General features: G+C 38.1%; 6 protein-coding genes across 12 annotated transcripts; 4 read left to right on the forward strand and 2 right to left on the reverse strand.

The window, feature by feature from the left end:
- The first annotated feature begins 16762 nt into the window (after positions 1-16762).
- Positions 16763-33542, forward strand: trpc2a (transient receptor potential cation channel subfamily C member 2a). Its single transcript, XM_036597316.1, has 15 exons — positions 16763-16768; positions 23394-23498; positions 24456-25169; positions 26289-26489; positions 27664-27828; positions 28310-28484; positions 28602-28802; positions 29053-29215; positions 29780-29872; positions 29964-30156; positions 30293-30420; positions 31086-31143; positions 31216-31348; positions 31949-32240; positions 33458-33542. The coding sequence occupies exons 1-15, from the start codon at positions 16763-16765 to the stop codon at positions 33540-33542; spliced, it is 2712 nt and encodes a 903-aa protein (XP_036453209.1).
- Positions 33543-34019: 477 nt separating this feature from the next.
- Positions 34020-49271, reverse strand: LOC118803931 (protein sel-1 homolog 3). 3 transcript variants are annotated; one of them, XM_036564487.1, is made up of 23 exons: positions 49030-49271; positions 45940-46432; positions 45565-45691; positions 45336-45457; positions 43235-43350; positions 43058-43122; positions 42840-42972; positions 41984-42116; positions 41736-41879; positions 41434-41630; positions 40619-40798; positions 39923-40042; positions 39667-39807; positions 39456-39518; positions 38640-38813; positions 38138-38265; positions 37676-37759; positions 37488-37578; positions 37183-37270; positions 36056-36165; positions 35686-35813; positions 35478-35580; positions 34020-34318 (listed from the first exon to the last, which is right to left on the reverse strand). In XM_036564487.1, exons 1-23 carry the CDS (start codon positions 49081-49083, stop codon positions 34166-34168), a joined length of 3147 nt encoding a protein of 1048 aa, XP_036420380.1. In that variant the 5' UTR covers positions 49084-49271; the 3' UTR covers positions 34020-34165. The 3 variants fall into 3 exon arrangements, with proteins under 3 accessions (XP_036420380.1, XP_036420386.1, XP_036420389.1); XM_036564493.1 differs by having other exon boundaries at positions 49179-49249; XM_036564496.1 differs by lacking the exon at positions 49030-49271 and having other exon boundaries at positions 45940-46250; positions 46340-46399.
- Positions 49272-51073: 1802 nt separating this feature from the next.
- On the reverse strand, positions 51074-96347 carry stim1a (stromal interaction molecule 1a). 3 transcript variants are annotated; one of them, XM_036564523.1, is made up of 14 exons: positions 95617-96347; positions 93916-94045; positions 87142-87272; positions 80985-81099; positions 78695-78806; positions 78269-78384; positions 73936-74113; positions 64328-64505; positions 60332-60499; positions 60074-60174; positions 58167-58399; positions 57138-57218; positions 55224-55611; positions 51074-54536 (listed from the first exon to the last, which is right to left on the reverse strand). In XM_036564523.1, the coding sequence occupies exons 2-14, from the start codon at positions 94025-94027 to the stop codon at positions 54032-54034; spliced, it is 2418 nt and encodes an 805-aa protein (XP_036420416.1). In that variant the 5' UTR covers positions 94028-94045; positions 95617-96347; the 3' UTR covers positions 51074-54031. The 3 variants fall into 3 exon arrangements, with proteins under 3 accessions (XP_036420416.1, XP_036420399.1, XP_036420405.1); XM_036564506.1 differs by lacking the exon at positions 57138-57218; XM_036564512.1 differs by lacking the exon at positions 57138-57218 and having other exon boundaries at positions 54032-54536; positions 55548-55611; positions 95617-96346.
- A 5602-nt stretch (positions 96348-101949) lies between these two features.
- LOC118803964 (rho-related GTP-binding protein RhoG-like) lies at positions 101950-105646 on the forward strand. 2 transcript variants are annotated; one of them, XM_036564541.1, is made up of 2 exons: positions 101950-102029; positions 104196-105646. In XM_036564541.1, exon 2 carries the CDS (start codon positions 104226-104228, stop codon positions 104751-104753), a length of 528 nt encoding a protein of 175 aa, XP_036420434.1. In that variant the 5' UTR covers positions 101950-102029; positions 104196-104225; the 3' UTR covers positions 104754-105646. The 2 variants fall into 2 exon arrangements, with proteins under 2 accessions (XP_036420434.1, XP_036420426.1); XM_036564533.1 differs by having other exon boundaries at positions 101970-102029; positions 104187-105645.
- A 7396-nt stretch (positions 105647-113042) lies between these two features.
- LOC118803988 (neuronal acetylcholine receptor subunit alpha-10-like) lies at positions 113043-118782 on the forward strand. Its single transcript, XM_036564572.1, has 4 exons — positions 113043-113152; positions 115160-115305; positions 116398-116552; positions 118051-118782. Exons 1-4 carry the CDS (start codon positions 113137-113139, stop codon positions 118598-118600), a joined length of 867 nt encoding a protein of 288 aa, XP_036420465.1. The 5' UTR covers positions 113043-113136; the 3' UTR covers positions 118601-118782.
- Positions 118783-122286: 3504 nt separating this feature from the next.
- On the forward strand, positions 122287-126656 carry LOC118803974 (rho-related GTP-binding protein RhoG-like). 2 transcript variants are annotated; one of them, XM_036564551.1, is made up of 2 exons: positions 122287-122376; positions 124542-126656. In XM_036564551.1, exon 2 carries the CDS (start codon positions 124581-124583, stop codon positions 125070-125072), a length of 492 nt encoding a protein of 163 aa, XP_036420444.1. In that variant the 5' UTR covers positions 122287-122376; positions 124542-124580; the 3' UTR covers positions 125073-126656. The 2 variants fall into 2 exon arrangements, with proteins under 2 accessions (XP_036420444.1, XP_036420452.1); XM_036564559.1 differs by having other exon boundaries at positions 122288-122376; positions 124551-126656.
- The last annotated feature ends 5254 nt before the right edge of the window (positions 126657-131910 follow it).

Consider the following 131910-nt stretch of genomic DNA (forward strand, 5'->3'; position numbering starts at 1 on the left):
GTGAGCATTAAATCGGTCATCTATTAATATTTTTTCCTTTCTAAACTCAGATTATGGTTAAATATTGTGCCTCAAATCGTTACATAAAGGTTATTCAACTTTTTGATAAGCATCTCTTCTCTCTTCAGCATCAGCGCATATCTGAGGTGTTTGTGCTTGTTATTGTGCTTGACTTGCTCACACCATCGTCTTGGCCCCGTCCCCTTCACTCTCTGGTAAATCTCAGTTTGGCATGTACAACAGTTGAGTCCCATTAATCAGGCCTGCTAGTATGAGGGCTGAATGTCAAAGCTTTGCTCCATTCCCCTGCATGCACCCAGCTACAACAAGCAGAGCATTAACCTTCGGCACGCCTTCATTTCCAATTCCCAAAGACTTGGCAATGAAGGAGAAAACTTCTCAGATTGTTTTCTTCTCGAGTCGACTGAGTGAATGGCTTGGTGTGCATGTTCCTGGCTCTGCTATAAATAAGCTTGGCCGCAGGGGGAGGAGGGATTGAGCACAGGGGCTGACAGCAGAGGGCAATGTGGCCTTGTCTCCCTGGGAGATGCCAATTAAAACTGGACCGAAACCCAGAGCCTACCACTACAGTGCAGCAGTGTGAAAAATATTACAGTCAGACAACAAAAAAAATGTTTTCCTTCTACCCTGAAGTTCTGCATTTCAGGGAAGAACTGTAATCTAGTCTTTTCTTTACTGTATGCACTGCTTTAAGACTGAGTCTGTCTTTGTGTGTCTAAAAGCTTCAGCTTTGTCTCATATAAACTATGCTGTTCATAAATTCAAAGTCATAGTATTCAGGTCTCTGATCACAAGTGATGCGATTACAATTGTTCATGGCATTTAGGACTCAACCCTAAAAAAAGCCTTACAAACCTGTCACAGCCTGCTTTGACTGGACTGTTTTGTTCTGTTCTGCTTCTCTAAGACCAAAGCAAAGTAACTACAGTCACTGCGGTGAGAAAATGATTACACTGAGTAAAATTGTGTTTATTTTGGGGAAGAACATAACCTCCTTCTGGAGGCCCACTAGCTAATGTAAAGTAAAATAAATATAAAATGTAAAATTATTCTTTGACCTCTAATGATTAGAGGTCAAAGAATATAAAAACATAAAAGAAAGAAGAAAAAAAAATTACAACTGAAGAACAACACCATCAGCAGATACAGCCATGGTTTGGCCGACCAGTGAACCAGATTACCTGCGCATAGAACCACAGATCTAGACCGACATCATCTGCTTTGTTATCTGGGAAAAGTGCAAGTTAAACACAAAAGCACCAACTGTTGGGCCAATTACAGCATATAGCAGCCAGTGTTCAGAAACGGAGACACACAATGACTGACCAGATAAACCACACAGAGCTGTGTGGTATAAAGAAAAGCCCAAGCACTTACCTTGCCCTTGGGTATCCACTAACTCGAAGTGAAGGATCCATAGGAGAGGGATGGTGATAAGGAAAGGGGACCCAGCACGAACAGCAGCACACCCCACTCTGTCTGAGACCATAGCCATGGCACCATTGGATGCTGAAAGACAAAATAGGACACAACCAAAATTGGATAAATTGTATTAGATCCATTAAATCACTCTGAAAATATGACACGTATAAATGTATAAATTACTTGTCAATCTCATCAATAAGACTGGCAAGCTCTGGGACTGGATGTTTTCTCTGGGTGCAAATTCTTTTTGTTCCCCCTCTTTTACAGTTTCTTTAATTATTAAGTTATCATAACATGTTGCATGATAGCAGCCAGCTAAACAAAAAGAGTAAAACCATTTTAGATTGTGTCCACCATATGGTGCTCTAATTACTATTAGTAATTATTATATGCAGAACAAATTGAGGGAGATCTGATGACGGTATCAAAAGAAGTAGATTTACTGGAACATGGAGACAACTGACCTTTTTGAAAAGCCCAGACCCCTCTGGTTACTGTTGCCATGTCTGAAAAGCCTTCAAGCTGGACATGTTAACTATGCAGCTATTGAGGCTATTGTTTCAAACTACTACTAAACTATTTTTATATCTAGGATTTTTATTTTGTCTAAATTACTATGCTTACTTCTGGAATGCACCTTGTTTATCACTGTTGATCCAATTCACAATTATTTCACATTTATTCTCATTCATATGTATTAATAGGTGGTATTCCTCATGTTCATGTCACTCATTTACAAGATTTTCTTAACTTTAGTGTGTTTACTAAGTCCAGTCCTCAGCGCATTGTCCATTCCTACAAGCCCACCATGGAAGATGTGGGAAAAACATAAGAAAAACATTCTTGTATCATGCCCAATACATGTCTATCTGACAAGCCTCCAGGCTCAGCTTGTTAACTCAATCATGTCCAGCAATTAAATGTAGTATGATATGAGAACCTTTGAGGTCAACTAAAGATATATATATTTATAAAACATCGCCACTTTTTAGTAATAAATAATGTGACATACTGTACAGGATAAGTGACATTATTTAAGACATGGGAAGCAAAAACTCAAACCAAATTGCATATTATACACTTTTCCTTCACAACACTTTTACACCGACTGTGGTTAGACCTTTGGACTTCTGAAAAGCTGCTTTTAAAAATAATCAAAACAACAGGACGCAATCTCTGGTTCACTAATGGGGTGTCATAAAATGCATGTAATTCTATTCCATGTAAAGCCAAGCCAGTCTGAGAGGACACATCCACTTTATAAAACAGCCAAGCTGGTTTTAATTCACTGAGTGTGCTGGTATTAAATATTAGTCTCTATCCTGAGCAGTCCACTCATTAAACACAAAGCTTTTATGAACCAACAATTCATCAAAATTTAACGACAAGTTTGTAGCTGTGCATTCAAGCACGAAATTTATGTAGTTATCATTACGCTTAATGAAGCATTATTTCTCCATGATACGAGCTAATAAAAGCTGCCCAGCAGATACAGACTGCAGTTTAAAAGGGGACCTGGCAGATTATGCAGCCCAGATATAATGCTGGGTACAATGCAAGATTGAGATTTCTGTACATAACACATTAAGCTTGCAGGCATGCTCAGCACCATGTGAACTGACTGCATGCACTTCTTACCAACTTACCACTACAATACCTTTATCTACATACAGACTTACAGCAATGGAAGCTGTTATAGACGGTTTCATGGACATGGATTTAGCCTTGGACTAACCCACAATGCTGATGTTGTTTCTTAATTTAAAGAAGTCTAATATTTGGCTTTATAGGTCTGGGAAACATTTACACAATGTTTACACAGGAATATCAAACACAACAGATTTCACTCCTTTCAATTCATGCCTATGCAAAGTGACCTTCCCTACTTTCCAGTCTGTAGCCACATATTCCCTCCTTCTCTCTACACAGACATCCAGCGCATACTCCAGTCAGACCAGTGAAAAAATGCACATCACCTGACCTGGTCCACTAAGTGCCATCACTCACCCTGGCGCCTCACAACAGGAAAGCCTCCAAGCAGAGGCAAAAATCAATAGCCTTCCATTTTACATCACACCCATTCATTTCTCCATCAATACAGCCTCAGCTGGAATTAAATGCACAGGCATTTACATAGGCGCCTAAATCATGCCATGTTGCAGCAGTTCTAAGAACAGACAAAGACAGGTACACAGCTGTAAACCAGCGGCAGTTGTTAAAATGATGTGATGCTTTTACAAAATTGGCAGATGCTGTTTTATAATCATGTATAGTGGTTAGAAATTGGAATGGTCCAAGTTATTGTTAGCAAAGATAGCCAAAGCAATGTCACACAAACATTTACGCTTGTTACTAAATTAATGTAAAACTCCTATTGACCTTACAAACATTTAAAACGTGAGAGACCTCTGAGGTACAAGGCAATATTGAAAAACACCATTCATTTTTCCCCCTCAGAGAAAAATGGCTTAGATCCAGAGTCCTTGTTTGGGCATTTCACAGCCACAACATTACACAGAACCTTAATCTATTGTTATCAAAAACCTTGAGGCTCAGCTCTAACTAATGTTTAATTTACATAATTTACCCCACACCCCAAACTCAGTCAATCAGCCAATATGTGTCTGTTGTCAATGTTTTCTTCTAGTACAGCATAAACCAGGTAGCTGTTTCACAAAGCAGGATCCCAGTTTAGCCAGATAATTTAAGCCCAAAGTCAAGTCTGTCCAATAGGAAAAGAGCTGAAGGACACTCTTATTTGACAGTCCTAATTTTTGGGCTTACGTTATCTGGCTAACTGAGAAATCCTGTTTGTAAAATACCCCCCAGCATATCTGGTCACCAGCAACACCAGCATGTGTTGTGTTTAGAATGCTGGTCAATAGTTATGGAAGCTGTTATGCTGATCACCAGCAAAATGAGCATGTGTTGTAATTTGGATGTGTTTATCCATGAGGGCTGACCAGCTATACCAGCACAAGACCAGCAAAAAACAAGCTGGTCTAAGCTGTTTTCATCAATCTGGTTTTACTTTGCTGCACCACTTAATTTTAAACAGGGATTAAATCAGTGATTAAAACCTTAATCTGCCATTATTTTGAATTATTATATATTATTTGAATTTCCACCATGATGAATTTGCCAGTTTAAATAACGAGCAACAGAATTTCTCTTGATATTAAACATCATCTATACTTTCTCCTTTCCTTTTTAAAGTGAAAACTAGCGATGAACGACTTTTCTGGAGTCAACTCAGACTCTCGATTTCTGCCACTGGAATCGATGGAGTCGACTCTTCGACTCCACCTAATCTTAACCAGGACAGCGCCAGAACCAGTGATAAAGGGACACAACAAATAAACCAACTTAACATTACCCAGTTTTGAGTAGCTACAGATTATAGTGATATGATGCACATCCAGTTTATTTTACACATTGAGGGTGGAGTGATGTACTGAGCAATTCATTCAATTCTGACTAATTGTGCTACCGCACCACATATTTTTAGTAGCGCTCTACATAACACTGTAGGTGGGATATTTTGATGGCCTAAATCACCCGATAAGAAAATGCTACCAGCACTGAAATCTATAGGTAGGATAATCTGAAGCCTAAATCTCCTCATGAGAAAACGTTAACCAGCATAAAATGAATAATTAGGATATTTGATCGCCTAAATCACCTTATCAGGGAGTAAGTAATAATATTAAGCCGAGTCTGTACTGAATTACCATTCAAAATACAATAAACCGTTTAAAACGTTAAGATACTACGCTATAGTAATGATATAGTAATGACAGTAGGACCACTCGATGGGTAGGACAAATTGTTAGAACACCGGTCCACCTTAAATGGTGCAGCAGTTACCTTAATAGCCAGAATGCAACTGCTGCGCCATTTAAGGTGGAGCAGAGAATTGAATAAGAAGCTGCCAAAAAATAAACTCAAGCTTCATCCTTTTTTCCGCAACGTTCTGTGAAAAACATTATTTTAGGTTTTCGTTTTCTTTCCTTGTTCCGTTTCTAATCATTTTTACTGCGACCATGAAGAAAATGAGTTGGGGCGCAGGATGGACCGAAAACGTCTCTGTGAGCAGAGTTTGAGCTCACTGGCCGGGGAGCAGCGCTGGCCCCGGTTTAAAACTACTAATTAAACAAACTATTACTCAAACTCAGACTCGCTCCTGCTTTACACGCGCCTCCGTCAACACGGCCCTCGAGCCAATTACGATAAACACGACGCCGAAGAATCGACTCCAAGCGTTCGACTCTTAAAGTCATTGGGCCAGAGTCGACCCCGACTCACACACCTGTGGGAAATGAATCGATTTCTTCAGAATCGACTCCCTCACTAGAGAAAACTAGCATTTGAACCCATCAGAAACAGCCCTCATAAACGGAATGTAAACATTAAATATTTGCTATTTTAACATTTAAACAGCTGAAACAGGAAGTGTTTTGCAGTAACGGTTAGTTTACGTTCACTTTCCAGCGGCTGTAACTAAGTAACTAAGTTAAATACCGATGATAGTTCTACCTTAAACGCGGCCGTTTGAAGCGTTTAAGGTATTCAGATCATTTGTACGTTGCAGTTTGTAACGTTACTCAAACCTAAAGCCTAAGTGAACATTATCAGAGTGAACTTTTTAGCCTGTCAATGCTTGTTAACTGAGCTAGCTAAGCTGGCTAGCAGTCTTCTGAGCTAGTTAACGTTACGCTACCCCGGACCTCGTTACCCAAACAAACAAACGGCGCTCTTACCTGGAGGATGTTTACCGTCTTTTTTAACCGTTTCCTTCATAAACACACAACTTTAACTGCAGACATGCGTGTGTCAGTGAGATGCCGTGCTGTGGTGTTTGTGTCTTTGAGCAGAGAGGATTCATGAAGCCCTGATGAAGGAAAGTTTGTTTACTCGAGGCTTCTGTGCAGCGTCGCCGGGCATTTAACGTTATTTCCAGTCATGTAAGACCGGCAGGTTCTTATGTGTTTGAATGGGGAGAAACTGAAAGCCAAATTACCGTTTAAAACAGATTTGAATTCACCGGTAAAATATGACAAATATGATAAATAGTTACTTTGTTGCGTTTGGCTCAGTAACGCGCAAAAAAACGCAATTTCGGCTTGTTGTGGCAGCTGCACCTGCACGAATTACAAGGCATTTTCTCCATTTGCGGCGTAACCAGCGAGTATATATGTATATTTACTTATGTATACACACACACACACACACACACACATATATATATATATATATATATCTATATATATATATATATATATATATACACACATATATGTGTCAATTTACATCTATGTGCATTTGATATATTAAATATAGTTAGTGTTGAATCGCCTGTAAGTTTTTAAAACTGTGCTGGTTTGGTTGCACCATCTCTGATGTGGTGTGTATATATATATACATATATATAATATATATATATATATATACATATATATATATATGCCCAGAAAAGCATATTGTTTATCTCAGTGACAAAATTGATTTAAAAAACCATCATATGCCCCAACCCTATATACTCATGACTTTTTGCATGCAAAGGTTTTAACACCGCTGGTCGATTTAGATTTTGATTTTCTAAGTGAAAATAGGTCAACATATGCTCTACAGTGAACAAATATTTCTGCAAATTGTACTGCACAATTACTGTTTATATTAAAATTTTGGGGGGAAAAAAAACATAAAATATAGACTGTGCCATAACTTTTAGACAGGCCACATTTTATGTTTTACTTTTATTCTCAATATGTTAAATTCAGAAAAGTAATTGTGCATTATAATGTGCAGCAGTGTGTTCTCTGTAGAGGATGTGTAAACTTATTTTCACTTAGAAAGTCAACAAAACATGTAACATGACTGGGGTGCCCAAACTTTCGCATACAACCGTTTATACATAATGTGTGCTGGACTGAGCAGAATCATAGTATAGCTCACTTTTTTACTATACCACTGCTTTTATTATATGGGCTAGTAACTTCACTGCAAAGTAAAGAAGCAAACTTCATACAGCAGACATGTCTTGGCCACCTGAGTATGCTTAGGTTTGATTTTCCAGTGAACTAGTCCTTTAGCACAGTGAATAAGAACACTTGAGCCACCCTCTCCTGATCAACGTTTCCATCAGTACTCAGGTACAGTTCAGAGGAGAAGTCAGAGGGCAGTGACTCCGTAAAGAGGCCAGCCCAGTGCTGGCCACAGGCCCAGTGATAACAGATTGGAGTGGCACAGTCTGCCATAACCAGGCGCAGGCATTGCTCATAGCTTCACCCCCTCCTTCTGCCTTCTTCCCTCTAGATCAACACGCACTGTGCCACTCAAACACGGCAACCTGTTTGAGATTAGCCACCCTATTTTGTTCTGTCGTAGCAGCCCTGAGCCGCTCAAAAACATTTCACTTTTATCTTGTCATTTGTGCCATGCTGAAATGGATGCCGATAGACGGGAACTGTCCAGGGTCCTGAATCTTCCATGGCTTTCACACTGTAGAGGTGGAGGAGAGCACACAAACGCTGTCAGTCAAGCTGCCAGAATCTAATTATGCAGCTTTGTCATGCCAAGGAAGGAAAAAAAAGAACCAATATAGGTCTTGGAGGTGCAAGTGTTCTGCTGTCGCTTTCGGCAAACAATTCAACACGCTGTCTCAGGCGTGGTAGCTCCTGCCGAAGCCAAGAACGTTCAGTTCCCTTCTCTGAGGAGAGAGAGCCCTTGGAAGGTAACGGGTCACAAAGCAATTATGCCTTCCATTATTAAACTGCATAAGGTGAACACTTGTTACTCAGTAGATGGTTAGATCTGAATTTTAAAATTAGTTCAGCTTCCTTTTGAATCTTTAGCCCAATGTTACAGTCTATTGTTATTGTCCTTTTACAGGTGAAGTCCTGAGTTTGATTCCACATGTGAGAGTCCATGAGGGCCACTCATTCACTGGGTAAGGTGGCTCAGGTTCCCTTTCACTGTTGATAGAGACTGATACTAGACAATCGAGGCTGACTGTGACATATTGTCACAGTTGAAACAAAACCTTGTATCTATCTCCAAAATGATAACTGTTCAGGTGAAGGAAAAACATACTTAAGTTGGAAGCTAATGTAACAAAGCTCAACACTGGAGACCAATTTGGTAAAACGTAACCAACCAAATGAAGTTTGATTAATATCTGAGGTTTTTGAACTAAAAACTGGAAATTGCACTTTTTTGTTCTGTTTTCTAGTGCTAGAAGACCCTTAATTGGTCCATCCATGTTCCACCCACAAAAGTATTCTCGCGTAGGCATCACAGTTATTATAGTTTTTCATTTTCATTAGTTTTTATTTTTTGTTTAGTTTTATATATTGATTTCAGTTTAGTTTCAATTATTCTTGAAGGTGCATTTATCGTTTTTTATTAATCATTTTCTAAAAGGTATTGGTTTTACTTTTATTTTTTTCAGTTTAGTTTCAGTTTTTAGCATTATGATGAACACCGTAATAGTAGGTCTTTGATAAGGGCAAAATGAAATTAGCGCAGTGGTGAACTGAGCTCAGCCCGTCTCCAGCTTTGCTTAACAGGAAAACAGCCAAACTCTCATTCACAGACTAAAAAACCAAACAGTTTTGACTCGGTGATTATATTTCTAGTTTGTTTTCCAGTGAACGTTGTAGTTTATGTTTAGTTTTCATGTTTTTGAAAACTGTATTTATATTTATTACAGTTAACAAGCACATTTTTTCATGGTTAGTTTTTTGTTTTAGTAACAGTTTTAGTTAACTATGATAACCCTAGTAGGGTTATAGTTAGGGGTTGTTTACAAGGTTGAACAAAGTCATACAGAATGTGGGCAAATCCTGTTCAGCCTCCTAAAAGAACTGTAGCAAATTGCCATTCAGTTTGTATCATGATATGTTTAGAAATATCTAAATTGTGCTATTTCAAAAAATATATTTCTTTCATATGCATATAAAGGGTCAAACTGTTTGGATATGTTTTCAGTTGTGAAGTTAGCATGGTTGCAAAATTGGTCATTGTCATTTATAACCTGCCTGGTTTTGATTAGCTACAACAACAAAGTCCAGCCGGAGAATTTCTAGTGAGGAAAACTGATGCTCAATAATGTCTTCTGAGTTTGTCAGATGCTAGAGGACACTCCAGAGTGATTCCAAAATGAGTAGGTATGTACGCTAATGACGTCAGTGAGCACGAAGCGCTTTACTCAGCCAGTGAGCAGATCAGTAATGCCAAGCAATCAGCACTCAGTAGCAGTGATGCCAACCAAACAACACTCAGTAGCAGTAATGCCAACCAATCAGCACTCAGTAGCAGTAATGCCAACCAATCAGCACTCAGTAGGAGTAACGCCAAGCAATCAGCACTCAGTTGCAGTGATGCCAAGCAATCAGCACTCAGTTGCAGTGATGCCAAGCAATCAGCACTCAGTTGCAGTGATGCCAAGCAATCAGCACTCAGTTGCAGTGATGCCAAGCAATCAACCCTCAGTTTCAGTGATGCAGCATCCTACTGCCAAAAAACCTGTTTGCTATAGAAAAATGGAAATGATACTGGTAAGTTTTCTTTGATTTGTTAATGGAATACACCCTTCTAATTTCCCCACATTAATGGCTAAAAACGTTCATTTTTAGCCGTTTTTTTGTTTCCATTTTTAGCCGTTTTTTTGTTTCCATTTTTATGCACCCTCTAGCGTTTTGCAGTTAAGTTATTTGATATGATGGAAGAAATAGGAATTGGTCAGGCTCTCCATAAACTGGCCCATTTCAGGCTCAGTGGCGTAGCATTTTAGAATAGAAAAATTAATGTTATGTTGAAACTGTGAATTCCATCCTTGATTATTGTCAGTGTTCTGTAAAATTTGTTCAATTTAGCAACAGTTGCAATATATATAAGAACACATTTGTTGGTGGAGCATGAGTGATCAGTTAAAATGCAACTATAAACACTGGAGGAAAGGTTTTCAATCCACAGTTTACCCCAGGGCACATTTTTTGTTGTATTCCACAGCCCTGATCACCTGAGGTGTATTTAGAGCCCCTGTGCTAAAGAGCAAAATACAGTAGTACAACACTGTGTTTGAGTGTATACTATGTTGTGAAATTTAGTGCACAAAAAACATTGATACCCAGAGGTGAGTAGAGTAGCATAACGTCCCTGTCCAAAGAAAACCTGCGTATCTCAAATTTTGCCAATTTTTATTTTTTCTACATCATTTCAACACACCAGCTGTCCTTCACACCATGTGAAAATTTATGGACCAATAGAAATGCTCTAAAATCACTTGGAATAAAATCTTTTTACATTACCTTTTCCTGTAAAGTTACTATTTTGGAGATACTTTTTCTTTAGACAGTGACGACAAACTCATACTCAAGTAAAAGTACTGTTACTTTGGTGAAATAAAGAAATAAAGTAAAAGTACCTTTCCAACTTCAGTAGAAAGATAAAAGTAACAGCTCAAAAAACACTTAAGTACTGAGTAACGTATAGAACTGCAGTGAAATATAATGGTAGTACATCCAGCTTCGACTAGCCTGGGAACTGAAGGTTGTTAGATGCTTTTCTTTCCTTACTGATAGATCGTTTGTCTAAAATAAAATAATAAACCTCAGAAGTCAGAGGTGTGACCAATCACAAAACAGTATAGATGAACATACACTTAAGGTAATGACTAAAATAAAATTGAGTGAAAAGAAGATTCATTTTCTTACAAATATACTTAAATAGTAAAAGTATTATCATTAGAAAATAAAGGACAAATCCCTCAAATTTTATATTTAGGTACATATAACTGAGTAAACATAACTAGTTATTACCCACCACTTACAAAATGCATTCATGCCATCTGTTTAATTGGCTATATATATATATATATATATATATATATATAATGTAAATGTTAGCATGCATGTGCTAGTGTTTTTCTCCTCAGTGTTGTCTGTTGATGGGGAGAAACTAAAATATACTTGAAGTTACAAGTAATAAGGTTGAGTTGTCCAGGTCTTGTTAGAAAGTATAGCATTTGTTTTGTGAAGATGTTTGCTTTCCTGTAAATCAGGGGTGGTGAACTCCAGTCCTGGAGAGCTTACTCAAACACCTAATTCAACTCAGCAGCTACTTTTTAGGTTTAATAGGTGGGTTTAAGCCCCAATCCAGAAAAAGTGCATATCCTGGTCTTCTTGGCAAAAATAATAGAGCTGGACCTTAATTTATAAAAGTAATTGCAATTCAAATCACAGTCACAGTATTGGTCAGGGAAATCACAAATCTCTACAGGGAACAAATTTAATTATGGCAATTTTATGTAATTTGTGTTGCACAATATCTATTTATTCGCTGGGTTTAAAATATTGGACAAACTAAAACATACAATTTAAATATGCCGTAACTATTGCACACACTACATGTTATGTTTTTATATTTTTCTCTCCAGTATAGTACATGTAAATTAATTTAAACAAACAGTAATTGGGCATTAAAATATGCAGCAATGTGTTCTTTGTAGAGGATGTGTACATATTAAGAGTTTCGTTTTACAAAGCTGTTTAAACCTTTGGTTCAAAGGTGTAATAACATGTTTGAAAGCTCTTGCACATTATAATGCTGCTAATAGTATTTCAAAAGCACTACAAAAAGCTGTTTCAAAGCTTTTCACACAGTCATTCAAACAAGCCACTCATCTGACATTGAATGACTCAGTTGGCAGCAGTTTGTTGTTTTCAGGCCTTTTGACACATCATGACACTTCACAGATCATACAAGTGGTTGACACATGCAGCCACTGAGAGTGGTCTAGGATGAACCCCACAGAGTTGGAAGTGTATTTTGCTTATCTATACAGTTGTGTAATATTTATACATTTCTCACATTAAAATTTTAGATTTCAAGCTTTTCTCTCTTTTCTAACATACATGCATGGCATTTATTAGTATGGGATTCTATGCATGGTGTCATGATGGCTAATGTAAGAAGGTTGATTTTAAATTATATTGGATGTATTTCGAACTATTTCTATAAGAGGTGAAAATGATCAAATGAAAGTATGGTTACAATGTATATGAATCATCTAATTCTTATCACTTGTAATATAATGTATAATGTATAATTGTATTACAATATTCATATCACATGAATCACATGAACATTCTTATGAAGATTATTATTATTGTATTTTTTTGTATTTATTGTGTCCAGCCTTAGCCTTTATTACAGCTTCCATTATTTTCTCGCTTTTAGTGTTTTCAAAGAAATCTGCAGGGATATTTTTTCACACCTCCAAAGTTCAGTCTTTGTTGGATGAAATTTCTGCTTCTCATGATCCGAGTAATCCCAAATTTACTCAGTAATTCCGAGGTCTGGACTCTGGGGTGGTCAGTCCATTGTTCTAAGAACACCAGCAGCTTCTTTCTTTTATATCGTCTTAAGTCCATTTCCTTTGTCAGTGAGAGCTTCTTGACAGCTACACATCCTTACAGACTTGTACGGTTGAGTTGTCTTTTCACAGTGAAAGGATGGACAGAAACACCTGTGGATTTGTTCAGGTCTGAAGCAAGAGTGGAGCTTGATTTTCTTCTGACTGTTTTGGTGGTCTACCAGGTCTTACATGGTTGTTAGGAGGCCCCTTTCTCTCTCTATTTTTTTTTCTTTTGATCATTTTTTTGTAACTTGTTTTTGGAAACTCTTGTTTATTTTCTCTTTCTTTCCTTTGCATATCTTTTGGAAAATAAATAATGTGTACTTAATGGCTGTTTTGACTGGAAATTAAATAAATGAAGGATTTCTGGTTTTGCATAGTGCTGTACATATACAGTCTGAGGAGATTTTCATACAGCAACAGTATATCCTGAGGCTAAACATACATATTTACATATTTATCTCATTTTATACCTTGGTTCCTATACATAGATATCCCTTTTGTTAAATGGCCCATATTATGAAAAAAAAATAATATAGTATGTAAACCTTATTTAGGTTTCAGAAAATGTCTATTACTGCCCAGTCCAAGTGGTCCATGGAATGGAAATGGAAATTAAGCTGCAGAAACATCCCATTTAGAATTTATTGCTTTTGTTACATCACAAGAACCTTGGTGTTTACATATCTTTGCCTGTTCAGCCTATTGGAGTTTAACCCCACCCATTCATGTTGAAGTTATGAGGGGTGCTTCAGTCTGAATTGCTTTTTGAATGAGGCACAACACAGGGCAGCCAATCTGAACAGCGGTCATTTACATATTTCAGTCTTAGAGGCACAGTGACAAAAACAGTTTAAGGTATAAGGAATAAAGACAGGCTGAAAAATAACCATGTAAAAATGAAATATGTATATTTCTAGTACACAAAATCATTAGTTAATGTGTCCTCAGTTAATATATCACATTTGTTATGTTCTTGTGTACTCTATTCTACTTCCTATATTATGTCTGTGCACACTCACTGCGATTCCTCTTATGTGTAACAAACTTGGTGAAGTTAAACTTATTCTGATCTCTTTAATGCACATTATTTTATTTCACCTACTGTGTCTGTATAAACCATGCAGTTAAGAATATGTGCTATGACCCATACACAGGTGCAAAAACTTCACTCTATGGCCGGAACTCCTACCTACTTAACATGTGCCAGTCTTGTAACCACACACAGACCTATGCACAATAATATTCAACTTACCTTTATCGGTGGGCAGATGCACCACAGGCTGATAAACACTGCTGTATTTCCACCTCGCTGGGAAGAGATGCGGTCCAAACTGTCTAAAGATGCTTAGAATTCCTGCCCATTCACACAACCGGCAGAACAGTCTGCCTCCTAACCGAGCTCAGCTCTTCTGCACCACGAGGGAGTGAGAGAGAGAGGGAGTGTGACAGAGAGAGAGAGCAGGAGAGAGCGAGAGCAAGAGAGAGAAAGAGAGAGAGGAGGAGAAAAATTGCCTCGATAATGCAGATTGTCATAGGGGTGCTGTATTCCTGGTAATTCAATACAAGTGAAGTAAAAGCCTCTGTCATTTCAACAGACTTAATGAGAGTGATTTGATTATGCATTCCTCGCTATTGCGCAGCTTCTGCCACATTCATTGGTGCTCATTTTCACTCGTCCGACCCCCTCTCAAATTAACTTACATCTAATATATTTAATCCACAAACATTGCACTTTAAGCCACTGCACTGCTCTAAAATGCAAATGGCTTAAAAATAGAGTGGCCAGCATACGCAGAAGACGCTGCCACACACAGAGACAGGCTCCAGTGCATATTAAAACTAAAGTTTTCACAATAAAGTATAAAGTGCAGTGTGGTGGACAATAATGGACCATAATCAGAATGCTGCAGTCTGAGTGTCTGGTTTGTGGAAGCACTTAGACAAACAAACCTGTTAGAGCTAAGGATTGGTTTAGTCATGAGGACTGTTCCCCTCATTAATCTTGCAATCTGAGTTAGCTCAAACTGCAAATTCAAAAACAAACAGAAGGGTAACATTAGTCTTATCACAGTCGTACATCAGAAATGCTTTTTGTCCACGGTCTCATCACTATCTCTATGGCCCCAACACTCAGTACCTTCTAAATCAGGATATATGGATCATTCCACTGAATTAGTTCAAACTGTGGTACCACAGTAATAAATAAATAAAATAAATAAAAAAGTATTCAGATCTTAGATATTTACAAAATTTATGTTATGATCTATTTAAACCCAAGGCATTGTGATAAGCTAAAAATAACAAATCATTATCATTTACAGGGTCCTTTCTGGCTGCCCCAAACCCTAACCCCTAAATTTCAACTTGTGAAAATTAATATTTACATCTTTTTGTATTTTTTTAATGTTATCTCGTAAAAGATCTTTTTGATTTCTATTAAAGTGAAGTTGAAAGATTCAGATGTATCATGAGTGTAATTTTTAAATTAAAAAACCTTATTCAAAAAAATACTGTCCCACTTTATCATGTCACTACCGAAACACAAAGAGTTTTAGACCATAGATGGAGCCTTGATTTAGCCACACCTCTGCATTTTAGACCAGGAAGTGAGACTGTATCCCTCTCCCTCATGGCCACATAGTGAGCAGTTAGATTCCACTGTTTTGAAGTAAATGTGTCCCAAAGTACGAAAATCAGTGTTTAGAATTGTCACTACCAAAACATGTTTTCAATTAAGTCAACATTTTTTTGTTTAGTGAAAAATGTTATGATTTTATGTGTTCAAAGCTGTGTTTGCTAGTCATGTACTGGCCAGCGTTTTTTAATTATATTCAAAATGAGCTAAAAATCGTTGTGACCAAAACAGTCACTACTGAAACATTTGGTAAGGTTTCAGTAGTGTTTAAGAGTTTTGTGTTAGTGACAAAATGTTCAATCATTTATTTTAATAACATAATCATAATTAAGGTACAGAGCAGGCATGTCAAACTGGGGACTCTCCAGGCCAAAGCACTGTGGACATTAGCATTTACCCTCATCTAATGCTCATCTAATTCAGTTTTCAGCTCTGACTTTGAACCAATGTGGTAGAATGGTACCAAGTTATCATGTTCTACACTGTATGTCCAAAGGTTGTAGACACCTGCTTATCCAACAATTCTTCTGACATCAAGGGTATTAACAGGGAGTTTGTCCCCCTTTGTTGCAGTAACAGCCTCTACTCTTGTGTGAAGACTTCACACTTGATGTTGGAACACTGCTGTGAGGATCTGACTGCATTCGGCCTAAACAGCATTAGTGAAGTCAGGTACTGATGTTTGATGATTAGTTCTGGATCACTCCAACTCATTCCAAAGGTATTGGATGGAGTTCAATCACTCCAGTTCCACTGCTTAACAGTCCAGTGCTGAGGGACTTTATACCCCTCTAGCTGACACTTGGCATTGGGCATGGTGTGGCTCATGTGGCTGCTCCACCAAATTTTCTGTGGTGTAATGTAGATAGACGCAGTGGTAAATTTTCAGCTGGAAGAAGGAAAAACAGAGAAACTGGGTGACAAAATCCCAAGTTATTGTGTGAGGAGAGTATAATATTTGATAAATATCAAAAGCAGATTACTTTCAAAACATACATTTACTGGCCACTTTATTAGACACGGCTGTCTAGTTGGTACACTTTGTAGGTGTACAGTTAGTGTACAGTAGCTGTTTTCAGTTTCTGACACCTAGGGTTTGAATGATTTCAGATCTTATTTAACGTTGTGTGAAGAAATGATTTCTTCTATCAGCTGAATATTTTTGACTGGCAGATTATTCTCAACCCAGGAGTGACACTGAGGTGTATAGAAACCCAGCTACACCGCTGTGCCTGAGACAATCATAACAGCACCACACCATGCCGGTACCATTGTAGTGTCACTGCTCTGCTAAAAATGCAGGTTGTTTTCTCCACAGAGGAACTCTTACACCCCGTGTGCACGTTCACATGGTTTATGTGAGAGATGACCCGAACACTGAGGTTGTGAAATGAGGTTCTACCAGAAAGACTCGAGACGAGTGTGAAGGAAGAAAAACTTCAATCTCAATAGGATTTAACAATTTGATAGATAATAGTTATTGTAAGTTAAATTCTTTGGCACAGACCCCATCGTTGGCCCAGGTTTGAAATGTTTGGACGCTTGCAGATCCTGCCATATAGGAGCCTACCCACAAAGATTATAAGAGACATTAGTCACCGACCGGAGAATGCTTTACCTGGATCAAACAGTCTGAAAACAAACATAAGAGACAGTACAGATACTTCATATATTTCAGCATAGATCGAATTAGAGATACAGTTTGAGGATGAGTCGTGAGCATTAGTAACAAGTGAAAGAATTATTACTGATTACGAGCCTTTTAATTATTGTGTATGTTACAACTGAGTGAAATGTGAGTGATGTTGAGAACGTAGTGCCCATTGTGGTCAGTGCAAATAGTAATGGGAATTACGTGCTCTAGAGCCTTAGCCCACTGAAGCACATATGCTGGTGTTAAGCTCGATAATTACTCTCAGGTTAATAGAGTACATCCAAAGATTTACAGGCTGAGGCCTAGACACCGCTCAGAGTTGGTTCAGAGAAACAAATCCATTCTTAGCTCATCAGTAAGGAGTTGCAGCACAATTATATTTAAACATATTACGTTTTGCCTGTCGTGGATGCTGCACTAATGCAGGTGACACTGTGACATTTTATGATAAGTTCCACACTCTCAAAAAAGATGGTTCTTCAGTGGTTCTTTAGTGAAGGTTCTTTAGGTTCTATATACAACCATGAACACTCAAAGAACCCTTTGCCTTATTAAAGGGTTCTTTGCATCGTGAAAGGGTTCTACAGATTGATGGGAATGAGATGTAGATGGTTCTATATAGAACCTTTTTGAAAGGGGTTCTATATAGCACCAAAAAGGGTTCCACTATTGTTACAAGCCAAAGAACCCTTTTTGTCCATGAGTACTAGAAAATGAGTTTTAAAAAACGATTCTATCACAGTTCTAACTATGGCGACGCACAAGTCCAGAATGCTGCCACCATTTAAGGTGGAACAGGAAATTTGGAACAAGAAGCTGGCAAACAGCTCAACCTCGTCCTCTTATGAACCTAAATATAAGATATATAAACCCATGTTTTGATGCTTACTACTAGTAAGTACTGCCAAATAACAGACTTAACATCTTATATTTAAGAAGTATTCATTGTTTATTGAGCAAATGCATGTTACACAGTGAAATGTTGGTGTCTCTGCCAAAATGCTCAGCAGACTTCTTGCGAAACTAAGCTCCTCAAAGTCCTCCGTCTTTGTTTCATGGCACACCTCTATTAAATAGGCTTTTCTCTTAATGTCTTCGCCCGCCGAGTTTGCCCAGCTGCATATCTGCATCATATTGTTCGCTGAAGTCAGACGAACGTTGTCTCCGCAAGAGGTATGCCGAGGCCTTAAATTGCAAAAGAATTTGACCACATCCAGTTCAGAACAACAAGGAGACGGGAGGTCCATGAGCAAAAACAGACGATCAACAGGATCCAAAACAATGCCTCAGAAAGACAGTCAAAACATGAGGGCTACTCCTGCAACTGAAAGTAAACCTAACGACTAAATAGAACTTAGACTCCCACTCAAGGCCAAAGAGAGGCCAGTCTGACGGATAAATGTGCAAATTTTAAAAGCGTCTGTTATACCAGCTTTAGCCAGCTATCTTAGTAGACTGAATAGTGTCATCAACAGAAGCTTAATACAGAGGAAAAGGCTTGAGAGGAATACATTTGTTAATACTAGCAACAAAATCGTAATGGGGACAAGACCATAGGCGTGTCCAGCCCCTTCTAAATTGAGTCCCAGCACACCTGGGATGCGGACAAACACACACACATACACACTAGCAGCTAGTTACAGTGTGACTGTGTGGTGTGTTGGCTCCAGTAAGTAGCGCAGACAAGGATTTCTTATCACTCAGCACCAACACATTACAAATTGGGGGGCGTGTCTCATTGGGTGCTCAGCACCCCTAAAGCTCTGATCTTAGAATCGCCCCAGGACAAGACATATCAAAAATCATTTTCTTACCAGTCGTTTCTTACCAGAATAGTTGCGAGTAGCAACGCCAATAGAATTAACCTGAAAAGGAGCAAAAGGAGGGGATTTAATGGGACCAACTAAATAACCCTCATCCACCTCCCTGTGACAGCAGGAACTACAGTAGTTTCAGCCAGCTCGGACCAGAGGTTCTTTGAAACATAAGAAGAGGACAGGGGAAAGAACCCCAACACAAAACCCTTGCAAGAGCCCAGTGAGCAAATAATTCACAAACAGTGGTCAGGGCGAGAATAAAGATAGGAGGACAGGACAGGCATGTTAATGTACGACACCGTTTTATGGCCGCTATTAAAAAAACAAAAATAGTAGACTTCAAGAATAAAGTCGTAATATTTCGAAATACAAAGTCGTACAGTATGATATTTTGAGAATAAAGTCATAATATTTCGATAATAGTCATATAATTATGACATTGAAGTGGTATATTACCAGGAAAAGCCCAGACAGACTCGGAGGAAATCGTCTGTTTTGTTGAAGGAGAATTCGCAGGCAGTGTTTGTCTACAAGGCTATCGGCGGTTACATCTTCATGCCATTCGAAGAGGGCATGTAGTTTCACAGGAGACAGTAAGTGTGTTTACATGCACTTCATTATTCGATAACTGCAGAAAATCAGATTTTGTGAGTAATCTGATCAACACGTTTACATGCTCTTGAGTAATCAGATAACGGAAAACTCCGGGTCTACATGATTTAGGTAGTAATCAGATTTCTATTTTTCAACAAGCCAATAAACTCACAGAAGAAGTGACGTAAATGTAACGTAAAACTCAAACTTCATGCCGTGTTTTTTTTTAAACATTGCACCACTTTACCTGAAAATATGAACATACATCATCTAGAAGATGAACAATATTCAAATCCTTTATTTCCTGTTTGGTTTCAGCACCTCTCCAAAAGTGTTTTGCTGCGTCTCGCAACATCCACCATCTGTTCCCGCCACACGCAGACTGAGAAATCAGATAAAATTGGAGTACAGGTATACATGCACTGAGAAATCTGATTACTGAGCTAAAATTCAGCTCTCTTTGTCGGATTTCTAGATCAAAGTATGGTGTTTACATGACCATTTGAATAATCGGATAGAAATCTGATTATGATCGGATTATTGAGTGCATGTATACACACTCAGTGAGAATGATAATCAAAATGATCGATCCTGAAGGAGTGGCACTCTGGTGCCGCTCGGCGCCTTCATCCTTGCCAGTACAGCAACCGAGACCCCAACACATTATGGCAGCCCCCCCACAATTAGCCCACGTTATCCTTCAAATATTGCGAGTCTATTCTTGTAATTTTACGACTTTGTTATCGAAATATTACACAACCCACAGTTGTGTAATACTGCCAATACTTTAGTCAATTGGCTCCAGCCTTGTAGGGACCTAAAAGGGATTCTTCTATGACATCACATGAGAGAACCTTTCGTTTTTAGGACGAGAAACAACGTTGTAATTGTTATAAAACTTAATTGTTCTTTATGAATCAGTACAGTTCTCTGTGGGTTGTGTTTCGTCTCCAGATAGTAACTTTAATACATTTGAATATGTCAATATTTGTCTATAATGGACTACCATTGTGTTCTCATGTACCGGTGGGACATAATGCTCTACAGTCTACTCTCATACATTTAAAACTAACTTCATTTCACCCCTCTCTCTGTTACCCTGTCATTTCATTTATGGGTAATGGAGAGCCTATCCAATTACCCTTCCCCGAGGTGCCGTGTAAATCAAAACATAAAGTAATTACACATAGTTAAGATGATGGCAACAAGACCACTGAATCAATTCTTCAATAAGCTTTATTTATTACTAAAAATCATAAGTCATAGGCCAAACACAGGACCCACAAGTAGCATTAATTTAGATACCTCATCATTTATAATGATTTCCCTTTGGCTCAGGAAAGAGCAGAGCTAGTGTATGTAAACTAATCAGTGAGCTGCATTAATGAATGCAAATCATCTAGTGGACAAACTATTTGTCAGTGCTCCACAGCACAACTGTAAAGGATCCATAGATGCGTGCAAATCAATAAATCCACCTGTTGGTACGTCTGGGCACTGTACTACCTATTTATTTTAATAACTTTATACAGACATGATGGACAGTTATATCATAATCAGCAGAAGAATGTAACAGCGAACACATGTTTTTGATATTATCAGCAGATTTATACAGTGAGTGAAATGTCCAGCCATCAGGGCCTGATGAATGGCCACTCATTAGAATTGCAAAGGCAGAGCAGTGCGGCAGTGGCAGAGCCGCCTTCCAGAGGGAGTCTGACAGGGCTGTGAGACTCCATCTGCGTAATTAATTTGCCACATTCTAGAGGACATGAAGTGTACTTCTCAAAATGAGACTGGTAAAATGTGCCAAAAGGTCATGATCAATTGATTAATATGACAACTGAGGTGGGAGAGAAGCAGTGGCTTGGTGGCTTTTAAGGAGAACTCTTTCTTTTTTCGTATTTCTGGAACAATGAGCCCTGAATTTAAAAGACAAAATAAGAAAAAAATAGCAACGCATCCATAGATCCACAGTTAAAGTGGAATTAAAGTAAATAAGCCCATCAGTTCCAAAGCAATTATGTGGAGTGTGCAGAAAATGTTATGTCTAACGAGAGAGTTGATTAAAACATCCTCAGCTGTGGATTTTCTAATCTCAGCATCCAGAAGAGTTTAGGCTTCAAAAGGATTTGTTGGGCTTCGCCACTGAGGTAATTTACTATAACTGAATAGCTTAACGTTTAACAATTAACGTTACAAAATGATGGTTTTAGTGGCCAATATGAAAAAAAAAGGATTATGTAAGTGTCTTATCTCTAACTGCACCTTAGTCATTATAGCATATACAGTCAATGCACACTAACTCTTTCAATAAATTACAGGAATACTCCAGAATTTTTACACCTCATCTCTATTTACCACTTCAAGGTATGTTTAAAGTCAACAGGTTTTCTGCTCTATACAGTAAAGGGAGACTTTCAGAATTATTGTTCATGGTAATCGGCCACATAATATGGATGTCAGATAGAGATTAAGTTGAAAAAAATTCTGGATTTCTTTTAAAGGAGAATTACATGTATGTTTCAAAATTCCTGCATAATTAATTCTTCATAAACAAAGTCATTCAGAGTGATTTGATATAACAGTGTGCTGTAGAGAATCTTAGTGACTCAGATTTCTTTATAAAGGTGGGTGTTATAAAGGAACCAGTGGTCACAGTGCCTACAATGAAAACATAAAAATTTCATTCGCCACCCAAAATGACAAGCAAATCTATTTATAACTTCTGAGATTTCATATAATGTTAATAATGGTAGATAATGGTGAATCTGAAAGAAATATGTTTTCTTTGGGTACTATTTTGCCTTACAGCACCTTACAACTTTCCACCACAGATGGATAATGATACAAAAAAAAACAAACAAACAAAAAAAAACAGGCCAACACTTTATTGCAGAAATCGTAAGGGCATTAGACAACATATTTATGGACGTCTTCCTATCACCACCGCTGTGAATAATTCTGATTCGGTAAGTTATTGTAGAATGGCACATTTCACAACAAACAATGTAGTATGTCTTATGATGTGTTGTGTTGGGTTACACATATGAGGTCGTCCAGTTTATAGATTAATGGTGACTGCATGGGCAAGTGCCTAAACGGCACACAGAATATGACTTGTTATGTGGCACAACGAAGGTTCTTCACAGGCACCACCTTTTTCTGAATGTAGTTTTATGACATAAAAATGTATTATTACACTGGTAACACTTTATTTTGAGTGGTTCGTTTTAGATGAAACGCTCAGTGGACTCTCAGTAACGTCAAAAACATACAACAGTTAGGATTAGGTTTTGGGTTGAGGTTAAGTTAGGGTTAGGATTAGGTTTTGGGTAAGGTTGGGTAAGGTTAAGTTTTGCGTGATAGAAGTAACATAACAATACATCGACTTAATGTAAGTAATGTATCAGCAGAACATCTTCAAGATATTTACTTCAGTTTCAGATGCTGCACTACCTCTACTTCACTGATGTTGTTAATGTGTTACTGATAATCTGTTATAAGTTTATTAATCATCTACAAAGGACCACTCCAATAAAGTGTTACCATTACGCTTACTGAGAACACAGCAGATTGTCCTATAAAACATGGAAATATCATGCAGAGAAGGAAGGTAATGACTCTTATGAGGTTTAGATGCACCCACTGCTAATGAGGCTTCTCCTCCGGGAACAATTCTGTAGTATTAAGTGGGAAGTGGATCTGCCCAGGGGAAATGCCCAAAATGGGACGACTTCCCCACAGACACAAAAACAAAACTGGCTGGACTCAACTCACTGCGCCAGCTGCAGGTGTGCCAGCCACACCTGGCTTTCTTCGAAGGTAAACCAGGGTTGTTCCTCGGCTGTTGCCAACGTAGAGCTCTACAGGATCTCAGCAGACTTTCTAAGAGGAGACTACAAACCTGAGAAGATGGACAAACTCACAGTAAGTGAGCCTCTTACAAAAATACTAGAAAACAGTTTACTATGACCATTTTTAATGTAAGTTGCAGCCCAAACCATAGTAGATCTTTCAATTACAGACAGACATTTTAAATTACCTTTAAAGTTAAAGGGGAATTCCATCAATTTTTCAAATTTTCAAAATTCCAAATTGTTGAGATGTAAAAAAAAAGTCATTCAGAGTGGTTTGATGTGAAATAGTTGCATTATAGTGAAACTTACTGACAAGGATTTCTTCATAGTGTTGATAGGAAACAGGTTGCAATGTCTACAAGGCAAGTGCAACCATTTATTTATTATCCAAAATGGCCAGTAAACCTTCATGTGAAACCTTCATTTGAACCTTCATGTAAAATAAATAGTATTTTATCAATAGCAGTTTGCCTTACAGTGCACTTCATGTGTCACTCCCACAAATGTATTTTAAAAATGACATTTTAGGCCAAAACATTCTCAAAACTACTACAAATCACTGTAACAGGCATCACACTTATATTTGTAGTCATTTAATCTAATGGCCTTAAGTGTGAGGCAGCTTTTGAAGGGAATAAATGCTTCAGATGTCTCATTCCTATCCACATGTTGTGAACAACTCTGACTTGGCAATAACTTCACTCACACACTGACACACACACACATACAAACTTTCTAAGCTGCTTATCCTCCTGGGTCGCGGGGTAAGCTGGAGCCTATCCCAGCAGTCATTGGGCAGAAGGCTTAAATAGCTTCATTTACATCTTAATGACTTAATTATGTAAAAAAATGTTAAAAAGAATGCAGAATTCCCCTTTATTGAAGCATTTGTACCATTTCAAAAGTTTAGAATGCATTTTGACTGAAAGCAATTTGTGTTTTGTGAACTACAGAGTAAATCATAACTGGACCAGATAGAGCCATTTAGAATTTAAGGGGTTATTTTTGTGGTCTCATGTTGTCTCAGGTTGTTTGTTCATCCTTACAGTCTGAGCAGTGGCGAGAGATTGTTAACAAGAAGATCCACTTTCCACATGAGCTGATCTCAGCTATCCAGGAAAGCAACATGGCCTTGGTGGAAAGCTTGCTTTATGGAGGGGAAGGCGTTATACGGCAGCTGGACGACTCTGAGGATCGGCTGTGGAGGGAAGCTCTAAACCTCTCCATCAGACTGGGCAGCGAGGAGACCATGGCTGCCCTTCTGCAGGGCGTCAAGTTCGATTTCCGGCAGATCCATGAAGCTCTGCTGGTGGCAGTGGATACTAATCAACCACGGGTGGTCAAACTGCTTTTGGACCGCCTGGATCAGGAAAAAGGCAACAAGATGGACGTGCGCTCCTTCTCCACGGCTATCTTTGACCACTCCATCGATGCCTCTCAGTTCGCTCCTGGAGTGACCCCTCTCACACTGGCCTGTCAAGAAGACTTGTACGAGATTGTAATTTTGCTTACTCAGAGAGGCCACGTCATCTCCCCACCTCACCCCATCTCCTGTAGTTGTCTGGAGTGCAGGAACGCCCGCCAGTATGACCTGCTCAAGTTCTCTCTCTCTCGCATCAACACGTACCGAGGCATTGCCAGCCGTGCCTACCTGTCAATCACCTCTGAGGATGCCATACTGCGCGCCTTCCACCTGAGCTCTGAACTGCGCAAGCTGTCCAAGAAGGAACCAGAGTTTAAAGTAAGTTTAAAATACACCTTGTTATTCTGAGTTATTCAGCTGACTGAAAGACAACATGTCGGATGAACTGACACGAGGACATATGATCCATTCTGGAATAAGCAAACGTCAAAGAAGTGTGTTAAAGGCCCTTGTCTGGCTAAACAGGTTCATTAAGATAAAATCACATAATCAATTCAACTTCCCACAACTAACCATACATATTATACTAGTGTTCAGACGTTTGAATCACTTGTCATAACCGGTTTTGTTATTTCATAAACAATAGTGACTTATACATTATAGATTTAAATCTAGATGTATTATTCAACATTTAAACAAGAAGAAGTCATTAAATGGTAATAATAATAATAATAATAATGTAAATGATGCTGTAATGATCTGCTTTTCTGTCAAGTTGTCTACTTTGAAATTTGATTACCACTTTTGAAATATGAGACATTCAGATTAATTATTTTCTTGATAGTATACACGTTTCCTAATCATTTTAGACTCATCTACAACCCAGTACATCATGATATCCATTTTTTTTCTTTCTTTGTGGACTTTTTTTTCTTTGTGGACTTCTTTCTCTTTTTGTTGGTCTTTTTCTTTTTTGATCTTCTTTCTTCTTAGTTTTGGTGTTCTGTCTTTTATTGGTCTTCTTCTTTTTCTGTCTCATTCTTTCTTCTTGGACTTCCTTCCCTTTCTCTTGGTTGTCATCTTCCTTTTTTGATCTTTCTTTTTGGTGTTGGTTGGAGTTTTCTTTTTGCTCTTCTTCCTATTTGGACTTTTTGGTCTTGTTCTTTGTTCTTGGTGTTCCTCTTTCTTCTTAGACTTCTTTTTCTTTTTCTTGGTCGTCTTCTTCCTTTTTGATCTTCTTTCTTCTTGCTGGTGGTGTTCTTTTTGGTCTTCTCTTTTTCATGGTCTTGTTCTCTTGGTTTACATATTGACTTCTTGCTTCCTACTATTTCATACTTCTATTTTATTTAAAACATGTAAAGTCACACAAAACTAGAATATTAAATCATTTTATAGTTACCACCAGCAGATTTGGTTAATGTTATTGAAAACATTGATGCCAAACATTTGAATAGTAGCTTAGGTATTAAAAGTAGGGATTATGTCTGTGCTCCTCAGCCACAGTACCTGGCTCTGGAGCAGCTGTGTCAGGAATATGCAGTGGAGCTGCTGGGAATGTGCCGGAACCAAAGTGAGGTCTCCACTGTCCTGAACTACAGTGAAGAGACCAGCTACGAAGAACTAGATGAGCAGACATTTGAGGAGGGGATCCCCAACCTTGCACTCATCCGCTTGGCCATCACCTACAACCAAAAACAGGTAACCACTGTTCCTGATTGGTAATATACAGCAGACTAACCTGGCTGTGAAGTGAATGGTATTCAGATATAAAAGCAAAGTGTAGAGGTCGCTGCTGTCATAACAGACATTGACTGTGAGATATCTTTGTTGTGAAAAAGGATTTTGCATTGAAAGGGAATTAGGAACTGAATATCAATGAGTAACATATAACTGAGTAAAAGTATTATTGTTTGAAGATACTCCAAAAATCTTTACTACAAGCAAAAGTAACTGTGCAGATGTAACCAATTAGGCTAAATACCCACATCTGCTTAAAGGAAAATTCCCCCATTTTTTAAAACGTTCGGCATTATACCTTTGAGATTTAAACAGTCATTCAGAGTGGTTTGATGTTAAATGGCCCGGGTTAGGATTTGGACCAGGGTTAGGGCCAGGACCAGGGTGAGGGTTGGGTTTAGGTTTTGGGTTGAGTTTAAGATTACGGTTAGGATTCGAGCCAGGCTTAGAGTTAAAGAAAATGATGGTCAATTTAGTAGATATTTAGTTGAATGTATCTTGAAAGTAAATTAAGTATCTACAAAGCATCTAAACTGGACTATCCAGATGAAGTGTTAGCTACAATAGTGGTTACAGGAACCAGGGGTTGTAATGTCTACAATGTAAATATAGCACTGTTACTATCCAAAAAAGTAGTTGAGAAGAACCTTTTCACCATAATTAGATTTGACAAATGTTAATGTTTAAGGTCAAAACTTTATCAAAACAATCATGAAACAATGTCTCAGGCAAAGTATATATGACTATTTCATGTAATAGCTTTCTGGCTTTCTGTGAGGTAGTTTCAGAGGCATTAAACTCTTCAAAATGTTAACTATTTAATTATGCAGCCAAAAGGGATTCCCATTTTAATTCTAGAAAGTAAGGCCATCTACTTCAACAGATCCAATATTATGCCGAAGCGTCGCTAACACAACAGAGAAACAACAACTGTCACTTTACATGGGATCATCTTTCACAGTACACTTTTTTTTCACAACTTGCCCCAGTTTCAGCAGCACCTTCAGCACTGCAGACAAAACTGAGGATTACAGTATCTGATCCCTAGTGCAGATTTAACGCTAACATTGCCAGCACACAAATAGCCTGACTGACAGCCGGCATCAGTGTTTAACTGTTTCTTTCACGCCTCTAGTTTGTGACTCATCCCATCTGCCAGCAAGTGCTGTCTTCCATTTGGTGTGGTAGTCTCTCAGGCTGGAGGGGCAGCAAGACAACCTGGAAACTGCTGGTGTCTTTTGGGATCTTTGTAACCATGCCATTGCTGTGTCTCATCTACTGGATTGCGCCAAAGTCCAGGGTGAGCTTAGAGGACAGTCCCATGATTCCTAGTGGCCAATTATTATTTGTCTTTAGGTGCCTACATAAGAGTACATTATAAATGCTACTGATAGGAGTGGAATTTATGATATCTTGTTTCTGTGTCCTGTACAAAAATAATATTAACATAGCTTAGCATCTATATCTCTCATGTTCTTCACACACATACATATCTCATTTGTTGAAATGGATCTTTAATGCAGTGGTTGTCAAACTATTTCTTAGGGCTCCCAAATGGTCCACATTTGTGCTCTATTCCAACTCTATCAGGGATAGAGGACATTTTGGGGAACCACTGTTTTAATGAGCCATTCATTGAAAGGTTCTTCATGAAACCAAGAGAGGTTTTTCTATGGTGTCACTTTAAAGAACTCTATTTGGCACATTTATTTTAAAGACTGTATTGCAGTTCCTGTATTCCTGTTAAGGCTTGCTCTGCATTGCTACCATTTCTCTCCCAGATTGGTAGAACTCTGAAGATTCCTGTGATAAAGTTCCTGCTGCACTCAGCTTCCTACATGTGGTTTTTGATAATCCTCTTAGCGGAGTCCATCTTCATGGAGATCTATCGAAACGACATTGCTTCCCGCACGCAACACCTTGTCCACAACTCTCTTCACATGATCTGGGTTGTTGGTGAGATGTCCTGTATTTGTTATAAGGCATAGATGGCAAATACATTACATGAAAGAAGGTTTCAAAACCTCCTCCAGTGTCGCAGATTTCCTTAGCAGGTTCATTTCACCTCCGTAGGTTTCTTCTGGTTCGAGTGTAAGGAGGTGTGGATTGAGGGACTGAGGACCTACCTGCTGGACTGGTGGAACATTTTAGATATGCTGGTACTCAGCATGTACCTGGCCTCCTTCACACTGCGCATTTTAATTGTGCTAAAAGGCCATTTCGTCTGCCAGGATCCCAGCGCAAAGGACCTGTGTGATTATTTCACCAACACAGGTGATACAGCAGATAAGGCCATAGACCATATGGTTCTACAGTGAGCATTTTTCAGACAGTATTCAAGAACAAGCTCTTGTATTTTTGGCATATCAATGAATAGCTAAGTACTAAAATTGTTGTATGTGCAGATTAAAGCCAATCACATTAGAACTATCTGTACCTTGTTAGTATTATGATTGTGGACCATTACTAAATCTCCTACATGTATGTGTGTATGTATGTGTGTGTTTTTTCAAATTACGAGCAGCACGAGAAAACTGGAGACAGGAAGACCCCCAGCTGATTGCTGAAGTTCTCTTTGCTGTGACGAGTATGCTAAGCTTCACACGTTTAGCCTACATCTTACCAGCCCATGAATCCCTGGGAACCCTACAGATATCCATTGGGAAAATGATTGATGATATGATGAGGTGAGATCTTTAGAAATGGATCTAAAAACATACACTGTATGTCCAAAAGTCCCACTCAACCATTATAATTAGTGAATTCACTACTTTATAGTACAACGATTGCTGACATAGGTGTTCAGTTGCACACACAGCTTGTATGATCTCCATAGAAAAGCACTACCATTAGAATGGGATGCTCTGAAGCAGCAGTACATGAGCCTAAGTTCAACATGCCCAATGAGCAGCGTCAGCTAGGGCGGTATAAAGCCCTCCAGCCTTGGGCTGTGGAGCAGTAGACCTGGGATGTGCTAGAGTGGCACTTTTGTTCCAGAACTCATCATCCAACATCAGTATCTGACCTCATTAATGCTCTTGTGGCTGAATGCAGTCAAATCCTCTCAGCAATGTTCCACCGTTCCCAGAACACTACAGGCTGTTACTGCAGCAAGCCTTTAAAACCTTTAATTTTAGAAGAAAATGTGAATGAGCAAGAGTCTTCAAACTTCTGGACATGGAATGTAACTGTTGATTAATTTATTACTGACGGTAGATGCAAATTCAATTTTTTAAATTTTATTCTTACAGGTTCCTGTTTATCCTGATGATCATTGGAACTGCTTTTCTGTGCGGGATTAACAACATATATGTTCCGTATGTAATGTCTTCACACCTTGGCAGGTATGAGAGGTTTTATAGTTCCTCGAGACAACATTTAAACTGGTTATGCAGCAAAAACTAATCATCTTCCGTATGTCTCTCTCGACACCAGGCTCAATGAGACTTTTAACTTTCTCTTCTGGACTATGTTCGGGGTGTCCAAACAGGACTATGTGGACATGCCAGACTATGTTCTAGCTGGGTTTGTGGGTACAGCACTGTATGGGATTTTCACCCTGATCATCGTCATTGTCCTGCTGAACATGCTCGTTGCTATGATAACTAATTCATTTCAGAAGATTGAGGTGAGATGCTTGAATTCTCACCTTATAATTACATGAAATGTCAACACCACCATGAAGGCAGGCCTGCTGTAGTGTTTCTGTAGAAAATGACAATTTCTCACTGCTCTTACATGAAGAATGTTCCTGCTTTTTCCAGAATGATGCCGATGTTGAATGGAAGTTTGCTCGTTCAAAGCTCTACCTCAGTTATTTCAGAGAGGGCCTCACGATGCCCGTTCCTTTCAATATCATTCCTTCACACAAGACATTATTACATGCAATGAGGTAGGCAAATTCAATGAACAACATTAATGGGGCAGGTATGTTTTCCTACATGTAAGAAAGAATGTCTTAGTTTTAGATTCTTGCAATGACAGTGACAATGTGTCCCTCTCTCTCCCTCTCTCTCCCTCTCTCCCCCCCTCTCTCTCTCTCTCTCCCTCTCCCTATCTCTCTCTCTCTCTGTCCCTCTCTCTCCCCCCTCTCCCCCCCTCTCTCTACCCATCTCTCTATCCCTCTTTCTCTCTCTCCCCTCCTCTCTCTCTCTCCCTCTCTCCCCCCACTCTCTCCATCTCTCTCTCCCCATCTCTCTCTCTCTCTCTGTCCCTCTCTCTCTCCCTCCTCCCCCTCTCTCTCCATCTCTCTCTCCCTCTCTCTCTCTCTCCCCATCTCTCTCTCTCTCTCTCTCTCTCCCCATCTCTCTCTCCCTCTCTCTCTCTCTCTCTGTCCCTCTCTCTCCCTCTCCCCCCCTCTCTCTCTCTCCATCCCCCCCCCCTCTCTCTCTCTCTCTCTTTCTCATCCTTTTTAACTTTTCTTCTGTTGTTCAGACACGTTTGATTTCATGTTTTTTTGTCATCTCATGTATGTATCTCAATTTTATTCTCTCAGTATGTATCTCTATTATATGCAATGAGATACACTAGTGATAATCTTTCTGTGTGTTTATGTAGGAGTGTTTTCCGAAGACACACTTTGGGTAGCCCCGACCACCCTCCAGTCACATCTGTGGTAAGAGTTAAGTCCTACGATCCATTTTAAAAATTTCACTATTCAAGGTTAATGAGTTTTTGCTGTGATCAGTCTGGCAGCACTCTGAACCAGAGCGAAGGGCAGGGGGAAGGCAGAGTGCCATATCGTCTGCAGGTGATCAAGGCTTTAGTGCAGCGTTATATTGGAGCAGCACGCCGCGAGTTTGAAGAGACTAAAAACAATGGTAGGTCATAGGTTTTATAGTCAAATTGCTTTTCATACGCTACTGCGCAAAAGTCAGAGACCACCCTTCATTTATTTTTAGTCAAAATGGCCATCACATAATTACACAGAAGCTTCAAGAAGTTTACCTTTACATTTAAATTTACATGCTTTCCATTCATTACAGGTTCACACCACCAATATAAGTCTTAGAAGTTGGTTGTATTTTCTGCTTCTCACAATCCAACTTAAAGTTATCTTCAGACATGAAGCAAGTGTTAAGCTTTTTTCCTATTCCTCAATGATGAGAGCTTTAAGTACTGTTTATCTGATGGGGACAGTTTTGGTTGTCTACCAGGTCTTCCAGTGATGTTAAGAATCTCATTTTCTTTAAACCCCTAATGCCAGCTTTGAAAACTTTTAGCTTTTAACTTTTTCCTTTAATTCTTCCCTTCCTTATGCAAGTGGATCATTTCATACCTAATCTCTCCACAAATATATCCTGAAAAATTAATAATTTGTACTTAATGGCCATTTCCACTGGTTTCTGACTTTTGCACAGTACTGTATATGACTGTACTCTACTGGTTATAAGCTTTCATACTGACTGTGTAATACTCAGATGTAGGGTACAGGATCACAGAACTGAATAACGTGGTGGGAAGACTGGATTCAGAGATGAAGAAGGTCTATGAGAAGCTGCAGCACAGATGCAGCACAACCAGCCCAGAGCTAGAGAGCAGCGCCATTCTCAGCAACTACATCATGGGGGCGATGAACAACTTCCACAATTTTGATAAGAGGGAGGCTTCCAGAGGCCGAGGAGCTGGGCTGCAGGTTATAATGCACCACAAAGAAGGAAAAGAAGTAAGGAAAGAGGGCAAAGTGCAGAAACAAGGAGGGGCAGTTTTAGAGTAGGCACTGTCCCCAGTGTGTCACACCAATAATAAGACAATAAGCGATAAGTAAAGTGACATAGCAGTTTCTTTAAGTCCTGACATTATTATATTAATGTGGGCATGGTAAAGCTTTGTATTTTTAGGTGTGCAGCATCCAATATTCCTGATTTACCTTATCAATAATCATGTTTAGGGGTGTCCCTGTTGAGATTTTTTACCCTGATGCTATCAGAGTCTAATATTGAGTATCGGGCTGATCCAGTTTTGATATGTATGTGAATAATGTAGCCATACATTGCACATTTGGTCTTTTGGTGACTTTTGTATTATATTAGGTCATTCTTCCGTCTCCACCAGGTTTCAGGTTTGATTTTACTTACTTTTAAATAACTGCTTTTTCCTAACGTTACAGTACATGAGTGTTAGTAAACCTATTGAAGTTATTCATGATATCCTTTTTTTGGCTTTTTTATGACTGTTTTGTCCCTAAAAATGTTGAGTAAAACTTGGGGATGCACTGATATGGGAATTTTTCATGCACATATCTGCCGATTCCATTAAATAAACATTTATGAAATGTAGAAAAATGCCATTTATCTGCCGATACTGTTGACACACCTAGTAAAATCAGTTCATTTGATATATGCATTAGGGTATACTGAACTTCCATTGTTTGGATTAAATATAAATTGTGAAATAACATTTTTTTAGCGTTCATAGAGGATAGAAATGGGATTGAGCTCAATATAGCCGATAATGGTTCCATTAAACTATGATGACATCAGATCAGGACAACCCTAATCATGCCATACTAATGCCAGATGAAGTAACTGATTAAAAGTAGAGAGACATGATGGTCAGGCTGGGAAAAACATGGAGATGTACTCTGTTCTTTTGGTTGGGGAATGCTTTGGGATTAAAAGCTTTTCTGTCTGCAGTTTCAGGTTTTAGTGAGAGCAGTATATCCACACCTTTTAACTTCTTCCTCATAAAACCTGCCTGAAACGCTCCATTGTTAGCACAAAAAGGTACCATTACAACTGATTCCAAGTTTCACAGCAAGTGCCTAATCACTTTAATCACAAGCAGTTCTTCACTAGCCAAAGTCCCCCAGACAATTCACCCACCCACATAAAGGCAGGATGAAATACTCTCTCCCTATTAATCAGCAGTTCAGCTGGGTTTTAATTAGCTGCGCTGTGTGTTCTCCATGTCCTGGTGTGACTCGGCAGAACACGCCTGCTGCTGGTGTCCGTCAGTGCAGTCGTCCCCCGAGAGCATGCCGCCACTCCTTACAGCCACACAGAAACACAGTAGCTCTACAGGGCCACTATACTTCCACCACACTTCCCACAGAGCCACCATACGTTCACAAGCAGGGACAAGAAGCTATGGGCCTGGATCCCAGTTAAAAAAAAAAAAAGATAGTTCATGTATGAAAGTAAGTGGCATGTTCTTTCTTTGTTTTGCTTCTGGGTCCATAAGCAGTTATAATGCAACTCTGTGCTTTCTCCTTAGAGTCTCATTACTTTTCAAATACAACTAACAAACCATCTGTTTTTCATCTGCTTCAATTAGCACCAAAACAGAACTTAACCAACTGACACATTCGCTTGTGTACATTTAAGTAGTTAAACTACTATTAAGAGTTTATTTTAGTGCTGTGTTTTGTATATTAATGTGCTACTCTACTCAGGATGTACTACTAAAATGGAAGTGAAAAATAAGAAGCAAAGTCCATTTCTAGTTTAAAACTTTTTAATTTTAAAGACTGTTCAGCTTGTCCAGCTGAGTCAACGCAACCTAAGTAATCATTAAAAAATACACACAACTCCTAAATATACTGAGCGTATCTTTCAAGTAATGAAATCCTGACATCCTTTGGGAATCTCATCATAAACCTGCTAACAAACCAGTGAGCATAAACACTAAAGAGCTGCTCACACTTCTGAAGACTCTTCCTGCTCTGTTGGCTGGCTGGCATCGGAGGGCGCTGAGTTCTGCTGACCGGACACTGACCTCTGGCGGAGTATGGCAGGGATGATTCTGAAAAAGGACAGAGTAGCAACAGCAACTGCCACAGCACTCAGGAGCTGTAGCAACAAAAAAGCCAGAATGAAGAAAAATTAATCAGTTGCAAAAGAAGAAGAAAAAAAGAAGATAAAAGCAGCTGCTTAAAAGGGAAATTCACATATTTTTCTACATTTCTGCATTATTACATTGTTGAGATCTAAACATTCAGTGGTTTGACGTAAAATGCTCTGGTCTAAATAAACTTCTGCCACTAAAAGCCTCACCTAGAGTTATGTAATTTAATGCAAGTTATTACCTCAAATGGGTACAAATATGTTGCCTGATGCCTCAGACATTGTTTTATCATAGTGTTGAGACAGTTTTAGCTTAAAACTTATTTTTAAAAATTCTTCATGGACGACGGGTACAGGTACAGTGTTGTAAGGAAAAGTAAAATGCATTTGTGTTGTAGACGTAGTGATCTCTGGTTCCTATCAATACCACTTTAAAGAAATCTGACACAGTAAGTTTCTCTACAATGATGCATTTCATATCAAACCACTCTGAATGATGTTTCTCAACAAAAGCACAAATATCACTGTTTTAACAAAACCTTCTCTAAAATGGTAACTTCACAGGAGAAGAAAAAGACTAACAATGTTCATAAAGGTACAGTTTTTTGGAAAGGTTTGAACACCCCTGTTCCAATGATGTATTTTGTCGATTTTCTAAGTGAAGCTAATTTAACACATTCTATACAGAGAACACACTTAAGTATGGCATTTTTGCTGCATGTTTTAGCGCACAATTTATATGCATTGGTTGAGTTTAAAACATAGCCAAAAACCACATCAAATAAAAAAAAAAAAATCATTTTTTATTTTTCATTATGGTAATTTCAGCAAATAACAGTAATTGTGCACTGAACTGTGCAGAAGTGTGTTCTCTGTAGGGCATGTGTGTTTTTAAATTAATGTAATTTGAGCAGGGGCACCCAAACTTTTGTATATGACTGTATGTTAATGTACTAATATTTTATTACAAGTCATTTTGGACCATTTCTATCAGTCCCTTCATTATCAAATGTTCACATGCAAAATGCAGCTGTCATATTCAAATGAGGCTTTGGTTTAACAGCCGTGATATGCAATCATCAACGCACTATAAGTCTAAGACCAAATAATTACACATAATGTCTACATAAAGTCACTGAAAACAGCAGGTTGGAAACATACAAACCTTTACAGTAGAACGTCCAAGTGTTTGTATAGACTGTAAATGTGAAGTGAGCAGAGCAAGAGTACAGGGAAGGTGTGCCTCATCACTGTTGGAGTCTCGACATCTATAGGGAAAAAACAAGAAGAGCCATAAATTAATGTTCCAAGCAGTGCTGATTCACCTTATTTCACAGCTCAAAAAGCATGGTAAGCATGTACGGCTAGCATACCTTTGGTACAGAGTGGTAAGAAGTGTGAGCTTATCTGAAAAATAATGTTGCAGTAAATTCAGTTCAGAGAGTAGAGTGGCAGTTAATCTCTCCCCTTCCTGAACAAGCAGACCCAAACTGTACCAGCCCTGCATGAAATATGAACAAGAGCATCCATAATCAGAAACTGATGCATGGAAGAATCCTAACAAGTTAAGACGACTACAGGACCTTTAAGGCTGTATTTAGTTGGCCACTAAAATAAGTCAGGTTGGCAAATGATCATGATCATACAGTCACTTAATCCAGTATACAATTAAAAAAATAAATAGTACAAATAAATACTAAATAATAATTCGATCTGCAGCCTCACAGTCCTAGTGTGTGTTACCTGTGGGTCGTTTCTGAGTGCTGCTTCTTTGTACATCTCAGCCGCATCAGAAAGGTCTCTTTTGCCCCGAGTGTGCTCCTCATAGAACAGGTCACCCATTTTCACCAAAGCTGACCATAATAGAAAAAGAGAGTAGTACATCATAAACAAAAGTAGTCATATTAAATACAATTTACAGTCATACGCAAAAGTATGAACACCCCTGTTCATGTTACATTTTGTTGATTTTCTAAGTGAAAATAAAGACAAACCCTCTACATAAAAACTTAAGCGTGGCATTTGTCTGAAAATTTGAGTGCACAATTTTATATTTATTTATAGAGTTTAACATGTTAAATAAAACAAAACATCAAATATAAAATGTGCTCTAACGTTTGCACAGGCCACAACTGATGTTTTATTCTTTTTCCAATATGTTAAATTCAGCAAACAACACTGTGTTTTTTAAATTCTGCTCTTGGTTGCATTATGACAGTCAGTAATGCTGTGTTTGAGTGGTGTTGGAAAATGAGAAATATGAATTTTCCCACTTAAAATTACACTCACTCAAAGAAGATGACACGTGTTACCGAAATGTGACATAACACAACCTTTATCCTCTTCTACCAGTAAAAACGATAAACTTGCAGTGAATGTGAAAAATATATATATACCCGATGGTCTTCTGCCTGGTCTATGTAGTTTATTATACAGCAATTCAAAAACAGAATATATTTTCTTTAGACTTTCTTTCTTAATTTTGTGTGTGGTGGGCATCTTCCATAAAACTCCCAGACAGATTGAAGTCATATTTACTAGCAGAGACAATTCATGAAACGAGAGCTACCCTGTAAAAATATTTCCGGCAATGCGATCACATGATTGAGAGTGACGAGGGATTCATTCCTCCTTTATGCAGGCAACAGACAGTCAAGTCCCATTCACAACAGAGGAAAATTCAGCTCATTTCACTAAACCTTAGCAGTTATTTTTTCCCCTCCTTCATTATTACAGCAAACTTGTGAACTTTATTCAACTCCGGAGGCCACACAGAGAGCATAAAATGCAGGGCAGTAAATGTCACATTAAATATTTAACTGGACATGGTCTCTCTTTGCATGTAAAACTGAAGAAACATAATGAATTACCATAAGAAGCAGGATACTGGCTCTGAATAGAAAGGTTGTAGTATCGTAACATACACTGTGTCACAAATGCTGGATTCAAGGATCCTCCCTGACAGAGTGGAGCAGAAGACACATGCAGACATCATTTTTACCATATTCTGTAGCTCAACAAGCAGTGACATCATCTAGAAGGTCTATGTATATGCTAACAACCTTTCTCTACAATCAAAGCAAACATTCTGACACAAACACTGAACAACTTATACTAACTTAAAATGATCAAATAGGTAACATGACTTTCATGATTAGGCAAAAGACTGACTCACCTCATTGTGCTCACACAAGAATGCCATGTTAAACTGAGCTGCTGCAAATCCACACTCAGCGGACATCAGGTAATATATCATTGCCATGAACCTGTGAAAGAAAAATCTAAATGACTTCACCAACAACTTAGCTAGTCAAACAGTGCTAATATAAAGTGCAAATTTATTTAAAAAAAGGTTGTGTTTACCAGTTCCCTTTAAGATAGGCATTCAGGCCTTTCCTTAAGACTGTGCCAAGATATCCATTCTGCTCAGATGCCCATTTAGCCCACCTAAATCCAATGACAAAATATGCACATTACCAAGATATAGGATTTTAAAGGAATGGATTAATGAAAAATGCAATTTACATAAAGTTTCCCTTATCTCAAATGTAGTCAATTAGCCAAGTTATGTTTGGTGACAATTTTGCTTTAGTACTGCACTGAAGCTACTAGGCTAGTATAATAAAAGTTTTTTCACCAAAAATTTGAGTGACAACAGACTTCCATTATTTTTTAACTGCATTACCTTTGTAGATCCAGTGCAAAACTGAAAGATTACACTTGGATTAAGGAGGAAAATTTTTGGTGAACCATTCTCTAAACTTCCATTAAGGGAAAATGTTTCACAGTATTAATAAGGCTAAGCACAGCTGAAGTCCAACTTACAGAACAGCACTTGATGGATGCCGCGCCACATAACCAGGAATCCCCCGACTCCAAATTTCAGCCAGTTCAATGCCTCCATTTAAGTGGCCTCTCTGGGCTGACTTCAGGAAGTACTTATAAGCCTTAACCTGGAGACAGAACAAAGTAAAGACAGTATTAAAATCTAAAAACTTAAATTTGCAAAGTATTCTTGTGCTTTATAAGACAAAAACTACATAATACAAAATGCACTAATTCAAAGTGGTTTTGAAGAGCTTAGGAGAAAGATAAATGCTGTCTGATATGTTCTTTTCCAAATCTTAGATAACATCTTGAGATATATCTAATTATCAAAATCACACTCTATAAATGATAAAAACAAGAACTGTCTGTTTAGGGGAAGCTGATACATCAGATATAATGCTAAACACTAATGTTACTGTTACCACCTTAAATTAATAAAGAAAGGCAAATGAGTAAATATGTAGATAAATAAACACCAGTAACATCTGTTTGCACACACTTTGTCAACTGGTTGTCCAGGATAGAGGCCTTGCGAGTGAAGTACTCCTAAATTCATGGCAGCATCAGGATTCCCCAGGAGGTCAGCCTGTTCCCAAAGCTCTGCTGCTCGCTCATAGTTCCTCTCAAACTGCTCATAGTACCAGCCCAAAGCTGTGATGGCTGGAGCAAAGCCCTGCGGTGATGAAGCACAGCTGATTCAGTCAACAGCTCAATAGTCTTTAAGCATTTCACAGCCTACTACTATCAATATGGGCTTCATAGCATAGTATCACAACTAAGAATTATGCATAAGTTTATGAAGAAATGAGAAATAAGTAATGTTTTTGGTTAAAATAAATGAAAATAAAAAATAAATGAATGTAAGATGAGGTAATGGCTGTTAACTTAAATTGGTCACCAACGGTGGTCCTGGAGATCTACCTTCCTACCTTACCACAATCTGCCACACTTGCTTCAGCAAATTAACAACTTCTGAAGTTCTTGACTGGCTGGATCAGTGCATTATGTTAAGTGAGGGAAGGGCAGCATCAGCATATTAGATGTAACTAAACTCTGCAGGAAAGGAGATCTCCAGCAGGAGGGCTGGTGTCCACTACCTTAATTCATAAGGAAACATATTGTTTGCATAAATGTTGCTGCTGGAGAAAAAAACATTTTTTTCCCAACTGAAAACATCAGCTGACCCTCATGTTCTATGAACATTTCATGGTGAATAGGGCAAATGGTCCAAAATTATGGAAATCTGAAGCTTTTTTTATGACATGGATGATTCAATACTAAAACAAAGGAATGTTTATAGCTTATGGACTTGTACCTGCTCCATTGCTTTTTTCAAGAAGGTGACTGCTTTTGGCACATCTTGAGGAACTCCTTGACCCTGAAATTAAGGCCCAGAAATGCTAATTTTGCTAACAGTGAATAAAAGTGAACAAACAACTAACTGGTGGCTACCAACTACCATTCATTATTAGCCATGTTTGCATATTTGGTTAAACCACTCTTTGCAGCAGAACAGAGATTCGAACCGTGAGCAGGACGATGGCATAGTCGTACATGGACACAGGGTTCTGCAGTCTGGTAGCCCCTCTCTCGTAGTGCCTCACAGCTGTCTGGATATCTGAAGTTACACCCTGCTGCCCCCAGAACAGCATCCGGGCTATCGCTTGCTGAAGAGCCAAACATTTAAAAAGACACAAGCACAAACTTGCAGGAAAGATTCTTGAAGGAAATTTTCTGGGTAAATTTGTCACCTGCAGGGTGTGCTGTGCTGACATTCTTTACCTCAGCGTCTGCTACCCCGTTGCGTGCCTGTAGTTTAAGCCAGTGAAAAATATCATCATTCTCATTGGTTTGGGCCTTTAGCGTGTCCTCATCGTTCAGGAATATTGACTCAACAAATGTCTACAACACAGAAAACATTTAATTAAGTTACACCAGCGATGTTTGTCATATAACTCTTAGAGCCAGATGTCCTCTTCAGTATGTGCTCAGTTGGCTGCCAAGTGACATATTTACACTGCTGTTGGTGTTTCTGCAAACTTTTGTACAGTCTGTGCTGAATGACTGATTCGGCTCTTAAAAACAGCAGTGACAGCAACATTACCCTCAAAAATCTGTCATCACCAGCGAGTCCAAAAGCATGGTGTGATTTTATTTTTACTTACTGTCCAACACAAGTGGACAAATTTGGTCAAAAGTGCAGATTCTAAACTTATGAAAGTTCAAATGTTAGGATCACTTGTTTTTGGCATGTGTCTAACATTTTTTTGAGATCAAAACATCAAGAGAAAGGCTGGAAATGCAGACTCAAACCTGTCAATAGAGAATGTAATTTAAGTAAATTCATTACAAACATGTAATTATTACATAACTGTGTAATTACATTAAGTAATTATGTAATCCTAATCAAATGTATAGCAAAGCAACAATAAAAACTCTAGATTGCTCAGAGCTAAATACCATATTGCACCCAAGTACCTGTTTTGAGGAGGGACTGAGACGATCCGATGAAGTTTGCTTAGCGATGTTGGAGTAATAGGCGTAGGAGAGGTCATGGTCTGGGGGCACACCCTGGTCACCAACATGGTGCAGGTTTCCAAGACGGAGGAGAGCCAGCCTACAGTCTTTCTGAGCTGCCAACAATGACAGCTGCCATGCCTAAAGTTACACAGACAGAAGACATGGTAACTGATAACTGAAACTCGGCCTTTTCAGTTCTGGGTCTTTACAAGTTTGAAAACTACATGTTTAATTGATTGTCAGCGTGAAAATAAGCCAATACATCCTCCATATGGAACAGACTTACATATGGCACTTTGATCACAGTTTCTATCTTTAAATCTGATTTTAATCATCCTAATTATTTTTATATGATTTTTAATTGAATGTTTTTTCTCTTTTAAAGTCTCTTGTTTAAATCATGTTTTAATAAAGTTTTTAATTTCTATTCTCCTTTGCTTTATGTTACTTTTTAAATGACTTCATATTTTCTTTTCTGTAAAGCACTTTGAATGACAGCAGTGTATGAAAGGTACCATATAAATCCACATACCTTGCCTTGCCTTCTATTTATTTGCTGAATTTAACATACTAATATGCTAGAACCTTTGCACTGGCTATATTTTACATTTTATTTTTTCCCCAATTTATTAAATTAATCAAATAAGCAGTAATTGTGCATTAAAGTTCAGAAGTGTGTTCTCTGTAAAGGATGTGTTAACTTTTCACTTACAAAATCCAAACAAAACATAATTCGACCCTAGGTGCCCACACTTTCACAAACGACTACACACCTTATAGGGCTGCTTTTTAACAAGTCCACTGCTGTGGAAAACAGAGGAGAGATGAAGAGCTCGGTTGTCTCCTAAGCATCCTGCTTGTAAAAGAGGAGCCATCAGCCTGTTTATCACCTCCACACTGCCATGCCTGATCAGCTTACGCAGGACAGCAGCATACAGAGCCCGGCCAACAGCTGCTGGATCAACTGTGCCTAAACACATGGACGAGTGGACACAGTGATTTCAGCCAGTCATTTCAACCAATTTACAGTTTAATCATTCAGTCACATGCACTTTTTATTTTGGGTGACCCTTACCGTATTTATCGCAGAGGATCTTGATCACCTGAGCCACCATACGTCTCAGAGGTTTGCTGAAGGTTTCAGAAGAGCTGCATTCTGCCCTTGTGGATCCTGGATTATTTTTTAGTATCAGCTCTGTGTATACATCAATAGAATTATCTGAAAAAAAGAAACAGAAATGACCACAATGGGGAAAGTAGATATCTTGACCAGTTCCAGGTTTGCAGGAAAGCATGCCATCTTGTGGACACAGAGAGACTTACCTGGTCTCTTTGCAGTCACTGCACTGCAAGAGTCAGCTATTTTGTGATCAACTTTTAATTTAAACTCCTTGCAGGTCTGGATCCATCCAGATACATTCACCATTCTTACTAGTTGGGGAACCTGGAGATCTGGCTGTATAAAAATGAATAAATATATTTAAAAAATAGAGCAGGAAATTGCATGTGGTTTGATGCAAGTAACCAGACATCTAAAGCGTTTAATACCTCAGAAAGCTATAAATACAATTCCCGCTGACAATGCTTGACATTTTATATATATATATATATATATATATATATATGGGTTTATACCAAAGAAAACTTTCCTGCTATTTTACCATTATTAACATTACATATAAAACTCAGAAAACGTGTAGATTCACTGGACATTTTGGATATGTTATAGAGACTGCAACTTCCGGTACCTATGTCCTCCAATGTAAATACGTTGGCAAGTCGCTCTACAATGTAACAACTCACAGCAAACTATGAGTTTGAACAATTTATTTACATGCTAACAGTTGAATTATGCAGAAAGTATAAAATAATCTGTTACCCTTTAACAGCAGCATAGCTAGGATCCTATGGGCTCCCCATACAAAAACTTCAATGAATAGATAAAAAATTACTATGCACGTTGCTTATTTATTTACTAAAGCTATGTAACTAAGCTGTTGCCCTAATGTAGGCTGATGGTTAGACTATATTATTGAGTTATAGTAGCTATGCACAAGTCATGGGTCTAAATAAAGGAATCTGATAAATGTTAGAGTTGCCTTGTCTGTGCTGCTTGTAGTTACACAACTGTTTTTAATACAAATGTTAATACCAAAAGGTACACAAAATGTCATCTTACCAGGTTCAGTGAAGGAATCCTTGATCGGTAATACATGGTGGGTCCATAAAACCCTTTAATTCCTTTTATGAATTTACCTCCACCAACCACAAAGTAGCCATCTGTATCATCCAACTTCACTGCTATACTAAATCTGTTCAAAAGACCAGATGCTTTGAATGGTACATGAAGTAAAGACCTGTTCGCTCATAAGACAGACATAAAATACAAAATCTTACATGTGCTCTGAGGAGTAAACGAGTGGATCTTTATGTCCATCAGTGCATGCCACTGTGATATTCCCCTATGACAAATAAAAAACAAAGATATCACTACAGATATTACATTCTACCATCAACTAAACATTCACTACATATACAGTTCATTTTACACATGCCAATGATATCAGTTCTGACCATTCTGCCCTTCAGCTCCAGACTGATAAGGCACCACAAGCCTAAAGGCACAGTGAACTGAGAGAGAAACGCTGAGGAAAGGCCATTCTCCCCCTGCAGCTGCACGTGGATCTGACCTACACAATAAACAACCAAGAGTATCCTTGATGAATATATAGGCTGTACATGAAAAAATCTGTCACTGTCACTGTTGACAACAGAACATTTTGAGTAAATCAAAAAAGGCTATGAGGCAAAATTGCATATACAGTTCTGCACATAAGTTTACATACTCCTGGCTGAATTTTAAGATTGTAAGATATTTACCAAAGATATTAATTTTACGAGTTGTGCTTAGATGAAGGAATTTATCATCACACAATGTTGCATGTATTATATTAACCATAGATGTTGCACAGTCAAAAGTTTGCACCTCCTTGTATGTTCATTGAGATCACTGTTAAGGTTAAGAATCTGCTCCACTAAATGCATCACATTCCCGCACTAAAATATGAGGAAAGCAAAAGAGTACTAAACAAAGCCTGATAAAGAAGTGAAAAACAGTGGTTCTGTGGCTACCAAGCCAAAATCAGACAGAGCCAGAGAGATTTCTGAACAACTGCCAGGAAAATTGTGCGAGATACAAAGAAAAACCCAAAAGCAACCTCTGCTCAAATACAGGCTTCTCTGAAACAAAGTGATGGGGTCACTTCAGAATGTACAATAAAAACACACTTAAACAAAAATTGGCTGCTAAAAAGGCATTTTTTCACCCACACAAACAGCCAACTTGCAATATACCAAACAGCATCTAGTGCAGTGGTCAGCAATCCTCTTCCTGAAGACCTACTCTCCTATAGAGTTTAGTTCCAACTTGCATTTAACATGCTGCCTCTCCCCCTAGCAACCACTTATGCATCAGATCCAACCAATCGAGAATTTCAGAATTACCTGGAGCAGGTGAAGCAGATTGCAGTTGGAACTAGACCAGGTTGTTGACCACTGATCTAGAGAAACATCAAGACTTCAGGAATGAAGTCATTTGGAGTGATGACTGGTCACTACCATAAGAATGTTTGGAGAAGGAGCAAACGAAAAGAAACCCAAGGTCCATGAAAAGAAACACACCATGCCTACCACAAGGCACAGAGATGGACCTCTGCTCCTCTAAAGGTTTGTCAGATACACTGACACAAGAAATTAGGTCACATTTGATGGCAAGATGAACACAGCAGATTATCAAAAAATCTTGGAGCAGAGTTTGCATGCATCAGCCCAGAAGCTGCGGATGGGGCGCCAAGTTACATCTACAAGCTTCATCCGGAAATGAAGTGAAGGCTCTGGAGTGGCTCTTGCAGTCCCTGGACCTAAACATCACATTTTAGGGAAAACTGAAGCATGCAAAAGCAAGGCAACTAAGAAGTTTACAGGACCTGGAGGCTTTTTTGCCAAGAAGAGTGAGCATTTTCACTATATAAATGAGTGTTTTGTATGATCACTCTTATTAAAAAAAAGGTAAATAGCTTTATGAATTCAGCCAGGGGTACGTAAACCTATGAGCAGACCTGTAAATGATATATGTTACTTACTGTAAGAGATCCCAAAGAAGAGTTTAAAATACTGTTGATATCATATCAAAATCTGCACATGCCAGCTGTCTTCCACATTGTGTAAACATTTTGTGGACTGATGGAAATGGAACAAAATTACTTGGAATAAACACTTGTTACAATAAAAGTTAAGGACATTTTCTGCTCCTCCTGTGAAGTTTTCACTTCGGAGATACAATGTTTCATTATGATAGCGACAATATGCATTATTATCATGCAAACTTCCAATAAAACATTGTCAGTTCCTCTAGCTGTCCAAATTGCCCAGCACAGTTTGGTCATTCTCTCTGCCCAAACACACTTGCTAAACCTGCTGATCAAGTGGTGTGTTTGAGTTGGAAAATCTCCAAACTGTGTTGGACACATCACATCACCCCTCTAGGATGGGAACTGGTTAACCCTGCTCTAGACTCTAAATTTTTAAAAGACTTTGTTTGTTTTTAGACCGAATAATCAAGTTTAAGTGATGGTAACAGCCCACTCACATTCAATTAAAATAAGGAATCTATTACCTGATCTTGTGAGGAACAAGGAGGGTGTGGCATATTCCTTTTGAGAGTCTACATGGTGTAAAAGTCCACACAGATGGTCTCTGCATGGTTCTTCTAATAATACCCACATTGAGAAGGCACACCTGAGGGAAAAAAGACATCAATGCTTCAGATTGTGCAGCTTTCAATTGTTGTAGCATCTTTTTACCCCACAAGAGGTCACTAAAAAACAAAAACCTCTATGAATTACCAAGGATATGAGATTGCTTTGAGCCGCAGGCCTTCTAGCATTTCATTTCTGTAAGGCTGCAGAGTTTTAGTGATGCCAAAATGCTCCCCAGTGGATCCATATAATGAGGACAGCAGAGTGGCGACCTCTAAAGAAATCAAAATCGACATCTTATTCACACATTCAGTGCATTTTCTCCTGAATGAAACAGATTGTCATAGAATTCTGTTCAACAAAATTGCTTTTTGCAACTTTCCAAGCATGATGCTTAGCATCAGTCAGCCAGATGTTAAATAAAGATGAATCATCCTGCCAGTTCTAATAGATCTGGAAGGTGCTTTGCAAAAGCAGTGACAGTGATCAAATACATCCCAAAACTGATTTTTCAATCCTCACCATTTTCTTTTGGGCACTGCCATCTACCTCCGAAAACTTTCCAATGCATCTCTGTGTCCCATCTGAGGCATAACCGGTGCTGTTTGAAAGGGCGACCGAGTGGACTCTGAACATTCAGGGGCACCATTGTCCTGGCAAAAGATGACCTGTCAGGTTCAGCAGCCGCACTTTTGCTCACCCAGCCTCGTAAAAGACATGTTAGCACCCAGGAGGAAACTTGTATGCTCCAGTCTGGTTGATAGACCAGCCAGTCAGGGAAATGAAGTAATACCAGTCTGATCCTGTGGGGGCCAGGCACGCAGCGCCACCATCTGTGGAAGATCATTAAAGTGGATCCAGAGTCGAAAGACACCAAACCCTGCAGGTGGACCATTGAAGGTTCTTTACATGAGTACTGGACCTGAATGGGGTAAGCTGACTCCGGCACTTCAGGAGGGTTTAAAAACATGATTGTATCTGAGCTGTCCTGGTTTAGGCACATACTGGCAAGTACCTGAGTGAGAAAAAGCAGACACAGAAAAAGTAGAAATACCAGTCAGACCATTATGGCTACAGTCTTTATGGCAGACTATTATCTATTATGGCCACAGATTACAGTCTTAAAAATAAAGGTTCCTAAATGGCTCTTGGTTTGGATGTATTTGTCTAGTTTGATGTCTCTGCATGTCTACATGCATGTATGTTCCAGGAAAAAAAAATTACTGTTATGTTCTGCCGTTGAAAAGTTTGGGATCACTGTTTTCATTAATAAAAAGACATTTGTTGCAGGTGCATGTATAAGATATTTCCATTATGCTACTACTTTACATTTTCTTGTCCAGAAAGATTGACAGAGCTATAGACAACTTTATAGCTGAGAAAGATGTGTAACAGTGGAGTCCCATCCACCTTTCTCCAGTCAATCTCCACGGATCTACTGCCCTTCATCACTCTTCTCATAAACAACTCCTTGTCATCAGGTCAAGTTCCATCAACTTTCAAGACTGCAAGAGTGCTTCCCATCCTGAAGAAGCCCATGCTTGACAGCTCTGACATCAACAGCTACAGACTGGTATCACTTCTTTCTTTCCTTTGAAAAATTTTTGAACATGCAGTCTATAATCAACTGTCCCTCTTTCTCAGGCAGCAAGATCAGCCAAACTGTCATCTATTCTGATTCTTCTTGACCTCTCAGTAGCTTTTGACACGCTCAACCATACAATCCCTCTGGATGTCCTCACCAACTTTGGAATCACTGGCTTTGCGTGGAAGTGGTTCAAGTCCTATCTGGAGGGTCGCTCTTATCTTATCTTAACATTTGGAGGATCTGACCCTTTCTCACTCAAGAGGCCACCCAGGTGCTAGTTTAGTGTCTTGTCATCTTTAGGCTCAACTACTGCAACTCGCTCTTGGCTGGTCTTCCTATTCAGCCCATCAAGCCTCTGCAACTCATCCAGAATGCAGCAGCATGGCTTGTCTTCAATCTTCTTAAGTTCAGTCACGTCACTCCACTGCTGCACTCCCTTCACTGTCTTCCTGTAGCTGCACGCATCAGACTTAAAACACTGATGCCTACGAAGCCAAACACGGACCAGCTGCTCCCTATGCAATGGCAATGGTCAAAACTCAAACTGTACCTCAAGCCCTGTCTAGCTTCAAGTACAGCTTGGCTTGACTGTGGAAGACAAGCATCAAGACTTTTCTCTGTCCTGGCACCCAGGTGGTGGAACGAACTCCCTCTGGCTGTCTGAACAGCAGACTCTCTCGCGGTCTTCAAATGCAGACTGAAGACACATCTCTTTTTACAGCACTTAAGTGAGCACTGAGTTAAGTATTCTTTGTAAAGTATTGTACTGCACTTATTGAAATGTATTGCTCTGTGCTAATTTTAATTCTGTTCCTTTTTCTATAGGTATCAACATGGGCTTTTGTTTCAAGCAATATCTGAGCACAGGACTAATTTTCTCTCTAACCTATTTGTAACTAGCAAAGATATTTTCTCTAGGTAGACTCTTTGTAAGTCGAATGCTGTAAATGTAAATATAAATTAAGTTTTAATAAAAGTAGAATCTAAAATGTCTTAATTAAGAGGTGATTCAATCTCAAGGCAGATAAGTTATGCAGCACAAATGGCTATAAATAATTACAGTATATTATTGATCATGCAATCAAGAGTCCATTGAGTGTTTGTTTCATCTAAAAGGACCACTCAAAATAAAGTGTCACCAAAAACATCTCTAAAATTTTGAATAAAACATTGTTAAATATCTTCTGGTGTCTAGCATTTCAGTCTACACTGTATAAGTTACTAGTAAAAAAATAAAAGCAATTATTAATGACGAATGATTCCAATCTTTTAAACAGTACTGTAACAGGTATTGAACTTATGTGCAGTTTTTTTTTTCTTTAAGGTTCTGCACGCTCTTGCATCTCATGCAAAAGGGTCTTTAAGGAATCATCCATTAAAAGTTTCCTTAGGGAACCAAAAGTGGTTTTACTATGGCATCCATCCATGGTATCTTTGGGTGTACAGCTAAAACCTTATTTTTTCCCCCATAGTGATGCAGCACAGATACTACTTCATAGAAAAATATAGAGCTACATGCAGTTTTGGGTTCAAAGTAGTCTTGTACAGCACATATAACACTGCTAACGTATTGCTAGCATAAAATTACTGTTTACCTTCTAACTTAATAGCTAGTATTCTAGCTATACTAGCTTCAGTTATCCATGTTCCTGCACCTGAGGGAGGATAGTGCAATGTGATGGTGAATGAAACATCACCAGCCACAACATTCAAGCATGGAGCAGTAAAACAGTTCCATGGTAAATATATAATGGAACACCTTCTGTTGATGATCAGAACACATAAATAACAGCATAACTGTTGGACATAATTGCATTGTGGTACTAGTGAATATTAAAAGTTTTTAAAAGTAACATTGTTGTTTCATTCAGTCTCCTCATGGAAGGGAGGGTAATATTTGTGCTGTTTAAACAAAACAAAATAAACTGCTTTAAGAAAAATGTAAACTAGAGAAGATGCATTTGAAAGACCGAATTATTTCTTTAATGTCCTGTTTCACTAATGTGCTGTAGGAGACTACTCACGGAAAGAATGACTTGAAGGCCCAGCCAACAGCGGTTCCACTGGAATTGTCCCATATTTAGAGGAGAAATAGTCCAATATAAAATATCCAATAGCAAATACACAGTTTCTGGTTAAGTATAAAAGCTGCAAATATGAATTATTTAAGTACCTAGTTGGCCCTGAACAGTACTTTCACATCCATGTCTGCTTTAACCCATGTTCTACAACAATTCACCAAGTCAGTTTGACCTACAATACTGATCTCAATGTAGGTGTGCAGTATTAGCTGATAAAACGGAAGAATATCCTGTTTGGTTCACACAGGGCGAAACCTGGGCAAACAGATTTCGCAGCTCCACCCGCAAACGCAAACTGTCCTGCCAGTTAAGCTCAGTCTTAAACGGCTAGGAAACTCTTGGTGAATGAATGCATAAAACCCAAAAGCAGGGCCATTACCCAGTCATGTCCCATCCCAATCAGATACAATCCCCTTCAGTTTTGTCACAAGTTCCCGATCCAAGTCCTGGAGTATTGCTTACCCCACACATTTTAATGTCTTCCCTGTTAATTAATCAGCCATTGATAAATTGCACAAACATCATTCTTCAAGGTTTCATACAGTAGAAAAAATAGTGTTCAGTGTACATATGGCGTGGAAAAGTTAGGGCCTCCGTTAAGTTATTTAATTTTGAGTCAATACGGCCATTGAGCACAAGTTACTTATATTTCAGTGTTAGCAAAGAAGAGCAGAAAAAATACTTGACAAATTACACAGAAACTTCTAAATATATACAGTACTGTGTAAAAGTCTTAGGCACAAAGGCACATTATTCGAAACTATTTAGCTTTGCAATAAGTGTGTTTGCTTGTAAAAAACACCATTTATCATTAGAATAGGTCCAAATAAACAAATAACAAGCAACAAAAAAAAATATTTTGAAAAAAAGTAGTTGATGTGTTGTGAGCTAGTTTCAAAGAGGGACATCCACAGCCATCAAATGGATTTATCAAAATCCATCACCAGCACACTTTACCATAATGAACCATTTATTAGCCAAACCAGGTACTGTTTAATAACTACAAACAATATTATGGTTTCATCGAGGAGAGGCTTGGAAATGGTCCACTGAACACATTTACATACATAAAATCACTGCTCATTGTATTAATGGTGTTTGTATTTATTATAATATTCCTGTTTTAGGGCAAATAAATGCTCACTGCTCCAATAAACAGCCTTTTAATTCTAATGATGTTGGGTGGCGAAAACTTTTGCACAGTACTAATTTTTTCACCCCTCAGTATTTAGCATGTCTTCATTACAGCTTTTGTTCTTTTTGGGAAAATCTCATTTAGTTTTTCAATAAATCTGCAGGAAGCCTTTTCCATACTGCCAAAGTTCAGTCTAAGAAGTTGGTTGCGTTTTCTTTTTGTCACATTCCAAAAAATCCCAAACACATTCAGTGATGTTGAGATTTGGACTCTGGAGTGTTCAGTCTATTGTTCTGAGAACATCAGCAGCTTCTTTGTCTGATTTGCAATTTTTTCCCTTTTCTATTTTCCTTTCTCAGTAAGGGCTTCGTGACAGCTGCACATCCTTTCAGACCTACAGCACTGAGTTGTCTCACATTGGAAGGATGGACAGAAACACCCGTGAGATTTTTCTGACAGTGGAGCTTGATTTTCTCCTCTCTCTCAAATATGAAAGCTTTAAATTCTGTTTATCTGATGAGGACAGTTTTTGTAGTCTGCCACGTCTTCCACAGCTGTTATGAACCCCATTTTTATATGTATCTATTAATTCTGAAATGTTTTTTTAACTTGGAAATTCCTGTTTCCCTTATTTTGCCTTGACTTTCTCCTTCCTCATAAATGGATTATCTTATATCTAAACCCCTCAAAGATATCTTCCATAAAACAAATACCTTATACCTGAAGGCCATTGAGTACAAATTAAATAATGGTAGGCTATAATCAAATAAGGGTGGTCTATGAAGTTTATGCAGTACTGTATGTTGTCTGGACCATCTTTTTTGCACATTCAACAAAAAGAAATGTTTAACCTTTCCTTTAAAACCGTTTATTGCTTTTCATGCAGGAGTGCCATAAAATTTTGAAGACTTAGACTACAGTCTTGAACACTACAGATGATGCAAAATAATTTTTTCCCCCATTTCTTTCTGTACAAATGTATATAATCATAAATAGAAGCTCAAAGGGAGACATAAGTAGGAAATAGCTGGGGTGGGACAGAGAGTCCAAAATGCTCCTGCTTCTCCCCTCCCCGAATCTGCGAACTGGTATTGCAGCAGGGTAACATGCATCAACGCAATGAAGTGCAGTTTACTGAAATCAGACAGATAGACGCGCACACACACACACACACACTCACTCACTGAGAGCAAAGTTCATTTACAGCTTCGTCGTGCAAAAGAGGTACAAATGACGCATCAACAATTTTGACCAACAGCGCATACCTGTTTTAGACTGACCGATATACATTTGTAATGCAGACTTTTTACACCCACACCATCTTCTACAACAGAAATGAGTCCACAGCACAGGAGGTGGTGTCTCGTGCAACGCTGCTTTGGTTAGTCCAGGATTGGGAGACCCTAATAAGTGAAGACAGCAGTTGTAAAAACATGGGGAACTGCAGGAAAAATGCATAGTGCCAACCCTCTCCATGTCAATGCAGAATAACCTGCATCACTGTTTGTCATTGTTAAAAAGTGTGCTTGTTCTTTTTCCCACCCTCAGTGTTCTGGAGAGTGCCGACATTAGACAAGCCAGCATGTGATGAACTTTCTATAGTAATAATCTCTCTTTAACAAATTAAAGGGGCATTCTGGCCTAAAACCGTGTTACTTGTCACATTATGCAATATACTGTCTCTTAGCATTATATCATTCTTCCTCATTGGTTTGACAGAATTCATGATTTCATATTGTTTCGTTTCCATGTTTTCATTCATCAGTGATCCCTTACTACAATGCCCAGTGTGTATTTGTATTGGCTTCATACAGCAACTGATTATCCCTGTCTAAAGGCTAATAACTGCATTAGTTTAACTCTTTCCTCAGTCCACCAACATAATTGCAAAAAAAAACAAAAAAAAACAGCAATGCTATCTTTATTCAGCACAAAATGGACCCTACAGTCAAATGTTTACCCTTTAAGCCAGAGAAATGAAACCACACTGAGTTAAGGTAGCTAGATAACCAATTATCTACCTTGCTACCTTTAGGTTTTAGCTTGTATCCCTTATCTGATGATTCTCTCAATTTACAAGGCCATACGGCTGCAATAAGATGTTCGGCTTTCTAGCAGTGATGTAAGCAATCTGCCTTCATTCTGCATCGACCAGCTATCAACAAAAAAGTCGCAAAGGGATTTTCCTCTTTCTCTCTGCTGCAGGCGGCAAGTTAGCATGTTTACAACAGATGTAGTGATGGGTAAATTTTCCATTTTGTCCAGAATGTCCCTTTAACCATTGAGAATAAGAGTGTTTCCAATTTGAATTCTGTTTCCCAAATCTTTCTTTCTACATCTTAGTTAAGTAAAGAACCTCAATTCATCACATTGCTTAACTGTGAAAAACTATGACAAATATTTAGCATCAAAATCATTTCCAGTTATCCTGAAGCTGCCTCAGAGACAGGCCGATGAAGACCAACAGGTGGTTGAGATTGTAATGAAGACCCACACAGAATTTTACATCTTAACAGCAGCATTAACATAGTCATCATCAGCTCCCTTGAGAACCTGAAATATTTCCCCAAAATATTTTGTGTACAATCACCATTTCAATTAGAACGATATTTGCGCCAATCATGTAAACTTTTACACATATTAAAATCAACTCTCCTCTGGGGTTAGAGCTCTGGGAGCTGACAGGATTCACCACAGTTATGACAACATTTTAACTGACACTTGGAGAACTACGTGAAATTTAAAATCTTTGGTTTGGCACTTCAAACATGTTTTTTTTTTTCCAGAAATTTATGAGCTGGTATTCTTTACAATCACCTTCTGCCGCCAGCAAGCGCAAGATACTTATTGGTTATGTATTTAGTCTACAAGGCATGGTTTGGATACAAATTTAGCACAGATATTGTCAGTGGTGGCTGACAGCTGAAAATCCTTATTTAAAGTCCATGTTGAGGAAAATCAGTCCCAAAAGACTTTTGGTTCGTTTTTCATGCGCATATCCACAAGCCACATTATGTTTTATGAGTTGGAATGGACCAAGATTTCTAAGTCTTTTGTTATTCCTTCCACATCCCAGAAATCCCTGAACTCCTGGAGGTACTTGCAGGTTCTGTGTCAATGTGAGTGTTTCAGCATGTACTCTTGATTTCTGCAAAACCAATTCAATAACATTCAGCAGTAGTGCAACAGATTCAAGGAGGGTTTCACAAGTATGGTTTCAGCCCTTTTCAATTCCCCTTTCCATTGACTAACACTGATCTCACAGTTGCTTTAAAATGTCCTTTCATTTTTTTTTGTTTTTTTTTTTTTAAACTTAAATGACAAAAGAGTGGACTGGCAAAAATGAAACACCTGACATTTTGTGTTTAAGCTATAGGGGAACCAAGCAAACATCAAAGAGCATTCGAATTTCAGTCAAACAAAGGTGAAGACATGCAAACCGATACAGATTATACAAGAAAACAAGAAGTCTAGCCAGAAAGGAGTATCCCTCAGAAGGGCTGGCACTGCCTCCTGCGGGAATAAATAGTGCTTTTACACCCCCCCAGAGTTTAATCCTCTCAGAAAAAAATGAAGTGAAGCAATGAAGAGAAAGAGAAAACAAACAAAAAAAAACACACACAAAAACCCACAAAGACTGCTCTTAAAGGTCCCTACAAGGAGTACCTACAAAAACCTTGAAAAGGCATTTGCTTGCCATAACATGACCAGTGGAAAACGGAAAAAAACATCAGGACATCCATAATAACAATGGACTACAGATGGAAGGTGAAAAAGCTTTGCCAGCTTTTAAGCAGTCTGCAGCGCTCGCTACTTCTTTTGCTTCTTGAAGATCTTGAAGGTGTGCTTCTTTTTGCCAGCCGAGTCAGTGTCTTCACCTGTGGAGCCGCTGTCCTCCTCCAGGGGGCTCTTCTTCAACGAGAGCTGGGGGATGCGGCTCCCTGCCTTGGCCCCTGGAATACCAGGCTGGCCCGTGGGTGAAGGCGTATCAGGGTCGGTGGAGTTTGGGCTCAGGGAGCGTGAGGATTCAGACATGGACATGATCTCGCTCATGCTGGCGGATTTTTCGATGCCATAGATTTTCTTCATTAGAATGGGACTATCTGAGCCTCCGTCAGGTGAAGCTCCCCCGTCGTGGACCCGGTTGCCCCCATTGGGGGTCTGGGCCTGAGCCGACTCTTCTGACCGAGAGAGGGTGCCATGGTGGAGAGAGGTGGGCTTGATGGGGAGCCCCTTAGAACTGTAGGACAGGCGCAGCTGCTCGCCAGTTTGAGATACGGACAGGGAGGAGTCCGAATCAGAACGATTCAGATCCCTAAAAAGGAAAAAGTAGTTGGTCAGACGTCTTAAAGGTACCTCTCCATTAACTGTCATTCATGTGCTGGTCAAGTCCAACAAAAGTTGTTCTAATGGCAGCAGGTATCAAACCCAAGCACTCAAATACTGAGGAATGTTACAAGTGACTGCAGAAATATTAACTTTTCTATAAACTTTATAATGCACAAACAAAGTTAGAGTGTCAAAAGCAAGTCAAGTCAATCAGCAAAAAGTAATGGTCCAGTGTTTGTTAATGTACTGCAAGTGAGATACGCTGAAGCACATGCTAGACGCAGTCTTTAAAAGTGGTGTCACAAGCAACTACAGGCTCAGGCCTGACCACAGAAACTCCATGCCGTTAGTTCAACAAGCAAGGGGTAAAAAGAGATATGATCACATGCGTGTGTGGGTCTGTGAAAGCGATCAAAGTGGAATGATAAAGCTAATGCACAGGCTTGTTGGAATGGCAGGAAGACAAGAAGATGAAGTAATGCCTAATGGTGATTGTACTACTGCCTCTTTGAATGCAGAGAAAAGTGCTGGAAAACACCGCAACCCACAGGGGTAGAAATATTACAGCAGGTAAATGATTCGAGGGGAAAGCAGGATAAGAATACGTTCATATTTGACTGCAGTCCCACTCTCATGCCAGGCAAGCGGAATAAAGCAGTGAACGGAGTGGTACCCATAGCTGCCACTGCGGCGGGGCCGCTGTGGGATGGAATCAGGGGGCAAGTCTGGGATGGGGTCCATTGGCTGGAAATAAGGCGAGTGAAAAAAGGAGGAATGAGGCGCAGAAGAGGAGGAAGAGGAGCAAGCAGGGGAGGAGGAAGAAGAGGCACAGATGATGGAGGGGTGCGAGACAGCTGAGGAGAGCGGGGTCAGGCCCAGCGCTTCAAAATGCCCAAATGACTGGCTGCGATTCTGCCGCAGGTTGGACCTAGACCAGGATGGGTATGAGCTACCCTCTCCCTGCTGGCCCCCAGGCGCGTGGCTGCCCTCTACCAACCTCTGCGAGCCCATGGCCAGCTGCGGGTCGATGTGCCGTTGGCGCAGGGACAGCATACTGGGAGCTGCAGACACAGATAATAACAGATGTTATACAATATATAATGTATGTCATAAAAGTACACAAAAATAAATAAAATACTGAAATTTGAAGGTGACAGGAAGTGCGTCGGGCTCAACAGACTTAAGCAGAACATTCAAGTGCAACCAAGGTGCTGGTGAGGAAAAAGTGTACAGGTGGGGTGAACAAGGTTTCTTTGGGTAACACCACAGAGGGAAACATCAGGACAAACTAATCTCTTCACACTTCTCTCTCCAAACTGAATTTGGCATTTACTGAAGGTATTAATATCAACGACTGCCAAACTATATTTAACAAGTTCGTTTTACATTCAAATTAAAACATCTGTTCTTTAGCTTGCAGCACTGATGCCAGTCAAGAGTAATCTGAAATGTAAGCACATTAGAGGTGTAACAACACACAAAATTCAAAGTCTGACATGATACATTTTTCGAAACAGCAACAATGAGGAATGCCTGAATAGTTTCCTTAAGTTTATATGTTAAGTTCATGGTGGCACCATGTGCACAGCTTACATGAATGTGCACTAGGGGCATAACGATGCAGTTTCAATAATATTATAATTATTATATTTCATTTATCAATGTTTAAGGAAATACTAACAAACATTTGAACATTGAAAAAGAAAGCCAAGCTTCCTTGCACTGTTGCACACAATTTAGAAATGATGTGAAATGTAAGACATTTTAAATTACACTTTAAAACTGCATATATAATGTTTTAATTGGTTCTTTAAATTAATACAAATGGAAAAATCTGATTAGATAAACAATCCCCCAAAATCAAGCACAAACAAATTTAAGATCACACGAGACAGCTGATTCTTATTATCTGAAAAATGATAAATATCAGATTTGATTATGGGTCCCAAGTCGACAGTCATGCAGTGCAGAGCTCTAACAATATATTACACAAACTGGTTTGGCTCAGACAAATAAAAGTTCTCCAATAGAACATTCAACGAATGCTCCACTGTCCTCTAACAAAATAACTGATTTATAAAAAGCCTATCAATTTGAGCATGTGCATACACAACGTACACCCTGCCGCTCCCAGCCAACTATACTCTGATACGCTGCACCAAACTGCCTAGTTTTGATCACTGACAGTGACTAACCGAAGTCGTTACACCCTTAATGCATATAACTAAATTTTAAATGAAAAATAATTTCTGCAGATGTGTTAAATGACAATCTAACAAGCTTTAAAATCTTGACAAAACCTAGCTATAACCATCCTACTAAGGTACACTTAGGGGCACTTTTTCTTTCGAGCACAATCAATGAAGATAGTTGAAGTAAAAGAAAGAGACAGAGTGCGATCAGCCATTTTGACTTTCAGACAGCACTGTGATGCAGCCTCTCTTTGGCTTAATCTATGCATTTCCTAGAGATTATTTGGTTATGAGCAAAATTAAAGGGAGACTGGGTGAACGAAAGAGGGAGAAAAGCTCAAGTGGTAAGGGAGAATGGTGGAGCGCTGTGAAAGGGACATGACAGCCTATCCCACCAGAGTACTTCCGCAACGTCTGGCGTTCCGAACCTATGGACCTGAGGTCACTGGCTCTACGGTCCATAAACCGGGTGGCACCTGAAAAGGGGGGGTCAAGTGGCAAGGGGGAGGGGAATGGCTGTTATTAATAGTGGTTAATCTTGCTTGGCCAGCGTTTAAGCACACACATCATCTGCATGCCACATACAGACAGTAGGAACCGCTTTATGTAAAGGTTCTGGTTGCCCAGGTCCCAAATGACCAAAGGTCAAATGACACTAAAGAATAGATCCCTTAATTATATCTTAAAAGGTACAAAGTAAGAACGGTAAACAATCACTGGGATAGAGATGCAAACAACAGCTTTACAACACAAATCTCAAGCCAGAGAAAGTTATTCGGAAGCATTGTACCTTAAATCCAATAAGCTGCAAAGCTACTAGTACTCACCTACTTACGTGTTCAATGTGTCCATAAAAAGCCCTACATTTCTGAGCTGCAACGTTTTTTTCATATTGTTCTAATCTTGTAAAACAAAATATAACAGGAATTTGTGAGAAATCCAGCCAACCAATAGACAGCCTTGGATAAAATGCTGCAGCTCAGTGGGCAAACTCACTGCACATCCATTAAGTTCAAGAAAATATGTCATAAAAAATGCAAAGATCTGGTGCCATAATTAATGCATTCATATATTTTTAAGTGCCATTTTCAAAATGTGACAGCATTACATGGAAGACCTTCCACTATCATTGTTGAGACACAAAACCTGAATTCCAACACCAACATAAGAAAACCCATTTCACTGGAGAGAAAGTAAACACAGCCTGTGCTAACACAGTATAAGAGTCACATTAAAAGCCTGCACTCCTGAATCTCTTCTTAGAGAGAACACTGATAAACGTAATACATCGGCAAGACACACAGGGAAGATCTACCTCAGTCAGAAAGAGGGTTTTTTGGATTTAATCAACAGGCCCTTAGTTTGTCTGAGAGAGACTTTAGGGGGCCGGGCCTTGAGCCCATTGGAGTCAGTCAAGTCCTTACATTGCAAACCTCCGTGTGCCACAATGTCCTCGTCCATGTCATCCATGTCATCAGACATGACCAAGTGCTGGGGCGTGGCACGGCCTCCCATGAAGCTGGGGTCTAGGTTCAGGGCTGAAGCCAAGGAGGGTAGACCAGGGTTATTTACTAAAGTGAAGCCTGTTAGCATCTCAATCTGCTGCCATCGATGGAGCCGCTCCCGGAGGGCAGCCGTTACCTCTCCCAGGGCCTGCCTGAGATGCAGAGAGGGAGAGGAAAAAGGAGAGGGAAAGGCGAGAGAGAGAAAGATTATAAAAACGACACAGACAAAAAGCAACATACAAACAAACCGTACGTACACAGAAATCGACAAAAAGGGCACTTATGGGCATGGCAAGAAGTTTGCTACTGTATGAATAATGGGTCTACTCAAAATCAGCTGAGACCTCAGTTAACATTTATACACTCACTGGCTATCTAATCAGGTATGCCGTTTTACCATGTCCACTCACCTTGCAGGTGCACTTCTTAGTTAATCTGTTTCTCTGCATAATTTGTTAGCCACCCTTTTGCTCTGTTCATCAAGGGCCACCACAGACCGGGCATTACTTGGGTACTGGATCATGACTGACATTGTAGTGGCATATTAGAGGGTGTACAGCCTGCACAGACTCACAGTAGAACTGGCACATATCCTACATTTTTCTGGTATTTCACTTTTCTTCTGAAGTCAGCTTATGAAGTTTGCATTTGGTTAACATACCAAAAACAGTTATAATTTATTTTTACATGACTACTTTATTTACTTTTTCCAACCTTACTTTATCCGTTAGAATTAAACAGACCGTTTTTCTTACTGTGTCTTTTGGGCAAGTCAATACGATAATATTTCTTAATATCAAACAGGCCCAGCTAGCCGGCTAAGATGCTAAAGGCTAAACTAAACCTAATGGCTTTCATTATCTCAAAAGCCATCAGCTCCATCCCTATGTCTCCCTTACGTTTGCCCCTCAATGACAATCTGAACTAACATTAACTCAACACAGTAACTGACTACACAGTGGCAGATGAGGGATTGCTGTTTGTATGCTGTTATATGGTGTATTTGTGACACATTGGTGAAAGCAATAGCTCAGGAAGAATTCCAAACGCTGTATCACCCACTACTGCTGACTTTTCATGAAATACTGCCATTACAGATTTTGCCATGAGCTTATGCGTACGCATCAGAAAATGCTTCATGGTATCAGTCATAGGTTAAGTGCCAGTCTTGGTGCAGGTACAGTATCGGTGCAACACTAGTAAAGATTTCTTGAGGTATCGTGACATAGAACTGTTTCCGAACCTATCTGGGCCTAAAATAAACGTTAATTCCTTCTGTACCGATTGGCAGCCCTGTATTATGCCTCATTACAAAAGCAGTTCGGGCTGAAACACTCCTTATAACGTTAGTGTGAATCAACGGGGCAAAACCGCTGAAAGCTGCATAGGTGGATAAATAAAAATCATTTTACAGCTTAGTTTGCATACATGATTGTACGGACTGGGGAAGAAACACAGTATTCTTTATCTATCATTTAAAAAATGTGGGGAAGATCTGTTTTTGTGAAATGGGTCCTGTCTGATCCACTTGCACCAGTGCAACACTCACTAACATACCACTACCGTGTACGGGTCACTGTAGTGCTGACAATGATCCACCACCCAAATAACTTCTGCTCAGTGGTGGTCCTTTGGGGGGCCATTAATGAACAGGGTAAAGGGGGGGCTAACAAGTTATGCAGAGAATCAGATCGACCACAGTCTGTAATCGCAGAACTGCAAAATGCACCTATATTCTAATAAAATGGTCAATAAGTGTAGAAATATTGTCTTTGGTGATGCTAAACTAGTGAATTGTATCTATATCAGCATTGAAACAGGCTCACTTAGCTGCCAGGATTTTGTGATCCACATCATCTAGTGAGGAACTATGCGCCACATGAAAGGTCCCAAAGAGCGTATTCCTCTTCTTTTTTATCTTCTCTGCCTGAGGGAACATTGAAGCACTCTTAAAAACTAAAACTCTGCTTAATCAATCAAGTAGCATACTACCTAAACCACCAAGTCAGAACAGATCCAATGCAGACTAGTACTTTATGGCTTTGTAATAACACAATAACTACCACAGAGTTTAACACACTAACCCCCTCTTTGGCGACCAGGAGTTGTTTCTCAGCGTTCTGCTTCTTGATGTTGTAGTATTGTACCTCCACCTCATGTGTGAGCTGCAGCCATTTCTGTAGAGCTTCTGGAGGAGACCAGCTGCAGCGTGACTCCAGCTCTTTCTCAGCTTTCTTCAGGGCCATGCGTACCTGCAGGGGGCGCCAGAATCAGCTTAACACCAGCAGCTTGCAGTGAGTCAAAGCTATGGTCAATGCTCCCAGTTCACTCTACGGCTAAAAGGAAACCTGATCCAGACACAGTACACCAAACTGATCTATTAACACTATCTCAAACCTAAACCATACAGAAAACATTAGCTGTTAAATGAAGAGTGACCTAAGAATAGAGTCACACCTATGCTCATAACGTGTTGTTTCCCAGCAACTAATGGAAATTTGGTTGGGCATGGTAAAAGCTCATGCAGTTTAAGTGCATTATGTTTGAATGAAGAAGTAAAGTACACAAGACGCATGGGCCAATTATGAAGTGAAATTGCCTTTGTCCAGTGTTGCATGAGTGAAAAGTCAAATTTGTCCAAAGATAGCAGCCCAAACTGTACCAAACACAGCAAGGGCACTCGTCTATTTGCACAAGCAAAATGTTCACAAAGTAAAGGCCTTCATAATATAGGTTCTGTGAGTAGAAACAGAAGAAAGGGAGTGCTGAAGTGAATGAGAGTGGCTGCTCCTTTGTCTCCAGGCTCATTACACAGCACTAATGAGTTTCAGTACCATAGAGACGCCATGCTCCACTCTGACCCAAAACACTTGCCTTTAACAGGGCAGTTCAGTATGGCAGTAATGGGAGACTGGCATGCATTGAATGATCCAACATACTCCCATGGTACAACAGCCCTCAACGCCATTGGGTCTAACCATTGGACCATTTTCTGATTTGCTGTAAAAGTCTTGCCATGCAATGACTGCTCAGGACAGTCAGTTACTGACTTCATTTCCACTTATGTATGAGTTTGAATAGTAAAGTTACACAACTGCGTTAAGACATGTTTACTAATACTGACGACACAGGTAGTAATGTTGTGCGTCTATAATTGTAAAATTTCTATCAGTGTTCAGTACAGTTTTGAGGTATTAAAGATGGAAGTTTACTTTCAAAATAAACTCGTGTAGTGGAATTAACTTCCATTTTATATTAATTATCTTGAGATACTTTAGTCTGTTGAATGTTAAAATCCTAGGATATTTGGAAGGGCAGAGCAAACACTAACTCACCTTTGTTTAGAATTATAAAATTCTATCTGTGAACCAACCATAAACTGCTTTACGTACAAACTGTGTCATGTATACTTAAAATACATGGAATGCATGTAAATATAAAGGAAGCTGTTTCTGAGTAATACAATATTAGTATGCTGTATCTAAGAGTGAATGATTTGGGGAAAATCTCATCTCATGATTTTTCTGACCAATACTTCAAACGATTTAAATGTAATTATTTTCTATCAATTAAGCTCTAAGGCCTTTTTTTCAAGACCAGCAGATCCATTTCTTCCCCCCAACATGAGGCCTGAATGCTGAATATAGAGTACCAGACTTTTAGGTGTTTCCCACTTAAAACGTGTTAAATAATGCAAGATAAATAAAGATAAAATAAATACACAATAAAATTGTACTTTCAAATTTTTTCAAATTGTGACATTAAAAAAATAATGCAGCCCTATCAGTATTATATTCATTCTATGTTCAAATATTTACACATGATTCATGAGTCATGGGCCAATATCACCAGTATATTAAAAATGTTTCCAGAATTATGAAGTATCAATAAATAAGGATGTGAACAGATTCATTTCAAAGTATGAATATATTGTACTGCATTCTGTAAGACAATTTGGTATTATGGAACAGTGTAAAATGACTTTACTATGTACGCTACATGTATATGAGAAAGTTGTATGATTACAGGATACATATTGTGCTACATAATTCTGAGATCATGAGAGGGGGAAAAGCAGTACAAAGAAACAAGAGGCTCCAACATGTTAACATCTTAACATGCATTTACTGCAGTATACCAATATTAGAAATACTCTCTCTGCAGCTATGTGCCTTGCTGTTGTCTCCATCTCTCTGTGCTGTTTCTATCTTCGCTTCATTGCCACTTCCTGTCACACTGCAGTTATTCTCAGCCTTTCTGAAATTAACAATTTAAAAATGTAGCATTCTTTGGTAATCTAAATTAGTATCATCACATGCATGTCAAACTACATACATACTTCTTAACACAGAGATTAAAACCATAATGTAATCTCAGATGTCTTAAATATCTAGTAATTTATGAAATTACTGCAGTTGGAGACTAAATATATGTTAAGTGGCTAGTTAATTTAATCTTGCTACTCTGGAAGCTAGCTTGCTGCTTTGCAGATTAGGGTCTTTATTCCCAGGCGTGGATTAAGCCTAGATTTGGGCTGAACTGCAACATCAGTGGTGACTGGAAATTCTTTTTAGTCTATGCTTAGGCTTTATCTCAGCCTTGGAAGCTGGCCCTAGGCATATTACCTAATTAAGCTGGATATCAGTTAGCTAGGTGTCTTACTAAGACCAGCTAGATAAGAGGGGTAACTTTAATACTCTAGATTGTGATGTATATTTCCTAGCAAACTAATATCTTCCTAAGGTGACCCTATTAGCTGATCAATGAATCATATTCCTTTCAGTTTATGTTGCTCTCTGTTTTGTAGAGTGGACAATTTATCTAGCCTGCTATCAAGGTGAATACCTATATCTAACGTTAGCAATGGGTATCGTTAGCTAAGTAATTCCTACATTTTAAATGGGTTGGCAGAATCACTGCATTTTCAACTTTATCACAAACATTCCTTATTAGATCCTTTAAAAAGCCTAACAGCCAATTTAACTTTAGTAGTTTGCGAGCCATCATCATAATCAACTACAAGGCCCTCTAAACAGCCTACTACCGAGCTGAGGGGGCATAGTTAAAACGTGAACTTTGATTACTTTTCCCGCCTCATCAGCCATACTGATCGGACTGTTCATAGACCCTCAGAATGAAACTTAGTATGTCATTTTCAAGAAGTAACCTTTCACTTTTTTTAAGGTATAGTCTCCATGACATGGCAACAATAATCACCACTAAATGATTAACTATATGTACATTACTGAAAAACATCAGATCTTTGTCATTCAAAGCTCTCAATGTGTTAGGAGGTCTACAGGGGCATTACTTAAGGCTCTTTTCATTTCCATGTCACACCTCGCTGGACATCTAGGTTACAATCACATTAATACAGTATGTCTGCTCACACCACTATAAAACCCCATCTCTGCAGGAAACGGCTCCTGGGAATAATAAGGAAGTGGGGAAGGTCACTTCATGCGTCTCTGTATTTCCTGAGCACCGCCCAAAAAAAATTCTTAGTAAGTTAGGACTTGTGTGAAATAATGAGCGCTATATAAATTCCATTATAAGTTAAGAGTGTTTTTTTTTCTCTTGCCAAGTTTCAATTTTGAAAAAAAAAGGTTTTATTCTGACAGCAATAAAGAGAAACGTTTCAATTCCTATAATTTTCATTTTTTATCACTTTACACCAAATGGCCTTCAAAGCATCAGCATTTGTTTAAACAAAGTGCTTAAGGGTTTGCCTGCAGTTTCGCCAAAAAACTCTTTATGCAGACATCTTCATTCCTCAAAAATCTCCCTTAGAAACATTCAACGGGAACATCAGAGATTGGTCATGATGTTCACTGCATATAAACAATTTTTCAAATGGTTACAACATATAATTTTCATACTGCATCTCTCTACAATATCAATATCGCAATAAATAGGCCAATACAGCGATAACAACTAATACCCAATATGTTGTGCAGCCCTAGTCACAAGCCTTGCACAAGAGGTTTAAAGAACAAAACCAGACTGGGACAGTGTTACTAAGTGAAAGAAAAGCTCAATATAGGAACCTATGCCTTTATGGGTTTTTAAGCCACTCTTACCTGCTCCAGCTCTTCTTCTGCATACTTCTGTCGGCTGAGCTCATTTTCTGTGCCCTCTCGCAGCTCTCGCAGCCTCTGTGCTTCCTGTTTGGCAGAGTTAATCTCGTCCCTGAGTTTTTGCTCCAGATTCACCTTTTCCACCTCCACTGTGCGGTGCTCCTCTTGGGCAATCCGCAGCCTGAGCAACAAAATAATAGCTTTAACACCAATGAAAAGCCAGGGCAGAGCAGCGCTGTCAAGAAAATCTTTAAAAACAGTGATTCATTTGTACTGATGAAACCCCTGAGACAAGCAGTGAGACATCTTCAAGGCTATGCCACAAGTACAGATGCCTTGGGTTACTACTGACAACCTTCACAGACAACATAACATTTCACATGAAATTCTTACAATAAACAGAGTAACGTTTGTAAAGTCATAGTTGGTTGTGTTTGGTTTGGCTTTTTTTCTGTAGCTCGCAATGCTGGCATTTTCTTCGCAGAAACATAAATACAGAAAAAAACATTTGTTGCATCATGTTGCAGCAAATAAACACGTAAGGTATTAACAAAGAAACAGCTACTTCATGTGTTCAAAAGTGAAATCCAGCTGTCAGTGGTTGGACCTTTACAAATGTTTGCTGAATGAACACTTCACATCGTTCTGTAGAGTCAGTCAAAAGTTCACTTCCTTATCAACTGTCCCCTGATAAGCACAAAGCTATACCAAAAACCTTGAGGTTCCATGCATTTGTGGTATCGGTAAGCAATAACGAGTTCAAAATATACAGCCTAGTTCACACGGTGCTAAATCTATTCTTTACAGCAGTATCTAGTGAAAGAAAACCCACAAAATGCAGCAAACACAAAAGTGTGTACACATGAAAACAGATCAAACAGACGAAGCACTGCATATGCTGTGATAAGTCTGATGGAACACATTGCTGAAAAAATCTGCATGCTCAAGATTTCATTCATGGTCAAGGTTGTACAAGTTTTTCTTCCAATGCTAAGCTTCACTTTATTTTGCTAGTTGCTATGCTTACAGCTGTCCTCATTAATCGTGTCTCAGACGCTCTGCAGCAACCCTGAGGTAGCCTTGCCTGGTAGAGGTTTCCTTCAGCACACATGCTTCCTGCTTCAGAGGGCATACTGGGTTTAAAGAGGTTAGAGAACTGTAAGCAAGGAAGAGAAAAAGGAGGAAGAGAAAAACTGCTGTTATATGAACAGTCCAGTTACAACCTACAGCCCATTCCCATTACAGGGGGTAGGAAGTCCTTAAATCTCACAAAGCTTTATTTAACTAGCCCAGTACTTAGCTACAGAAATGACTCTGGTATCATTACTTAAATTTGCATGTAAATTTTAATCATCTAAAATCTGCAATGGGAAACGGCATCACAGTAGAGCACACAAAGTCAGCTTATTACTAGGTAATAAACTGCCACAATCTATTATATTAGTAATTGTTATTTTTGTTGTTTTTTAGGATAAAACAAAACAAAAAAACTAACTGAACAAAAACAAACCAGATGTAAGCTTTTAAACATATAGTACTGTACAGAAGTGTTGCGCACCTGAGAAATGTCCATTTAAAAAGCTAATTATCTTGGCAACAGCCATTTATTTGCTCTGAAAACAAGCAATTTTAGAATAAATAAATATTTACACAAAACAACGCAATTTGTCATATGATAGTGTGTATGTTTCACCATCTCTATAGCTCTCTCAATACTCAGCCAAGTATTGTAGCCATCATCAAATACCTGGGTTAGCTAACTGTGTCCTTCATTACGCAATATCGGGTGTAATGATGGATTTTGCTAAATCTATGCGTTTACTGCTGGCAATGAGGTGAAGCTGTGTGTTCTAACAAGCTGACATCATCTCAATTACATGTCTCAAATAAGAAATTTGTTATTTTTAGTGTATTTTTCGCCTGTGTGTATTGTTTTTACTGCTGAAATCATATTTACTGTCGAGATATATGATAAACACTAACAGCTTGCACACTGTAGCTTAATAAATAGTTTTAAACAATTTGCTTAGGTCCCCAAGACTTTTGTACAGTACTGCAAATTATTAGAAAAAAGCCAATGAGGTGTAATATAAATATGTATAATTATAACCAAATACTGTACGAGAGACCAGTAGAATTTACCATTACCTGACAAACTGACAACCCATCACTGTTTCTTTGAGTAGGTTTAACCATAATTATTTTATAAAAACTTGTGTTTTAATTGAACAACACAACACATTCTCTTACTAAAGTGTACGAAGTTTTGCATTCTTACGTAATTTAATGGGGGACATCACATAAAGGCAGAGTATAAGGTTTTATTTCATTTCTATTAAGACTATGTGATGACTGCCTGATGAAACTGGATGGCAGCCCATTGACGAAGTCCACGGAAACGTTTCCTTCTCACTATTTAATTGCACTTTGCTTAGGGCTGCAACCAGGGCAACAAGTGCTGAAACCGGAGGCATGGCCATAGAGGAGCCACTATACAGAAGAGGAAGGTCAAAATAACCTGAAGTCATGGCAGGCGGAAGAAGCGGAGCGTGACGACACAGATATGGCCTCTCGCAGCTATGACGGGATTAACGATTTTCCTTGGCAGCAGCAAGCACACCCATGCTGGCCTGAATGCCTCTGCCATGCCTATATAAAGCCAGAGATAAAACTCCCTCATGGGAACAGCCTTTGTCTGTCAGACATGAATTCAGCATGCCTGGGAGGCAGGTCATATGACCAAATTCAGAGGATAGAAAACAAACACACTTCAGTTTTTGTCTTATTATCACATTCTTTTCTTTAAAGCACTGACATTTTCCTGGGCCTTGATATCAAACTGCATGATCTGTAAGCCTATTTTTGCTTGATTTAAGCCTTTTCCATCAGAATGATACAACAAATAGCCAACAAGTCAGTTCTTTAGTTAATGATTAGTGCAGCTTTGACAATTTCCTGCTGTTAAGAGTTCCGCAGTCTCACCTAGATGTGGTTCAAATTCACAGGAAGAAGGTAGTTAATACATATAGCTATGTCATATCTGATGCTGGAGACTGCTTGAAATTTCTTTACACTGTTTTCAGTTCCTTGAATTCAACATTCATTTTTAAATCAGTGGGCGTGATGGGGTGGAAAAGTTGTCAGAGCACTACAGTTTCATTTATTTTTTTAAAAAACTCAAAAAAAAAAAATCTTGCTACTGGATTCCATCACTTTAAGAAACAAAGAAAAGTACATTACCTAATGGATTAGTTAACAATAATCACTTCAGGGAAAATCTGATAAATAGCAAAGTCCACATAGCTTTGTAATACTTTAAATATTTCTTTATACAAACTTTACAGAGTATCTTCTTATTAAAAGAAGAACATTATTTAAGGAGGGCTTAACACAAATATTTTTTTTCCTTATAGGAAAAACAATAATGAAAAGTAGTAACTGTGATTAACTGGTTGGTTAGTTGGTTGCAGCCCAATTCACATCTCTGTTAGATCTGTTAGAAGAGATCTATTGACTTGTGTTTTAATAACATTGACACCTCTCCAAATTCTAATGATGTTTGTCCAGGAAATAGAATCGACTCTGTGTCAACATATGACAAAGCAGTAAAAGCAAATGATCATTTGGCCAGCAGGGGGCAATAAGGAGCTCCTAAGGCTTAAAAGGGGTAAGAGAATAAAGCAGCAATGGGGTAAAAGGGCTAGTGTAAGATGATCCAAGGATAGAACCAAGATGGAAAAGCTTAGCAATCTGAACTCCTTCTAATACACGAAACTGTGACCTTTGCCATTTACTATCCACCACACATAAGCACATGCACTTAGACAGTATAAGCAACATACATGTTTAAATAATGTAAACTGAGCACCAGAATTCCGATAAGTGCAATAACTGCAATAAATGACAATCTTCACATTTCATTACAATGCCTATGACAGCCTTGCCAATCAATGTTTACAATTATTCTACACAATTTTCACAAACAAAGCCTGCATTAATCCAAGCTGTATATCAGAAGCATAACAAAAATGCAAACGGCTGCTGACTATGTTTAAGCATCTGTCATCATCAGTTAAATTTTACCAGCAAAAAAAGAGGAGACTAGTACAGTTTCTACACAACGGAGCCTAGAATCAAAATCCAAAAAAGAAGTTCTGTTTTTATAAAAGATTGGGAGACATCTGGTTTACAATTTCCAACATTTGGAAAATAATATTTAGCACTTTCTTTCATAATCTTTACTGGCCAATCTCTCACATCCACATACTGCTACTCTTAAGAATGCAAAGTAAACCTCTTTAATCAGCACTTAATCACTGTATTCATGACATTTTAAACAATGTAAGTTCATATGAGAACTTCTACAGTAAAGAATCTTCTAAGACTTTTCAACAGTTTTAGACATTAGCTTTAGAAATTAGAGCAACTTATAAGCCATGGCACACAAATGGACTCTGGGGCTATTGCATGTAGGCCACCAAAATATTTTCTCAAAGTTAAAAAGTGATTAAAAGTCCACATTCTTCAGATGAATTTTCTTTACATGTTTTTGTGCCAAAAAGAGCTCACAAAGAGTACATAAAACATAACTAATAGGAACTTTAATATAGTAGTGCTGCTAGGAAGCCAACTGTGATCAAAGCGGACATCAAATTCACCGACTTTAAACAGACACATCTGGAGCAAAACAAAACAGATACATTTAAGTGACGAACCATCATAAATAGTCAAATGTAAACAAAAGATTAAGATAAAATACAACAATGAGTATTTGGCTTTTGGAGCCACGTGCACTGGAACAAAAAGAGGCGCAAGTACTGCAATATGTGTCTTGTTCTAGACAATAAAGCCATCCACTAATCAGACAATAAGCATTTAACATTTGCCCTCACATTATTTTTTTTAATATATAGTTTTATTAATATAATATCCCTGACAATAAATCCCTCAGTTCAATTTATGACCTAAACAGAGAGTACTGCAGACCTAAACCTTCGAACAATGTAATGCTCAGTGTGCTTGGCCTTCTGTCTCAACAAGTCTCAGGTCATGTTTCGCAATAACATCTGATCTTGAGCCAAATCACACCTCTGTGGGTATGTAATTCTAAGGAAATCAGGTGTTGCCCAGAAATTGAGGTGTATCTGACAGTAAAAAGTAAGAGCCTAATGGACACACCCATTTATACGCACTTGCAATACTATTTAATATATACATATTTTATTTTTTGAACGTTTACTTGTTTTTACAATAACCATTAGAATCATGGAAGCAAGAATCTTGAGGGAATCTTGAGGAAAAGACTATTTTGGCATGAATTATTGTGGGCAAGTCCATTTGGCCGAAGATTACTCAATTAATTACCAAAAATAACGGGTAGATTGCTTGATTACTAATATAATAACACAGTGACAGAGTTTGCATACAAAGCATAAAATGTTAATATAAGCACAAAGTTAAAACAAAACTTGATTTACACTTTCAACAGAAGAACGTCAAGTATTGTCCTTACTGTCTTCCATTTCCCCACCCTGTCATTTTACCTCTTTTCCAAAATAGCCTTCTCTTCTCATCACCAGATGCATGCAAACACAAATAGTGCAATGGAACCCAGGTGAGTCTGTTTCAAATAAAAGCTAGCGGATAAAATAAATCAGAGTGCTTTGACAAAGTTGAATCACTTTGCCTGCAGTGACTGCAACCAATCAGACTCATTCTATTCAATTATGTAAGGAAACGGTACTCAATCCACATATAATTGCAACATTAACAATGACCTGATTCATCAAAACTAGTGATATAGCTTATCTCATTATGACGCATCCTCTTATCTATCTTTCTTCCCCCCTCGTCACAGATGGCACAAATGGCACTACTGGCCAATGAAGAGACACTCAAAATGTCTCAATTTTGAGAGCTCTATGCTTGCAGAGACTACCCTGCCGTTCAAACAGCACAAAAGAAATCTTCGGGGTGGTACTTATAAAATTCAATATCACCATATTACCCACATATTTGGAAGTTTGCATCAATAACGTTAACTTATTACTTAATGTTAACTTATTACTGTGATGGTCTCAGAATGATGTAGATATAGTGTCTATTATCAATACTGCTAAAAACAAAGTATACCAATAACAATATACCATTATAAATTTTATATAAATATATATAATTGCCTCTGCAGATTAGAGAACATTTATGTAAAATATTCCTAACTCTCATGGCCAAGCCCATTTTCAACACAGATGCTTTATTGTAAGCACCTGCTTGTTCATCTAAAAAGAAGCTGCTATGGCAACAGCAAAGGCTCTGGAGAAAAAAAAAATCTCGTTAGATGGGGGATCTAAAAGTGAAGGTCATAAAGCCTTCATGCCTGCATCAGGCAAGCCTGTTACTATGACTGAGTGAACCTAGAAATATTTTCTCTAGTGGCCGTTTTCCAATATTCTCAGGACTGTGTGCGTGTGTGTGTGTAGTACGTCATTACACCTACACAGGAAATGGCTCAAATGCTGTAATACTGTAACCTGACTCAACTTCTGCAATCATGACAAACACAATCGGAAGGGAAAAAGGAAAATTTTCCAGTGCCTCTGCAGTTTCAGCCGGAACTGGAACTATTCAATTATGAAGCTTCATCCTTGGTGGCTGCTGCTGCACCTTTCTACTCAAACATGCGAGACACTGTTCTGTTACCAGAAAGACTGGCTGGACCACTAAAAATAAATAAATAATTAAAAAAATAAATAAATAATAATTAAATAAATAAAAATAAAAAAATAAATAAAAATGTTTTGTCTTTTTTTGTTCACTGCATGCAACTATTAAAGTATGAGCTTAAAGTGGCCAAATTAGCTGATTATTTGATCCCTAGCTGTCCCAACTGATGACATACACAGCTTGGGCTTAAACAAACAAACAAACAAACAAACAAACAAACAAACAAACAAACATTGCTCACCACTGTCCTCTAAATAAACACTTTTTTTTTGGGAGGTTAATTTCATGACATTACTTTTTTTTGCTCTTTTATTTACATGTATTTGCCTCAACCCAAAGGAAAAAGGTACACCCAGTTTGCATTATTTGCTGCAGAGTAAACATTTGATTATAAAACCTAACAACTGTGGAAAATAACTACAGTCCATCAGCTAAAATAAATGTGATCAAGCAACTACTAGGCCTATAATAGGCCTATTTTTTATTAAGTAGCATATTAGACTGCCTTCAGGGGAAAAGACATTTACAATTATTATTAACATAAAAGTTTTTACTCAAACTTCACATAACCTTACCCACAAAACCCACTTTCTTCCTGTGCAATGCTACGTAACTGGAACCCACTTTCTTCTTGTGAAATTGTATCAGCATCAGCTTTAAAACTCACAACCAGTAGTTTCATGGCAACTAACATCACAGATTCACACCCTATCCATAGCTGTAGCAAACTAAACATGATAATTTGATTTCTGTGAACATTTCTCTTTCACATGCTGCCCATCACAAACTGGCTCCAGGTCATAAATAATGTGCTGGGATTTTTTCCCCTCCTAACCACCTTTAATAACAGTTTCTAACTGTTAAACTGTTAACTGTTGTTGTTATTCTCTCTCAAAAGCCTTACCTAACCTATCATTGGTGATGCATTGAGAGACTTTGGCTTGTCCCCTTTAACTCATCTGCCCCCGCAGAAGTTATGACGAGTGTGTGTCCATGTTGGCCACAGTAAAGTTTTCTATTACTATATAAAGAGGTACCATGTTGCTTTTATTGCTGGATGCATTGTGATATTTCCAGAGGGAGCACAATCAGAACGAAATTCAGATTACTAAGGACCAATTTGTTTCAAAAATAAACAATAAAAGGCAAATGAGGTATAAGAATATATTCCTATTCATTTGTTTGCTTACACAAAGATGGTAGTTTGACACACACAAAAAAAAAACAAAAAAACATTTTTGGCTTTGTTAAATAATTCTCTTTGCATATCAAAAGGCAGCATTGAAAAATCTTTTTACTGAAGGAGCAGAATAGAACACATTTTTCCACTCAGTGTTAAAAAGCTGAAACAGTTCATGTTCGTGTCAACAAATATTGTAAAAATTTCTTCAGTTCTGAAAACTGCTATTCAACTGAGCAGTGGAATGTGTCATGGGCTGCTGCTTCATAACACAACAGGTTGGGCGTCCTCCTACACTCAGGCCTATTACATATTTTCCACTCGTTCCATATACTCTCATTGCCGTCTCTCAAAAAGGTGACAGACTTTGTGTCTATGTGGAAAGCAGATCAGGACATGGTGGTATTAAAGGCCACTGCTGGTATTATAAGGGATTTGACAGAGGGCATTTCAGTGTCATATTCTCAGGAAACATTTAACCTAATAGTTTCACAATATCCTTATTTGCCACAGTAAGAACATGGGTCATTGCACAGAGATGAGGAAGATTAGCAAATAATAGGTTTAAACAGTTTACTGGTCTCTTCCTTTCCATCCCTGACAGTCCTTCCCTCAGATAATCATCAGTGATTTATAAGTAAAACTCCACCATTGCATGCTGCCACGTACTGAGTCATTAAGTAAGCCTGATGGCCTTGCAAAGCAAACAAATCACACAATGAGCAGAAAAAAGCTCTGCTATTCATTAGCCTTGTTTCAGTATTTTCTAGGCATTTGTTCAGTATTTCTAGGCAAGTATCTGACAAAACATGACGGCTCAACTTCATGAAATGCTACCCAGTCGATAAAAGCATACTGCCTTAAAATAAAGAGTTCCCACTGACCAGCACTGTACATCCAGATGTAATACCAGAACATCAGCCACTTCTATGTACCTAAGCCACTTGCTGTATGTAGATACTGATGTACTAAGTTTCAGCCTATAATCTGTTTGTAGGTGACTACTCATGCAGACCTCTAAAACAAACCAAGTAAAACAGGCCTACTCTACTGGTGAGCTGAGCCAATTGATCTGACCCAAAGAAAAGAGACAGAATATGCGAGTAGGCAAGCTGCTCTCCACTGCAACTTTACAGCATGCCTACGCAAAATGGATTTTCCCCTAGTTTTAACATCAATGCAGTCAAATAAAAAATCTGTGACGCCCCTACAATAAAACAGTTTTTAACCCCTGAGATTTACATTTACTGCCATGAGACCACAGCCAAGACAAAAGACTTGAGCCTTTCAGTAAACCAGCAGTTCTGAATTAACCATGACAGCTATACAGGTTAGTTATGTAGCAGGTTAGTTAGGCTTATTGTATGTACAATGAGCCAATAGGCTGATTTTCCCATCACACCTTGTAAATATAGTAGCATTCCAGACCAGTGGGACACATCTTTGAAAAAAATCTGTACGTTTGAGTTCACACATTGAAGTGGTAGGCTATACAGGTCAAAATCTGTTCTTATGGGTGCTCCTAAATCAAAATTGTAACATATTTTTTAAAAAATGAAGGAGCGAATGCAAGCATTCTGTTCGCACTGTAGAAGCCTGTTAAATGTTTTCACATGGTGGTAAGACTTGCCTTGGTTAATGTGGACCATCTAATAAAGGTCAAAATGAACTGAAAAGGACCATCAAGAACAAAAGATTATGCTCTCACTTTTGCTGCAGGTCATGAAGGCTCTGCTCGGCCCTCTGTAAACCCTCCAGGTCCTTCATCATCTTCTTCATGTGGTCTTTGGAGTAGCGGTTCTGGATGTAAGCAAACCAGCAGCCACCCATACCAATTACTATGGACACCACCAGCATGAAGTCCTTTAAATGGTTGTGACTGTTCACTGTGAGAAAGAGAGAGAGAAACAAATAAAACTTACAGGAAACAAGAACATTTAATATGCTAACAAGTCTAAGGACACCAAAGCCTTAAAAAAGAGACACAATAGACAGATGGATAGATAATAAAATACACTCAGATACAGTTCTGAAAGTGTTCTGCAGATTGCACAGTCTGTTTTACAACTGCCACATCTGTAAAACTAAAAACCATCAGTTGACTTTCTTTTCTTTGAGAGTTCATGATACCTGTCTGGTAGCACTGAGTAAACAGAGATGAAGCATTTGGGCGGGTCATATCGTGCAAACAACCTGCAAGACTACATAACAGATGTCCCGGAGAGTTTCTCTAAAGCTGTCTTTTAGTATGCTTATCAGTATGTCTTTTGTGCTGCCTTCAACTCAAGATCTCAGATAGGCCTCTTTAAAAAAAAATGTATTGTGAATTACCTCCCATAATTGGAAAGTTATTTCTTACTGCACTTTACAGTTCTGTTACTATAAAGTACCACAGAGACATTCACTGCTGTGCATGACTTGCTGTCACTATCAGGTGAGCATGCTGATTTAACAGAAAACACAACGCCATTGAAATCAGTGCAGCAAACAAAATATGTAAGCTATTCAGACTGCCCGAGCAGCATTTACAGACACGTGTAAAATCTGAACAAAGCATTGGCTGAAGGATACTGGCTTTTGAAGCTAAAGCCAATCTTTTGAGATCAGCAGGGTTCAGGTAGACTAAGAACTGCTGCTGTCACACACAGACTGCAGAAGCTCCCAGGTTCACCACAGCTGGGCCTCTTGAGCCCCTCACATACAAAGAGAAACGTCACATGCAGACCCACTGTACTTTTTGTCTGTCGCCTTATTGTAGGCTTCCATGATTTAAAGTCGCTTTTTATTTATGTTGTGCCAGGGACACTAAGCAAGGATGTGTGCCAGGCAGGATAGGAAATATCTTTTGCCCTCATGAGTTGAGATTCAGGGGCATTTTATACACAACTAGAGGCAATTTGCAGAAATATCTGTGACCTTTAGATTTAATCTCAAACAGCACAAAGTTCACAAATTAATCAGTGTATAATTTTAATTTCTTTCAATCTTACTGGGGGGAAATGACAAAAAAGAACACATGACTGGCTGTGGTGAATGCTCTTGGTTAAAAATGATGTTTGCAGCTTCCTGCATGATTTTTATTATTTTTATCTGTGGGTAAGTACATTCATTACGTCAGGATAAAAAAGAAAATGTCTGCGGGCTTATTAGAGCAACAAAGTTCTTCTTTCATATTGATTTATTACGTTTAGAAGTAGTAATGCACAATGACATCAGAATCATATTGGTAACCAGATATATATTTAAAATTAATTTAAAAAAATTATAAATAAATATCGCAATCAGGCAGATGTTTCGATTTGACTGGTATGTTAAACTGATATTTAATTACGCATTAGGAGAGACTGGATGACTATGCTGAATTAATTTTTCTGCATTTGCAACCATTTTTTAAAAATGTTTATGCATCAGCATCAATATTGGAATCTGCAGATATGCACATGAAAAATACTGGATACTGGCATTAGCCCAGAGTTCCCATGTCGGTGTTTCCCTATTTAGTTCCTTCATAATGATTCATTACCCAGAGCAAGTTTTCTGGGGGGCATGTTTTGCACATGTACTTGTGTTTACGTGTTTTTAAGGGTTATAAATCCTTAATCATTTCTGAAGCTGCTGTAAGACAATAGACAATAAATTAAGTAATCTAATTTTGCAAGAATGCTGGGTGTTGGCAGAACCTCCCTACCAAATTCTCACCGTTTCTGTTCTGGTATTTTGGCTACAAGTACTGCACAGAGTCTTCCTGGTTTATTTGGCTTCAGAGGGGTTGGTAGGTACAGTATTTTTTTTTAAATTAAGAACTACAGAAAACACTTACAGTACAAGCAGGATTGCAAAATACACACCTCAGTGAACATATTCTGTGTACAGAATGTGACAAACTGCTAATGACCAGTTTAGACCTGAGAAAGCTTGCCAGGAATGCAAGGATATGTGATTACACAAAGATGAACGAAAAGACATGGCAAGGGAGATAAACACGCACAGATACGCACAGACAGGGACACAGACACCTGAGGTAATTCAACTTTTCGCCCAGCATTCTAAAGCCTGAGGTACGAGAGCAGATGAGAAAGGCACCACACTTCCTATCTGTTTCAGAGCGCCAAAGAGCTGTGCTTAGAATACAGAACAATTCTCTACAACCTCTCCTCTCAGTCGACAGGAGCACACAGGCACTCTAAAAAACCCAGACTGAGCAGTGCCTGGAGGGGAAGGCCACAAGACATTCTAGTGGAACACACAGTGGATAAGACAGAAACTGGCAGATACCTCCACAATCAGTTGTGATCTACCACATTTCGGCACATCAAAGGCCTGGCTGAATGCCCAAATCATCAATCCAGACAATCAATTCAGAAGCAACACAAAAAGCAGGCTTTGTTTCTTAAGGCTTCTTAAGCTGAACGGGCAACTGCCAGACTTCCCAACACTGTTTCAAACGTGACAGCACTATAAGAAATATACAAACAAATCAGAGAAACTAGACTGCTTGACAAAGAAAGCCTGTAAATTCAAACAACAAACACAGAACAGACACAGCACTTACATTAAAAATAATTTAAAAAAAAAGAATAAGAAAATTTGTCACTTGTATTTATAAACCCAAGTAGCTGGAGGAGTCAAAACTACAACATGACTTCAGGAAACTGAATTTCAACTACAGCCCAACCAATGTATAATTTGACTGATATTTTTAGCCAACTTTGAATTTTTGGTTGTGGCATTGCTGGGACTCAAACTTGATTATGATCTCCCAACTGTAGAACAAAAAATAATCTTTCCATGTAGGACTTTTTTTTGAAATACCTAAATTCAGAGTACATTATTAGTTTCATATATTTTTAATATTTTAACATTTTATATTTTTAAAACTTTTCAAGGTGGGAAAAATTCACATTTAAACATTTCATATATATGTTGTCCTGTATTTGAATTAACATGAACATGAGAGATATGCATTCTCACTCATTTTGATGTTCAAGTAAACATAAGAGTTTGGTTAACTGAAGACTAGTTAACATACTGCAGTTTTAGCAAGCTTACAAAATTCAATCACAAAAAACAATTAAGCAGTAATCAGAGGCATATATCTGTTTTATTATTTAGTTATTACGTTTTAAGATCACTACGGGTTAAAATAGTGGGTCAGGTGCACGGTTTGGGCAACAGAGGCTGCTCCTTCAGATGAGCTTATAATGTAATGTTAACATTAGAACTAATCAGTATGGCAGCAGATGGTGATTTGTGGGGTTCTAAACAAGGTTTTTGCTCCTTAGTGGATGACATGCCAAAGGTAGTTTGTCGAGGTAATGCTGAGGACAGAGAAACATCTTAGGCTAGAAACATACAGCCACACTTTCTCTGCCTTCTCAATAACACTCATAATAATGCGTCCATAACATTCCTTTTGCAAAACAATGTTAAGGTTGTGTTTTGTTGCAGAAAAGTTTAATGTACAGACTTAAGTGCAAATACAAGAAAAACTCTAACACTTTACTGCCCTGTTAAAACACGAGACTGTTTCACTGATTTGTTGGCCTGTATGTTTTCTCACTGACTTTCAGTGAAGCAGTCGAACAAATACCAGAGTCGTGTTTTTATTATTTGAATACTGACACTGGGAATGGCTAACTGAGTACTCATCAGGTACTTGTCCAAATGCCCAGTCTGCCTAACAACATAGTCCAGCTTGGTATCAAGTCATTTTTAAACTGAAAACTTGACATTATGGAGTGACTCTAAACAAAGCACACAACAATTTCTCCTTTGGTTGAACTGCAATTTTGCAACATTATGTAAAGCCTGTCCAACCTGGCAACAGTTCCTACAGAAAAACAATGTATTTATGGGTGGATCATGGATATGTTTGTTCAATCATTCCGCAATTAATTTCAATATTCAAGATATCAAAGTGAAGTCAAAACAGATCTCCCACGTTAGTGAAAAGCTTGTGTGAAACAGGACAAACAAGGCACTTTCTAAGAAGCTGCATGTAGACTGCATGTACTGTGTGTAATCATTGCATAATCTCTCACTCATTGGAGCTCCAAACAGGACTGTGTCCAGTGCCTTCAGCTGAAGTTTTTGCGTGTGACTGCGGTCCAGAATCTTCAGCACTGTCACTGTTAAAGTGGAGTTCTTCACAGCCAGGCTGGGGACAAAAATGCAGACAAACACGATGAGTGCTGCAGTGCAGCAAATGAATAAAAGGGTAGGAAGAACTTAGGGTTCAGGTAAAGACACTTAAAACGTCCAATAAGATGTGAAATGATTACAACAGACAGAATGAACTGTTTGCAAAAAACAGAGTAGTGAAATGACTATATTCATGAAAATGTTGACAGCATTATATACATCAAACCAGGTGAGGAGGTCCAGAAATACGCACTTTATTTGAAATACTGAATTCTGCTGGGTATATTAGAGAGGGGGTCTTGTGGTTTAAACAGGAAATGGCTTACCGGGGCATGGCAGTTCCATTTAAGTTCATTTTACGAAAAGTCTCCACATATTGTGGGAGCTCCACGTAGGCTTCCAGCCATTCCACCACCTCATCCACGGTCCAGTTATATACTATATGACAAAGAAATAAATTCAATGTAGCAGTTTCTGACTAGACATCTACATAACTGTTAAAATAAATTTACAAATAAATACATAAACAAGCAACAACAATAAACTAACCACTCCAAACTGTAGTGTAAGAAAATTGCTGTTTGGTAACTGACTGAGTGGGTTTAACCAAACTAAAATAAATAAATAAATAATTCTAATGGATTTAGTATTAACTGTAGTCATAATCGTGACACTCAGAGCAAGAATTATCATCATCAAAGGTCTACTGGGAATGGTTCAGTACATCATTGCTTCTAGAGGTGATAATGTGTTTTCTTGCTTCATGGATTGACATGCAATACTGCATAGTCAGTAAGAAAAACAACTCTTCAGTGTTTCAGTGAATGCTGTTGTGCTCGAGCTGGGAACACTGTCACAATTTCATGCATAGCACGATAAGCCTCTGACCACTGTACACAGTAAGTACATTTATGAGAACATCCCCTGCTTAATCTCTAGTGAGGCTGGGGTTTGCTCTGGCCTCCAAGCTCACCTTTGAAGAAGAGCTGCAATGCAGGGTAAATGAGACAAGAGGAGGAGCGAGAGATCGAGCAAAAGCGAAAAAGAGAGAGAGGGGGAGAGACAGAGAGATAGGGAGAGCTAGCCAACAGGCAACGCAGGCCAGGGTTGTAGCTGTAGTACAGGGTCTTAGGAAAAGAACGACTGCAGTAAAGCTTATCACAACTTCAATGAGCTGTTGAAGGCTGCATGATGTCGCTACTTCAAGTCTCTTTCAATAAGTGGTCTGCTCTATTTATCTCCCACACAACACCTGATAAACACATGGCCTGCTCTCATCTGGGTCTTGTGCAGAAACAGCCCATGCAGTACTGATTTCAACAATTATTTAAAAAAACAAGAAAATGCTAAATTTGGATGTATGCTGAAAATGGAACATTGAGTCAGACTAGCGTGACAACTCAGCAACAGTAGCTAGCACAATTAAAAATTGCAAATGGCTACAGCTTCAGATTCTGTGAGTCATTAAATATCAGGACATACAAAATACAGCCTTTAGCTAATGCAAACATCAGAGAATCTCTCTGCAATACCTTTTATTTACTGAGGAAAATCATGTGCAGCAAATATATTCCAGTAATAAGAGTAATGTACTGCATATCAACAAGGTCATTAAGGCTACTCCCAAACAGTGCAGGAGTTCTTTTCAAACTGCAATATGCTAAGAAGTTCTGCTCTATTCCCTCCATTTAAACTGCTGTAACAAGCTTTTACCTTGCTTTATCATGCTAAATGGCAATTTACCAAAAATACAGGAGCCATGGAGTTAAGGAGGTCTTGAAAAGTACCTGTTTTAACACGGTCACTTAATTTATAGCTGCCAGTTCTTTTTAAATACCTCTTTCTTTTTGGTCTCCTTACCAACCTTCATTTATTTCAGTCTCTTCTACCCTGAATCAGTGTAGAATGTCTCAGATTCAGGCATCCAAGTGGGTACAATATTTGGACTTCTACTACAGTTGTCCCTTTGTGTCGTTTTGCATCACTTACTGGTTAAATCACTACCAAGATTGACCATTTAAACTACTTCATTAATCCTTGCCCTATTGATATTTAGTTCTAGCCACTGTCTCTCCTTTTGATTTTTAGTTCTATTCGAAGGTTTTTTTCCAAATCACATCTAAATAACCTTTTCCCCCAGTTACTGGGGGGACTCCTGCACTGTTTGGGAGTAGTCAGTTAGCCTTAATGACCTTGTTGATATGCAGTACATTACTCTTATTACTGGAATATATTTGCTGCACATGATTTTCCTCAGTAAATAAAAGGTATTGCAGAGAGATTCTCTGATGTTTGCATTAGCTAAATGCTGTAATTTGTATTGTCCTACTGATATTTAGTTCTAACCACTGTCTCTCCTTTTGATTTTTAGTTCTATTCAAAGGTTTCTTTTCAGTTACTGGTGCATCTGGCTGGGCTTGAGATGGGAAATCTGAAGGCAACCAATGTCAACATCTTACAAAACGTGCTATGAAATAAAATCAAAATCGATCAATGTTACCAATTGAGAAGTGCACACTCATTAAGAAACTCAACTAAACTACTTTAAGGAAGCACACTTGGGGACTAACAGAGCGAATTACAAAATTAATCAATGAAATTAAAAGAGATATTTACCTTTAGAGCTCTTCCATGAATTCCAGAGGTCCTCCACACTGATGAACTGGTCATCCCCATGGAAACTGTTGTGCTTGGCTTTGGGGTCATGGTAGTTGAGGTCCTCTCTAAGGAACTGTGGTATGACACACAAAGCCATTAACCAATCCATACAGATAACTGTCTGTCTGAACACTGTCTACAGTTATAGATGATGACATCATCTAAATGCTACTAAAGGAGCACTGAGACTATCAGTAAAAAGAATATTAGTGACAGTACGGCTGAATGATTTGGACAAAATATGCAATTGGATTTTCTGACCAGTACTGTGACTTAAGTTGTGGTTATTTTCTATAACTGACTTGCAAACCTGTTTGTTGGGCCAAGATAACCAGAATATCCACTTTTTATGGCTTCAGGCTTGATCGCAGAACATATTGCGCCAGACTGTCAGGTAGCTTTGGTTGTGTTGGCTTGTACAGAGCACACAGATGTCTGGTTGCTTCTGATTTGTTGAACCCATCTACTTGTGTTTTACAAGCACTGTGCTAGTAGGTTAAATTTCCCCAATTATTTTTTCCCCCAATTATTTTTTTTCAGACAACATTGTTGATACTGCAGTCTATATCCTAAGAGCTACAGTTAAGTTTCAAAAAGCAATTTTAATATAAAAATGATTCATCTTTCAGGCCTAACTGACCGGATAAAAGCAACTGCATAAATAAAACACAACCACTTCCTTTACAAGAATATTGTGGTCTGCTCTAGAGTGAGTCTATCATGCTCTGCTGTGTGTGAAAGCTGTGTATCAGAAACTATGAAGCTAATGATGGGTGGTAAGTAGGTGCATAAGAGTTTTAGGTAAAGAGCAAATGCATAATGTGATTGTCTTTGCTGCCGGTTTTCAAAACAACTGGCCTTAAAAGAAAAAAAAAGAAAAAAAAAAAAAAAAAAATCAGTGCACCACTACAAAAAATGGTCATGGTCCCTTGGTTTTGTTTAATTTTGACAGTTTAACCTTACTCGTTCAGATGGAAAAGCAGACAGTGACAAGCGACTAGACCTAAAAACTTCGCAAGACAAGACAGACATTAGTGTGCAGAAAGCATGATATAACATGAACTGCCTCAGGCTCCTGCCTGTTAGCCGCAACTTTCACTTGGTATTAAGGCAGTAAGTACTCTTCGTTTCTGAATGTGTACTAAAAACTATTTATTTTACAGCAAGTCAAAAACGTATTGTATATATGTTCAATCCCATCACATATCTTACCATTTGAGCACCATCAACCATACTTATGTATACAAAACAACTTGTTGATTGACATGTACAGCGTGTTGAGTATCACCTTATGTTCTTTTACTCCAGTATTGCACTTTAAATGGGTTTGCAACATTGAGCAAGAATAGAGCAAATACTGGTGATGCTCAAAGAGATCAATTTTACCGCCTTTTTATTTTGGCTTTTCAGTCAACACTTACGTTACAGATGGTATGTGTAAAATATGTTTTAGGTCTTGCAATACAGCCCCACAAGACTTGAAGAACTAGTGGGCAAAGGCTTCATATGCACCAAAACTGTAGGTGTAGGAAAATGATTACTCTGCACAATGAAGGGTCAGAGTGCAATTTGAAGGATCCTGTGTATAAAGGAGACTAAACTGTGGTTAAACAACAAACTCCTGGATCAGTGTACTTCATGGTGGGAATTAATGCACCTGTGCATTTCAGCAACCTCAACACATAGGTGGCAGGAGTCTAAAATGAATACTGTTCAAATGTTTGAAGTGAGCCTATGAACCAAAAAAATAATTCAAAACAACGCTGTGCAGGTAATACATAACAAGCATATAAGTTAAGAAATGTACTGATACTACAAAGAGGCAAAAAGTGTTTTGTTTTTTTGTTTTATATATACTTTCTTTTTACGACCAAGTCAAAAAAAGTTGTGACAATATGTGAAACACTAATAAAAACAAAGCAGTGATTAATAAATTCTGTTTGACCTATATTAAATTGAAAACGGTACAAAAACAATATTTGATGTTTTACCTTTTGAATTGAATTTTTTTTTTGTAAATACACACTCATCACCTTTACTTTTAACAGCACTTAAAATACAATTGGGGGCTAAGGAACATTTTTTTATACTGTTGGACATTTTTTAGGAAAGTGGCGAGCCTCGCCCATCCTTGCTCATAAAAGGACTCCTGGATGCTTCTTATATACACAAACATAATCCGTTCAAGATGTTTTTTGAACATTTCCTAGTGTTTCTAGTCTTAAATCGCCCCCATCTTGTCTTTTTTGCAACATGTTGCACGCATCAATACCAGAAGGAGTGCATATTCATAAAAAACAAAGTTGATAAGTTAAAACACTAAGCATCTTTGCATCTTTTGTTTAAATCGAAGATAAGTCATGGCTTTCAGTTTTTATTTGCATTTTACCTACTGTCCCAACTTTTTTGGAATTGAGTTTGTATTTTATCCCTTCCCTGAGGCTGACTTATGACATGATATGATGTGTGGGTTTATGTACTAAAACAGTCGCAATTTTTTTTTACCTGTCCAGTTTCCAACCTTTTTATCTTCTAGATTTAAAATATAGGACATTTAGAAGATTGTTACTATGCCTTTAATGCGCTCTGTTCTGACTGGCTGCCCTGTATTGTGCTTCATTAAAAAGTCTGGTCTGGGGGCGTCAGCACATTAAGAACTTCACCAATATTGACATATTACACTAAACTCTTACTGCAAAAAAAATTAGGAGAATTTATTTTTCCACGATATGGGCCCTATAAGGGTCAAGTTAAAAGGCGAAAAACAGAGATCACTGAAGGTCACAGCTCTTAAATTCACCTCTGTACCCGTAATGATTTCCAGCAGCCATAGAAATTTAAAATTATATCATCCTTTTGTTCACACATTTAAAAATACCCCCCCCCCAATGAACAAGTCAATTATTCTGAGATTCAACATCAAATACTGATAGCCACAGAGTTCACTTGATGCTCTAGGGGCACCTCTCTCTTTTGATGCTTGACAGCTGAGTAATAATCTAAAGCCGTCTAGAATCCAATAGTTTATTATAAGTCAAAAAAAAAAAAAAATTTAAATTTAGTGTAAATGTTGTCACCTTAACAAAACCTGAATGAGTCATCAGTTGCATCATATGAACCATGAAGGCAAGACATTCCGTTTCTCCAAAAACCCACTCACGGTCACTGAGCACGGGTCAGTGTGCGTACGGTGGATATTAACTCCGGAAAAAAGGTTCAGCTGAAAGAACTCGTCTGTACTAATCATTGTTAAGAGTTGCTGATAGTTGCTGTAAAGCTGATCTTAGGACAGCAGGATGCTACAACCCATCTCAGTTTCTCTTGATGATGGATTTTTAAACAACCAAAACCTTGCCACTCGAGAGCATTAACAGGATCACTGAGATCCTACAATGTGCACAGATTAGCCATGGCGCTGCCTGAAAAAGCTGGCTGCAGGAGGACAGCACGCCCCCACAACATACTGCTTATATGACAAGAAGCCAAGAGAGGCACTGGCCTTGGACTGCAGTTTGGATCAGATGGCCCAAGGTTTTGAGAGGAAACCCACTTGTTCACATGAGCATTGCAGTTTTGGATTTCCCAAACATGCAGCAACTATCCACGACAACTATCCACGACAAGAATTCTTGCAGTCATATTCAGCCAAGGCAGTACGACTAAGTTATAAGTGGTTACTGCCTAAACCGTGTTTTCTCTCCTGTTACAGTGTATTTGTTATTGGCTTTCACTTATTTTTAAACAACATTTGTGCATCCACTTCGCTCAACATAGTACCCTGCGTGCTGGCTGCTTGATTTGCTGAAAGGTCAGCAGTACCATCACCATTCCAATGCAATGTGAGTGTTAAATTTAAAATGGAATTAAATCTATCCAGTATTATAAAGATAATGGTACTTCTGTTTCCAATCCATTATTTTTAACTAACTCAAAGGTCACAATATAGATTTTCTGTAAGCTGCTAGGTGGCACCTCAGTGGCGTGACTGGGGTAGGTTAAGGTGCGTGGTATACTAATATATAGATAGGTAAACTCATCTCAGTGTTCTTTTCACTTAATTCGGAATTCAAATCAGGCTAGAATGGTTTAGAATAAAAAAACATATAATAAGCAATATAAAATATTTTGGAAATTGTTCAAATCAGACAAAATGTACTTGTGGGCCTGTGAGCATACTTGAGGGGCTGGCCAAATATAGCCTATGTGCGGGAAACACTGAAAAATGCCAGACAAAAATCTACACTACAGTACAGATTTCTAGGTCTAATCAGACTGTCCAGTCTGTAATAATTTTTCATTCTTTAAAAGAAAAAAAGTTATAGTTTTATGTGATGCTCACAATTTGACAGTCTCAGTGAGAGTACTTCTGCACTAAAGCAGGTGTTCAGCAGTGCTTTTGGAGCTGTTTTCCATGCCATTAAAACATCATTGGTTAGCAGTGGTCCATTGAGGGAGCAGCCAAATCAATGTGGGAGGAAGTGGATCAGTGTTGCTTTGGTGTGGGGCAGGAGGCTTATGTAGTAACTTCTGAAAGCATTCCTCAGCACTGGCTCAGAGCCAGAAATGGACCCAGGAGTATACTCCTCACTTACCTCACCATTTCTGCTTAGGCCTCTGAGGGCCCCCCTCTGAAAAAGAGCTCTGTAACTATACTTCAAGAGGAATATCTGTATAATTCCATCATTAAAGACATACACAAAATCATTTAGGGTGGTTTGATGTGAAGTGCACCTTCTAGAAAACTTGAGAATTGTGCACAATGGTGGCAAAAGGAACCAAATGCCCAAAGCATTTAATGCACTTTAATGCTATATCACAAAGATATTACAGTAAATTGTTATGGTACATTGCCTGATGCCTGAAACATTGTTTAACAAATTTGTGCGATGAGCTTTTGGGACAAAAACATATTATAAAACACATGCAAGGGATACGTAGCATGTTCAAATAGTACACAAAGAAAACATTTTTTGCAACTTCTTGTTCCTACCACCACTACCACTGTAAAGAAATTTGAGCCAGTAAGTGTCTCTACAATGCACCATTTCACATAAAACCACTCTGAATATTTTTGTTTAACGTATAATTAAACTATCTCTGGAATTCCCATTCCAGTCCCAATTTTAAGGTTTCATGGACTATTATTTGACATTGAGGACATGGCATGCAAGATACTAATATTGCATCTCAACAAAGTCTATTTAGGAGTTTTCCAGACAATGATTAGAGAGGCATAAACCTATTTGCGGAATTCATAATTTGGGAATGTTTAGCATTAGGAGTCTCTGTGCTATAACTTGGTTGGCTAGATTTCATGCTAAGTTTGAGGACATTATGTGGAAAAAAAAGAAAAAAAAAAGACAAAGAACAATTAATCAACCAAGCAGTAAATCAGTCAACCAATAAATAAAACCATTTTAAAAATTAACAGCCCTGGAAGGTAAGGCCTCCGTATATCACTTAAATGAGAACTTAAAAGCTGTGCTCTGACCATCATGCAGCCAAAGAGGAAGTGGACAGGAAAGCACAGAGAAGTTATAAAACACAGAACTGCCCCAGGCATGAAGAGGTCCTTGCTTGTATAAACACAGCACATAGACCATAAGGTTTGGTCTGAGAGCTAAAGCTTATTAGAACCACACCTTTAGAGGACAGCCAAAACAAACAGACTAGAGTTGAGGGTGTTAAAGAAAAGACAAATGAGCTTAAATCTCAATATGCATGACCACTTTAAGCAGATGTATCTAAGTGCACAAGGCTGCTGCCTTTAAATCTGTAAACACACACTGACGGGGCTGTCACAACTCAGATGAGGTTAATGCCACCTATCACTTCTGCAGTTTTCTACACTGAGAAAAGGTTACTTATGCTTTATATTTACTTGATTCAAAGGTGTACACTGCCTCCACATAAATGAAATGTTACATCAACATAATTACTATGTGTAAGTACTACGTAACATTTCATTTGTGTGAAAATGACATATATTTTTGAATCATCTGAATTCAATGACTGTCATCATTGTTTATTAAAATTCATCCATAACTTACAAATCAGTTTAGTTCTCAGGCAAATGTTGTATATTTTACCAGACTCTCATAAGCAAAACACTGACCCCGTCCGTCTCTACAACATCCACGTTTCCGTTGGCGTCATCATCCATTTGCTTGTGAATGCTGCGGATTGCCTCGAAACTGAGGATGGCATTTTCATCTTGGCACAGGGGCTCATCAATGCGGCACAGCTCTGGAGGAGAGACAGGCAATGGTGAAACACTGAAACAAAACTAGACAGCAGACATTAATACACATTTTTCTAACCAACATTACACTTGGCATATTTTACCTTTACTGTGACTTAAGAATAAAGCCTCTCTTAGTACATGGCTCCATCATATTTCACTTAATGTGAAATGATATCGATAATTCTGGGCCAATATCAGACAGAGCAGGAAATGAAACAGTCAGCTTAATTAAGCATCATAGGAAGACAGTGACCTTCCTGTTGCCCGAGTGACTGGAGCCTTGTCTCACTGCTTCTGAACACTTGTTTAAAGGAGAACATCTTGTGAAAAGGATGTTTATGTTGGGAAAAGCCTAATCCCAGTTCAAAATTCAGCAGGCCTTCTAAAGAGTCTCCTAGAAATCCCGCTCTGAGAGTGGAGCTCTCCAGCTCACAGAACAAACCATGAGGGAGCTAAATATAGACCTGGCTATGGTATTAACTTAAACTAGGGGCTCCTATTTTTAGACACCAGATCTGTACAGCTGTTTTGTTACCACAGTGGAGGTTATGGGGACTATGGAATGTTACACTGACGTTTGGAGTCATGTTTCAAAGAGCAGTGTAACGTAAGGAAACTTCAGCTTCCATGAGAATTTGAAACAACCAATGTTGACATTAAGCATCAGACCAGAAAATACAGAGTTTACTCAAAACAAGCCACACCCAATGTTGACTGCCATTAAAAGTGTGTCTAAGTCTTTTGACAAAATAAATGAAGTCTGAGGCTAGACAGCATGGCCCTGCTAATTCAAAGAACCACAAGCCTGAGCACTCTTGTTTTTTATACCAAAAAACAGCCTAATCACAAAAATATTTTTATAAAAGACAAATGGTAAACACTTAAGTCTTCAGTGTATCCAAATTAAAAGCACTACAAATCCATTGGAAATGAGTCTAATCTTGGTTGCCATACGTGAAGGCTCATAACAGCAACTTCTGAAGATGCAAAAGTAATAAACAGACAGCCTAAAGGAATAGAAATATTTTGAGACAGTAAAAAAAAAAAAAGTCCAAGAGGATCAAGAGTATCACATGCTACAAGTAGCCATCTGTTATGAAACAGGAGGCAGTTAGACAGTCTGTAGTCTTTCCCTGGCCTTTCTAGAGGCCTGATGACCATGGCAGACAGCAGAAATAGACCAAGTGAGGGCATACAACAAAGTGGGGTTGACATTACACTGTTCACACGAGCATGACCCAAGAGTTCAGAGGGAGCTCACATGTCTTGCTGTACCAGCAACCAGCTTCACTTAAAAAGTTTCAAAAGAACATGTTTTGCTTTTGCAGTGTGGCTGCTCTACCTTACCAAACCCCAGAAAAATCAAAATATGACTCGTACCCTGAATATGTCTTCAAGTATTGTGATCTCAGATCTTCGCCATATTGCTTACTGAATCCCACTGACTGGTCTAAAACACCTACAAACCCTGGTAATTAATTGATAAGTTGAATTACTGAACTGTTGTGGACTTTGGCTCTCCAGGCCTAGAGTTGGGCACTCCTGCTCTAGACTTCTGCTCTGATAAGTCACCCAAAGGAGCACTTGTACCATCTCACAACAGGAACAACATTTCTATAAATGAAACTCCAACTTGACAACTAAACACCAAATGTAAACAGGAAGCAACTTAAAACAACCTACAGGCATCCACCTTAAGAAAAAAGAGAGATATCATGCCAGCATCCTGTGTTCAGTAATATTCTTTACACTATCCACGAAAGGTCATAAAAGATTGAAGGGAAAATAGAGTCCTCTCTCTCTGGAAACACAAGCCATTACTTGCCAGATATGGCACAAATACTATTTGCTCTAAAGCTCCCCAGCCAAGCAGGCCAAGTGTTCAAGACTGATCCCTCCAGAAGACTTTAAAAAGCATAGTCTTAACAACAGTGTTCAAGTAAGATCTGTTTGCTATTATGGGTGTGACTGCGAGGGAACTCAACCAGGCTGATACCCTATGCTACAGGATACTCTTTCCTAGCTTGTGACAGTGTGATTAGATGATACAGCCCTATTGCACTTGCCAAGCATTTCAAACCTGTGATTTCTAATGCATGATCATACAAAAAAAACCCACAAACAAACAAACAAACAAAAAAACTTCTATGAGGTTGCAAACATCAAAATGCGCAGCTGGCTCCTCGATATTTAACTATTCGTCTATGGCAAGATTTCTCCCTAAGCTTCAAAGAGAGAAAGGGTGCAACAGAGACACATAAAAAGAGAACAACAAAGCCTTTTTATATATAAGCTCTGCCTGAGAACAAGTCACCACTCTTGAGCAAACACTTCATGGACTAAATTCAAAGAGATTTCCAAAGAACAAAAAATGACTGTCCTTTAGTTACAATATTCTTCATACAGTGTTATGTATCTATATAGAATGTCTCTTCTTAGAATGTCAACAGGACAATCACGATCACATATTTACATTTCCAAGCTATCTTTATCTAATGGAATTAGACGGGCTGTTTTTGTTATAGTGCTTTTACGAGTAATATGTAAATGAGCTGTGTTCTAATCGGACATCTCCCTCATTCAAAAAGCAGTCTAAAACACTCCTTACAACTTCAGCATGAATGAACGGGCTGTTTTTGCAGCTTAGTTTGTATATATGGACTGTATGGACTGGTGAGTGAATGGTAGATTCTGGGACTTTCACAATGTCTACATACAGTATTAAAGTTTTCTGCTGAAGCATAGTAGTCTATGTGTCTTTCAGAATGCACAGACCGCATTAGGATTATCCCAGTAGATGAGATTATTTACCTCATTTGGTGTTTAGGTCTATCCAAATTAAAATATTTCCCCCCCGAACTGCATTTCCTCCTTTGAGGCTCTGGACTAAAGTTTTTATAACTGAGAATAGGAAAAACAATAGAAAATGCTCTACCAGCCAGTACAGGCCTAGCCATCAATCATGGATGCACAAAGATTTGCCTCACTGCTGAATTCTGAAGGTCTACACTTGCAAAAACTTACACAATGTACCTGGCTTTAAAACATTCCTTAGACCAATGCTACACACATACAAATATGAGGTAAGGGCTGAACGTAACCTCTGCAGGAATTCCACAGGTGTATGAATGGACTCCTATGTATGCTACACACGTCACATCTGATCACATCTAGATAGGAAAATGAATGTCCCCTTAGTGGGGACTTACCCACATTTGCACTTTCCTTTGGAGATTTCCTGAATGCGACAGCGTTTGCAGATGGGCATGCAGACCAATTTAACAGTCCCAATTTAAATAATCACAAACATCTGTCAGTTACACAGCTGTCTGTATAATTTAATACCCATCTTCTTCATTCAGATATGCCTTCTTACAAACAAAATACCAAACAGTTTGACGGTCCTCGCAATTTAATCCAGAAGTGACATTATTCTGTTTCAGATGACTGTTCAGTCTTTATGTTACCAGCCTTCTAGAGTTACCTGAGACATTTCAGCAGATATCATTTGTAATTTCAGCCTCTATTATCTGTGAAACAATCCCACAGCATTGCCCTCACTACTTGAACTGCACAGTGCTGGACACCCTTTGATAACTGTTAACCTTTAGTTTGTCGGAAAAAGTTGTATGCAGAGCATTGTACTGTTGATAAGTCATTTATATTTAGATGCAGATCCTCCAGTCATACAAAAACATAGAAAGGCTTTGATAATAAAACATATTGTATCTCTCAAGACAAGGCTCTTGATTTGATATGCACAGTGCAATGAACAATACATTCAACAGACTGGGGCAAATAAAGTACTCATTTTAATTCTGCTTATGTTGCGTGAGGTGTAATGAAACATGTTGGCTCACGGCTCATGGTTAAAGAGTTCTTGGAGCTAGTCCCTTCTCTGACAGTGAAACTAGGAGTAAACCAATAAACAATTCGATGCTACAATATCAGTCAACTCAAATTATAAATAAAATGTGAATCATTACACCCCTAACACATAGTGATCCAGTCTTGCTCAAACAGTTAAAAACCCACTGATGTCCAAACCCAATATGACTGTTTCAAAAGGACCATAATGCATAAGGTGCATGTTGAGGCTCTCTTGGTCTTCCACTACATGATTACTATCAGTGTGCCTGAACTATGGCACAGTGCCACAGACACTGATCTACAGGTTCAAACGTCAGAACTGAGCACACAGCACCACCCCTCTCAACAGGTGCCTTAAGTTCACCTAAACTATGCATAATACATAAAAATGGTCCATAGAAACAATTTATGAGTTTTTAATGAGGGGGCAAATGGTGGGGGGCTCAGTTACAGCCAACTAGCCAAGGCTGAATGCTGTAATATCACACGACGTCTGGGCTCTGTTCCAACTTGACAGGAGCCCTACAGCACTCTGGACTTAAGACATGGTTGCCAAAGGCCCATAAGTCATTAATCCTAAATCATTTTTGAAGGTTCTTATGTGACTCTGCCAATAAAACACAGGAAGAAGAGATGTCATCAAGACAGTAACACATTTAAGGTTTCATTTTGATCAGTCAGACATACTTTCACATACTTTCATATTTTCAAACTCGCCAGTTCATTCGAACCCATAACACAACATTTCCTAATCTCCCAATGAAGAGCCTGGTAGACTGACTTTTAGAATTGTCACCCAGCTCAAAAGGCTTCATTTCAAAAGTCTACACTTTAATTACGTCTACAAATAGCACTATAGTAGATAGGATAAAGGTTGGAAACTTCGCTAAAAATCTTTCCAATGATGTGTGGAACTGTGCATTGCAGAGCGTGAATGACAGTGTCTCCTGTGTTCGAGCGAGTCCAATACAGTTTAAGGTCCTCCATCAGATACACTTAAAGCAAGGCCAAGACATCCTCATTTTATCCTAATGCAGATAAAATTTCTCAGATGCCACATAAACATAGCAAAATGTCACACATGTTCAGGTTGTGCCCCAAAATTTACAGACTATTGGTCCACAATATTTAATACTCTTTCTGAAATTTGTAGGCTGACCATGGAGCCTTGTGCTGAATTAGCCATATTTGGGGTCTCTGATCAAAATGAAAACCTAACTGCTAGGCAGCATAATATAATCACTTTTATTTCATTGCTAGCATATAGACAAATTCTCTTAAATTAGAAATCACTCACTCCTCGCAAAGCAGCACAATTAAAGTTAAAAGATCTCATGTTGTTCATACATTCGAAAAAGATTAAATACACTATTTGAAGATCCAAAAAACTTATTATATTTGGGAACCATTGCTTACCCATTTCAATCAACCAATCAATCAATCAATCAATAAATAAATCTGTTCATATGTGGTTTGTAGAATGTGTGTCCTGATGTGTTACACCATCCTAATCTGAAGCAGATACTTATAATTTAGCAGCTACCATAAGTATCTGTATTACTGTTGTATTCAGTAATTGAAGTCGAAACCTTTTAATATATTTATTTGTTTGTTTATTTATTCTATGGTAAGTAGGAAGTGGTGGGTGGGTGGGGGGGCAGAAAGGGAAAACGGGGAAAGAAAACAGAAAAGCACATTGTTTATTGTTGACGCATCATGCTCTAATACTAATTTTAAAAAAGAGTAATAATAAAAAGGTTTGGTTTTGATTGGGTAGGTAGGAAACGTAGTAATTATCAGCCTACCATATCACATAAAGGATTTTAGCTAGCATTTAACTTTCGCTTTCGCGTTCTGTGTCAACTCTACAAATATGATTAATGAACGTGGCCTTTAAGAAAGATGCCATTAGGGTGTGTTGAAGAACACAATGCCAGAGGCCTATCAACAAGCTGTGTAGCTCAGCACTGTGGTCACAACACTCCAAGGATAAACTCGCAACAAAAACAGAACCAGATTTGGCCATTTTCAAAAACAGAATGAATAAGGATACGATCACATTACCAAGTGAAATAAGAGAAAAGACCTCATACAGAAGACAGAGTCCTCATTAGCATCCATTTCCAGCTAGCTGTAGTGTTAACTCAGTAGCTCACCTGAAGAAGCAGCCTACATTACTCTTCTGACATGAAAACCACAACTTCCCCCGACTATTTTTGACAAAACACCAGTGCAACGATCTAAAAAGTACGCTAAACAGCCAGACACAAATTCTGTACGTTTTTTTTCGTATCTTGTTGCTTTTTCATCCCTGTGATACATAGAGAAAAATATTGTGATGTATATTTTATCATTACTCCTGTTAGCACTCTATGATATTTTTCATAGTCATAATGAGCAAAAGTCTAAACAAACAAGCCTAGCTGAATGTGGACAGTAACTCTGCAGTGCAGTGTAGACCTGGAGAACGCAAGTGTAACTGCACTATGATGCTCCACTCCTCTTTATCTGACAAACTGCCATGATCTCACTGAGGACAGTGCTTAATGGAGAATGCATACCCTATCTATTCTCAGCGTAGCTACATTTAGTCTGGGTCTGAACAGTATCTAAATTAGACTACAGCACTGGTATATGGTGCTCTAATGTACAGAGCTTATAAGAAAATATCCTGATGTTTGATGCAATGACTAGAATAAGTGTTAAAACATTAACTTTGACTGGATTTTGAGAAAACACAGTATTCAAGTTTCTTACAGTGCACATCTGACATACCATTGTCGACCTGTAGGCTCTCCGTGCTGACTTGATTGGGCTTGTCCGTATGACACTCTCCCAAGACACATAAGCACACAATCCATAACGCAGCCAATTTACTGAACTCCATAGCGAGACTTTAATCAATCTGTGAAAGACACATGGTTAAAATGTTAGTTTTAGTCAAGTTAAATACATTCTTACAATTTCAATGTATATCCCATAGACCACATTTTTGCTAAGGCACAGTGTTCCTTCTGATAGTTTAGGATGATGAACTTTACTTGACTGACATGCTTGTAGCACCTTGCAGGTAATGTTGATGAAAATGCCAAAAGGCCATACAGGAACTGGCTGAGGTAAATAAGGGTCTCTACTTAGTACTTTAGACTTACAACAACTTGGTTCCACCTCACACATTACAGGAAAACTTGTTAAAGCATGCAAAACAGGTGAATTTAGTTCCTATATCTCTTTTTTCTAAATGTTTACATGTCTGCACCAGCAGCTATGTACATTAAGAATATAAGATATTGCCACTGGCCCACATTTCCCATATCAGCATATCCCTAGTTATCAACCACTGTTGTGGACATTAAATCAATGGACCATTCAAGTATGTTATGCAAGCCCAGCTATTGAGAGATCTAGAGGCAAAATGGTTGGTAATACGGCTAGCTTGTATAATACTTAAGGGTAAAGAGAAAAAGTCATAAGTCTGTCAATGATGAACACCACAAGTTAACTAGTAAGCAGCTTATCTTACTGAACATGTGTTAGGTTACTGAAAGATTTAGATCCAATATACCAAGAGGATTTGTAATGAGAACTGCAGATACACACTTTGAAAGGCTTGATACACTTCTAACGACTGAATGGGTGCATTGTGCATGTCTGTACGTGTTACTACTGGCACGGTTAGTTCGTGTTATCAAGAATTTCCGTTTAGGGGACCAATGGAGGACAACGCCTACCAATACTATCACTCAGCACAACGAAGTGATTTAAAAGTTGTCTTGATATCCAGCTGGTGGTCTTATAAATAAACGAAATCGTTTAGATCGAGCAAAATTAAAGCAGCCTTCTTTCCTATTCGGTAGCTTCTTGTTCGAATTTTCCCGTTCCCACCTTAAATGGTGCAGCATGCATTACGACGCCTCAAGCGCCAGAACCTAACTGTTGCAACATTTAAGGTGGAACGGGAAAATTCAAACAAGAAGCTGACTTCAGCTTCGTCAAATTTAAAGTCTAAAATTACGAAATGTATGAAATGTAACCTTGGGGACCTTAGAGCCACGACCTGACTAGAGTAGCGTAAGTTAAATTAGCTAGCAACAGTCTCTGTATCAAGTTACAGCATGAATATCAATTGGTTTGGTTAGGCGCTGCTGAACGTTATAGGCAACACTGTGTAAAAACAAACAAATAAACAACAACATATGACCACATTTACATGACTATCCTGCTAACCGGTTGGAATATAACTTAACAGTTAGCCGTTAGTCTGTCATAGTAACATAAAACAGCTAGCGTTAGTTTAGCTAACCTAACGTTAACCGTTGATAAAGCTAGCTAGCTTAGCTGTGGCTACAACAACCTTGTCATTTAGACAGCAAGGATTTCTTTGCTTTTAATTCCCCATATGTTAAGTGAAGAGTGTAGCTTCTTAGACAGCTAAACAAGTACTCAAAATAATACTAAAGATGTGGAGTCGGGTACCTCGGAGCCGCAGCAGGTTCTCACTTTTTGAGGTTAAAGTCGGAGAAGGTTCGTGTCGGTTATGTTCTCCTCCAGCTCCCATGAGAGTCCCGCCGCCGGCACTCCATCCACACAGTGAAAGAAAAAAAAACTACTAGACAGGCCAGATTCTGGCCCTATTTAATAAAAAATGACGGTCCTGCTCTTCCTTGAAATATGTCCAAACCCACCGGTTTAACAAATACGAGATACGTGGCTACAGTTGGCTACGAAGCTAACGTTAACGTTACCCTCGCCTCCTCCTAACGTTACTTCCAAGTCAATGTCCGGACCAGTCAGAGAGAGACACAGAGGAGGCCACACAGATGGCAGCTCAGCAGCTGCTTAGCTGACTTACATAAATTGCGCAAACGTCTTGTATACCCGTGGCTGGACTGTACAGCTAATTTACACCAGCCTGCCGGCGACTACCTTCTTCTTCCAGAGCTAACGTAGCCTAGCCCACCAGGCTCACTCTCTCAATCTGCATTGCAATGGATCATTACGGAGTGCCTGCACATCATCTGCCAGACCCTGACACTGACGTTATCCGCGGAACGAAACCAGCTGACTGCCTTAAATTTCTGAACTGACACAAATGCGGAGAGGTTTTCTTTTAAGAAAGCCCCCAGACAGCCACTTGAAGCCAGCAGGAGCTGTCTGGCTGTGTCTCTCTGCCCTCCTCAGTCAGCACCTCGCCTTTTTGAAACACTGCAGAGACGCGCTTGTGTTTCTCTATGTGCTGCCTACATCGCCCTCTACTGTATAGGTGATAGTAGTGTTACAGAAGACCCGTGGTCAGCGGGCTTTACAGCAGCGTTTCAAAACCCTAGTCCTGGAGGCGCACTGCCCTGCACTTTTTAGTGTTTTCTCTGCTCCCAACACACCTGACCCAACTAACCAGCTCTTTAACAGCCCATTATTGGGTTAAAGTGGGTGTTAAAGCAGGAAAAGCAGTAAAATGTGCAGGACAGTGGGCCCCTGGGACCAGGGTTTGAGAAACACTGCTTTAAAAGAATGGTTCGCTAACAAAAGCAGATTTACACACTTCTCTCTCTTCCCTACAGAGCCCCGCTGGTGACATCCTATATAAATAAAAATAATGCATGGCCACGACTTGGTAAGGCGTGGGAATGAGATGATTAAGTCGTGGCCACGACTTAGTAAAGTGTAGGAACGAGATCCTAATGCGTGGCCATGACTTGGTAAGCCGTGATCTCGTTCCCACGCTGTACTAAGTCATGGCCACGACTTAATCATCTCGTTCCCACGCCTTACTAAGTCGTGGCCACACATTAGGATCTCGTTCCCACGCGTTAAGAAGGCGTGGCCACGCATTATTTTTATTTATATAAGATGTCACCAGCGGGGCTCCGTACTTCCCCTTTCTTTTCTTTTCTTTTCTTTTCTTTAGTTTTGCGCTAGAGCTACGATGCTAATGTAGGCAAAAATTGATGCAAGGCTATGTCACCCAAAATACTTTTCATATTAGCCTCGTAGCTCCACTCCAAAACAAAGCAACCTTTACACAAACATGTCTTGGCCAATCGACTATGGGTGAATCTTTTCTTCAAAGCTGAGATTTTGGATGCTGGTGTGTAAACACAGTTGCTCCTTGATTTTTTTCTTAAATTATTTATTTATTATAATCTTTTTTTTTGTTTATTGTTCTGCTAAAGTACCATACAGTGTACAAATAAACAACCACAGGCTCCAATTAGGCATAAACAAGAGCAAAAATGAAACTCTAATACATAGCAACACAAGAATCTCCAGCATTTGTGCTGATATTTCCATCTATGGAAAGACTTGATATGGAAAACACTGAACATGCTAACTCTTTCATGTCCAAGAACTTTCATGTCCAACATTACTTTAGTAATGTTTAGTACAATCAGGAAAATATCACAAAATCTGTTCTTGATTGGTCTAAAGTGATGACGTTTTGTGTAGTTATACTTTGAATGAATGTCTTACAGTATGTAGTAGTCAATATTTTCATATGTTTATTCACAAAGATTTGGATTTTCTATTATTTTATTATTATCAGTAATCTCATGTGAACAAAAGACTAAATCTAAGAGGATAAAATTGATAACTCCCTTTAGGCCAGCTCAGAGAACACACGGACCAAAGCAAATGTCAGAAACAGTGCCCTCCACCAATATTAGCAACTCTGAGAAAACATGAGCAAAAAGGGCTGTAAAAAAACGTTATTTCATCTTTACTTAGTCTTTATTGCTTATTCATTTGATCTTTTATTCAAAATATCAACAAAAATCTAACCTTTATTTGAAGCACAATGATTGAAAGAAAAAATCTTATCATGAAATACATATTTTTCTTAAATTTATAAGTGCCAGAATTGTTGGTACCCTGGACATCATTATGATTGAAATCTAACTGTATTCCTGTTCGTATTTTATGTTTTAAAGTTCATCTGAGCGATTAAGAGCATTTAAATGTTCAGCTATGACTTCCTGTTATATATCTAATATATGAGATGAAACACAGGTCAAATGCCCTCAGACATCCATCACTATGAGAAAGGCCAGAGAATACAGCAATGATGTGCGACAATAGGTTGTTGAGCTGCACAAATCAGGAAACGGCTGCAAGAAAATAGATAAACAGAGGAAAATGAAGAGCAAGAGCTGAAGAGCAAAGTCCACAAGCATGAACCTTGGAATCTGAAGGATCTGGAGAGGTTCTGTGTGGAGGAATGGCCTCAGATCTCTTGCCATGTGTTCTCCAGTTGTATTAAGCAGTATAGGAGAAGACTTAGAGCTGTGATCATTGCAAAGGGAGGCTGCACAAAGTACTAAATGTAGGGGTGCTACTTATAAGTTATAAGTTACTCTTAAATTTGAGAAAAAATATTTATTCCAAGAAAAGATTTAGTTGTTTCTTTCAATCATTTTACTTCAAAAAGTTAGATTTTTGTTCATATTTTGAATGAAAAATCAAAAGGATAAACAGTAAAGAATGTTTTTTTACAGCATAATTTTGCTCACATTTACCAGACTGCCAATATTTGTGGAGGGCACTATATAAGTAGTAATGGGTTACATTTTCATTCATAAACTTCAGTGTGTAATGTCATTATGCATTATATGTGTGATGTTTTATGCTTATGGCCAGTGTATAAGACCATTTAAACTGAATGTAGTTCTATTTTATGTCTTTTTATTGTTTACCCTAATACTGATAATATGTAGACCATAAACTGCTTAAGACATAGACATTCTTGTATATTTAAAGCTTATTGTAGACATTATAACTGAGCAACTGTACATAATACATGACACACCTACAAATATGTTGCAAAGAGATGAATGGTGTAGTGAAGTTTTTTTCTTTTTTTATGAGCAAATTTCTAAAGGCTGTATTTCCCACAATCTGAAACAACCAGTGATTTAAGTCACTACATGTTTCTTGAGAATAGTGATATCGTTTACGTTATTATTAAAATGCTGTGCCAAGTTCTTAAAGTGAAACTGGAACGTTCTTGCAGTTTTTTGTCAGTTAAACAGTGTAAAAACTATATTGCGGTCGTCGGTCTGCGATCATTATGATTGAAATCTAACTGCATTCCTGTTCATATTTTATGTTTTAAAGTTCATCTGAGTGATCAAGAGCACTTAAGTGTTCAGCTATGACTTCCTGTTACATACACTATATTGCCAAAAGTATTCGCTTGTCTGCCTTCACACGCATATGAAATGGAGTGAGATCACATTCTTAATCCATAGGGTTTAATATGATGTCGGCCCACCCTTTGTAGCTATAACAGTACTCGCCGAGCACTGAGGCATCCCAAATATAACAACACATTTGCATTCAGCACAGTGTGTGAAGTCACTGTAATAATGTGGATATAGCAGAAATACATACAGTACACACAATAAGTGGTGAATTTATGTATGTCATTGTATTCATTTAACCTTTTTCAAACCTCTTCTCAAAACAGCCAATATTATTTGCAGTAATTATCCAATGCTTTGTTTGGCTAATCAATACTTAATTATGTTAAATCAAGGGTGCTAGTTATAGTTATGTGTTAGCAATTTAACACATTCTTCCTGGGCTGGGGTCACCTAGGAGATATCTTTAACCAAACTTTGTACTTCTAACTCAGACACAAGACATCAGCTTATTTTTCTGAAAACAACAAATTCTTACTTTTTACAACAGTGGTCTCGAGATCAGCAGGGATACAACAGGTTGCAAAACATCCATTAATAAGGTGTGAGATAGAGATGGCTAATAAGGCTTAATAAGGGAGCAGGATCAGGATCTAACTTATAATAAACTCTCAGAAATAAAGGTACAAAACTGTCACTGGGGTGCTACACTTAACCTTGACCTTTAGTCAGAGAACATAATTGTACCATAATCCATTGAAATTATACATTTTTAAGTTGTCTTGACTCCACACACACCGTCTCATCTCCAGGCTGTTTATTTTATTGTTCTGTTTTAAAACATTAGGATATAAAAAGGTACAAATATGTACTTTTCACCTGGGAAAAACGTAAATAGTTCATTGGACCTTAAAACCACTGTTGTAGCTTTAAGTGTACATTTACATTTTGTGTACCTTATTGAATGAAAAATGTACCAGCACAGTACCTTTATTTCCAACAGTGTATGTTGGATTGGATTTTTTTAATGAACTCTACCACAAAAACAGATGTGACAGGAGTGAGGCATGAAGGTGGCTGGGCAATATCAGGGAAAAACAAATCAGAGGGGCACTGATGGCCAGAAGTAAGGGGGTGGCAGATTGAAACAATTTTATGGTGAAAAAAGTGAGCAAATTCACTGCCAAAATTAACTAAACCAGAAGAAGCTACTACTGGGGGCTGCAGGAATTTATCAATAGTGTTGAAAAGGGTCCTGGGCTGGCATGAGCTATGGTGGATCACCAAAGATAGATAAGTAGAATGAACACTATTTAAAGCGTCTATGTATCCAGACGTATGGTCTGCCTAGGCCAGAGAATATACAGTAAGGCCAGTTTTCCTATGAAGCCACTTAAGACGTCTGCCATATCCCTAAGCTCAATGATAAACCACAGAGAAGAACAGGAGGATGGAGCTAGCCTTTGTTTAATAGGTGCTAGAGCATCTAAAGTATGCAAGATGGAATAATTATATACAGAGAGAATTTCATTAGGACAGAGATGCTAGAGAGAGGTGAAGAACAAAGTGAAGCAGAAAAAGCTAAAAGATCCAGAGATTTCAGATTCCTGCAAGTCACCATGGTTTTCTCGGAGTGCCTATGGAGATGGAGATTAAAACTGAATTCAAGAAAATGATGGTCAGATACACCAATATGGGTGCCCTAAGCAACAAGATTATTAAATCCAGTTGTACTTATTAAGTCCAGTGTGTGACCATGCTCATGTGTGGGAAAGTTTACATGCTGTGTGAGTCCAAAGCAGACAAGCCCTGACATAAAATCAGCAGAAATAGTTGAAGCCATGTCAATGTGTACAATAAAGACATCAAGTAATATGTCAGAAGATGACAGAGCACATAGTTCAGTAAGCAGTTCAGACAAAACCACAGACTGCATAGGAGGAGGACGATAGATTAGCACAGCAGGTAATGGAATCTGACCTGATAAGATACATAAAAGATGTTCAAAAGAAGATCTTTTGTAGGTGTCCATATCATCATATGTCCATATATATTAACACCAAACATGCAGGCTCAAAAAAGAAGGTCCAGCTTGATATAGGTCTCAGATGTGAAATCAAAATTATACTGTGGAAGATATGATGACATCTCTTTGAATACTCTTTCAAAATGCTCTTAAACATTAGATTCATCTGCTCGGTAAGGGGTCCGAAGCACAGTTGATGTTACAACATGTTTTTCTGTACGTTGTGTGCAACTATACATTTCCACCAGAGACGTCTCCACATCCCCAAAACTTGCACAGTGTAGCATTAAGTATGGCACAAATGTCCAAGTACTTTTTGGGGCCACTGTATCTGTATATGTGCACTAATATACTGAAGTCAACATCTTGAACTGGTTGGTAGCACCCTTAAACCTTTGTGTCTTTCACGAACATGACACATTGACAAGCAACCTCTGCCTTACAGTTAAAAACGTCCTTTGGCTTAAAATGTATTAAACTTTTGCACGAGTTGTGCTCTTCTGAAACTTTATAAAGCAGAAGAGATGACCAAAAAAATTTGTTGTGAGACAGATTACTTCCTCACAGTTACTGAGCCTGCCCAACATCTGTTCAGAAAATGAAGGAATGAGCTGACGTGGCTGGACAGTAGTTTGGGGGTGGAGACTGACTTTAGCATTGTCGATTGATAGCACATAGAGAAAGAACTACACTGCCAGTCTAGTCTTCGAGGATAAGCATTCTGGGTATGTTAAAGCTTTTAATCATTCAGTTATATTTTTCTGAAAAACTGAGACAAGGCATGTCTAAGGCCAAGACTGGGAAAAATGTTCATAATGTATACTGTTACACAGGGTTAAAACTGAAATAAGTAGAATATTCTCACTGATGTGTTCTCAATGGATTTGTGTAACTCACAGTTTCTCAGTATTGATCATGTATTCAGGATTATAATGATAGTTGTGGCATTTCCATCTGGTGAATGCCTTGTTAACAGAAATTATTCTGGATGTCTGTGTTTGGTAAAACTACTAAATGTATCTATGAATATAGTGCTTTCTATCAAAGTAATTCTGTTTTTAAAAACACTATCTGTATCTATAAGATGTATTATTTTGTAAACAGTAGATTACAGTCACCATTTTTGGTATAAATAAGTAATCACCATCAGTGTTCAGGAGACTTGATTTAGTTCTTATTAATTTATTTCTTTGGCATAAAGAAGTCAAAATACAGCACAGATGGAACAGCTATGCCTTCTTCAATGTGCAATCACTGTGTTGTGCATTACTGACCTATCCATGCTCTGCCTACAAATGCGTTTTTCTTAGCAGCTGTAGCGAAGTTCGACAAGTTTTACAGAAATTTGACAAAACATAGTTTTTTTGTCAAAATACCTTCGTTTGGAGTGCCTTATTAATGTCAAATGATATTTATTTTGGGTGTGTTAGAGGTCAGATTGTTGGGATAGCTGAGGAACTAAAAAAATATACATCTGTAATTTTATTTAAAATTTGTATTTTTAATTGAAAGACTTATTATGCTTGCTACATGTATTCTAGCATTATGCTTATCTAATTGCAAGTTTTAATTGGAAAAAAAAAAGTTAAAATCTTGTGGTATCTAGGTATATACAGCCAAGCTCGTTTTTCTTCTTGGTTAGAACTTCAGAAGCTGGTTTGTCCAATTATCCATCAACATAATTAGGAAGTGACAGTGGAATCAACAAGTCACATTTTGACTTACAATAGAAACAGTACTGTAGGCCTTCTGAAAGTTAGGCTGCATCCAAACCCTCATACCATACTACACAGCATGTGAAAGTAGTTACACCACTGTTAGCAATACATTCTTTGAAATAGTATGTAATCTAAATCTCTTGACTACAGCCCCACAGTCTGTGGTCTCACAAACTTTGGACTCACGTTCTCTGATGTTGACTGATGTATTCAACGTCTTCACATCAAATCTGTGAGGACAGGTGGGTGCAAGCGCATAAAAACCGCTTATGAGAGGAGATTTCAGCTCTACCTACTTCCATGACTGATATTGTCACCAAAATCTGCACCTTTACACATGATCTGCATATTATTCTATCTTCATCTGTTAATCTAAAATGTGTCAATTTAATTAATTAATTTTGGAACTCGTCCTGTTTTGTTAATGTCATCACATATGTTTCACTATGAATCCACAAGCAAGTCTTCTGAAGCCTACATCCCGAGCGGCCTTTCTGGAAGATCGCAGGAAGTCCGCATTTTGCCCAATATGGTCAAGGTGAACAGCGGAAATAGACAGCACTATAGCCCTGTGGACTTGCTCTGCAACGCGCATGTTAAGTCTTTTTGCCCGGATTGGGCAAGTCAGTGTCTGCAAGTTCAGATGTATAGTGTAGCGTAGTATGTGGTTTGGGACACAGCCCTGGATACGTCACAGAGTGCAAACACGAACCATAGTGTAGCCAGGTTTCAGTCAGTAGTTCGAAAAGGAAAGCCCTATGCTCCACGGCAAGGTTCTTTTCTGAAAAAGTCACTCTAAAATTGCAACATACAAGGAGAAAATATCAATGTCAATGCCTGTTACAAGCTGTCAAAGTTTAATCAACCAAAAAATGTGCATCAGCATTAGCTTAGTGCTGACATACTATTAGAAATCTCATAGGAGCATAAATTAGCATTATCCTAGAGTAGTTTTGACACTTGTGACCCGAACGGAAGGCTCAACTCTAAAGGTCATAGATTGACACTGGGTTGCGTAGCAGTGAAAACATAATGTTATGTAGTGACTATAAATATCAACCTAATTCAAGTTTGTACAACCTTGCAACAATTGCTACGAAGTGCATTTGTGGGTGGAGCATTGATGGGTCAGTTGCACTGTTACAAACAATTACATGTTTTTAGGCTTTTCAGGTCTCTGACAAAGGTGGTAAGAGTCTGAAAATGGAGAGCATCAAGTGTGTGGTGGCTGGAGATAAAGCTGTGGGAAAGACCAGCCTTCTGAACTCCTGCGCCACCAATGCACAGATCACAGTGGACTCCAAATCCATCAAGCTTAACCTGCAGGAAACAGTTGGTCAGAGCAAGAATGACCGATTGCGCACCGTACGCTACTGTGGGACCAATGTCTTCATCCTCTGCTTCTCCATCTCCAACCCAACCTCTTTTGAGAACATCAGGCTTATGTGGCACCCTGAGGTATCACAACACTGCCGCGAAGTGCCCTTCCTGCTGGTGGGCACCAAAAAGGACCTCAGAGGAGATCGAGAAATTTTGAAAAAACTGAAGGAGCAGAACCTGACTCCTGTCACCAAGCAGCAGGGGGAGGCTCTTGCAAAAGAAATTAAAGCTGTTAAGTACCTTGAGTGCTCAGCTCTCACACAAGATGGGGTGAAGGAAGTATTTGAAGAGGCTGTCCGTGCCTGCCTGAACCCAAAGCCTGAGGATGAATCATTCTGTGCACTATCATAAAGAATTGTGGGTAAAACCATGCCATGAAGATGTCATACCAGATAGTCATGAGTTGTCAATGCAGATTTTGTTTAGCGTTATGTTACCTTTACCAGTAACTGTCATGACAGATCCCATAATGTTTGATATCATGATGGCTAACTGTGATGCAGTTATGACATCAAACATCACAGCATCTGTCATGATATTTACCAACAATGGTTAAGATACTGTTATATTACTGAACAAAGACTACCGTCATAACTCTTGGCAACATATGACATCTGCTATGACAGGTTAAAGGCATGACTTTGTCAGTATTATGTAGCAGCACTCAAGCAAGTTGTTATTGAATTGTGTTTAATTGACATATCTATGCACTACTTACAGACACATTCTTATGTAGCAACAAAAGTTTTACTAGTGTTGACAAAAATCCCAATTAAACTTAAGAAACTGGTGAGCAACTTTTGATGAACTTAAAGTGTAATATTCATTTAAAATGATACTCATTTTGTATGTGTATGTCACAGATCAAGTGTCTTTTTTGTCATGCAATCCAGCTAATTTTTGCATCATGGCAGATTCGTTGTTTCCAGCCTGCCTAGTTTCTGTTAGATACAATAACAGAGTCCTTCTCTGTAGCCCAGCACTTTAAGCAGGATGCTTGTCTAACCTAGCAAGAGTTGCTATAAAAGAATGCATTTGTACAGTGCAATAAATTATATTTTGGCCAGTGAAAACATCTCAAATCTAGTCAACGTATCTAATATTTCTCATTCTGTGATTGTTGTAAAAAATGTTTTATAACTTGTTTTCAGCCAATTTATTTAAAGAAATGTCTCATTCTATTGACAGATAATTATTTGAGACATAATGCAGACAATTTTGTCTTTTTTCAAGACATGATGTAGATAATTTTGGTTGTTTCAAGACATAACTCAAATAATATGGTCTTTTTTCAAGACATATTGCAGATAATTTTACTTCAAGAAATAATTATCTGCATCAAAACAAGTTTTAAAATGTCTACAAATAATTTAACCCCTTAAAAAATCCAGGCTTATTACATACTAAGGCTTATTCTTCAACAACAACAAGGAATTCAGTTTAATCACTCTTTTTTCTGCAGTGTGGATGGACCACAAATAGGTCATATTAAGGGTCATATTTTCACTTCTTTGCTGTGCTGATGAAGAAAATTGCAATTATAGGCTCAGTTATGAGCTGAGCTAGAACACTGATTTGACAGTGATCGCTGACCTCTTTCTGAAACCGTACACTGACATGATTATGCTGTAATTTAAGCTGCAACAGAGATTTGATATTTGCCTACACATATAATCCATTCTTTGTACATGGAGGCTTCTACTCACAGTGAAATCTGTACACAAAATCCAAAGATTCATAGGAAATTCTGGATGCTTAATAGATATATTGCTAAGATTTGTGGCTTTACGTTGTTTCTCTATATGCTTGTAGAATCTTTACCCACAAAGTGATGTCATGTGACTGTGACTGAGAAAACAGTAAGAGGATATTGAACTTCAGTATCATGTGTATATGTATCATGCAGATCAACCAATAGATCAACTGATTTAATAAAATGATCACTAACTGGCTTCTTGAACTGTTTATCCTGATCTCAGTGAGAGAGATACTGTGGGAATTCATGACCCTTGACTGCTTTGTAAATTCTGACTTGGACTTTTTTCTCCAAAAAAAAAAGAAGTCGCTCAGTGCTTCTTTTTCTTCACTCCACTGTCTCACTACCCTTTACATTCAGTAAAAATGAAAGAGGAACGAAGCTGGGGTCTGTAGAAAACACCTAAGCTGGTTTCTTTACCACAGTCAGTTTTAGCAACAAAGGAGCATCATGAAAAACAGACAGAGATTGAGAAAAAGAGAGACTTTTTGCTCCTAGAGCCTTGTTTTTTTTACTCTTTTTTAACCCTTAAAAATTCTGAGGTTTATTACATCCTACAGCTCGTTATTCAGTAACTACATAGATTACAATGCAAACTGACCGAGTTGAGAGTAGTAGTAAATTATAGGAGTGAATATGGAGAATGGAAGCCTGGACTTGCAGGCAAGTCATGAGTGTCTAAGGAGTTAAAGTAAATCCTGTAAATGATGTACATATGGATCTGCCACTTCATTAAGAAATACTTCAGCAGCACTGCTGCATCTGATCCACTTGTACCAGCGCAACACACACTAAAAAGGCACTGCCACATCAGTGTCACTGCGGTGCTGAGAATGATCCAAAACCCAAATAATACCTGCACTGTGGTGGTCCTGTGGGGGTCATGACTATTGAAGAACAGGGTGAAAGGGGGCTAACAAAGTATGCAAAGAAACAGGTGGACTACAGTCTGTAATTGTAGAACTACAAAATGCCCCTATATGGTAAATAAACCTGATAAAATGGACACTGAGTGTAAACACAAGGAGGTGTACTATTAATTGTTACCAGCTGAGTATAATTAGCTTTCAAATTTAATGCCACAAGTTGCTATTGGTGAGCTACAGATTATTTGATCTCAGAAGAAAAGCGTTGTAAGTTATTTTGATGATATATTCTCATAAACTAATTTGAACAGTGACAATGTCATATTGCTCTGAAATACATTCACACGTTAATATAGGGCAGCACTTGTAAGGCTATATCAGTGTTTCACAACAATTGTCATAAAGCTACATAAACATTTATAAAGGCTTATTCCAACAAATGTCATTTGTTATAAAGGCTACTTTTGTTCATTTTGATGTTATTTCACCACAGCAAGTATTATGACAACTGATGCTTTAGAATAAGCCTTTATTAATGTATGTACAGGTTTCTGTAAGTTGTCATGAAAAGTGTCATCAAAGATGAATGACCACAAAACATAACTTTAAAGATGCAGATCCCTTTCAGACCAGGTCTTGACACTGTTACAATGATCGTATGATGATGTTCCATGATTTGCAATGAAACTCGTATGAATTCTGAAATGAGCTGAACACTAGTTTCCAATAATCTTTGCATTTTCATGCTGAAAGTTTAGTTTAATGAATGCCAGCAGTTTGTGTGTCATCGGTTTTATTTTTAAGACTCAGTGTTTGTGTTGGTGCATTGTGTGGGTAATATTTGCATTGGCAATCATAAAACAAACTACTCTAGCTTTGCCTTCCAGGCGGTAGTACGGTCTAGATAAAGCCAGAATTAATTCAGCCGCACTGCGAAGTGAAACTGCGTGTGATCCTGATGTTATTGTGAAAGTTCTGATGTCTCAATACTTCCCTTTCGGGCAGGGGGGGATTTAGTGTTTCTGGGCAATTCCCTCACACTTAAAAAAGATGGTTAGAACCATGAACACTTAAAGAACCCTTTGCATGATTAAAAGGTTCTTTGCATCATGAAAGTTTTCTTCAGATTGATGGAGAAAAAAGTTATATTCTATTAAGACAAGCTTAACATCATAACAATAGGGGAACCCTTTTTGGCGCTAAATAGAACCCTTCTCAAAACGGTTCTATAAAGAACCATCTGCAGCACATTCTCCATCAGTCTGGAGAAATCTTTCATGATGCATCATTTTAAATCAGGATTGTTGTAATAATATTATAAGATTATTTAACTTTAAACATTTGTACGAAAGTCATTGTATGTACTGAAATTATCTCACTATACTGGCAGATGATTTTGCCTGTTTTAAGAATTAACATGCAGACTATCTGCCAGATAGTTTGGTCCAAACTATTGCAGAAGCAAAGTAATGAGTAACGAGATTATGTTTTCCAGGAAGTAATAAGTAATGGCAACCCACTACTTTATGAGAGAAGCAATTAGCAACTTGTGATGGATTACTTTTTTTTTGAGTACTTACCCTGACAATGGAGCTATCTATGCTAACATTATGTATGGTCTGCTGAACGTGTGCAGCACTCTATTCTGACTGAAAAAACAAAGTTAGATTTGGGGATGTAGGGAATGTTTTTCTGTTTTTTTTGCTATGCTCGTATAACTTTATTTGATTTTCCTTCTTAATACCCAAAAAAATCACAAGGACATCCTCTCCATCATGTAGATTATTGCTTAATTGTCTTGTTCATACCAGTCTGTCTTTGCACACTTGTGTCATCACGTAACAACATGGAATAGTCTATTATAACCAAGATCTGGGGGTGGGGCTACATTAACATTACTGAAAAGAATACAGTACAATACAATACAATTGGAAATAAAAGCTATTTTAAAATTTATATTTATTTCAGAACACATTGTTTCACATCAACTTGTACAGTATATCTAGTTTGTATTTTCACGGGGCCCTTGACTCATTGGGGCCACCTTTGCCTAGTGAAAAAGACCTTCCCTGCTTTTGAGTCATTCCAGCATAAAGTGTGCTTTGCAAGCCTCTAAAACAGAGGCCCAGAAACCAATCAACTTTCCTTTCAAATGTACTTGAACAGGTATGAAATTAAATTGTCTTTTATTAAGTGGTTAGTGTTTACTCACAGATACTTAATAGCCTGAAGTAGGTTTAATTATTAATTACATTTTTAAAGACACTCACTTGTCTACCAATGAAACTGCACAAATGAAAAAAACAACAGTACCAGGCAGTTAAAGCACAGTTAAAGCTATTTATCAGGGCAGATTTTTCTAGGAAAAATGCTCACATTAGGATATACCTTACCTTCCACTCTTCGTAATTGCTCTTCTTTGTCTTCCTTCAAATCTCTGCTATAAACCTTCCTTTTATCCTCTCTTTAGTCTTCTAGATTTTTTTGACACTATGTAAAGCGTCCTTGGGTTTGTGTAAGGCACTATATAAGTTGAACTTATTATTATTATTATTATTATTATTATTATTATTATTATTATCATTATTATAGAAACAAGTAAAAATGGACACAATGTACTATCCAATGGGTGGAGCAAAAGAGCTCATTCCTACACATATTCTGAAGGTTATGACAGAAGGATTAATCCATACATTACATTACATTAATTACACTGCATACATTAATCATAGCTGGATTAATACTAGATTTTATATGACAAAATGACCTGAAAAACATTTAGAAAAAAGGTACAGTGTTTTCTTGGTTAAACAATAACATACTTTAATAATAACATGAAACTTTAACAACAATAATAATAATAATAATAATAATAATACCTTTACAATAAAACAAACAAAAAAAATTGTAACACTAGCCAAAGGCTGTATTCTCGTAACCATTGCACAGGAAATCTCATTTTTCTGAAGTCTACACAAAGTTTTTTTTTTAAGCAAAATTGAATTTACTGCCAGGTCAATACGTTTAAACATTTTTCTTTGCTGGTTTAAGACATTTTCACTGTAAAGTATGTAATGCATCCCAAAAAAGGATATTGACAAGTGAAAACATTGTACCTTCAGAGTGTTGTAATAATATTCTAATATTATTAAAATTTCCAGACCTTTTGTTTTACTCCTATGGGACTAATCTTGCTCATTTCAAGCATAATTTCTTAAAACAAGCAAATCTCTTTTATTATCTTCAGTGTAAAGTTGCATGAAATCTACAGCCACCCGGAACTGTCCACACTGCGTAATGGCTCAGTCAGTGTGTCTGATTTGCCTCAGCCTAATTTGAGAGTGAAATGAAGGGGCCTTGCCTGTCAGAGCTGGTAAAGCTATAGTTCAATTCTCAGCCACTGCCTCACCGTCCTTTCTAATTCTAGTCACAAGCACATTTGGCAGTAAAAGTAGGTACGGCCTCTGGGCAGACACGCACCGGAAATAACTGATAAGCATTCACCTGGACGATACATAGCTGTTCTATTTATATGTCCTCTTTGGTGCTTTCAGTCTTGAAGTTCACGCTCACAAGAAAAGAAACTAAAAGAAGGTTCAGTCTGGGCCAGATTTCACAATCTAGGCCAAAATGTGCTGCTGATCTGCCAGACTGTCTTCCAGTTTTCCTTTTGATATTACTTCTGCTTTCCAAAGATGACCTGTCGGTCATTTCAGCAGTAAGCATCTTCCAAAAACTGGATGAACATTTTTAACATCGATAATCATTAACGCTGAATATCATTTCCACCAACGCTTTAAAAAAATGTCAAACTGACAAATGAAGAGCAAAAAATGTGTATATATTGCCCCACAGTGGCCACAGCTCAAAAGTGCTTCAGATGAACTCTTGGGTGACACAAATCCATAAAGAAAAGCTCATCCAGCAATAAATACATACACTTAAAAATAAAGGCACCAGGGTTTCTTGAAGCACTGCCATAGAAGAACTTCTGCTTCCCTAAAGACCCTTTCAATGGATACCAAAGGATCTTGTAAATGAAATATATTTTTACATTTAAAGAGCCTCCATTAAAAGTAAGAGTTCTAGACCAATTAAACTTTTTTATTAGAACTGTATGTCCAAGCCAAGAACTCTTCAGCAACCTGTCTTCAGTCTGTATTCTCACTGAATGCGCTTTACATTTACATACAGTTATTATCATAAATAAAGCAGACTATGCATTTGAAACAATGCAAGACTAAAAGCCCCAGGCCGGCACACAACTAGGAATCTAAATCCCCCTGTTTCCATGGTAATAGAATCAGGAATCCTTGAGCTACAGGCACTATCCATGGTGCTGAACATTTGAGCACATAATTCAAAAGTGTATTGCAGGAATATAATAAAGTCATGATTAAGTCAAATTATTCAGAAGCCACAACAACTAAATATGATGTCTTTTTCTTCCAGTGTTTAGTGTCTCCACCTTTTACATTTACTTTACAGCTTCCATTCTTCTTGAAAGACTTGCCTTCAGTTTTCCAAAGAAATCTGCAATAATATTTATCCACACCTCCAAAATTTAGTCTTAGAAGTTGGTTGTTTTTTCTGCTTCTCACAAGCCAAGTAATCCCAAACATATTCAATTATGTTAAGGCGTAGACTTGAGTTGGTTGGTCCATTATTTTGCATTCTGTGACATCTGAGCAGGCAAAGATGCTGTCTGCATGTGTGATCAAACAGAACTAAATTAAACTAAATGAAATGTGGAAAGAACACAAGGTAATATCGAGCAGCCACTAAGTACAAATTATTCCTTTGTTTTTCCATCTGATCTCATTGTTCACTTAGAGAAACTACAGAGATTAAGGAGATCTTTCTTTTTTATTTTTCTCTTCATATGGAACTAGTTTTCAGCTTTTCAGGGAAATCTGAAGGGATATGTTTCCACACCTCCAAAGTTCAGTCTTAGAATTTGGGTGCCTTTTTAGCTCCTCACAATCCAATTCAATAATGTTGAGGTCTGGACTCTGGGGCAGTCAGTCCATTGTTTTGAGAAAACCAGCAGCTTTGTTTTATTTGTACAAAAGAACGTATCTCCATACTTTTTCAACATTACCTGAACATGGCAGCTGCTCTTTTACATTGTGTGAAAATTTCGTGATGGATAGATCAATAAAAAAGCTCCACAATCACTTGGAATAATGTGACACCTTTTAGAACCTCTTTACATTAACTTAGATTACTAGTTAAGACCATTGCTGTCTTCTCCTGCATGGTTAGTATTTTGGAGACGCATGTCTTTACATTTTTGTTTCATTTTTCTTTTCTCAGTAAAAACTCCTTGACAGCCACACATTGTTTCAGACTCACAGTGCTGAGTTTCTTCTCACAGTGGAAAGATGGACAGAAACGGCTGTGGATTTTTTCAGATGTGAATCAAGAGTGGAGCTTGACTTTCTCCTCTCTCTCAAAGATGAAAGCTTTAAGTACTGTTTGTATGACTGTGACAGTTTGGGTGGTCTGCCAGGTCTTAAATGGTTGTTGGGAGTCCTGAGTTGTTCTCTGAATCTTTTGTTAATTTTCTGAACTCCAGTTTTGGGAACTCATATTTTTGAAACTTATTTTGCCTTGGACTTTCCCTTCCTTTTATACGTGGATTATCTTATATCTAATCTCTTCAGAAACATAACCTGAAAATGAACAACTTGTCCATGCCAAAAAAAATGTGAAATATATTCTTCTAGTTCTTCCAGGGCTCTTTAGTAAAGGCTATGTTTACATGAAGAATTATGACTCAACTCAAATCAATCAAATAATCCTTAGAATGCATGAATGGTTTTCATGTGTTTAAATAGTTCTTCTTGTTTGTTTTTGTTTTTTGCTATAGGCTATGACTGTCATAATTTAATAGCAAACAGGCAACACCCATCAATTCAGGGATTAAATGCAGCACCCAACCAGTTTCCGCCCTCTGCAGGCTGTTGTGATAAAGCTCTAGATGAAAGCTCTAAAGTCTGGCATATCATGCTGTACCTGAACATACTGCAGCAACCACTGTTCTACAACTGGTTTTATTTCTGCAGGATGAGAGCTGACACAACACAGTTTTTCCATCTTCATTGCCTGCATGATTTTTGTACCAGGTAATGTTTCTATAGATTCATATTTGATTGTTTGAGTTTGGACTAATGTTGAATGACTAATAATTTTTTTTGCCTGTATATATTTATAGACGCTCAAGTTATAAGAAAGAAGATACTTTAAGAGGCTATAAGAAGATTTTTTTTTTTACATATATTGTGTTTTATATTATTATACATTGTTTATATGTGGTGCCAGAAAAGGTATAGACAAAATGCATTAGAAAGAATTATAACAGAGATGCATTACAGATGCTGTTTTATGCCTGAAATTATGTCTTAATATTTTGTATGTTTATTTATTTATTTACAAATAAACAAAAGTTTCAAGACACAGTTTCAGGCATAAAACAGCATCTGTAATTCATAGAAATAGACTACAATGTAAATAAATGTGGCTTCTTAATGAGTAGAAATAAAAATGTGTGTCCTGTGAAACTGAACTGTTCATTTCTTGTTAAAAATGTGGATTTTTATTCATATTTATGTTTAGTATTTGACAACTCTGAGCTTGGGTTATTGGGTTGTTTAGGGAGCTCAAAGCATTCATCTTGTGACTCTTCTTTGTGTCCCTTGCAATGCATAACTGAAACAGCTTAGCAATACCAACATCTGATAAACTTAGATAACAGCAAAGACCTTCCTTTAGACCCTGTGCAAACTATTTAAAGAGAAATATTTCATTTTCCCACTTTGCCCAATAAGCTATTGGCTTAAAGTTAATGTGATTTGAGAAACAGTCACTTTACCGTACTTTGTGTCTTTGATTTTACTTTTAGGACATTCATCATTGAAGCAGAACATTACATTTATCAAATGTTTCATTTTCTCTGTTTTCTTTGTTGTGGTGGACAACAACAACTGTTCCATGGATTAGGTGGTCAGTGATACAGGCCAGCTTAATTTCAGTATTACGGGTGGGGTAGGGGGGTGGATGCGTGACATCTGTCCATCCTCTTAATGGCAGTTTTACCCAATCTCTTCTTTTCTGTTGCCTCAGATGGGTAATCTAGCAGGAAATCTCCATTCTCTGTCTTTATGGACTAAGCCATGACGCATGTGCACATTTTCACAAAGGAATCTCTGAATGGTAGACAAGACTGGTTTCAAGTCATTCACTGTTCACTGTTGTATTTCTGACCAGTTGCTGACCACAGAACTGCTGTTCGTTGGATATTTTTGGTTGGTAGACTACTCTCAACTCAGAGGTGACTGTGGTGTGTTAAAACCCAGCAATGCTGCTGTACCTGATACACTTATGCCAGCACAACACACACTACCATGTCGGTGTCACTGCTGTTCTGAGAGTGGTCCACCACCCTAACAATATCTGGTCAGCAGTGGTCCTACCGTGGTCTCTTTCCACTGATAGGAAGGTAGGGGTCTGAAAAACTGTTTAGGGGCCATAGACAGTCATTTTAAACACTCAAAGTGTTCTTATATGGAAAGAGGTTCTGATAAAATGTCCACTGAGTGTAGATACAAAGTATACTACTGTTCAAAAGTGGAATCACTTTTTGTATTGATTAGTTTGTTATTTTATATACAATAGCAATTTATACTATGCAGGTTTAAAAATGCGGTAAACTACACTACAAAAAGGTACTTTAATATGTATTCAATGTATAAAACAATTGGGAACAACAAGAGGTTTAAACTGACAACTCAGTGTATATACGGTTCAGCAGTAACTGATTTCAATATACTCAAAAGCATAAAACCTAAACCTTTTAAATGTGTTTATTAGCTGACCCTCTATAGTAAAGTCAGTACATTGAGTAGCAAAATTCCATAACTAAGACTACAGGTGCAACATTTTTAATGAGACTTTAAACTGAATAGTAACTTGTGGTTCTGTTGGCTTTTACTACAGATCAATGTTTGCAACGACAGCAGGCCACTCTGACACTGTCAGAGTCATCATATTCAAATGCCATGATGGACACATATGCATAGTCTGTCTCTTTTTCCCCTCATCTATTTCTCTTTCTGTCTCTGTGTCTGTTCCAGCCAGCAGGGGAGCTCATGGGAAGTACGCGCAGAGGCTGCTGAACAACTTGTTTGGAAACTACACCAGCGCGCTGAAGCCAGTGGAGAACACCAATGACATCTTAAACGTCACACTACAGATTACGCTTTCCCAAATAATTGACATGGTAATGCTGTTTGGGTGGGTGTCAACTTAAGTCAGACACAGACAAATGTGGAACTAATGCGACAGTATATGGACTTTAGAACATTCTCCTTCTCCTGCAGTTGTCATTTTGGAGATACACAGTTTTGCTATGAGAGTGATGATATCAGTCAGGCCCCTTGGCCTATCAGGAAAGCATCACATTTCCATTCTCTTTCTGTAAATAAGCAGAGAAATAAACATTATACTTTTAATGCTAAAAGTCCAAAAGGTTTCTGAGCAGCACTTGACAAACACACAAGCAGCAATATGACAGCAATGTTATGTTCCTCTTAAGTGGTTTGATTACGAAGTTCCATTAGCATGTGTTACTTTGCCTGTGATCTGCAACACCTAATTTAATGATGAGCTTTTATACTGAGCCACAGAAAGACTTACTGGGTAATTAAATCAGGTGCTGTTGAGGCTGGCTGTATCAAGAACAAATGGATATATATATATATATATATATATTACGGCATTGTTCAATGGTCAGCAACCCTCATAGGACCACCACAGAACAGGTATTATTTGGGTGTTGGATCATTCTCTGCACTGCAGTGACACTAATGTGGTGGCATGTCAGTGCATGTTGCGCTGATAAGAGTGGATCACTCCACTCACTGTCCACTATTAGACTAACCTACCATGTTGATCCACCTTGTAGATGTAAAGTCAGAGACTATAGCTCCACATCTGTGTCATTGCAGTGCTGAGAATGATCCACCACCCAAATAATACCTACTCTGTAGTGGTCCTATGAGGGTCCTGATCATTGAAGAACAGGATGAAAGAGGGCTAAAAAGTAATTAGAGAAACAGATGGACTACAGTCTGTAGCTGTAGGAGTACAAAGTGCACCCATATGGAAAATGGAGCTGATAAAATGGACAATGAGTGTAGAAACAAGGAGGTATACTTCATGAAGTGGCCGGTTGGTTTATGTAAGAAATGCTAATCACAGATCACTTCTACTGTGCACATAGATCCAAACTGAATCGACTTCAGTTACTACCGAGGCTGTACTGACACTCTGGAGAAATTCTGAGAATTCTGTTGGTTCACCTGTGTTGCAGGATGAGCGTAACCAGATTCTGACAGCGTATTTGTGGATATGGCAGGTGTGGAATGATGCATACCTGACCTGGAATAAAGATGATTATGATGGACTCGATACCGTCCGTATACCTGGTAGTTATGTATGGAGACCTGATATTGTCTTATATAACAAGTAGGTCGGCATGGTGTTGGGTTTATCTTTTTTTGTAATCCCACTACCTTTCACCCTGTGGAGGCACAAGCTGAACACTTGAAGATACTGTTTACCAACAAGTGTTCAGACTAATCTTGTTTTCTGCTTTTTGTGTCAAAAGCATCTGCTGAAAAGACATGAAAAGTTTGCTTTCAGGTTCTGATACAATTTTACAATAGGGCCTAAAAATTTAGTTTAAAATAAAAGAGTTTGATGCAGAATGTAAACATTCTTAAAGTTTCAAAATGTACCATTCACCTCCCAGTCCATATAATCCATATAAAATCTAAGGGGCAGATGGTAGAGTACAGGTTCTTGGACCTTTACTTCAGCATAAAAATTAAAACTAAAGACACATACAAACAAACAAACAACAAAAAATAACTCTCAGTTAATGTTACATACTGTAATAATTGTAATGTGGGCTGATTAAACTAAACTTGCAGCCCAACAGGACAGTAATTGCGCTGTACTTTGAGAGATACTTTCAAGATGCTTTCATTCTAATTAGGCCATCAGCAAAAATGTTGTAGATTATAGAAGTCCTGTTTTGAACTTGAGGAAGAAGGAACTGAGCCAAGTCAAACTCCATTTTAGCTGTTAGCCTCATCTCCCAGTCACCGAAAAACAGAGGTGCCAATTATTATAACTGGATTTAGCTATTACCGAGCGAGCTCCAAATTTTATACAAAGTATAGAAGGTAATTCTGTGTGGATGTATTACTTAGCAAACTTGTAAAGACTATGAACAGGTCAGATTATCAGTCAGTAATCACTCAAATTACTGTACCTCCCCAGAAAATCTAATCCAACTCGAATAAGACTTAAGACCATTCTTGGTACATGAAATTACACAAATGTTGCAAGTGGACCTCAGGGGAAGAAAATATAGGATTTTAAGAACAATATAATGTTTATGTAAAGCTCCTTTGGAACCTTTCAGCAATTTGTGTTTGTTGTCAGACAACATAAAACGCAGAAACAAAATGATGGCGTAACACTATTCTTGTGCCTTTGCACCTTTAATAACAATGCACTTACAGTCTTTCTCTTGAGGGAGGTACTGTGAGTATGTTTTTATTTAATTTTTATAATTTTCTGGTGCCACACACTTCTAAAAATAAAAGTGGAGTGATGCCATAGGAGAACCATGTATGGTTTCCTAAAGGACTTTTCAGTTAATGGTTGTTTAAAGAAGCAAATGAAAAGTGCAAGCATGAAGATCACTTTCACAGTTTAAAGAACTTCCACATAATATAAAGGTTTATATACCAATTAAACAATTTTCCTTTAAATCCAAGTGCCTAAGGCAAGAACCATTTAGGAACTTTATTTTTAAGAGTGCAGCATTATAGAATGAGGAGCTGTTCCTCTCTACTGGAGAGTAAATATATTTTTGAATATGAATTACCCTCCATTGCAGATGCTCAAAATGCATGCTTTGTCATTTCCCAGCAGTCTCTGCTCTTTGTTTCAGTGCGGATGACCATTTCACAGGCACCATGGACACCAACGTAGTGATCCGCCATGATGGCCAGATCATGTGGGACTCTCCTATCATCACAAAAAGCTCCTGCAAGGTAGACGTGTCCTTTTTCCCCTTTGATGCCCAGCAGTGCCGTCTGACCTACGGCTCCTGGACCTATAATGGCAAACAGCTGGACATTCTCAATGCCATGGATAGTGCAGACCTGGCTGACTTGGTGGATAATGTAGAATGGGAGGTGCTGGGGATGCCAGCAAAGAGAAACATGGTCCAGTATGGCTGCTGTGCTGACCCCTACCCACATGTAACCTACACACTAATGCTAAAGAGAAGGGCCACCTTCTACGTGTTTAATCTGCTGATCCCCTGCGTGATGATCTCCTTCCTCACCCCTCTGGGCTTCTATCTGCCTTCTGACTCTGGAGAGAAAGTGTCTCTGGGTGTCACTGTGATGTTGGCGCTCACTGTCTTTCAGCTACTCGTGGCAGAGATTATGCCCCCGTCTGAGAATGTGCCACTTATAGGTGAGTTAAAGGACTAAATGATTGAAGCGGTTATGAGGTCAACATCTTCTGTAATTCCACTCAAAGTGATTTTTAACCCCTTAACATTCACAAACCTGCTGGTTGGTCCATGACTTGATCATTTAGTACTGGTTTCCATGTAGTTACTATAATAGGCCTTAGGATGTGGACCGCCAAGTTTAACTCTTAGAAGGCTAGAGTCTAGTGTTGTACTAGAGCTATGATGCTAATGTAGGCAAAAAGTGATGGAAGTCTATGTCAACCAAAATACTTTTCATATTAGCCTCGTAGCTCCACTCCAAACCAAAGCAACCTTTACACAAACATGTCTTGGCTAATCGACTATGGGTGAATCTTTTCTTCAAAGCTGGGATTTTGGATGCTGGTGTGTAAACACAGTTGTTCTTAATTCTTTTTCTTATTATAATATTGTAATATTTCCATCTATGGAAAGACTTGATAAAGAAAACACTGCATTTCAGCACTCCATGTTTGTTTGAAGGTTGAAGCTAGTGCAACCAGAAGAGTTGAGAAGACATCTTAAGTTAATATGGATACATGTAAAATAAAAGTTAAAGCATTTCAGTGAACATGTTAACTCTTTCATGTCTAAGAACTATGTTTAGTACAATCAGGAAAATATCACAAAACCTGTTCTTGATTGGTCTAAAGTGATGACGTTTTGTATAGTTACACTTTGAACGAATGTCTTACAGTATGTAGTCTTTTACAATATTTTCATATGTTTATTCACAAAGATTTGGATTTTCTATTATTGTATTATTATCAGTAATCTCATGTGAACAAAAGACTAAATCTAAGAGGATAAAACTGATAAACTCCCTTCAGGCCAGCTCAGAGAAACATACGGACCAAAGCAAATGTCAGAAAAAGTGCCCTCCACCAATATTAGCAACTCTGAGAAAACATGAGCAAAAAGGGCTGTAAAAAAATGTATTTTATCTTTATTCAGTCTTTATTGCTTATCCATTTGATCTTTTATTCAAAATATCAACAAAAACCTTTATTTGAAGCACAATGATTGAAAGAAAAAATCTTATCATGAAATAAACATTTTTCTCAAATTTATAAGTGCCAGAATTGTTGGCCCCCTGGACATCATTATGATTGAAATCTAACTGCATTCCTGTTCATATTTTATGTTTTAAAGTTCATCTGAGTGATCAAGAGCACTTAAGTGTTCAGCTATGACTTCCTGTTACATACACTATATTGCCAAAAGTATTCGCTTGTCTGCCTTCACACGCATATGAAATGGAGTGAGATCACATTCTTAATCCATAGGGTTTAATATGATGTCGGCCCACCCTTTGTAGCTATAACAGTACTCGCCGAGCACTGAGGCATCCCAAATATAACAACACATTTGCATTCAGCACAGTGTGTGAAGTCACTGTAATAATGTGGATATAGCAGAAATACACACAGTACACACAATAAGTGGTGAATTTATGTATGTCATTGTATTCGTTTAACCTTTTCCAAACCTCTCCTCAAAACAGCCAGTATTATTTGCAATAATTATTCAATACTTTGTTTGGCTAATCAATACTTAATTATGTTAAATCAAGGGTGCTAGTTATAGTTATGTGTTAGCAATTTAACACATTAACACATCCTGGGCTGGGGTCACCTAGGAGATATCTTTAACCAAACTTTGTACTTCCAACTCAGACACAAGACATCATCTTATTTTCTGAAAACAACAAATTCTTCTTACTTTTTACAACAGTGGTCTCGAGATCAGCAGGGATACAACAGGTTGCAAAACATCCATTAATAAGGTGTGAGATAGAGATGGCTAATAAGGCTTAATAAGGGAGCAGGATCAGGATCTAACTTATAATAAACTCTCAGAAATAAAGGTACAAAACTGTCACTGGGGTGCTACACTTAATCTTGACCTTTAGTCAGGGACCATAATTGTACCATAATCCATTGAAATTATTTAGTTGTATTGACTCCACACACACCGTCTCATCTTCAGGCTGTTTATTTTATTGTTCTGTTTTAAAACATTAGGATATAAAAAGGTACAAATATGTACTTTTCACCTGGGAAAAATGTAAATAGTTCATTGGACCTTAAAACCACTGTTGTAGTTTTAAGTGTACATTTACATTTTGTGTACCGTATTGAATGAAAAACGTACCAGCACAGTACCTTTATTTCCAACAGTGTATGTTGGACTGGATTTTTTAATGAACACTACCACAAAAACAGATGTGATATGAGTTAGGCATGAAGGTGGCTGGGCGATATCAGGGAAAAGCAAATCAGAGGGGCACTGATGGCCAGAAGTAAGGGGGTGGCAGATTGAATCAATTTTATGGTAACGTCTGCCAGTGGCTTTTATAGCCCTAAGCTCAATGATAAACCACAGAGAAGAACAGGAGGATGGAGCTAGCCTTTGTTTAATAGGTGCAAGAGCATCTAAAGTATGCAAGGTGGAATAATTATATACAGAGATAATTTCATTAGGACAGAGATGCTAGAGAGAGGTGAAGAACAAAGTGAAGCAGAAAAAGCTAAAAGATCCAGAGATTTCAGATTCCTTCAAGTCACCATGGTTTTCTCAGCGTGCCTATGGAGATGGAGATTAAAACTGAATTCAAGAAAATGATGGTCAGATATACCAATATGGGTGCCCTAAGCAACAAGATTATTAAGTCCAGTTGTACAAATTAAGTCCAGTGTGTGACCATGCTCATGTGTGGGAAGGTTTACATGCTGTGTGAGTCCAAAGCAGACAAGCCCTGACATAAAATCAGCAGAAGTAGTTGAAGCCATGTCAATGTGTACAATAAAGACGCCAAGTAATATGTCAGAAGATGACAGAGCACATAGTTCAGTAAGCAGTTCAGACAGATCGTACAAAATTTCGCTGCATAGGAGGAGGATGATAGATTAGCACAGCAGGTAATGGAATCTGACCTGATAATTTACATACAAGATGTTGTATGAACATCTTTTGTAGGAGTCTATATCATCATACGTCTCTATATATTAACACCAAACATGCAGGCTCAAAAAAAAAGTCCAGCTTGATATTTAGGTCTCAGATGTGAAATCAAAATTATACTGTGGAAGATATGATGACGATAGCAGATAATCCACTTACATCCCCGGGAGACGCGTCTTTCAGCAAGTTTTGGCTGAGTTCTCTTTGAATACTCTTTCAACACATTTTCAAACATCAGATTCATCTGCTCGGTAAGGGGTCTGAAGCACAGTTGATGTTACAACATGTTTTTCTGTACGTTGTGTGCAACTATACATTTCCACCAGAGGCGTCTCCACATCCATAAAACTTACACAGTGTAGCATTAAGTATGGCACAAATGTCCAAGTACTTTTTGGGGCCACTGTATCTGTATATGTGCACTAATATACTGAAGTCAACATCTTGAACTGGTTGGTAGCACCCTTAAACCTTTGTGTCCTTCACAAACATGACACATTGACAAGCAACCTCTGCCTTACAGTTAAAAAACGTCCTTGGGCTTAAAATGTATTAAACTTTTGCACTAGTTGTGCTCTTCTGAAACTTTATAAAGCAGAAGAGATGACCAAAAAAACTTGCTGTGAGACAGATTACTTCCTCACAGTTACTGAGCCTTCCCAACGTCTCTGTTCAGAAAATGAGAGAGTGTAGCTGACGTGGCTGGACAGTAGTTTGGGGGTGGAGACTGACTTTAGCGTTGTACATGATCGATAGCACATAGAGAAAGAACTACACTGCCAGTCTAGTCTTCGAGGATAAGCATTCTGGGTATGTTAAAGCTTTTAATCGTTCAGTTATATTTTTCAGTTTTGTATGTGATAAAACTGAGACAAGGCATGTCTTAGGCCAGGACTGGGAAAAATGTTCATAATGTATACTATTACACAGGGTTAAAACTGAAATAAGTAGAATATTCTCACTGATGTGTTCTCAATGGATTTGTGTAACTCACAGTTTCTCAGTATTGATCATGTATTCAGGATTATAATGATAGTTGTGGCATTTCCATCTGGTGAATGCCTTGTTAACAGAAATTATTCTTGATGTCTGTGTTTGGTAAAACTACTAAATGTATCTATGAATATAGTGCTTTCTATCAAAGTAATTCTGTTTTTAAAAACACTATCTGTATCTATAAGATGTATTATTTTGTAAACAGTAGATTACAGTCACCATTTTTGGTATAAATAAGTAATCACCATTAGTGTTCAGGAGACTTGATTTAGTTCTTATTAATTTATTTCTTTGGCATAAAGAAGTCAAAATACAGCACAGATGGAACAGTTATGCCTTCTTCAATGTGCAATCACTGTGTTGTGCATTACTGACCTATCCATGCTCTGCCCACAAATGCGTTCTTTCTTAGCAGCTGTTGGGAAGTTGGACAAGTTTTACAGAAATTTGACAAAACATAGTTTTTTTGTCAAAATACCTTCGTTTGGAGTGCCTTATTAATGTCAAATGATATTTATTTTGCGTGTGTTAGAGGTCAGATTGTTGGGATAGCTGAGGAACTAAAAAAAATATACATCTGTAATTTTATTTAAAATTTGTATTTTTAATTGAAAGACTTGTTATGCTTGTACATGTATTCTAGCATTATGCTTATCTAATTGCAAGTTTTAATTGGAAAAAAAAAGTTAAAATCTTGTGGTATCTAGGTATATACAGCCAAGCTCGTTTTTCTTATTGGTTAGGACTTCAGAAGCTAGTTTGTCCAATTATCCATCAGCATAATTAGGAAGTGACAGTGGAATCAACAAGTCACATTTTGACTTACAATAGAAACAGTACTGTAGGCCTTCTGAAAGTTAGGCTGCATCCAAACCCTCATACCATACTACACAGCATGTGAAAGTAGTTACACCACTGTTAGCAATACATTCTTTGAAATAGTATGTAATCTAAATCTCTTGACTACAGCCCCACAGTCTGTGGTCTCACAAACTTTGGACTCACGTTCTCTGATGTTGACTGATGTATTCAACGTCTTCACATCAAATCTGTGAGGACAGGTGGGTGCAAGCGTATAAAAACCGCTTATGAGAGGAGATTTCAGCTCTACCTACTTCCATGACTGATATTGTCACCAAAATCTGCACCTTTACACATGATCTGCATATTATTCTATCTTCATCTGTTAATCTAAAATGTGTCAATTTAATTAATTAATTTTGGAACTCGTCCTGTTTTGTTAATGTCATCACATGTTTCACTATGAATCCACAAGCAAGTCTTCTGAAGCCTACATCCCGAGCGGCCTTTCTGGAAGATCGCAGGAAGTCCGCATTTTGCTCTTTATGGTCTAGGTGAACGGCAGAAATAGACAGCACTACAGCCGTGTGGATTGACTTAACATACTATGTATGCATCTATTAAGTCTTTTTGTCCAGATTGGGCAAGTGTCTGCAAGTTCAGATGTATAGTGTAGTGTAGTTTGGGACACAGCCCTGGATACGTCACAGAGTGCAAACACGAACCATAGTGTAGCCAGGTTTCAGTCAGTAGTTCAAAAAGGAAAGCCCTATGCTCCACGGCAAGGTTCTTTTCTGAAAAAGTCACTCTAAAATTGCAACATACAAGGAGAAAATATCAATGTCAATGCCTGTTACAAGCTGTCAAAGTTTAATCAACCAAAAAGATGTGCACCAGCGTTAGCTTAGTGCTGACATACTATTAGAAATCTCATAGGAGCATAAATTAGCATTATCCTAGAGTAGTTTTGACACTTGTGGCCCGAACTGGAGGCCCAACTCTAAAGGTCATAGATTGACACTGGGTTGCATAGCAGTGAAAACGTAATGTTATGTAGTGACTATAAATATCAACCTAATTCAAGTTTGTACAACCTTGCAACATTTGCTACGAAGTGCATTTGTGGGTGGAGCATTGATGGGTCAGTTGCATTGTTACAAACAATTACATGTTTTTAGGCTTTTCAGGCCTCTGACAAAGGTGGTAAGAGTCTGAAAATGGAGAGCATCAAGTGTGTGGTGGCTGGAGATAAAGCTGTGGGAAAGACCAGCCTTCTGAACTCCTGCGGCAGCAATGCACAGATCACAGTGGGCTCCAAATCCATCAAGCTTAACCTGCAGGAAACAGTCGGTCAGAACAAGAATGACCGATTGCGCACCGTACGCTACTGTGGGACCAATGTCTTCCTCCTCTGCTTCTCCATCTCCGACCCAACCTCTTTTGAGAACATCAGGCTTATGTGGCACCCTGAGGTATCACAACACTGCCGCGAAGTGCCCTTCCTGCTGGTGGGCACCAAAAAGGACCTCAGAGGAGATCGAGAAATTTTGAAAAAACTGAAGGAGAAGAACCTGACTCCTGTCACCAAGCAGCAGGGGAAGGATCTTGCAAAAGAAATTAAAGCTGTTAAGTACCTTGAGTGCTCAGCTCTCACACAAGATGGGGTGAAGAAAGTATTTGAGGAGGCTGGCCGTGCCTGCCTGAACTGAAAGCCTAAGGAACAGGGGGCCGAATCATCCGAATCATAATGTACACTATCATAAAGAATTGTGGGTAAAACCGTGCCATGAAGATGTCGTATCAGATATGTTACCATTACCAGTAACTGTCATGACAGATCCCATAATGTTTGATATCATGATGGCTAACTGTGATGCAGTTATGACATCAAACATCACAGCATCTGTCATGATATTTACCAACAATGGTTAAGATACTGTTACATTACTGAACAAAGACTACCGTCATAACTCTTGACAACATATGACATCTGCTATGACAGGTTAAAGGCATGACTTTGTCAGTATTATGTAGCAGCACTCAAGCAAGTTGTTATTGAATTGTGTTTAATTGACATATCTATGCACTACTTACAGATGCATTCTTATGTAGCAACAAAAGTTTTACTAGTGTTGACAAAAATCCCAATTAAACTTAAGAAACTAGTGAACAACTTTTGATGAACTTAAAGTGTAATATTCATTTAAAATGATACTCATTTTGTATGTGTATGTCACAGATCAAGTGTCTTTTTTGTCATGCAATCCAGCTAATTTTTGCATCATGGCAGATTCGTTGTTTCCAGCCTGCCTAGTTTTTATTAGCTACAACAACACAGTCCTTCTCTGTAACCCAGCAAGAGTTGCTATAAAAGAATGCATTTGTACAGTGCAATAAATTATATTTTGGCCAGTGAAAACATCTCAAATCTAGTCAACGTATCTAATATTTCTCATTCTGTGATTGTTGTAAAAATGTTTAACAACTTGTTTTCAGCCAATTTATTTAAAGAAATGTTTCATTCTATTGGCAGATAATTTGTTTTTTTTAGACATAATGCGGACAATTTTGTCTTTTTTCAAGACACACTGTGGATAATTTTGGTTGTTTCAAGACATAACTCAAATAATATGGTCCTTTTTCAAGACATATTGCAGATAATCTGCATATCTGCATCAAAACAAGTTTTAAAATGTCTACAAATAATTTAACCCCTTAAGAAATTCCAGGCTTATTACATACTAAGGCTTATTCTTCAATAACAACAAGGAATTCAGTTTAATCACTCTGTTTGATTTTTTTGCAGTGTGGATGGACCACAAATAGGTCATATTAAGGGTCATATTTTCACTTCTTTGCTGTGCTGATGAAGAAAATTACAATTATAGGCTCAGTTATGAGCTGAGCTAGAACACTGATTTGACAGTGATCGCTGACCTCTTTCTGAAACTTTACACTGACATGATTATGCTGTAATTTAAGCTGCAACAGAGATTTGATATTTGCCTACACAAATAATCCATTCTTTGTACATGGAGGCTTCTACTCACAGTGAGATCTGCACACAAAATCCAAAGATTCATAGGAAATTCTGGATGCTTAATAGATATATTGCTAAGATTTGTTGATTTACATTGTTTCTGTAAATGCTTGTAGAATCTTTACCCACAAAGTGATGTCATATATTTCTCTGTGACTGAGAAAACAGTAAGAGGATATTGAACTTCAGTATCATGTGTATATGTATCATGCAGATCAACCAATAGATCAACTGATTTAATAAAATGATCACTAACTGGTATGATCAGTACTTCTTTTTCTTCACTCCACTGTCTCACTACCCTTTACATTCAGTAAAAATGAAAGAGGAACGAAGCTGGGGTCTGTAGAAAACACCTAAGCTGGTTTCTTTAGGACAGTCAGTTTTAGCAACAAAGGAGCATCATGAAAAACAGAGAGAGATTGAGAGAAAGAGAGACTTTTTGCTCCTAAAGCCTTGTTTTTTTTTGAAAGGGGGCTAACAAAGTATGCAGAGAAACAGGTGGACTACAGTCTGTAATTGTAGAACTACAAAATGCCCCTATATGGTAAATAAACCTGATAAAATGGACACTGAGTGTAAACACTAGGAGGTGTACTATTAATTGTTACCAGCTGAGTATAAATAGCTTACAAATTTAATGCCACAAGTTGCTATTGGTGAGCTACAGATTATTTGATCTCAGAAGAAAAGCGTTGTAAGTTATTTTGATGATATATTCTCATAAACTAATTTGAACAGTGACAATGTCATATTGCTCTGAAATACATTCACACGTTAATATAGGGCAGCACTTGTAAGGCTATATCAGTGTTTCACAACAACTGTCATAAAGCTACATAGACATTTATAAAGGCTTATTCCAACAATTGTCATTTGTTATAAAGGCTACTTTTGTTCATTTTGATGTTATTTCACCACAGCAAGTATTATGACAACTGATGCTTTAGAATAAGCCTTTATTAATGTATGTACAGGTTTCTGTAAGTTGTCATGAAAAGTGTCATCAAAGATGAATGACCACAAAACATAACTTTAAAGATGTAGATCCCTTTCAGACCAGGTCTTGACACTGTTACAATGATCGTATGATGATGTTCCATGATTTGCAATGAAACTCGTATGAATTCTGAAATGAGCTGAACACTAGTTTCCAATAATCTTTGCATTTTCATGCTGAAAGTTTGGTTTAATGAATGCCAGCAGTTTGTGTGTCATCGGTTTTATTTTTAAGACTCAGTGTTTGTGTTGGTGCATTGTGTGGGTAATATTTGCATTGGCAATCATAAAACAAACTACTCTAGCTTTGCCTTCCAGGCGGTAGTACGGTCTAGATAAAGCCAGAATTAATTCAGCCGCACTGCGAAGTGAAACTGCGTGTGATCCTGATGTTATTGTGAAAGTTCTGATGTCTCAATACTTCCCTTTCGGGCAGGGGGGGATTTAGTGATTCTGGGCAATTCCCTCACACTTAAAAAAGATGGTTAGAACCATGAACACTTAAAGAACCCTTTGCATGATTAAAAGGTTCTTTGCATCATGAAAGTTTTCTTCAGATTGATGGAGAAAAAAGTTATATTCTATTAAGACAAGCTTAACATCATAACAATAGGGGAACCCTTTTTGGCGCTAAATAGAACCCTTCTCAAAACGGTTCTATAAAGAACCATCTGCAGCACATTCTCCATCAGTCTGGAGAAATCTTTCATGATGCATCATTTTAAATCAGGATTGTTGTAATAATATTATAAGATTATTTAACTTTAAACATTTGTACGAAAGTCATTGTATGTACTGAAATTATCTCACTATACTGGCAGATGATTTTGCCTGTTTTAAGAATTAACATGCAGACTATCTGCCAGATAGTTTGGTCCAAACTATTGCAGAAGCAAAGTAATGAGTAACGAGATTATGTTTTCCAGGAAGTAATAAGTAATGGCAACCCACTACTTTATGAGAGAAGCAATTAGCAACTTGTGATGGATTACTTTTTTTTTGAGTACTTACCCTGACAATGGAGCTATCTATGCTAACATTATGTATGGTCTGCTGAACGTGTGCAGCACTCTATTCTGACTGAAAAAACAAAGTTAGATTTGGGGATGTAGGGAGTGTTTTTCTGGTTTTTTTGCTGTGCTTGTATAACTTTATTTGATTTTCCTTCTTAATACCCAAAAAAATCACAAGGACATCCTCTCCATCATGTAGATTATTGCTTAATTGTCTTGTTCATACCAGTCTGTCTTTGCGCACTTGTGTCATCACGTAACAACATGGAATAGTCTATTATAACCAAGATCTGGGGGTGGGGCTACATTAAAATTACTGAAAAGAATACAGTACAATACAATACAATTGGAAATAAAAGCTAAATGTATATTTATTTCAGAACACATTGTTTCACATCAACATGTATAGTATATCTAGTTATCTACTACGGGGCCCTTGACTCATTGGGGCCCTTGGCAGCTGCCCACCTTTGCCTAGTGAAAAAGACTTTCCCTGCTTTTGAGTCATTCCAGCATAAAGTGTGCTTTGCAAGCCTCTAAAACAGAGGCCCAGAAACCAATCAACTTTCCTTTCAAATGTACTTGAACAGGTATGAAATTAAACTGTCTTTTATTAAGTGGTTAGTGTTTACTCACAGATACTTAATAGCCTGAAGTAGGTTTAATTATTAATTACATTTTTAAAGACACTCACTTGTCTACCAATGAAACTGCACAAATGAAAAAAACAACAGTACCAGGCAGTTAAAGCACAGTTAAAGCTATTTATCAGGGCAGATTTTTCTAGGAAAAATGCTCACATTAGGATATACCTTACCTTCCACTCTTCGTAATTGCTCTTCTTTGTCTTCCTTCAAATCTCTGCTATAAACCTTCCTTTTTTCCTCTCTTTAGTCTTCTAGATTTTTTTGACACTATGTAAAGCGTCCTTGGGTTTGTGTAAGGCACTATATAAGTTGAACTTATTATTATTATTATTATTATTATTATTATTATTATTATTATCATTATTATTATTATTATCATTATTATAGAAACAAGTAAAAATGGACACAATGTACTATCCAATGGGTGGAGCAAAAGAGCTCATTCCTACACATATTCTGAAGGTTATGACAGAAGGATTAATCCTTACAATCATTACATTATATTAATTACACTGCATACATTAATCATAGCTGGATTAATACTAGATTTTATATGACAAAATGACCTGAAAAACATTTAGAAAAAAGGTACAGTGTTTTCTTGGTTAAACAATAACATACTTTAATAATAACATGAAACTTTAACAATAATAATAATAATAATAATAATACCTTTACAATAAAACAAACAAAAAAAATTGTAACACTTCAGTTCTCGTAACCATCGCACAGGAAATCTCATTTTTCTGAAGTTTTTTTTTTTTAAGCAAAATTGAATTTACTGCCAGGTCAATACGTTTAAACATTTTTCTTTGCTGGTTTAAGACATTTTCACTGTAAAGTATGTAATGCATCCCAAAAAAGGATATAGACAAGTGAAAACATTGTACCTTCAGAGTGTTGTAATAATATTCTAATATTATTAAAATTTCCAGACCTTTTGTTTTACTCCTATGGGACTAATCTTGCTCATTTCAAGCATAATTTCTTAAAACAAGCAAATCTCTTTTATTATCTTCAGTGTAAAGTTGCATGAAATCTACAGCCACCCGGAACTGTCCACACTGCGTAATGGCTCAGTCAGTGTGTCTGATTTGCCTCAGCCTAATTTGAGAGTGAAATGAAGGGGCCTTGCCTGTCAGAGCTGGTAAAGCTATAGTTCAATTCTCAGCCACTGCCTCACCGTCCTTTCTAATTCTAGTCACAAGCACATTTGGCAGTAAAAGTAGGTACGGCCTCTGGGCAGACACGCACCGGAAATAACTGATAAGCATTCACCTGGACGATACATAGCTGTTCTATTTATATGTCCTCTTTGGTGCTTTCAGTCTTGAAGTTCACGCTCACAAGAAAAGAAACTAAAAGAAGGTTCAGTCTGGGCCAGATTTCACAATCTAGGCCAAAATGTGCTGCTGATCTGCCAGACTGTCTTCCAGTTTTCCTTTTGATATTACTTCTGCTTTCCAAAGATGACCTGTCGGTCATTTCAGCAGTAAGCATCTTCCAAAAACTGGATGAACATTTTTAACATCGATAATCATTAACGCTGAATATCATTTCCACCAACGCTTTAAAAAAATGTCAAACTGACAAATGAAGAGCAAAAAATGTGTATATATTGCCCCACAGTGGCCACAGCTCAAAAGTGCTTCAGATGAACTCTTGGGTGACACAAATCCATAAAGAAAAGCTCATCCAGCAATAAATACATACACTTAAAAATAAAGGCACCAGGGTTTCTTGAAGCACTGCCATAGAAGAACTTCTGCTTCCCTAAAGACCCTTTCAATGGATACCAAAGGATCTTGTAAATGAAATATATTTTTACATTTAAAGAGCCTCCATTAAAAGTAAGAGGTCTAGACCAATTAAACTTTTTTATTAGAACTGTATGTCCAAGCCAAGAACTCTTCAGCAACCTGTCTTCAGTCTGTATTCTCACTGAATGCGCTTTACATTTACATACAGTTATTATCATAAATAAAGGAGACTATGCATTTGAAACAATGCAAGACTAAAAGCCCCAGGCCAGTATACAACTAGGAATCTAAATCCCCCTGTTTCCATGGTAATTGAATCAGGAATCCTTGAGCTACAGGCACTATCCATGGTGCTGAACATTTGAGCACATAATTCAAAAGTGTATTGCAGGAATATAATAAAGTCATGATTAAGTCAAATTATTCAGAAGCCACAACTAAATATAATACCTTTTTCTTCCAGTGTTTAGTGTCTCCACCTTTTTCATTTACTTTACAGCTTCCATTCTTCTTGAAAGACTTGCCTTCAGTTTTCCAAAGAAATCTGCTATAATATTTATCCACACCTCCAAAATTTAGTCTTAGACTAGACAAAACTTAGTCTTGGTTGTTTTTTCTGCTTCTCTCAAGCCAAGTAATCCCAAATATATTCAATGAGGTTAAGGCGTAGACTTGAGTTGGTTGGTCCATTATTTTGCATTCTGTGACATCTGAGCAGGCAAAGATGCTGTCTGCATGTGTGATCAAACAGAACTAGATTAAACTAAATGAAATGTGGAAAGAACACAAGGTAATATCGAGCAGCCACTAAGTACAAATTATTCCTTTGTTTTTCCATCTGATCTCATTGTCGACTTAGAGAAACTACAGAGATTAAGGAGATCTTTCTTTTTTATTTTTCTCTTCATATGGGACTAGTTTTCAGCTTTTCAGGGAAATCTGAAGGGATATGTTTCCACACCTCCAAAGTTCAGTCTTAGAATTTGGGTGCCTTTTTAGCTCCTCACAATCCAATTCAATAATGTTGAGGTCTGGACTCTGGGGCAGTCAGTCCATTGTTTTGAGAAAACCAGCAGCTTTTTTTTATT

Source organism: Colossoma macropomum, unplaced genomic scaffold, assembly GCF_904425465.1.
Source record: "Colossoma macropomum unplaced genomic scaffold, Colossoma_macropomum, whole genome shotgun sequence".
Taxonomy (NCBI): domain Eukaryota; kingdom Metazoa; phylum Chordata; class Actinopteri; order Characiformes; family Serrasalmidae; genus Colossoma; species Colossoma macropomum.

What these genes read in the sequence shown, in the direction of transcription:
- trpc2a (XM_036597316.1), top strand. An exon ending in AGAAGATGGACAAACTCACA is followed by an intron (nt 23,499 to 24,455) that starts GTAAGTGAGCCT and finishes ATGTTGTCTCAG; the next exon opens with GTTGTTTGTTCATCCTTACA. An exon ending in TGAAGAGACTAAAAACAATG is followed by an intron (nt 31,349 to 31,948) that starts GTAGGTCATAGG and finishes TGTAATACTCAG; the next exon opens with ATGTAGGGTACAGGATCACA.
- LOC118803974 (XM_036564551.1), top strand. Translation starts at nt 124,581, where the DNA reads ATGGAGAGCATCAAGTGTGTGGTGGCTGGAGATAAAGCTGTGGGAAAG.
- LOC118803988 (XM_036564572.1), top strand. An exon ending in TTTCCCAAATAATTGACATG is followed by an intron (nt 115,306 to 116,397) that starts GTAATGCTGTTT and finishes CCTGTGTTGCAG; the next exon opens with GATGAGCGTAACCAGATTCT. An exon ending in GATATTGTCTTATATAACAA is followed by an intron (nt 116,553 to 118,050) that starts GTAGGTCGGCAT and finishes TCTTTGTTTCAG; the next exon opens with TGCGGATGACCATTTCACAG.
- LOC118803931 (XM_036564487.1), bottom strand. Translation starts at nt 49,083, where the DNA reads ATGGGACAATTCCAGTGGAACCGCTGTTGGCTGGGCCTTCAAGTCATT. An exon ending in AAAGCAATCTCATATCCTTG is followed by an intron (nt 45,458 to 45,564) that starts GTAATTCATAGA and finishes TTTTTCCCTCAG; the next exon opens with GTGTGCCTTCTCAATGTGGG. An exon ending in GATCCTCTGCGATAAATACG is followed by an intron (nt 41,631 to 41,735) that starts GTAAGGGTCACC and finishes CCATGTGTTTAG; the next exon opens with GCACAGTTGATCCAGCAGCT.
- stim1a (XM_036564523.1), bottom strand. Translation starts at nt 94,027, where the DNA reads ATGGAGTTCAGTAAATTGGCTGCGTTATGGATTGTGTGCTTATGTGTC. An exon ending in GAGCCTACAGGTCGACAATG is followed by an intron (nt 87,273 to 93,915) that starts GTATGTCAGATG and finishes TCTCTCCTCCAG; the next exon opens with AGCTGTGCCGCATTGATGAG. An exon ending in CACAAAATCCTGGCAGCTAA is followed by an intron (nt 58,400 to 60,073) that starts GTGAGCCTGTTT and finishes TCTGCATCTCAG; the next exon opens with GCAGGCCCTGGGAGAGGTAA.
- LOC118803964 (XM_036564541.1), top strand. Translation starts at nt 104,226, where the DNA reads ATGGAGAGCATCAAGTGTGTGGTGGCTGGAGATAAAGCTGTGGGAAAG.